The following is a 144,179-nucleotide window of genomic DNA, read 5'->3' on the forward strand; positions in this document are numbered from 1 at the left end:
CAGTGTAGGTCACTCCGTGTAGGTGACAAAAGAATGACCACAGCACTGAAGGTAAGAAAGGCAAGCAGGAAACAGAAGTGGTTACACTTCCTGAAGTTAAGTACTTTCACGTTGCAGTCGATATATAGCAAAAGAGCAGTGAAATAAATAGAAACAAGCGTAGTGATATCTATTCACAAGTCCAAACAAGTGAAGGTTTGCAGCATATTGTAACAACTACTGTATATATTCCATTAGATCAAAGTGAGTCTTATTGAACCTTGTGCACACATTTATGTGCCTGTCCTCAGCACCATAGCCACTTTCCAACTGGTATTATGCTGCATCTTTTAACTAAGGACTAAGTAGACTTGATGGGTCTCAGTAACAATGGATTCAAACAGATTTTAATTGGTTGGAAAAGGATATATTTTTTAAAAATTGCATTGAGAGTGCAATAACTTTAGACATGACCTCTGGGCCTCCATTTTGATTACACCCTCCCTTCAGTTCCACCCCATTTCGAATCTTGTTTGCATAAGTTTCACAGTTGACCTATTTTCTGCGATTAACACTGATCATTAACATATATTGTTCTTCCATATCTCTTTTCTATTGGCATTTGTGCTCCCTTTGTCTTTTGCGCTTTGGGCACCTTCACCGCCTGTTCCTCCTCTCACCTCTTCCTACCGTATAAACCTGTCAATTTTCCAGCCCTCTTCAGGTTTGAAATGTTAACTCTGTTTCTGTCTCCACAGATGCTGCTACACCTGCTCAGCTTCTCCATCACTTTTTTTCTTTTTTATTTCTGATCTTCTTGAACCATAATACATTGCATTTATTTTATAAAGTAGCGAAAGATGTTTTCTAAGTGCAAACATACTTTATAGATACTAAAAGTATGAAATAACATCAAAAATGATGGAAATACCATCAAATCGTCTTACATCCATGGTGAAACTGATTTCAAGAATGGACGCAAAACACTTCACAATCAGCATTTGTGAAATATAGACAATTTTATGTCATAAGCAACTAATTTGTACACTGCAAGCACCCACAAACTGCTACAGATAATGATCAGGTTATCTTTTTTAACAATATTAACTGAGGGCTAAGTATTGACTAGGAGTCCAGTGGAAACGTTTCTGTGAAGAGTCTTACGGAAGTTTGACTAACATGGTTTTGAATCAGATGAGAAGTCTGGTGAGGCCAATCTCAATTTTGGGTGCATGGTGCTGCATTTCTACTTCATTTGCTAAGTTGTGAACTTGGTTTCTCACTAGGCAGTGGCAAGTTGCCAACTAAAGAGGATTAAAGCTTATTAAACACCTTATTAACATTGCAATTCAACACCTATCTTATCAAAAGTGCCGAACAAGCTAGATGTCAAGAATTCTCAACACTGAAGTACGATATGGCACCTGGCAACTTCAGTTCACTCTTGGCTGCAACTAACCTCCAAGCAGCATCTCAGGCCATTTTCCCATTCTCTGACAAGTTCAGACTCCATACTTGACCAGGCAGGAGAGCTTTGGAATGCTAGTGCTCATCTGTGTGTCCTGCAGCCTTCTACATTTGGCACAGGCTCCAGACGTAATTTGATAGATATTCAACGAGTGGCACATTGTTCCATGAACTGCGCGTGCTAAGATAGGGCTAGAATCAGATGTGACAGATGCCATAGTGGTGGAGTAGGTAGTTATTGAGGTGCATTTGGTAAGATAGAACATAGAACATAGAACAGTACCGCACAGTACAGGCCCTTTGGCCCTTGATGTTGTGCCAATCTTTTATCCGACTCTAAGATCAGACTAACCTACGTACCCTTCATTGTACTGTCTTCCATGTGCCTATCCAAGAGTCTCTTAAATGTCCCTAATGTATCTGTTCCACCACTACTGCCGGCAGTGAAACTCACACATCCACCAATCTCCAGGTAAAGAGCCTATTTCTGACATCTCCCCTATACCATCCCCCAATCACCTTTAAGTTATGGCCCTTCAGGATAGACATTTCTGCCATGGGAAAAAGTCTCTGGCTATCCACTCTATCTATGCTTCTCATTGTCTTGTACACCTCTATCAAGTGATCTCTCATCCTTCTTCATTCCAATGAGAAAAGCCCAAGCTCCCTCAACCTTTCTTCATAAGACATGCCCTCCAGTCCAGGCAGCATTCTGGTAAATCTCCTCTGCACCCTCTCTAAAGCTTCCACATCTTTCCTATAATGAGGTGACAAGAACTGAACACAATATTCCAAATGTGGTCTAACCAGGACTCTCTAGACCTGCATCATAACCTCATGGCTCTTAAACTCAATCCCCCTGCTAATGAGAGCTAACACACCATATGTTGCTTTAACAACCCTATCAACCTGGGTGGCAACTTTGAGGGATCTATGAACATGAACTCCAAGATCCCTCTGTTCCACCACACTGCTAAGAATCCTGTCTTTAACCCTGTATTCTAAATTCAAATTTGACCTTCCAAAGTGAATCACTTCACACTTTTCTAGGTTGAACTCTATCTGCCACTTCTCAGCCCAGTTTTGTATCCTGTCAATGGCCCATTGCAACCCACAACAGCCCTCCACACTAGCCACCACTCCACCAACCTTTGTGTCATTGGCAAACTTACTAACCCACCATTCCACATTCTCATCCAAATCATTTATAAAAACTACAAAGAGCAGAGATCCCAGAACTGATCCCTGTGAACACCATCGGTTACTGAGGTCCAGGCTGAATACTTGCCAACTACCACCACCCTCTGTCTTCTATGGGCCAGCCAATTCTGTATCCAGACAGCCAAATTTCCCTGTATCCAATGCATCCTTACTTTCTGAATGAGCCTACCATGGAGAACTTAATCAAACACTTTGCTAAAATCTATGTACACCACATCCACTGCTCCATCTTCATTAATGTGTTTTGTCACATCCTCCAAGAATTCAATAAGGTTAGTGAGGCATGACCTGCCCCTCATTTAGCCATGCTGACTGTGTCTAATCAAGCTATGGTTTTCCAAGTAATCGTAATTCCTGTCTCTCAGCATCCTCTCCAGTACTTTGCCCACCACTGACGTAAGACTGGCTCGCCTGTAATTCCTAGGAGAAAGTGAGGACTACAAATGCTGGAGATCAGAGTCTAAAAGTCTGGCACCGAAAAGGTACAGCAGGTACAGCATCCAAGGAGCAGGAGACTCAATGTTTTGGGCATAGGCCCTTCATCAGGAATGGCAATCCTGATAAAGGGCTTATGCTCGAAACATCAACTCTCCTGCTCCTCAAATGCTGTCTAAGCTGATGGGCTTTTCCAGCACCACACCTTTTAGTCTGTAAATCTCAGGATTTTCCCTATTCCCATTCTTGAACAAGGGAATAACATTTGCCAACCTCCCATCATCTGGCACTACTTAATGAACAATGAAGTTGCAAAGATCATCGCCAAAGGTGCAGCAATCTCTTCCCTTGCTTCCTATAGTAACCTAAGGTATATCTCATCTGGATCAGGGGATCTATCTATCCTTACGGCTTTCAAAACTTTTAGTACATCTTGGTTCTTAACATTAGCCTGTTTGAACGTATCAGTCTGCTTCATGCTGTTCTCAGAAACGTCAAGGTCCCTCTCAGTAGTGAATACTGATGTAAAGTGTTCATTAAGAAACTCCCCTACCTCCTCTGACTCCAACACATGTTCCCTCTATTATCCCTGATTGGCCATCCTCTTGTTCCTCACATGGATGTAGAATGCCTTAGCGTTTGCTTTAATCTTACCTGCTCAAGCTTTTTCATGCCCCCTTCTAGGTCTCCTAAATCTATTCTTCAGTTCCTTCCTGGCTACCTTGTAACCCTGAAGAAGGGCTCATGCCCAAAACGTCAATTCTCCTGCTCCTTGGATACTGCCTGACCTGCTGCGCTTTTCCAGCAACACATTTTCAGCTACCTTGTAGCCCTCTAAAGCCCTGTCTGATCCTTGCCTCCTCAACTTTAAGTAAACTTCCTTCTTCCTCTTGACTAGATGTTTCACTTCCCTTGTCACCCAAGGTTCTTGGGTGACAACCCACCATCCCTTCCTTGCCTCAGTCGAACAAACCTGTTCAGCACGATCAGCGTGTGCTTCCTAAACAACATCAATATTTCTGTCATGTATTTCCCTGAGAAGATCTGTTCCTAATTTAAGCGCCCCAGTTCCTGCCTAATAGCATTGTAATGCCCCCTCCCCCAATCAAATACTTTCCCAAACTGTCTGCTCCTGTCCCTCTCCATGAGTATAGTAAAACTCAGGGAGTTGTGATCACTATCATCGAAATGCTCTCCCACCGAAAGATCTGAAACATGGCATGGTTTGTTACCAAGCACCAAATCCAATATGGCCTCCCTCCGAGTTGGGGATAGGGTATAGAAAATATGTGAGGTCTCATGGCAAGATTCCCTCTTAAAAAAAACTCAACACAACTTGTACTTAGACAAAAAAAACCTATAAGATTCAAGTCTCTGCTCTTTTCCAGAATAGTCCACTGGCTTTCAATATGGCCCTGGTTTTAACATTTCAAGACCTCTTAGTGTAGCATTTGCTTAGCACTGTATTGGAGGCACCTCCGCCCTCAGACCCCACCCCTCCAACCGTAACAAGGACAGAACGCCCCTGGTGCTCACCTTCCACCCTACCAACCTTCGCATAAACCAAATCATCCGCCAACATTTCCGCCACCTCCAAACAGACCCCACCACCAGGGATATATTTCCCTCCCCACCCCTTTCTGCCTTCCGCAAAGACCGTTCCCTCCGCGACTACCTGGTCAGGTCCACGCCACCAAACAACCCACTCTCCAATCCTGGCACTTTCCCCTGCCACCGCAGGAACTGTAAAACCTGCGCCCACACCTCCTCCCTCACCTCTATCCAAGGCCCTAAAGGAGCCTTCCACATCCATCAAAGTTTTACTTGCACATCCACTAATATCATTTATTGTATCCGTTGCTCCTGATGTGGTCTCCTCTACATTGGGGAGACTGGGCACCTCCTCGCAGAACGCTTTAGGGAAATCTCCGAGACACCTGCACCAATCAACCACACCGCCCCGTGGCCCAACATTTCAACTCCCCATCTCACTCTGCCGAGGACATGGAGGTCCTGGGCCTCCTTCACCGCTGCTCCCTCACCACCAGACGCCTGGAGGAAGAACGCCTCATCTTCTGCCTCGGAACACTTCAACCCCAGGGCATCAATGTGGACTTCAACAGTTTCCTCATTTCCCTTTCCCCCACCTCACCCTAGTTCTAAACTTCCAGCTCAGTAACTGTCCCCATGACTGGTCCGGACTTGTCCTACCTGCCTATCTTCTTTTCCACCTATCCACTCCACCCTCTCCTCCTTGACCTATCACCTTCATCTCCTCCCCCACTCACCCATTGTACTCTATGCTACTCTCTCCCCACCCCCACCCTCCTCTAGCTTATCTCTCCATGCTTTAGGCTCACTGCCTTTATTCCTGATGAAGGGCTTTTGCCCAAAATGTCAATTTCGAAGCTACCTGGATGCTACCTGAACTGCTGTGCTCTTCCAGCACCACTAATCCAGAAACTGTATTGAAAGCATCAGGTTAGAGTTTTATGCGCATGTCTCTCGAGTGAAATTTGAACTAATTAACCCCTGATTCACACCAAAGTAACTTGTAAATTACACAACATGTTGTGTCCTGAGCTGGCCAAACATTCCTGCTGGAAGCAAACAGCATACACTGCACTATTCAATATGGTATTCTACTGTATAGCTACTCTGTCCAGTCATTGGAAGAACACAATTGTTGTCTAAACAGTATGACTTTTATTTCAAAGCAACTAGAGTCATTCAGAGATTTTATAGCATTTTATTCTTTGATGTACTTTTAAATTTAAATTTGTTCATTTCATGTAGCCATCACAGGCGGGGCCAGCATTTATTGCCTGTTCCTAGCTGCCTTTGAGAAGGTGGTGTCGTGCACCTTCTTGAATGTCTAAAATCCATTTACAATATGACCCCACTTAACATTTTTTGAGGTGTTTACATGTGCAATGTAACTGTTTAGCAGGGACTATGAGGTGATTTTAACTTTGTCTTTTTGGCTAGATTTAGTTTGCTTGACTAATAGTTTTTGTATTGTTTCTTCTGTGAATATGATGTCACAAAATGATAGAGAAATTTAACAATAGAAATGTATGCATTATTTTCTTTGAATTTGTTTCATAAACACAATTTAAATCATGAATTGAATTTGAATTTCCAGAAAATGCTGTGACCATGAAGTGATGAGATAAAAGATAGATTTGCGAGAATTTTTTTTACTGTAGCTAAAATATCTTGCTAGCTCGAAGTAATCTGGAGAATGCAAAGGTCTGCAGAATAAATAGAAACTAGTCAATGGCCTTGAAGTTTATGACCATAAGAAATAGGAGCAGTAGTATGCCATTCAACCCATCAAGTTTAATCTACCATTCAATATCATCATGGCTGATCTTATTGTGACATCCCCGCCACTTGCCTGCCTACCCTACACATCGTTGACTCCCTTAGCAATCAAAAATCTGTCTAATTCAACCTTGAATATATTCGGTGACCTAGTCTTCTCTGCTTTCCCAGAATGGAATTCCAAAGCATGTTCCAAGTGTTGTGTCACCAATATTCTACAACGTTGTGGCTAGACCTCCTTACTTTCATAGTCCATCCCTTAGCAATAAAGGCTAACATTCAATTTATGCTTTTAAGTACTTGTTGCAACTGCAGCATAACGTTTTGTGATTCATTTACTCTGGATACCTCCAGTCCTGCAACATTCTGCAACTTTGAAAGAATATTCTGCTTTGCTATCCTTCCTGCCGATGTGGACAACTTCACACTTTCCCACACTGTACTCTGTCTGCCAGATGTTTGCTCACTCACTTAATCTTTTGCAGAATTACTGTATTCTCCTCGGAGCTTGTTTTCCTGTCTACCTTTGTATCATCAGCAATTTGGCTGCAATAGTCAGTTCCTATGCAGATTATAAATAGTTGAGACCCCAGCACACATCTTGTGACTCTAAATAAATACATTTTGTCAATCTGAGAATGACCCAATTATACTCATTCTCAGTTTCTTGTTGATTAACTAATCCTCTACCTTTTCTAATATATCACTGCCAACACCACGACCTCTTGTGCATTAACCTTTCATGTAACACTTTATTGCATTGTTTTGGATGTCTATATTTATATCATTTATATAAATAATTTGAGAACCAAGGAAGCATGGTTAGTACATTTGCAGATAACACCAAAATTGGTGGTATAGTAGACAGTTGGGAAGATTATCTAAGACTCCACAGGGATCTTGATCAATTGAGCCAATGAGCCAAGGAGTGGCAGATGGAGTTTAATTTAGGCAAACCTGAGGTGTTGCACTTTGGTAAGACAAATCATAGCAGGACATTCACACAGTTCATGGAAAGGCCCTAGGGAGTGTTGTGGAAAAGAGAACCCTAGAAACCTAGGTACATCGTTCATTGAAAGCTGCATCACAGGTAGACAGAGTGGTTAAGAAGGCATTGAGAATGCTTGCCTTCATTGCTCAGACCACAGAGTTTAGGAATTGGGACGCCATGTTGCTATTGTAAATGATGTTGGTGAGGCCATGCTTGGAGTCCTAGGTACAACTCTGGTTGCCCTGCTAGAGGATGGATATCATTAAATTTGAGAAAAGATTGACAAGGTTTGAGGAGAGGCTGGATAAGCTGGAATGTTTTTCACTGGAGTTCGGGAGGTTGAAGGGGTGACCTTATAGAAGTTTATAAAATCATGAGGGGTATGGGTAAGATAAATCGCACAGGTCGTTTCCTTAGAGTAGAGGAGTTCAAAACTAGAGGGCATAATTTTAAGGTGAAAGGAGAAACTGACCTAAGGGGCAACTTTTTCACACAGTGGGTGGTTCATATGTGGAATGATCTGTCAGAGGAAGTGGTGGATACAGGTACAATTACAATATTTAAAAGATCCTTGGACCAGTACATGAATAGGAAGGGTTTAGAAGGATATGGGCCAGATGCAGACAAATGGGACCAGTTTAGTTTGGGAAACTTGGTCATCATGAATGAATTGGACCAAAGAGTCTGTTTCCATGCTATATGGCTCCATGACTCTATACTGATTCCTAATTATCCATCCTGTTTATTGCTGTAGTGTAAAGGGTTAAAGTAGACATGATAGTTTACATCATAGGGAAGTGATGTGAGATCACATGATTACTAAGAGATGGCTCTTTCCTGCAGTTTTCTGGCAGTATTGAAGTCTATTATTTTTGGAGAAAAATGTTAGGTCTTATGTCAAAAGACTCCATATCCATCAACTTCTGTCTTGGATTCAATCTTGTAAAGTTATATCCTATAATAAATCCTGTCATAACTCTAATAAATCTGTCAAACATGAGATTTCTTTTGCAAAACCATGTTGACTCTTTCTGTTCATTTCATGATCTTCAAACTTCATTCTGCTGCCTATTATAAGAGATTTTAGCATTTTCTCAATGACAGATGTTAGATTAACTGTCTCATTGTTTATTGCTCTCTGACTCCATTTCTTGAGCTGCTGAGCAAATATCTTGTAGGCAAGTAAGCTTCTTAGGATTGCCAATATTATATGAACATATAAATTGCTCCAAAATTCTAAGCTTTAATGTCTACATCAAGGTTATCTGTTCCTCAGATGTGGCCTTGATTGTAACATGTGCTATGAATGACAATAATAAGACTTATATTAGCCAGTGCTGGTGGTAAGAATGGATTTAGCTCCTGCATGTAGCTAAGTTGAAGTTCATCTCTATAACATTGTATTCCTTGATAAATACTGGGATAAAATTTCATAAGCAATGACATTCTAACTGACGTTAAGTTATCAGTGTAGAACAATTGTACCATTTTAACCACTGATTCATTTCCACTTGTGCTTTGTAATGTTTTGAACTTAAGAGCTCTTAATGTATTACTAGTTGATATTCTTTATAGTTTTCTTTCAATTCTTTCTCTCGGTTTTATGGAGAGGGCTTGGTAAACCTCCTTGAAGCAGTTGTACGATCGAGCTAACAGTTCTATAAGCATTATGATAGATATCCAGGTTTCCTTGACACATGTGAATTGTGATAATTTAATGCCTTACACATCATCAGAAATCCCCAGTGTGAAAAATAGCACTTCTTGAAAAAATCTACCACATGCCAGACTGCTCAAGGGACCATGGAGTTTTGTCAAAGTTTAAAAACATCTAAGCAGCAGCTATCACATATATAGCAGGGTAAATAATAAAGATTTGCCTTCATTTGAACAAAGATTTCAAGAAGTGTTCAATTCTAGGTGCTAGCTATGAAGAGAGGTTGAGTAGGTTAGGTTTATTTTCACTAGATTGAGGGGGGACCTGATTGAGGTTTACAAAATCATGAAGGGTATAGACAGAATGGATAGAGACAAGCTTTTTCCCAGGGTGAAGGATTCAATAACGAGAGGTCATGCTTTCAAGATGAGAGGTGAAAAGTTTAAGGGGGATACATGCGGCAAGTACTTCACACAGAGGGTAGTGGGCATTTGGAATGCGTTGCCAGCAGAGGTAGAGGCAGGCCACGGTAGATTAATTTAAGATGTGTCTGGACAGATGCATGAGGAGGTGGGGAGCAGAGGGATGCAGATGCTTAGGAATTGACCGACAAGTTCAGACAGTACATTTGGATCGGCTCAGGCTTGGAGGGCTGAAGGGTCTGTTCCTGGGCTGTAAATTTTCTTTGTTCTTTGTTCTAATTCAATCCTGGGCTCTTTATTTTACCTATGTTTCAAATTATGTATACATTTATAGACATAGGCAAACTCTTACACACGACTATCTTCCTGGTATACTCTGGGTATCTGTTCCTTTTCACTGGATGCAACTCAGCTCACGTTTATCTTTTTTGCTTCTCATGTAACTTCGGCTTTACTTGATTGTGAACAAATTAACACTTTGTATTTTCCCTTCCCCTTCATTCTCACTGTGTTCAAAATTTATTCTTTTCACTCTTCCTGTCTGTTTTTATTTTATTGAGAATGTTGTTAGGTTTAGAATTGATGTCACTAAGACTGGAATTCTCATCCATATTTTCCAGTATTGTCAAGGAATAAATCTAAATACTTTCAAAATAGGCCTGTTTTCTCGACAGTTTTGAAGGTGATCTGATCAAAGCCTTCAAAATGTTAACAGAAAAGGCCAGGGGAGCCAAACCATTTCCTTATGTGGGGATTCTAAAACATAGTCTAAAATTTGAAACAAACTATTTAGGACAGATGTTAGGAAGCAGTTCTACACAAAGGTTGGTAGGCATTTGGATCTTTTTTCCACAGATAGCAGTTAATGCTGATGCAGTTGTAAATTAAGCAAAGATATTAAGGGATATAGGCCAAAGGATAGTAAAGGGAGTTAGGCCACTGATCAGTTATGATCTCATTGAATGCTGGAACAGGCTTTAGGATCCGAATGGTCTATTCCTGTTCCTATGTTCCTATGTGTGGGACCATTTCTCCCTATCCACTCGATCCAGCTCATGACTTTGAAAACTTCTATCAGATTTCCTCCTGGTCTTCTTCTTTTCAAGAAAAACAGTTCCAACTTCTTCAATCTATCATCACAATTTAAGTTCCTCATCCTTGGAACCATTTCTGTAAACGACTTCTGCATTCTCTCCAATGCAGTCACATTCCTTTTACAATGTAATGTCCAGAACTGTACAGAATACTCCAGCTGAGGTCTAATTTCTCCTTGTCCCTCTGGTATGGGTAGAAACATGGGAATAGGAGCAGGCCATTCAATCTGTCACGTCTGCTTCACTTTTCAACAGACTGTGGCTGATCATCTACTTCATAGAGTCTTAGAATCATAAAATCCCTACAGTGTGGAAACAGACCATTTGGCCCAACAGGTCCATACCAACCCTCCAAAGAATATCTCACCCAGACCCATTCCCCTACCCTATAACTCTACATTTTCCCTTACTAATGCACCTAATCTACACATCCCTGAACACTATGGGCAATCTAGCATGGCCAATTCACCTAACCTGCACATCTTTGGACTATGAGAGGAAACTGGAGCACCTGGAGGAAACCCACACAGACACACGGAGAATGTGCCTACTCCACACAGACAGTTGCCCAAGGCTGAAACCGAACCTGGGTCCCTGGCCTTGTGAGGCAGCAGTGGTAACTGTGCCACCCAAAGGGCCAAAGGGCCTTTTCTGCGTTGTATGAATCGATGGATCCATGACCTATTCTGTTAGAAGCCTTGATTGCATAAAGATCGGGTAGAAGTAATTGTGCACACCTATTGCTGAGTAATTAATTACCTCAAAATATCTATGACGACAGACAGTTCATTTAGAGATTCTGCAAAAAAGAAAATGCCTTTTAGGGCAGTGAGCTTTGAGGTCCTGTCTCATTTAAAGGGTGAAGGGTTTGAATCTGTTATCAGATAGTCCCATGAATGGAGACAAGAGTACACTTTGTTCAAACAGGACTAATTTTAGATCATGACTGGCCTGTGTAACCATTAGCTCAGTGTGAATATTCCTGCCTCTGAGTCAGACTGGTTGGGTTTGAGCTTGAATCCAAAAGACTGCTGTGAGTGCAGCACCCTCCCAAATGCTGTTCTGATGGCCTTGTCTAACGATTGCAGGTCAACTCTCCAAGGTGAGGGTAGGTGGGGCTCTTCAGCCTTGGTTTCGGACCCCACAGGTACTTTGGCAAACATGGAAGACTGCAGTAAACTCTCCCAGCTCAAGTGGCACTGCAATTGTGCAGAACCAGGCAGACGATGGGCACGTAACACAATTTGTGCTTTGTGAGAAAATGAAAATAATTTAAATATACCACTTCTTATCACACAGATACACTTGACTGGACAAATTTTCAAGCAAATGAAATGGTACAAATGTCAGGAGTATTTTTATGGTTGAGAGATGAGATTGACACCAGAGTTATGTTTCAGGCCCGAAACCTGACAGACTGAAAGTACATATTCATTGAATGAAGCAAAATTTCACTGTTTGCCATCCCATCCCAGTTGCCGTACATTCTCTTCCCTCTTTCCCATTAAGGTGAAGCAGCAGCCCAAAATGTAAAGCTTCCTAATGTGAGTGGTTTGGTGAATCCTCACCATGTCAACAGCTTGTTAGCCTCACTCACATAAAGTCTTTCTAGTCAGGTGCAGGAATTATAATCTGTATATTTCTTAGGAACTAATATTTTCACAAGAAGTATTTGAAGTGACTATTTTCAGATAGTGTATTAAGTTTGAATTGATTATCTTTATTGTCACGTACTCAAGCGAGTACAGTGAAAAGTTTACAAGTCAGTGCCATTTTAGGTACAAATGTACCTCAGTGCACTTTCTTATGTACAAATTCTCAGGAAAAAAATAGAAAAATAAAATGAAAGTTCAGCATTACAGATCAAATTAATAAATTATAAAATAAAGGTATAAAACATCCAGAACAACAGTCCTTACAAACCAATCCACGCAACCACCTTGCCTCCAGACCACACTGGGCCTTGATTCCAGACTACGCTGGGCCTTGAGTCCAGACCACACTGGGCCTTGATTCCAGACCACATTGGGCTTCACTTCAGGGCTCTTGAGGCCAGGAGACTGCTCTGGATTCATCGTGATACCAGAGGTCCAGCCAGAAACCATGCTAGGAGAATGTCACACTGAGCCAAAAGACTGCCACTCTGGGTCGCTGAGAGACTGCCAGGCCGGGTGACCACCATGCTGGGCTAGCAGACAGAAAAGCCGGGCTGAGAGTCTACCACACTGGGCTGGGAGACAGCCACCCTGGGCTGGGAGACAGCCACACTGGGCCGGGAGACAGCCACACTGGGCCGGGAGACAGCCACACTGGGCTGGGAGACAGCCACACTGGGCCGGGAGACAACCACATTGGGCCAGGAAACAGCCACACCGGGCCGAGACAGCCACACCGGGCCAGGAGACAGCCACACCGGGTCGAGAGACAGCCACACCGGGTCGAGAGACAGCCACACCAGGCCAGGAGACAGCCACACCGGGTCGAGAGACAGCCACACCAGGCCAGGAGACAGCCACACCGGGTCGAGAGACAGCCACACCGGGCCAGGAGACAGCCACACCGGGTCGAGAGACAGCCACACCGGGTCGAGAGACAGCCACACCGGGTCGAGAGACAGCCACACCGGGCCAGGAGACAGCCACACCGGGCCGAGAGACAGCCACACCGGGCCAGGAGACAGCCACACCGGGCCGAGAGACAACCACACCGGACCGAGAGACAGCCACATCAGGCCAAGAGACAGCCACACCGTCCCGAGAGACAGCCACATCAGGCCAAGAGACAACCACACCGGGCTGAGAGACAACCACACCGGGCCGAGAGACAGCCACACCGGGCCAGGAAACACCCATGCCAGGCCAGGAAACACCCACGCCGTGCCAGGAAACAGCCACACCGGGCCAGGAAACAGCCACATCGAGCCGGGAAACAGCCACACCAGGCTGAGAGACAACCACACCAGGCTGAGAGAAAACCACGCTGGGCCAGGAAACAGCCCCGCCAGGCCAGGAAACAGCCACACCAGGCCGGGAAACAGCCACACCAGGCCGGGAAACAGCTACACCAGGCCGGGAAACAGCCACACCAGGCCGGGAAACAGCTACACCAGGCCGGGAAACAGCCACACCAGGCCGGGAAACAGCCACACCAGGCCAGGAAACAGCCACACCAGGCCAGGAAACAGCCACACCAGGCCAGGAAACAGCCACACCAGGCCGGGAAACAGCCCCGCTGGGCCAGGAAACATCCCCGCCGGGCCGGGAAACAGCCACACCAGGAAACAGCCCTGCTGAGCCAGGAAATAGCCCCGCTGGGCCAAGAAACAGCCATGCTGGACCAAGAGACAACAACATCGGGACAGGAGACACCGCCACGCTAGGCTGGAAGTCAGCCACACTGGTTCAGGAGACTGCCATGCCACACTGGGAAACAGCCGTGCCAGGCCGACAGACAGCCACATTAGGTCTGCACTGAGGCCAACAGTTCAAGTTTGTTAAGAAGCAGCAGTTTAGTTGTAATGCATTAGATAATTAGACAATGAATTAGACACGTTCAGTATCCGTGAGCCATTCCCAATTATCACTGATACTGAATGTGTCCTCCTCATTAAAGTTGTGAATGCAGCATTCTGCTCTCGAGCTGAAATGATAGAGAACTCTTCTCTCAATTTTCCTTTAATTACTTCAGATCCATCTTTAATCTAAAGAAGACAGTTCCCCGGTGAGGACTGACCCCTACAAGTGCCCAATCAGTCGGCACGATGGCTCAGTTGTTAGCACTGCTGCCTCACAGCGCCAGGGACCTGGGTTTGATTCCAGCCTCTAGCCACTCTCTGTGTGGAGTTTGCATGTTCTCCCCGTGTCTGCGTGGGTTTCCTCCGGGTGCTCTGGTTTCCTCCCACAATCCAAAGATGAGCAGGTTAGGTGGATTGACCAAGGTAAATTACCCGTAGTGTCCAGAGATATGCATGCTAGGTGGATTTGCTATGGAAAATACAGGGTTGCAGGTTTAGGGTCTTAGAGTCCTAGAAATGTACAGCATGGTAAAAGACCCTTCAGTCCAACTGGTCCATGTTGAACAGATATCCTAAACTAATCTCGTCCCATTTGCCAGCACTTGGCCCATATCCCTCTAAACCCTTCCTATACATATACCCATCCAGATGCCTTTTAAATGTTGCAATTGTACCAGCCTCCACCACTTCCTCTGGCAGCTCATTCCATACATGTACCACCCTCTGCGTGAAAAGTTTGCCCCTTAAGTCGCATTTAAGTCTTTCCCCTCTCATCCTAAACCTCTGCCCTCTAGTGTGGGATTCCCCCAACCCAGGGGAAAGACTTTATGTACTTACCCTATCCATGCCCCTCATGATTTTTATAAACCTCTATAAGGTGACCCTTCAGCTTCCGACGTTCCAGGGAAAGTAACCCCAGCCGACTCAGCCTCTCCCTATAGCTCAAACACTCCAACCCTGGCAAATTCTTTGAAAATATTTTCTGAACCCTTGCAAGTTTCACAACATCCTTCCTGTAGGAGGGAAACCAGAATTGCACACAATATTCTTAAAATGGCCTAACTAACATCCTGTACAGTCACAATATAACCTCCCAACTCCTGTACTCAATACTCTGACCAATAAAGGAAAGCATACCAAACACCTTCTTCACTATCCTATCGACCTGCGACTCCACTTTCAAGAAACTTTGAACCTGCTCTCCAACATCTCTTTGCTCAGAAATACTCCCCAGGACCTTACCATTTAGTGTATAAGCCCTGCCCTGATTATCCTTTCCAAAATGCAGCAACTCACATTTATCTAAATAAAACTTCATCTGCCACTCCTCAGCCCAGTGGTCCATCTGATCAAGACACTGTTGTACTCTGAGGTAACCTTCTTCGCTATCCACAACACCTCCAATTTTAGTGTCATCTGCAAACTTACCAACTATACCTCCTCTGTTCGCATCCAAATAATTTTTAAAAATGACGAGTGGTGTGGGTCTGGCTGGGATGCTCTTCAGAGGGTCAGTGAGGGTTTGATGGGCCAAATGGCCTGCTTCCACACAATTCGGATTCTATGAACCCTGCCTGATGAGGACTGCCCTCTGCCCTGATCACTTGTTGATATACCCTGTTTCTAGTTGATGCTGTGCCAATTCTTTCAGCCAAGAACTAGAGGACAGCTATTCATATAATCAGGATGACTGATGTAACTTTGCCCACCTCTTTCTGAAGGTTAGTTTGTTATTCCTTCTAAAAATAGGATGTCTTATTTCCTCAACACTACATTGATAACAGGGTACGGTACCGTTAGATCTTTGACATCAATTCAGTGGATCATCGTGAACTCAGTGTGTCTGATGATTCTTGTGACCTGTGACTTGTACATTCCTTTTGTTTACATTTGCTCAAAATTTGGAAAGCTATTCACTGCTGTAACAGTAGTCAAATAAGATCACATGCTACAGAGGAGGTAATAGAAAAATTCAGTTTTAAAGTGACCCCAAATTCCAACACAACAAATGTTTAAATTCCTAAAGGTGTGAATTAGGTTACCCTCAGCATTCTCTTTATGAGAGAAAACTGCCCCAACCTGTTCAATCTCTTCTGATTATTATAACCTCTGTGTTCTGAGATCATTCTTGTAAATTGTTTCTACATTTACCCCTATATATCTTTTATGTTCACAATACTTCATGTGCAGCCGAACCAATGTTCTAAACATGTTTCAGATAATTCCTTTGCTCTTCAGTTCGGACCCTCCAGAAATAAACAGGTTGTCCATTGTTTGCTTCTAATGACATTATGAACCTGCAAAACCTCTTCTAGTAATCTGTACCCACAGTTCCCTATATTCATCTAACCTTTTTTAACACCTACTTTCCAATACTTCTCGTTATTCTTCCTATTAAAATTTTTACCTCACACTTACCTATTGATATTCATTTGCTAGTTACATGCCCATTTTCAAGTATATTAATGCCTCCTGTATTTTGTTGAAGTTTTCCGTGTTAACGACAAATCACCATTTGCTGTCATTTGCAGATTTTGATCTATTGCTTTTGATTCTAGGCCAAATCTAAATACATTTGCCTATATTTGTATGTATTAATTACAGCAATATGTCATCCAATAGTTATCCCATTATTACTGTCAACAACTCTGTCCGAGAGATTAAAAGTTAAAGGATAATTTTGCCTGATGCAACTGATTGAAATATGATCAATTGCTCTGAACAAGGCAAGATATTACGAGCTGACTGAATTTCCCATCCAGTTGGAGCCTTCCCTACATCAACCTATCCCTCACCCATGTGTCACGTCACAGCTGCCTTTGTGACCATTTTTCTCTCTTCGCCTACCAAAAGAACCAGAAGTAATGTGAAATTTGCTGGAAGGTTGCCACTAACCTTGAGTTGACCTTGACCACAAAAGGTCTGTGAGATTGAGCACTAACTGAAACAGCCAAGGGAAAAGCCCATCAATGCAGCATTCCCACTGAATCTGAAATCCTACCCACCTAATTACAAAGATACATAATAATAAATTATTCTATTCCAGATTTTGGAACAGCTAGCCAGTGGGGAGTTGAAAATCAAATGCCCTATATGCATTGGTGGAGTGTCAGAGATCAAAAACTGAGATCTCTCAATTGACAGCTTCATTTCTACGGTACATACATCTAACAAGGACTCATGCCAAATTCTGTTTGTGCAGGTGAACATGTAGATGAATGGTTGCTTCCAGTAAATTACATTCACTGAATAACACTGCACTTGGGAGCAGCATGGAAAGGTACACAACAGACTGAACAGCTCAAGTAGGCGCCTTGAGGATCAATTCCATTGCTGTTTACAGTCCATTAATAATTCAAAAATATTGCAAGAAATACTTTCAGGTTGAAATATTGGGTGGAAGCAACCTCAGCAACAATTTACATTCTCGGAGGAGAAAATAGAACAGAGTTAAATTTCCTGAGCATGCTTTTCAAAAAAGGGAAGAAAGCAGCTTTAATTTTGATCGTCATATTCCCCTAAGCTGCAAGCTTCTGATTCTTCTCAATGCTTTTGTCAGTGGTGCAGGGCCTCACAATATGTACTCATACAAATCAGCTTTCTGTTTGCTTTGCAAGTTCCTGCTGCTCAGTGATCATGTATGCTAAGTCAGATCCTTTACTAGGTAGAAACAGAACTGGGAACAATTCAGGAAAGGACAACAATGGGAGAAAACCAAACCCCTATTTGAATTTAGATTTCCCATTGCTGTTTACCTGCTTTTGAGTGGTAATCAGGTTGAGTGGGAGGTAGGGAAATGATAGAGATAGAGCACACTGGAATTCCACCCACAAGAGTGCCAATCCATTTTCAGCCTTTGAATTCCTGGCAGACATCAGACAAAGTGTGAACCAACTGGAAATGTTAGTTTGCGACCAGTAGCTTCCAACAAAACATTTCCTGGCACACCCCACATCAGATGTAAATCACGCCTATGGATACTGAATGTCAGGGGTAGCTGAGCAACAGTAAGTAAACAGAAGCTAATTTAAAAAGTACCATCATTAAAGAAGTGTACTGCGTTCAGCAGTAGCTATTTCATAATCGTACGTATGTTTCTTTCTTCTGGCACTTCTTGAATTTTTGGACTGATTAAGTGTTGTGCCTCACGCCACTGTGGTTTCCAGTGGAATTTCCCAATCTAAGTTCTTCAGAAAAAAAATCAACCAATGTGACATTACTGTGCAGGACAAGTAACGTATCAGGTACTTTACAGACACACTTCCTGATGCATTCACTTCCATATTCTGTGTGTTTAAAGACTTAACAGCAATCTAGGTTTGTTCAATACATCACATCAGTTGTATGACACTTTGATCTTTGACTATAAATTCTGTGTCTTGTGATCCTGTCCCACTAGCTACCTGATGAAGGAGCAGCACTCCAAAAGCTAGTGATTCCAAATAAACCTGTTGGACTATAACCTGGTGTTGTGCAATTTTTAGCTTTGTTCACTTCCACGTACATAGCAGCTTGTGCCTCACCATGACAGATAACTAGGGTCACTTGATCGGACAAGGAATTTCTAGAACCTCTTCCCCAAAATGACACATTTTTTTCTTTCCGCTTTTAAATGGCGAAGAGCTGCCAAACCTTCCAGCTGATAAGTGAAGCACGGGTAGCTCTCAATTCTCTGGTCTAAACATATTTGTGTAACAATTAAGACACTTGGAAATGTCTAAGCAGCACTCTAGAAGTAGGAGGGGTATTTGCAATAAATATTTAAAGAGATTATATTACTTTGATAGTTAGTAATTCAATCAGTTTAACTGGGTAGGAGGAGAGGCCATTTAACTGGCAGACATGCTCCCTATTCTTCAAAAAACAGACGAGCTCTATCAACCATTTAATGACCTAGAAAGATCACTGAGCCTATCCCAATAGTAAGTGGTCAGAACACTAGATTTGACCAGCTTGTCAATCACTATCCATTTGGTCTGTGGATCCCTTGGCAGTTTTTTTTATTGGAGATGGCAGCTCATATTTAGCAATTCATTAGCTGTATGTTCATAACCTTGCCTGATAATTAGACAGTGCTGGGGAGTGTACGGCAAATCTCCAGTATTATCTGTAATAAAAGCACCTCACTTCACTACCCTCATGCTAGAAAACGTTTGGTTAGTTGACGGACAGAATTTCACGGGGCAGGGGATGGGGTCAGCTGCTTACTCCTGCTAAAGGAAAGTTGGTCAGTGGTGAGCGAGCCAAGACGAATCCTATCCCACAGCCATTAGTTCCTGCATATAGGTGGAAGTACATTGGCCTCTTCAATGGGAGAAAGTCCCACCTCTCCTTGTCTTGGCAGTGCCAAGGGATCAGTGGGGAGTGCTGCCAGGACTGCAACCAGTCCCACAGAAGGGGCCCAATTTCTTCAGGAGAAGGTGAATTGGGAGTGTTGTGCACAAAGCATTTGGCCACCTTGAGGAGAGAGACTATCGGAATGGAGTGGGTTTTGGACAACAGCCAGGACGAAAGAAGTGGGGGGAGGTGGGCATTACTCGCATCAGGTGGTTGACCCCAGTGTGTGAAAATAATACCTCCACTCACTCCCTGTTTTTTTAATACATACGTTACTCCCATCAGCCCATGCCAACGACATTACAGAGTGGATGACATATAATTCAGGTCAATAGGCTTGTGAACAGGTCTAATTCATCTATAATTTACTATTTAAATAAATGGTAGGTGCCAATTTTGATATCTACCCATTTGGCATGTTATGGGGGTGATTTCAGGGCTGGGTGGGAATGTGTGATAGCCACCCAACCTATTTACATGCTGCACCCCTGGCAAAAGTATACACAGCAGGGGCACATAGTATGCAGCCAATTGTATCTGCAGATGGATATTAGACTAATCTTTATATTTTTTGCACTCCCAGGCTAACTTATCCCTCATGGCTTATAACTCATAACTTTCTTTCCTCTTCTCATGTTGGAAAGCACCCCTTTATCATTGTTCCATCTTCTCTCATAGAATCCATATAGCGTGGAAGCAGGCCATTCCAGCTATCAAGTACAATCTTACCCTTCAAAGATCTCCCAACTAGACCCGGCCTCATAACTTACCCCTGTAATCCTGCATTTCCCATGGCTAACCCATCTAGCCCACATATTCCTGGATACTATGGGCAATTTAGCCTGGCCAATCTACCTAACCTACACATTTTCGGATTGTAGGAGGAAACCAGAGCACCAGGAGGAAACTCACGCAGACACGGGGAGAATGTGCAAACTTCACACAGACAGTCGCCCGAGGGTGGAATCAAACCGGGATGCCTAGCTGATTCATCATGTCGCCCAAGTCTCATCTGTTCTTGATGTATATAGCTATTCCAGCTCTTTACCCTATCTAACTGGCCCTTTCTGAACCATTGCTGTACTTGTCACCATCACTAAATTCCTGAAATTCTTATTTTATCTTTTTTTTTCTAGAGGTGTCTTCCAGATATAAACAACAATAACATCATGAAGACATCAATGCAACTTTTTTTTCCATTTACATGAGAAGACAAAGGACCTGATCAAGTGTACTTTCGAACTCTGTGGGAAGGTAGGGAGTGATTGCTGGGCCCCTTGCTCAGATATTTGTATCATCGATAGTCACAGGTGATGAGCTAGAAGACTGGAGATTGGCTAATGTGGTGCCTCTATTGAAGAAAGGTGGTAAGGAAAAGCCAGGGAACTATAGACAGGTAGGCCTGACATCATGGTGGGCACATTGTTGGAGAGAATCCTGAGGGACATGTATTTGGAAAGGCAATGACTGATTAGGTATAGTCAGCATGGCCTTGTGCATGGGAAATGATGTCTCACAAACTTGATTTAGTTTTTTTCAAGAATTAACAAAGAGGATTGATGAGGGCAGAGCAGTGGATGTGATCTACATGGACTTCAGTAAACTGTACAACAATGTTCCTCACAGTAGACTGATTAGCAAGATTACTGCACATGGAACACAGGAAGAACAGAGGGAGCCATTTGGATGCAGAACTGGCTCAAAAGTAGAGGACACAGGGTGGTGGTGGAGGGTTGCCTTTCAGACTGGAGGCCTGTGACCAATGGTGTCCACAAGGAATGGTGCTGGGTCCACTGCTTTTCACCATTTATGTAAATAATTTGGATGTGAACATTGCAGATATAGTTAGTAAATTTGCAGGTGGACAGTGAAGAAGCTTACCTCAGTGTACGATGGGATCTTAATCAGATGGGCCAATGGGCTGAGGAGTGGCAGATGGTTAAATTTAGATAAATGTGAGGTGCTGCATTTTGGAAAGGAAAATCAGGGCAGGAGTTATACACTTAATGGTAAGGACCTCATGAGTGTTGCTTAATAAAGAGACCTTGGAGTGCAGGCTCATAATTCCTTGAAAGTGGAGTCACAGGTAGATAGGATAGTGAAGAAGGCATTTAGTATGCGTGCCTCTATTGGTCAGAGCATTGAGCACAGGTGTTGGGAGGTCATGTTGCGGCTGTACAGGACATTGATTAGGCCACTTTTGAAATATTCTATGTAATTCTGGTTTCCCTCCTATTGGAAGGATGTTGTGACACTTGAAATGATTCTGAAAAAGTTTACAAGGATGCAGCCAGGGTTGAAGTGTTTAATCTATAAAGAGACGCTGAACAGGCTGGGGCTGTTTTCCCTGCAGCTTCGGAGGCTGAGGGTTGACCTTATACAGGTTTATAAAATTGCAAGGGGCATAGATACGGTACATAGGCAAAGGCTCTTCCCTGGGTTGGGAGAATCCTAAGCTAGAGGGCATAGGTTTAGGGTGAGAGGGAAAAGATATAAAAGGAACCTAAGGGACAACTTTTTCAGACAAAGCATGATGTGTGTATAGAATGGTGGAGGCTGGTACAATTACAACATTTAAAAGGCATCGGATGGGTCTTTGAATAGGAAGGGTTTAGAGGGATATGGATCAAATGGTGTCAAATGGGACTAGATTAGTTTAGGATATCTGGTCGGCATGGACGAGTTGGACTGAAGGGTCTGCTTCCGTGCTGTACATCTCTATGGTTCTATGACGCTATGACATTGCTTCCTAACCTTCCCCATATTAATTGAATTTCAGTGTATTATCAGTGTAAAACATTAGTACATATAATACGTTTAGCACATTGAAGTTTTCTCGAATAATGTCTTGGATATTGTAGGATTCTAGCATTGAGTTGCATGTTGCACAATACATCAACAGAAAAGAATGCACATGCACTTTGTAATTTAAAAACAGCAAAAACTATCATGAGATGAGATGAAGAAATTGGTGATGACTCGTATTTGAAATCGAATAGCACTGCAAATGAAGTTGTCATAGCCTGATGTAGGAGTTATTTCATGGAGATTGAATTTTCTTTCTGTTTTCTTAAACTCCACCAATTAATTAATTCTATTATTTACTGGGAAAACATGAATGTCATCCTCCCCTGCTGTCAGTGCTCAGGATGCTTTCAAAAATCCCAGGTACTGTACTGAAATTTCCAATATGCACACCACTGATGAGAAATTCTAATGGTAAAAGCATCTTGTGAATTTAAAGTTATATATTGCTGTGTTCCCCTTGGTTTTGTACGGGTAGGTCTTCTATAATGTGATGGTTGTTTAAAGCATTGGTAATGTAATCAAATTACAGCGAACACACATTTTAAAAGTTTGCACTTTAGAAACAGTGTTCCTAATTCATCAATCGCGTTACAGTGAACTTATGTTACTGAAACATGCGTTATAGCATGTTTTTACCATGTTCTTATTACAATTCCATTTCTGTATGATGTATTAGTGGAAAGTATAATCTCAGAGTTCTGTTGATAAAATGCTTGCCCTCTGCATTCTGCAAATAGTTGGTGTCTGTGAATTTGTTCTAGAAATAAGGAGATCAGTTTTAGTGTCTGGTGTGTTGTAAATCTGAGCACACAGTTTACGAGCAGGCATAGACCAATCAGCTCTTTGAGCCTGCTGTACCATTCAATAAGATCGTGGCTGATCATACTCCCACTTACTGGGATAACCTTTCACTCTTCGTTTATCAAGAAACTAATTACAATTATCTTCGAAATATCTGAAAACTCTGCTTCCATCACATTTTGAGGAAAGGAATTCTAAAGTGTTGCAACTGTGAGAAAAAAAATTACTCATCCCTGCCTTAAATGGGCAATCCCTTATTCTGAAACAGTGATCCCCAGTTCTAGTTTATCCCACATGAAGAAACAACCTTTCCACATGCATCCTGTCCAAGACCCCCTAGGATAGTATAAGTTTCAATCAAGTCGCATCTTCCTCTACTAGCTTATCCATCTTTTACTTGCAAAGACCATCTTTTTTTTTGTATTTTTGATTGTGGACTGAAATGGGGAAAGGAGTGACTTTAAAACCACACATCGTGAATTCGTTTGGAGCATTGTTTAAAAAGAAGCTAACCACACTAATTGTATGTGTTGTTTACACTGTTGTTTCATCAACCATTGGAGGATGTTTAGTTGCAGATGAAACAGGACCAGAGATTGTGTACAAAATAAGATATGGCGGGCAACAACTCACTAATTGGTCTGTGGAATGGTGGCTAGTTGGTGATGACAAAGGCCTTTACCTACAGACAACTATATAATTGGCTCCCAGGTAACTTAAGGATGGGAACAAAATATCCAGAAGCCTTCTGACCTCTATAAAGAGCAGATGTGTTCTTTTCTGTAAAGTCTTTCACGCCTGATGAAAGCCACTTTATTATCCTTCATCAGTTTCTGTAAGATGTTGCTTAAGTCAGAGACTTTATAAGTTGTGAACCAATTGCTCTGTGACTCCTTTAGGCAAGAGAAAGTATCTGGGGAAGAGATCAAAAAACTGTAAGTCCCAGTTAAGCAAAAGCATAATCTCAGTGAAAGCTAGGTAAAGGGATCGTTGAACTACCTTCCCATCTACTCCCTCCACCTATAACATCATTTTTGTTTTGTGATTTGTCTGTAGGGTGTTAGAACTTTATGTTGCATTTTGACAGTTCATTGTCATCGAGTCATAGAGATGTACAGCATGGAAACAGACCCTTCGGTCTAACTCGTCCATGCCGACCAGATATCCCAAGCTAATCTAGTTCCAGCTGCCAACACCCAGCCCATATCCTTCCAAACCCTTCCTATTCATATACCCATCCAGATGCCTGTTAAATGTTGTAATTGTACCAGCCTCCACCACTTTCTCTGGCAGCCCATTCCATACATGCACCACTCTCTGCATGAAAAGATTGCCCCTTAGGTCTCTTTTATACCTTTACCCTCTTACTCTAAACCTATGCCCTCTGGTTCAGGACTCCCCCACCACAGGGAAAAGACTTTGTCTATTAATTATATCCATGCCCCTCATGATATTATAAGGTCACCCCTCAGCCTCTGAAGCTCCAGGGAAATCAGCCCCAGTCTATTCAGCTTCTCCCTATAACTTAAATCCTCCAACCTTGGCAACATCCTTATAAATCTTTTCTGAACCCTTTCAAGTTTCACAACATCCTTTGCAAATTGCATGCAATATTCCAAAAGTGGCCTAAGCAATGTCCTGTACAGCCGCAACATGACACCCCAACGCCTGTACTCAATACTCTGACCAATAAAGGAAAACATACTAAACACCCTCTTCACTATCCTATCTACCTGCGACTCCACTTTCAAGGAGCTATGAACCGGCACTCCAGTGTTCAGCAACACTGCCTAGGATGTTACCATTAAGTGTATAAGTCCTGCTAAGATTTGCTTTCCCAAAATGCAGCACCTTGCATTTATCTAAATTTAACCATCTGCTACTTCTCAGCCCATTGGCCCATCTGATCAAGATCCCATTGTAATCTGAGGTAACCTTCTTTGTTGTCCACTACATCTCCAGTTTTGGTGTCATTTGCAAACTTACTAACTGTACCTCTTATGCTCACATCCAAATCATTTAAAAAAATTACGAAAAGTAGAGGACCCAGCACCATCCTTGTGGCACTCCACTGGTCATAGGCCTCCAGTCTGAAAAACAATCCCCTGCCACCACTCTCTGTCTTCTACCTTTGAGCCAGTTCTGTATCCAATGGCTAGTTCTCCCTGTATTCCATGCAGTCTAACCTTGCTAATCAGTCTCCCATGGGGAACCTTGTTATTGTTGTTTTCCTGCAACCAGAATCTACATTTTATTGTAAGAAATGGTGATTCTTATTAAATGTAGAATCCTGGTTCATGCTTTTTATTTCATGGGTTTAAGAAGATAAGTAAATTGGGGAATTTTGAATATATTTATTAAATCTTTAACTTTTGAAACAATGGTAGGAATATTTGGAATTTCTTTTCAGTGAGGTATGACAAAGATTGGGGGCTTAACTGGAATCAAATTTAGAACAGAACCAATGAGGATTTGGGTGTGGTATAGGTAAATAATACAGATGAAGGCGACATCAAATTCTGGATTGCTCGTGAAACTTGGCACTGGAATTGGGAAAGAATTTCCTGCAGATGGCACAGTTGGCCCTGATTGAATTAAGGGAACTTTCACAGCCCAGGTTGAATGAATCAGCGGCTAACCTAAAGATAGCATTGCCTGACAGGCCTAAAAGGCAAATGTAATTGAGGTATTAGCACTATATATGGATCGAAAGGAAAGATACAAGAGACCAGGTACACTAGGTAGTGAAACAATAGGATCAGGTTACAAGTAAACAGCTTGAGTCTGAGAAGAAAATGGAGCTGGAAGGTAAATACAAATAAAGGAAGATGGAATTAAGAAGATAGGAAATAGAAATTAGAATTAGAATCACAAAGAGCAAGTGAGGGAATATGAATATAAACTTAAAATGATGCAGTTGAAATAGGAGACATCAGATGCTAATGCAGCTTCTGGTGGGAGCACATGTGTCGTTACTTGAGGTTCAGTAAAAGTTGACATTTGCACTGATTCTGTCAACATTTCAGGAAGTAGAAATGGAGGCATTTCTTCATTTCATTTGAGAAAATGACTGAGCAAATGACTTGGGCAGAAAAAGACATTTCCCATGCAGAGTCAGTTGACAGGTAAAACAAAGGAAATTTATGTTCACTATGGAGGAGGTTTCTTGGGAAAATGGCACTGTTTAAAAAATAACTATATTAGCTTGCCACAGATTAGTACATTAGACATTTAGGCAAAGGATACAGTGTTTAAAGAATAGCCTGGCATATCTAGATTTGAAATAGTTAAGCAAACTATTTTTTACAGATGGATAAGCGCATTAGAAACTAAAACCATGTTTGAAGACATTAAAGAGATCATTCTTTTAAGGGAAAAACTCACCACGGAGCAAAGGGTTACAACTGCTAGACAAACAGCAATAATGGCTGACAATTATGAGCTAACTATTAGAGTAAAGCTATTTTTCATCACTCTCATAAACTCACAGGAGATAGAAAATATGAATGTGAAAGGAAGGCACGTATCCAAGGTAAAGATAGGTCCCCTTCTCAGATCAGAGGGAAAATACTGAGGTAGAGGTGTAAACTGAAAGCCAAAGTGTGTTTCCATTGTAACTATATGAAACATTTATTCAGCAGGCTAAAAGTTGAAGGGGAAATCCATGGGACTTATTGGAGCTCATAAGATTCAGCCCAAAAAGACAACCTCCAAGAAAAAAGGCAATGGATCAGGTTGTAGTTTTAAATACAAATGGAAAACTGAAGATAAATACTGCCACACAGAAGTACATAGGGTGGATGACTAACAGGAAGCATCTTTGTTCAAAGGGAAGGTAACTCCTTTTTCTTCAAATGAAACATCCAAGCCCATAACAAAACTTCTGAGAAACAGGGGCCAGTCAAATTCTCTCTTGCTGGAGAAAGATTCAGTTTTCCAAAGAAGGTTCAATGAAAGTTAAAATGGGATACGAGGAGATGATATCCCAGTTCCATTGTACAAAGTCCAATTGGAGTGTGACTTGTCTAGACTATTGGTAATTAAGGTATTTAAGAAATTATCTGTGGATGGATTTGATTTATGTCTGGGGAATGATTTTGCAGGAGTGAAAGCCATAGCTTCACCTATATCATGTAAAGTCCAGTTGAGGCTCAAGCGACAGAATGGTTGCCACAACAGGTTCCCAGTATTTTTCCATTATGTGCAGTGACCAGAGCAATGCCTAAATAGAGTGCAACATCTGAGGTCACAGCAATATCACAAGAAGCTTCTTTAAATAGTGAGATTATACTGCACACAGTATATCAGATGTGGTTTCACCAATGCCTTGTGCAACATTCTAGTTCTGTATTCAATTTTCTCACAATAGATAACATTTTACAGGCTGTCAAAATTACTTGCTGTACTTGTTTATTAACTGTTGCTTTTCATGCACTATGACATCTTATTCCCTCTTCATCACCGAACTCAGCAATCCCTCGCCATTTAGATCATGTTTCTTTCATATTCCTCCTGCTAAAATTGCTAATTTCACATTTTTCCATTTTATTCTTCATTTACCAGATCTTTGAGCACCCACCTAGCCTAACCAAATCCTTCCTAGCTTCCTTTTGCCCTCTTCACAACTTACTTCCCTATGCATCTTTGTATCCCCAGCAAATTTAGCGGCCATACCTTCAGCCACTTGATCTAAGTCATTTATACAAATTGTAAAATTTTGAGAGCCCAGTATTTATCCTGGGACATGTCACCCATTACATTCTTCCAAGCAGAAAATACCAGTTTATACATACTCTTGGTTTCTTATTAGACAGTCAATATTCTATCCTTCCTGATAAAGGGCTCCTGCCCGAAATGTCGATTTTCCTGCTCCTCAGATGCTGCCTGACCTGCTGTGCTTTTCCAACACCACTCTAACCTTGACTCTGATCTCCAGCATCTGCAGTCCTCACTTTTGCCTAATCTTCTATCCTTGCTATACCTTAAACTATGAGCTTCTATTTTCCACAGTAACTTTGTTAGTTCTTATTAAATGCCTTCCGGAAATGTAAATACAGTACATACACTGGTTCCCAAGGTATGCAGAATTAATGTCAATTTGATAGGCAAACATACAATCCCTATCTCTGCTGAACAGGAAGAGAATGAAGGGGCAAAGGCATCAATCGTATATTTGCAGAATGCAGCCGCACTTCACTTGCAATCATATCATTGTGCATGCCAAACACATGAAGTCAGAAAGTGGTTAGGGTTCAAATGCTGGTCACAGGCAATGTCCATCATGTCCCTGACTCTTGCAAATTGCACAGTGAGATCTAAGCAGATGTTATTACCCCAGTTTAAAAGTGGTGGATACTGCCTGTACTTGTATCAGTTCCAAGAGTATGAGACACACAGCAGGTCTCCTCTACACTGTACTGTGAGTATAATGAAATGGACTGGGATGGGAAGGACTCTGAGAACACAGAACACTCAGTACATGTGTTACTCACTCACTCACTCACATTTCCTCAGGATGAGCAAGATGCAATGTCAACATAAATTCCGTACGTCATGGAACATCGTGATGGAACAATGCCAGCAGCTGGATCAGAACCAGAGACCTGCTGGAGCGGGTACAATCCTCTCCTGGTGGCTGTAAAAGTGACAACTACTTTGAACTTCTATGTGACTGGCTCCTTCCAGGGGGCAACAGGTGACCTTGTGTGGGATCTCTCAGTCATCCACTCACAAATGAATGAAGACACTAACTGATGCCATCTGTATACAGTTACACTAATTTATTCCATTCCTCCAATGATGAGGTCAGTGCTGCAGCCTGGGCAGTGGGATTCAGAAACATAGCCGGCTTCCCACAGGTGCAAGGTACCATTGACTGTGACACTGAGAGGCTACATCAAAATGTTGCACAATAGGAAGGGCACCATTTCCATAAAGGACGAATCCACATACTGGAAACCTTGGCATCTGCAATGCACCTACAACCTGGAGAACTCTAGTGCCCCTCAGCAATTCTGTAGTTACTGGCATATCCACTTATCAATAACCACTGAGCAGTCTCTTCTCAGAGACTGAGAGGCAGATGCAAAGCTTTGCAAGTTACTGCAAGGACTCACATTGCAGCATAAAATTGACATGCAAGGATAAACACCATCATCTGTAACTGTTATATTTCCCTCTAACTGTGACACAACTTGACTTGTTGGAATGCAATAATGAGATGATAAAGTAAGAAAACGCTGACCTCAGCACCTTGTCTGACCCCAGCCTCAGTTATTAAATAGGGGTTCAAGTTCTGTGCCCTCCAGAATTTGTTTACAGGCTAATGCCAACTTTAAAAAGTTTCCATATTTCCACTTTTGCCTACTATTGCTTAATTCCCTGTTTCTTCAGTCTTGGTAAATGCTTCTGATCAGGTGAAATATCTTAGAAGGTCTTCAAACGCTTGCTGATTTTTAAAAAACTGTCTCATTCTGACACTCCCTTTAATTGTTCCCAATGATTAATGTGTCAGTGAGTTTTTCTGTGAATTTTCCCCTTCCATCACTAATGCCTTCCACACACCCCTTTGAATTTATGGCTGGAATTGCAATTATACAATTAGTGTAGGCAGGGAATTTAGTTAGTGCTTTCTGCACTTGACCTTTCTAGCAAAATTAATATGCTCTCTAAATTAACTTGGAAGAGGCCCTGTTTGATTCTGGAATTTGTCCTATTTAGTTTTCAGTGGCAGTTGCAGACAAGACACTACTGGAATTAGAGACCAGCTTGTGAGATCGTGTCGAGTTTTACATGTTAAACCTGCTGTGGGCTGAGTCATCACATTGGTTAGTGATCTACATGACTGCAGACTGTTTACACTGGGGCTCGGGTGTCACTGTGAATGTGTTAAAGCTCACTGTTAGCACATAATCAAGTGTAAAGCTCAATGTCTCAACAGCACCAGTGCCAGCATTCCTGAGAGATGCTTCAACTGTGCTCACTAGCCATGTTTGAAAAAGCTTCTAATGCTTCATGTCGCTTAATAACAATGTGCAGTGCAGAGAATCTGTGGTGTAAGTTGTTTCTCAACTGGTTGCCAGCTGTGTACAATGCTCTCTTCCAAGGAGACAAGTGACTGAAGCATCTATTTATGTTCCTGAAATACCTTCAACCCAGAACCTTGAGCTCTTGATCTCCGTACCCTGAAACAAACTGTGACAATATAAGCAACCGGCTCTTCTTCAAACCTCATTTAACATTCCCCCGCCAATTGCTTCCCCCCAAACCCCACAACTAGCAACTTGCCCTATTTTCTTCCTCTAATCTTCCAGTCTACGTGTCGCTTGCCTGGTGCCTGCTTCAAGATCTGAAGATGCAAAATTCTGCTGCACCAGTTGCTTGCTACTCAGGGACTCTGCTGCTTCTGGAGCCCTTCTAGAGTGTGTGAGTCACACACTCACGCAGACACAAGCTCTCTCTCATACAGAAGCTCTCTCTTATATGTTCACACACACACACACCCACACATGCACCCTCTCACAGACTTAAGCCCTGTTACACTCACACACACACTATCTCACAGACACTCACACCCATACATTCACACACGCACTCGGCATTCCCTGCACGCACACACATATAAATTTGTGGGGTGAATTTGTACTTGCAGAATTACATATTATTTTGCTCAAAAACTGCATAAATCCATGTAAGATTCTGTATACAGTACTGGGATGCAGAAAGACTTTAACTGCACACCTTCAATGCATTGTCTGAGCTGAGATGCACCTATTGTTAAGTTACCTTGAGATTGTAACTTTAAAAAAGCTTTAGGATTTACATATGAAAGAACCAAAACTAACATGGTCATTCTAAAAGATGAAAGACTAAATCTAAATTTGTTTAATATTACACTCCACGACACTACAATCCTGTTGCTATAAATCTTGTATCTTATGATTCTGCTCCACAACCACCTGATGAAGGAGCAGCACTTCGAAAGTGAGTGCTTCCAGATAAACCTGTTGGACTATAACCCGGTGTTGTGTGGTTTTTAACTTTGTCCACTCCAGTCCAACAAAAGCACCTCCAAATCATGACCTGGAATTCTAGGATACCTCAACTAAGAAATGAACAATATGTGCTGAGTCCAGCAGCTCTCCTTGGTATGTTGTTGGCTTACAGATGAAACTGATGGGTTAAACATTGAAAGATCAAACCTTCAACCACCGCCACAATCATCTTGCATTTCTCACTGATTCCAGCCTCCTGCCCTGAACCACATCATCCACAACATCACTGAGCTCTACAATCCTGAGCTGAACTCTTTCTCTTTATCACAAAGAATATTGACTTTCACCTTCAGAACATTCTTCTTCATCTCTGGCTGGTTCATTTCTGCTTTTCCTACCTCTCACAGCTCTCTATTCCAATGCCTTGCTGGTCATACTCACATTTGTAAATACCAGTTTGTTCAAAATCCTGTTGCACAGATTATATCCCATTGACTCATCAGCTGGGCCCTGACTGACCTACATTACCTGATCTGATCTCCAGCACCTTTCCCAGGGTTAACATCCAGGATATTGTAGCATTCCTGCCCTGCTTTGTCCAACCATTGGTCACTGTGATTTTGGAGAAGATTCGTAGCTCAGGTTGTAGGTTTGCTCACTGAGCTGGTAGATTTGTTCTCTGAGGTTTCTTCACCATGCTAGGTGACATCATCAGTGAACCTCCGATGAAGCACTGGTGTTCTATCCCGCTTTCTATTTGTGTGTCTTAATCTGTTGTGGTGGGTGATAACATTTCCGTTTCTTTTTCTAAGAGGTTGGTAAATGTGGTCCAAATCGATGTGCTTATTAATGGAGTTCCAGTTTGAATGCCAGGCCTCTAAGAATTCCCATGCATGTATTTGTTTAGTCTGTCCCAGGATGGATGTGTTGTCCCAGTCAAAGTGGTGTCCTTCTTTGTCTGTGTGTATGGATACTAGTGATAGTTGTCCATGTCTTTTGGTGGCTAGTTGGTGCTCATGTATCCTGGTGGCTAGGTTCCTGCCCATCTGTCCAATGTAATGTTTGTTACAGTCCTTGCAGGATATTTTGTCTCTGATGTTCATTCTGCTAGTTGTTGGTATGGGGTCCTTTAAATTCATAAGGAGTTGTTTCAGTGTGATGGTAGGTTTGTGGGCTACCAAGATGCCTAGGGGCTGGAGTAGTCTGGTCATCATTTCTGAGATGTCTTTAATATGTGGATGGGTGGCTATAGTTTCTGGGTGTATTGTGTTTTCTTGTTCAGGTCTGTTGTGTAGGTATCAGTGGACTGAGCTTATCAGTTGCACATTGTTCCTGAATACATTATACAGGTGTTTTTCCTCAGCTTCTCTTAGTTCCTGGGTGCTGCAGTGTGTTGTGGCTCATTTAAATAATATCCTGATCCAGCTCCATTTGTGGGTGTTGGGATGGTTGCTGGTATCTGGTCAGTGTGAGCTGGTCTACAGATCTCCATTGGCGTTTCGTTCTACTGGGACAATACATCCATCCTGGCTCAGGCTAAACAAAGACACGCACGGGAATTCCTAGAGGCCTGGCATTCAAACCAGAACTTCATTAACAAACACATTAATTTGGACCCCATTTACCAACATCTCAGAAAAAAAACCGGAAGTGATATCACACACCACAACAGACCATGCAAGCGGGACACAACACTAGTCCTTCATCACAAGCTCACTGATGATGTTACCTAGCATGGTGATGAAATTTCTGAGAACAAATCTACCAGCTCAGCGAGCAAACTTACAACCTGATTGGTCACTGTGTTGTTGACCACCTAGACCCCTTTTCTCCTTCTATTCCTGATGCATTGCTGACTCTATCATTGTTTTTTTTAAAAAACTTACTCATTTACAGATGTGGACATTGTTGGCTCAGTCAGCATTTGTTAACCATTCCTAATTGCTCAGAGGGCAGTTAAGAGTCAACCACATTGCTGTGAGTCTAGAGTCACAAGTAGGCCAGATCAGGTAAGGATAGCAGTTTCCTTCCCTAAAGGACATTAATGAATTCTCCTCCAACAGGTATGTCATCGTCAGTTGAACCTAAATTCTAGATTTCTATTGAATTCAAATTCCACCATCTGCCATGGTCGGATTTGAACGCAGGTCCCTAGAGCATTACCTAGGGTCTCTGGATTTATCATCTAGTAATAAAGCCACTGCAGCATCACCTCCCCTTCCTCCACACCTCATGTTGGCAATGTCTGTACCCTCTTGATTGCAAGAATGCTGCAAATCACCATCCTTTAGGATGGACACTTGGCCAATTAGAGGAGAGTGGAGGTCCTCCAGAGGATAAACATAGAGATGTACACCACAGAAACAGACCCTTCAGCCTAACTCATTCATGCTGACCACATATCCTAAACTGATCACGTCCCGTTTGCCAACACTTGGCCCTTATCCCTCTAAGCCCTTCCTATTCATGTACCCATCCAGATGCCTTTTAAATGTTGTAATTGCACCAGCCTTCACCACTTCCTCTGGCAGCTCATTCCATACATGTACCATCCTCTGCATGAAAAAGCTGCCCTTCAGATCCCTTTTGAATTTTTCCTGTTTCACCTTACACCTATGCCCTCTAGTTCTGGACTTACCACCCCAGAGAAAGAACCTTGGCTATTCATCCTATCCATGCTCCTAATGATTTTATAAACCTCTATAAGGTCATCCCTCAACCTCCAACACTCCAGGGAAAATAGCTCCAGCCTATTCAGCCTCTCCGTATAGCTCAAACCCCTTGTAAATCTTTTCTGAACTGGTTGTGTCAGCATGCTGCTGGTCGGTTCAATCTCAGGCCCACATAAATTGTATCTCAGATTCTTAATGTCTTGGTTAACTAACTGCTCACGTGCTGGGCTGCAGAGTGAAGTCATGAGGTGGTGGGAAAGTGTGGGTTGTGGGAGGCTCCTTTGTAAAGTGCTGATTATGCACACACAATGCTCCTGATTTGGGAAAAAACAGAAGGCATGCTTGTGGAAGACCATACCGGAATAAAATCTTCTGCGAGAGCCCTTTTTGACCTCCTCCTCTTTCTGCTGTGCACAACATGACTTCCTTGCTGCCTCTGCCTAGCCTCCTGCTTATTTTATAGCTGGTGGAGCTGGGGAAGGGCCTGGTGCAGCATCCAAGATGTGACAAACAAGCCTTTTTCATTGTGGGACCACTTTAACAAACCCAGCAAACCATCAAGCTCATCCACCAACTCAGTCAGTCAGTAGAAATTAACCCAGCTTTGAAGGCAAAAGCTCTCGATACTTTTCAAACAGCTATGGCAGGGGTCAGCCTTCCTGTTGTCATTTAGTTTTGCATGTTGAAGACACATTGAAGAGTGTGGTGCTGGAAAAGCACAGCCAGTCAGGCAGCATCCAAGAAGCAGAAGAATTGACGTTTCAGGCACAAGCCCTTCATTAGGAAGGTCCTCATCTTCCACCCTGCCAACCTCCATATATAAAATAGCCACTTCCACGTTGGAGACATATTAGTGTTGTATGGGTTTATTATACTGTATGAGCTGCTCTGGATGATGAAGGTTGCTGCTACCGTCCTGTTTAAGTGTAGAGATATAGAGGGCCTATGTGGTCTAAGGCAGTAGAGCAAAACCACTTCCTGTTTCTTGAGAAGAGCCTCTTGTGGTTAACAAGACACAGTTAGCATGTTAGCAGCTAACATGACATGATAGACACTGTTATTGAGACTGAAGAGAATGAGTTGGTGGAATCACCCTTTTGAGATCCTCATCTATTCTCCAGAAATCCATACAACCACAACATAGCTGGTGATGCATTTGACATCCTCAGTATTATCCTTTTCAGAATACACACAACAGTTACCTGGGAAAACAAGGCTTTACATCAGAGATATATACTGGCAAACATAACTAACTTACAAAAACACAGATCAAAGCAATTATTAATAAGGAGGACAAGTGTGAAATAACGGGAGAGATGGACATTGTGAGGGAAGAAATATTTACATCCTGAAAAATGATAAATCTCAGGCCCACATAAATTGTATCTCAGATTCTTAAGTAAACCAGCGGATGAAATTGTGCACCTCCTTATCTCTACTCCATTTGGATACAGTGTGGCATCAGAAAACTGAGATAAAAATCACATAACACCAGGTTATAGTCCAACAGGTTTATTTGGAATTACAAGCTTTCAGAGCACTTCTCCTTTGTCAGGTAGCGAGGGAGACTGGATCATAGGACACAGATTACAACCCAAACAGCGTACACACTTGTCAGTCTAAGTGTGTCCGAGTAAGTCTAAGTTTGTCCACCCCAGTCCAACACTGGTACTTCCACATCATCAGAAAACTGGGCAGCTATCTTTGTATGATTGTTTAAAAATGTAGAAAAAGGCAGCCTGAGAAATTTCAGACCAATCAACCTAACCTTTGGTGCTGCATAAATTACTGCAAAACTTTCTGAGTCAACATACATCATTATTTAAAGAAGTATCAATTAATCAATGTTAATTGGAGACTGGGGAGAAGGCAGAGTAGTGGTTATGTCATTAGATTGGTAATTTGGTATTGGAATTTCAAATTCCATCACATCAGATGGTGAAATGAAAATGCAGTAATCAAATTCAGTTTTCAAAATTAGAATTTAAAATTAGATTGTATTGTCATGTGTACTCAAGTACAGGGATACAGTGAAAAGTGTACAATACTGCCATTCCTGGCACCATTTTAGGTACAATGGTGCCTAGGTAAAAAGTAAAACAATAAAGAAATAAAGTTAAAGTTCAACTTTGCAGTCCTTCTTGAGTGTTTGGCCATGCTAGGCTGGGCTTAATCTCCCCACGCTCAATGCTATGCAGTGGAGGAAGAAAAAGAGTTAAAATCAAAGCGGAAGGAGCAGATAAGCTCCAGGCAGTGCTGTGCCACTGCTATTTATAAATCTAGACTCAATAACTTTGACTGGAATTATCTTATCTGGTTTATTTATGTCTTTCTTTGCTTTAGTGAAGAAATCTACCTGTACCTGACTCCAGATCAGCAATAATATGGCTAACTCTCTGACATGAGCTTAGTTCAAGGACAGTTAAGGATGGGTCAGAAATGCCAGTGATGCCAAGATGTCATTAAAAATGTCATTTTTGAAAATCAGCACAAATTTGTACAGAGAGTCATGTCTGACTAACCTGATTTAATTTTTTGAGGACGGAACAAGAAGGGCTGATGATGGTAGTGTACATGCAGTTTACAGGGATTTTAACGAGGTTTCAACATGGTGTCTCCCACATGGTGGAGGGGATCAGAAAATCAAAAACTCAAATGATCCAAGCTAAAGTGATGACAGGAAGTAAAGTGTTGTGGCTCCTGAATGCTTCTGATGATTCTAGTGGCATTCCATAGGGCTCAATACTGGGCCCATTACTATTCATGATATATATCGATTATTTTGATTTTAAAAGTAAAGGTAATGATTAAGAACCTTGGAGACAATAGAGAGGGACAAAGTTGTAGACTGGTAGGAATACACCAATGGATTAAGTTAAAAATCACACAACACCAGGTTATACTCCAACAGATTTAATTGGAAGCACTAGCTTTCGGAGCGACGCTCGTTCATCAGGTGATAGTGATAGCCCTCCACTACCACCTGATGAAGAAGCAACACTCCGAAAGCTAGTGTGCTTCCAATTAAATCTGTTGGACCATAACCTGGTGTTGTGTGATCTTTAACTTTGTACACCCCAGTCCAACACCGCCATCTCCAAATCATGACCAATGGATTAGTCAGGGAGCAGAAAAGTGGCATCTAGAATTGAATCTGAAAGCACCAATGGTTATGCATTTAGCACATAAGAACACAAAAATAAGAGCAGTGGCAGGCCGTTCAGCCCCTCAATCCTACCTCACCAGTCTACGAGATCATATAAAACTGCACAGACCTCAATTCCTTTCTAATGCCAACTCCACATAACCTCAACCAATTAATATTTCAAAAATCTATCAACTCTTTAAGTATTTTCATTTATATAGGCTCTATACCACTCTGAGGTACAGGCTTCCGAAATCACTATGCTCTGCTTGAACAAATTCTTACGTATCTGAGTTTTAAATGAATGTCCCCTTATTCTGTAGTTATGTCGCTTAGTTCAAGACTCCCCCACTAGTGGAAATGTCTTCTCAATATCTATCCTGTCAAGCCCCCTTAGAATCTTGTATGTTTCAGTAAGATTATCATTTTTAGAGTCATTGAGTCATAGAGTTTGTACAGTATGAAAAGAGGCCACTCAGCCCATCATATCCACATCAGTCATCAAACATCCATCTATTCTAATCCCATTTTCTAACACTTGGCCCATAGCCTTGTCTTGTACAATGTTTCAAGTGATTATCCAAATAGTTCTTAAATGTTGTGAGGATTCCTGCCTCCATCACCATTTCAGACAATGAATTATTAATACCCACAATGCACTGGGTGAAAATGTCTTTTTTCTCAAATCCCAACTAAACACACTGCTCCTTACCTTTAAAGTGCCCCCTTGGTTATTGACATTTCTACTAACATGAATGGTTTCACCTTATCTACCCTGTCTATGCCCTTCAGAACTTCATACACCTTAATCAGAACACCCTCTCAGCCATCTCTCTGCTAAGGAAAACAACCCCAAACTATCTAGTTTTTATTCATAGCTGATTTGCTCAAGCCCACACAACATCCTGGTGAATTTCCTTCGCAGCCTCTCTAGTGCAATCACATCCTTCCTATAGTGTGCAATCTAGCTATAGCCTAACGTTATATACAGCTCCATCATAACCTCTTTGCTCTTGTTCTCTCTTAATCACTGTGGCACATGGGCATCACTGGCTGGGTCAGCATCCAGTCCCCATGGTAAAAACGATGACTGCAGATGCTGAAAACCAAATACTGGATTAGTGGTGCTGGAAGAGCACAGCAGTTCAGGCAGCATCCAACGAGCAGCGAAATCGACGTTTCGGGCAAAAGCCCTTCATCAGGAATAAAGGCAGTGAGCCTAAAGCATGGAGAGATAAACTAGAGGAGGGTGGGGGTGGGGAGAGAGTAGCATAGAGTACAATGGGTGAGTGGGGGAGGAGATGAAGGTGATAGGTCAAGGAGGAGAGGGTGGAGTGGATAGGTGGAAAAGGAGATAGGCAGGTCGGACAAGTCCGGACAAGTCAAGGAGACAGTGCTGAGCTGGAAGTTTGAAACTAGGATGAGGTGGGGGAAGGGGAAATGAGGAAGCTGTTGAAGTCCACACTGATGCTTTGGGGTTGAAGTGTTCCGAGGCGGAAGATGAGGCGTTCTTCCTCCAGGCGTCTGGTGGTGAGGGAGCAGCGGTGAAGGAGGCCCAGGACCTCCATGTCCTCGGCAGAGTGGGAGGGGGAGTTGAAATGTTGGGCCACGGGGCGGTTTGGTTGATTGGTGCCTTTGCAATTCTGAGAGAGTGTGGGCCGCAGCTGAGGCAGGGCTGACTGGAGAGAGGTTAGGCTTTGCAATTCTGAGAGTGTGGCCCGCCAATCAACCAAACCGGTTTATCCCGACCACCCTCCTTGAAGGACAATACCATATTAGCTATCCTCCGGTCCTCTGGCACCTCTTGTCTAACCACAGAAGATTTAAAAGTGTATGTAGAACTGTCTCCAATCACCTCCTCTGCCTCCCACAGTATCCTTGAATACATTTCACTAGGGCCTAGGTATTCATCCACTTACGAGATTCCAAGAGCTATAAATGCCTCCTTTCTCTCAATGCTAATTTTTCAAGTGTCTTAGAGACACTGTCTCTGATTTATAGAGTCAGAGAGTCATAGAGATGTACAGCATGGAAACAGACCATTTGGTCCAACCCGTCCATGCCAACCAGATATCCCAACCCAATCTAGTCCCACCTGCCAGCACCCGGCCCATATCCCTCCAAACCCTTCCCATTCATATACCCATCCAAATGCCTCTTAAATGTTGCAATTGTATCAGGCTCCACCACATCCTCTGGCAGCTCATTCCATACACGTACCAGCCTCTGCATGAAAATGTTGCCCCTTAGGTCTCTTTTATATCTTTCCCCTCTGACCGTAAACCTATGCCCTCTAGTTCTGGACTTCCCGACCCCAGGGAAAAGACTTTGTCAATTTATCCTAATCATGCCCCTCATAATTTTGTAAACCTCTACAAGGTCACCCCTCAGACTCCGATGCTCCAGGGAAAACAGCTCCAGACTGTTCAGACTCTCCCTGTAGCTCAGAGCCTCCAACCCTGGCAACATCCTTGTAGATCTTTTCTGAACCCTTTCAAGTTTCACAACATCTTTCCGATAGGAAGGAAACCAGAATTGCAAGCAATATTCCACCAGTGGCCTAACCAATATCCCGTACAGCCGCAACATGACCTCCCAACTCCTGTACTCAATACTCTGACCAATAAAGGAAAGCATAATAAACGCCTTCTTCATTATCCTATCTACCTGCGACTCCACTTTCAAGGAGCTGTGAACCTGCACTCCAAGGTCTCTTTGTTCAGCAACACTCCCTAGGACCTTACCATTAAGTGTATACGTCCTGCTAAGATTTGCTTTCCCAAAATGCAGCACCTCGCATTTATTTGAATTAAACGCCATCTGCCAGTTCTCAGCCCATTGGCCCATCTGGTCCAGATCCTGCTGTAATCTGAGGTAACCCTCTTCGCTGTCCACTACAACTCCAATTTTGGTGTCATCTGCAAACTAACTAACTGTACCTCTTATGCTCGCATCCAAATTATTTACGTAAATGACAAAAAGTAGAGGGCCCAGCACCGATCCTTGTGGCACTACAGTGATCACAGGCCTCCAGTCTGAAAAACAACCCTCCACCACCATCCTCTGTCTTCTACCTTTGAGCCAGTTCTGTATCCAAATGGCTAGTTCTCCCTGTATTCCATGAGATCTAACCTTGCTAATCAGTCTCCCATGGGAAACCTTGTCAAACGCCTTACTGAAGTCCATATAGATCACATCTACTGCTCTGCCCTCATCAATCTTCTTTATTACTTCTTCAAAAAACTCAATCAAGTTTGTGAGACATGATTTCCCACACACAAAGCCATGTTGACTATCCCGAATCAGTCCTTGCCTTTCCAAATACATGTACATCCTGTCCCTCAGGATTCCCTCCAACAACTTGCCCACCACCGAGGTCAAGCTCACCGGTCTATAGTTCCCTGGCTTGTCTTTATCGCCCTTCTTAAACAGTGGCACCACGTTAGCCAACCTCCAGTCTTCAGGCACCTCACCTGTGACTATTCTAGACCTATGCCTAACTTCTCTGTTGTGAATACAAAGTACACATTTAAAACCTCATCTGTATCTTCTGGCTGCGCACACAAAACTCTAATGAATAAAGGCCAACCCTGTTTAATCATTTTTGATAAGTAAACCACTTCACCCCAGGAATCAGCCGAATGAATCTCTTTTGATCAGCCTCCAATGCCATACATTCTTCCTTAAAGTCAGAGCCAAAAACTGTATACAGTAATCCTCAGTGTAGTGCATCCTCACCAACACCCTGTACAGTCATGGCAAGACTTCCCTGTTTTTAAACTCCAATCTCCAAGAAATAAAGGCCAAAATTCCATTTGCTTTCCAAATTATTTGCTGCATCTTCATGCTAGCTTTTTGTCTTTTATTCACAATAGCCAGATCCCTCTGTGCTGAACGCTTTTGGATTCTCTCTCCAGTTAAATAAGGATCCGTCTTTTGATTCTTCCTTCTAAACTGAATGGCCTCACACATTTTATATTAAACTCCAACTGCCAAGGTTTTGCCCATTCATTAAACTTACCTAAATCCCTTTGAAAATTCATTATGCTTCATCACCTGTCACCCACCTATATTATTACACTCTGCCCCTTCCTCTAAGACATTAATATAGAGGCTGAGGTGCTGCATTTTGGAAAGGCAAATCAGAGAAGGACTTATACACTTAATAGAGTCATAGAGTCATAGAGATGTACAACATGGAAACAGACCCTTCGGTCCAACCTGTCCATGCCAACCAGATATCTCAACCCAATCTAATCCCACCTGCCAGCATCTGGCCCATATCCCTCCAAACCCTTCTTATTCATATACCCATCCAAATGCCTCTTAAATGTTGCAATTGTACCAGCCTGCACCACTTCCTCTGGCAGCTCATTCCATACACGTACCACCCTCTGCGTGAAAGCGTTGCCCCTTAGGTCTCTTTTATATCTTTCCCCCCTCACCCTAAACCTGTACATCTCTATGACTCTATGAGGGGCATGGATAGGGTAAATAAACAAAGTATTTTCTCTGAGGAGAAATTGAGGACTGCAGATGCTGGAGATCAGAGCTGAAAATGTGTTGCTGGAAAAGCGCAGCAGGTCAGGCAGCATCCAAGGAACAGGAGAATCGACGTTTCGGGCATAAGCCCTTCTTCTGGATTGGGGAGATTAGAACTGGACAGTATAGGTTCCAGGTGAGAGGGGAAAGATTTAAAAGGGACCTAAAGGGCAACATATGCATGCAGTGTGGTGCGTATACGGAATGAGCTGCCAGAGGAAGTGGTGGAGGCTAGTACAATCACAACTTTTAAAAGGCATCTGGATGGGTATATGAATAGAAAGGGTTTAGAGGAATATGGGCCAAGTGCTGGCAAATGGCACTAGATGAGGTTAGGCTATCTGGTCGGCATGGATGAGTTGGACCAAAGGGTCTGTTTCTATGCTGTACATCTCTATGACTCAATGACAGTAAATAATTGAGGCCGAATGATTAGTCTTTGTTGCTCTCAATTTGTTACATCTTTCTATCTGAACAAGCCCAATGCATTCCAACTCTCTATCTTCTGTTTGTTTTCTTATCCTCAGTCACTGTGAATGTATTAACCCCAGCGCTATGAGATCCTATCTTGTCCAACCTTGTCAGATGTTTTCTGGAAATCTAAATCACCACATCTACCAGTTCCCTTTATCATCTCTGCTTGTTACACCCTCAAATTTGTCAAACCCTTTCACAAAACCCATGTTGACGTTGTTTGATTGTGTTAAACTTTTCTAAATGCCCTGCCATCTCTTCCTTAATAATAACTCTAGCATTTTTGCAATAACAGATGTAAGGCTAACTCGCTTTTATTTCTTGTTTTTCTTTCTCCCTCCATTCTTGAACAGGGATGTCACATTAGCAGTTTTCCAATTCACTGGAACTTTCCTGGAATCCATTGAGTTCCGGAATATTTCAACCAATACCTCCAATACCTGTCCAGCCACTTTCTTTAAAAGCCTGGTGCCAACCATGTCCTGGGAACCTGTCTGCCTTCAGTCTCATTAGTCATTGTTTCTCATGAGAGAGACTGTTGCTAGTTCTTACTTCCCACTAGTACCTTTCTTATCTGTTAGTTTTGTAATGTCTCCACCACGAAGCTTGATGTAAAATATTGATTAAATTATCTGCCAATGCCCTGTTCCCCATAATCAACTTCAAATTCCCATCCATCAAGAGTCCCACATTAATTTTAATTACCCTTTTCTTGCAAATTTATTTTGGTAATCAATGTTAACTCTTTGTATTAGCTTTATAGTCATCTCTTGCTGGTTCCTAAAAGAAAATCCAAATCCTCTGGTCGACCATTAGTTTCCACCACTTTGTATGCCTTAGTTTTTGATTGGATAGTCTCCATGACTGCCTTTGTTAACTGTGGATATTCATCCTTCTCATCAATGCTTTTCATTCTATCTGAGTACATGTAACAACAATCAAAATCAATCAATCTTTGAGCCATGCGTTTGCCTCTCTCATCTCATTTACCTTATGCTAAATTGCATGCTGCTCTGGTAGTAATCCTGCGATTATTGCCTTCCTGGTTCTGCTTATTAATTTAGCCCTAAACTGCTCATAATCCTTCAGCAGCAACTCTTTCCTAGTCCTGCCTATGCTGTTGGTACTTTGGACAACAATAAGTAGTTCCTTCCCCTCCAACTCCCGAGTTCCTGTCCAGCTGAGAAGTCCTTAATCTTGGCATGAGGTAGGTACACAACCTTCAGGACTCTCTGCTGCTGCTGCAGTAAACAGTATATGTTTCCCTAACTATACTACATATCTCTTTGCTCCCCCCTCTTGAATGGTCCTCTGGATAAGGGTGCTTTGATCAATTCACTCATCCTCCCTGCAGTTTGTACCCTGAGAAAGAACCTTATATCTGTCTGACAAAGGCACCAACAGAGGCTCCTCCAAACCTAAATTCTGGATTCCAATATCTGCCTTGCTCACAGTCACACCCTTCTGTCTCTGATCACAGACCAAATTTGATACAATTAATCTAAAGAATTTTTCAGAATGTCCTTAATCTAGACTCGAGCTCATCAACTCTGATCTCGAGCAGCCAATTTGCAGTCGCTGTAGATTGAATAGGTGTCTATCACATCCCACTCGCCTGCTGAAACACATTGACTGCCCAGCTACTTCTATTCTATTTAATTCATTAACTTGTATGTTAAATATTTTAAAAATGAGTTTCTAACCTTTACTCTTCAACTGTAATAACGTCTCCTGTGTTAAACCACTTGGCCAATCAAAAGAGTATGAAAGTGTAGCCAGCAAACACAGACCTGTTTTCCAGTGACATCACACTTTGACTGGTAGAAACAGGTTGGAGGGATTCCCTGTCACCACCTTTTATTTCCTACTGTTCGCTGGGCTTCTCACACAGGTCCACTGTCCCCAGTCTGCTTCATTGGGATGCTGACTTGCTGTACAATGCTCGCAGTCAGGAAGGACAAAGAAGGCAAGGGAATAAACAATAGCATACTGAGAAGTGCAGAGGAACTTGAGCAGCTCGGAGTGTATGTTCACAGCCTTCCAAAGGTGGCAGAAGAGTAGACAAGATGGTCGAGGAGTTAGACAATGGGATATTTTCCTTTATAAAGAGATAGAGGACAGTGTGCCAGAACTGTCTGAAACACTGAGACCGTAACAAGAGTATTGTATACTCATGTGATTTCTGATTTATAAGAACAATATGATCATAAAAGGGAGGGTAAGGAGCAGATTTATGAGGATGTTGCCAGGAATGAAGAATTTTAGCAATAAGGAAAGACTGGAAAAGTTGTTTTTATTCCCCACCATGGAACAGAGGAAGCTGAAGGAAAGTTTAATTAGGATGTATAAAATTATGTGGAACCTAAATCAATTGGACAGGAAAGATTTATTTTACTTAGCTGAAGGATCAATAACCATACAACTTTGAGTTAAAGTACTTAGAAGAAGCATTAGAGAGGAGTTGAAAAGTAATTTCCTTTTTAGCCAGAGGATAGCAGGGCTCTAGAACTCAATGGTGTTGGAAATAAAATCTCTCGTAAAATTAAAAGCAACTTGGATATACACTTGAAGTACTGAGACATTCAGGGCAATGATTCAAGTTTTGGAAAGTGGGATTAGCGTAGATGGCTCTCTTTGTCCAGCAGATGGATTACTGAATGCCTTCCTCCAGCACTGCCTAACTTTCTCTGTATCTATGCTTCTATCAGCCCTCCTGGAAACTTCAGCTCATGGTACTCATGCTTGTATTAAGGCCCTCTCCAGAGTTTGTGCTGCAATGTGTCCAAAGTGTGCCCAGGAAACAACAGTATCATTCTTTTATCAAAGCAACCCTGTCCACGCTGAGATTGCAGAAACTCAAAAATCACCAGCCAACCTGAAATTGTACAGTAATCTTGTCAAAAGGATCGGCTCTCCCTGATCTTTGAGGCAAATTACTCAGCTCAAAGTTCCCCAAGATAGCAAGCTCTAATTTAACTGTTGTCCTTTGATTGCTGGATATTTTATTTCTGTATTGTGTAAAATCTTGTAAATAAACAAGCTGTGCCTGGGCACATCTAATTGGCAACGTAGAAACTTTTCTCTAGTGTACGTGATAATAAAAGCTTTTCTATTCTTTGAATGTCTGCTTCAAGCTACTCTTCCCCCCCACCCCCCACCCCACCTCTAAACAACATGCTCAAGACCATTTTTCAGCAGATACTGTGTGTCTAATACGCCTAAAAATCACAACCCTGAATCAATTTCAACCTGATACAGCTCCAAAGCCATTTTCTCTGAACACATCACTTGGGGTAGGGACAGGGCATGGCTCTATTAAATGTACATCAGAGGCAAGGGCCAGCATCAGGCCATTCTTTGCAGAATCACAGAATTGTTATGGTGCAAAAGAAGGTTCATTTGGCCTATCACGACTGCATTATCTTTTTGAATACATGTAATTCTCCCATTCTTTCCCAACAACTTTGCACATTGTTTGTATTTAAATAATAACCGAATATCCTCTGTGTGGTGGCGTAGTGTGGCAACTTTCCAGCCTCCTGCAGTGACCCCCTGGTGTGGCCGCTGCAATGTAGAGCCAGGGTCCAGTGCGGACTGGAAGCTGGCTACCAGTGTGGTCTGTTGGATTGAACTTATTTTTCTGTAATGCTGGATATTTTATTTCTGTATTCTCTAAAATCTTCTAAACAAGCTGTGCCTGAGCACATCTAATTGGCAACGTAGAAACTTTTCTCTAGTGTACGTGACAATAAAAGCTATTCTATTCTTTGAATGTCTGCTTCAAGCTACTCCCCCACCCCCCCCCACACCCCCCCCCCACACCCCCCCCACCCCACCTCTAAACAACATGCTCAAGACCCTAAGTATCACTGTGGGAAATGGCTTTTCTCCCATTGCATTGGTTTCTTTCTAAATCACTTTAAACCTGTGTCCTAGTGTCTTGATCCTTTTACAAACAGCAGCAGTTCATCCCTGTCTATTCTGTCCAAACATCGTGTAATTTTGAAAATTTCAATCAAGTCTCATGTCAAATTAGCCCTCATCTTTTTAAGGACAACAGTCCCAACTTCTCTAATCTTTCTTCATAACTGAGATTTCTCATTCCTGTAAATTTTTGTAAATCTCTTCTGCATTCTCTCCAATGCATTCAAACCTTTCTTAAAATGTAACTCCCTAAAACTGCACACAATACTCCTGCTGAAGTCTAACAACTGTTTTATGTAGGTTTAAAATACACACATAAACACATTTCACTCTCTAACTTACACACAAAAGGATTATTGCACTTTCTCCAGTCAGATTCAATCAACACACACTTCATAAATTCTCTTAAACACATGCAGAAAGCACTCTTACGTCATGGTTAAAAATCACACAACACCAGGTTATAGTCCAAAAGGTTTAATTAGAAGCGCTAGCTTTCAGAGCGTTGCTGGTTGTTTATCAGACTGGAGTGCCACAAGGATCGGTGCTGGGCCCTCTACTTTTTGTCATTTACATAAATGATTTGGATGCGAGCATAAGAGGTACAGTTAGTAAGTTTGTAGATGACAACAAAATTGGAGGTGTAGTGGACAGTAAAGAGGGTTACCTCAGATTACAACAGGACCTGGACCAGATGGGCCAATGGGCTGAGAAGTGGCAGATAGAGTTTAATTCAGATAAATGCGAGGTGCGGCATTTTGGGAAAGCAAATCTTAGCAGGACTTAATGGTAAGGTCCTGGGGAGTGTTGCTGAACAAAGAGACTTTGGAGTGCAAGTTCATAACTCCTTGAAAGTGGAGTCACAGGTAGATAGGATAGTGAAGAAGGCATTTGCTATGCTTTCCTTTATTGGTCAGAGTATTGAGTACAGGAGTTGGGAGGTCATGTTGTGGCTGTACAGGACATTGGTTAGGCCACTGTTGGAATATTGGAATATTGGCCACTGGTTTCCTTCCTATCGGAAAGATGTTGTGAAACTTGAAAGGGTTCAGAAAAGATTTACAAGGATATTGCCAGGGTTGGAGGATTTAAGCTATGGGGAGAGGCTGAACAGGCTGGTGCTGTTTTCCCTGGAGTGTCAGAGGCTGAGGGGTGACCTTGTAGAGGTTTACAAAATTATGAGGGGCATGGACAGGGTAAATAGACAAGGTCTTTTCCCTGGGGTTTGGAAGTCCAGAACTAGAGGGCATAGATATAGGGTGAGAGGGGAAAGATATAAAAGACACCTAAGGGGCAACGTTTTCACACAGAGGGGGGTACGTGTATGGAATGAGTTGCCAGAGGAAGTGGTGCAGGCTGGTACAATTGCAACATTTAAGCGGCATTTGGATTGGTATATGAATAGGAAGGGTTTGGAGGGAATTGGGCCAGGTGCTGGCAGGTGGGACTAGATTGGGTTGGGATATCTGGTCGGCATGGACGGGTTGGACCGAGAGTCTGTTTCCATGCTGTACATCTCTATGACTCTATGACCTGATGAAGGAGCAGCACTCCGAAAGCTAGTGCTTACAAATAAACCTGTTAAACTATAACCTGGTGTTGTGTGATTTTTAACTTTGTACACCCCAGTCCAACACCAACATCTCCAAATCATCACTCTTAGATCACACTCTCTCACTCTCACACAAACACTGTTTCTCTGTCTCTCGCTCTCTCTCTGTCTCATACACAGTTCAAATACAAACCACTTTCTCTCATAGGTTGAAATATCAAACACATAGGCAGATTACAATCTCACACATTCAATGGATTCCACCCTCTCACACAAAATATGTTAGGTTATGCGTTGCTGCTGCAGCATGTGAAGCTTTTGGACATGAAGGTGATTACATATGTAATAAATGTTTACGAAGAGGATTGATGAGGACAGAGCGGTAGATGTGATCTATATGGATTTCAGTAAGGCTTTTGACAAGGTTCTCAATGGGAGACTGATTAGCAAGGTTAGATCTCACGGAATAAAGGGAGAACTAGCCATTTGGATACAGAACTGGCTCAAAGGCAGAAGACAGGGTGTGGTGGTGGAGGGTTGTTTTTCAGACTGGAGGCCTGTGATCAATGGAGTGCCACAAGGATTGGTGCTGGGTCCTCTAATTTCTGTAATTTACATAAATGATTTGGATGCGAGCATAAGAGGTGCAGTTAGTAGGTTTGCAGATAACACCATAATTGGAGGTGTACTTGACAGTAAAGAAGGTTACCTCAGATTACAACAGAATCTTGATCAGATGGGCCGGGTGCTGGCAGCTAGGAGTAGATTCAGTTGGGATATCTGGTTGGATGGAAGGGTTGGACCGAAGGGTCTGTTTCCATGTTGTACATCTCTATGACTCTATGACTCTAACTATTGTTCAAGATGGGGAATCACATCAGGGATGGGAATAGTTACCTGGAAAACTGGCTCCAAAACACAGTCATGTCTCTCAAATTAGGGTAACTCAAATTTGATCTGTGAACAGGGACAGAAGGGTGTGGCTGCAGGTGAAGTAGATATGGGGATCGGTGGTGTTATTGGTGGAGCCTCAGTACCTGTCATTGTTCAACAGTTACAAGGTTTTTGCATGAGTGTGGAGAATGCATGGATGATGAGCCCATTAATTATGGCACCATGGAACAGAGAGCCATTTGTGTCAGCAGTGAAAACACCAACATTGTAGTGGTATGGATATACTTAGGTGGATAGATACTACCTTCTGTGAATGTGAGCATCAGTCCTGAAGGCTGTGTTGCCTGTCCTGTGTAAAGGCATCTTCTCAGAGTTGGAGAGGACCTTGTTGGAGAGAGGAGGAATCTCATTATCATTGTCCATGTTGGTATCAAGAACATTGATAGGTCTAGAAAAAAAGGTGTTGCTGAAAACTTTGAATGGTTAGGAACTAAATTTAAAAGTTCTGGATTACTACGGAGCCACAGAAAAACTGGCATAGGGTAAATAAATTTTGAGAGCTAAATGCATAGCTCAAAGATTAGAATGGGAGGAGGGGGTTTCAGTTCAAGCAGCGCTGACAGCAGTACTTGAATAGAAGGGAGCTATTCTCATAGGATGGGCTACACTTGAATTGTGCTGGTAGTCAAATAACTAGGGCTGGAGAGAAGGCTTTCATCTAAATAGAGGAAGGGAGGGTTCACGAAAGGGGACACAGAGGTGAAAAAGTGAAAGCATATGGTGGAATTACAGGGTGCTGCTGTTTAGGTAAAGATGCAGAGGGCCTGACATGGAGGGGCTGATTATACAAACATTAAAAAAAATGTAGGGTCAAAGGGGGGAAATTATGATTAAAGACTCATTACTAAAACACCTGCAGCATTCAGAATCAAATAAATGAATCAGTGATATAGGCTTAGGTTAAATGGCATGATTTTTTTATCCATTGTAGACGCATAGTTACAAGAAGACCAAAGCATGAGTTTTATTTCAAGGCTATGGAACTTTTCAGAATAATAAGCAGGAAGTAAAGGGTGGTGTAGATCTGTCAGTGCATGATGAACAAGTGTAATGTCAAGAAATCATACTGGATCAGAAGATACAAATCCATACGGATCCAGTTAAGAAAAAATGTTTGAAGACATTAGAGGGAGTAGTCTACAGGCCCCCTCACAATAGATACTGTATGACAGAGAATAGATCTGGAGGTAATGGGATTGAGTAAAGTAGGCAGCACTTTCACCATGCAAACTCAGAATCACAGGGCTAGCCAGGAGGAAGAATTCATAGAATTTCCCAAACCAACACTTTGTGGATCAAACCAGGAATCAGGCTATTTTAGACCTGGTAATTTGTAATAAGGCAGGTTTGATAAATAATCTTGGAATAAAACAGCATATCAGAAACAGTGGCCATAATTAGACAGAACTTAGCTTTCAGTTTAAAGTGAGAAAATCAGGAGAAAGCAACTATGTAAGCTCAACTAGGGGTAGTGACAAAGGAAGGAGGACAGAGATGGTTAGAATGGAAAGAGAAAAGAATTTGGAAGAAAAGATGTTTAACGAACAGGAGCAGATGTTGAAGAAAACAGTTCATGACTCGCAACAAAGATAATGTTCCAGTGAGAAACAAAGAAACCAAACATTATTAATCAAAGAAGATAAGGTCAGTATCAAATTGAAAGACAAAACAAAGAAAATACAATGTGGTGGTGATTAATAGTTATAGAAATGTACAGCACAGAAACTGACCCATTGGTCCAATTTGTCCATGTTGACCAGATATCCTAAACTGATCTCGTCCATTTGCCAGCATTTGGCCCATATCTCTCTAAATCCTTCCTTTTCATATACCCATCCAGATGCCTTTTAAATGTTATAATTGTACCAGTCTCTACCACTTCCTCTGGCAGCTTATTCCATACACGCACCATCTTCTACATGTAATGTTGTCCCTTAGGTCGCTTTTAAATCTTTCACCTCTCACCTGAAATCTATGCTGTCTAGTTCTGGTTTCCCCAATCCAGAGAAAATATTTTGTCTATTTACCCTATCCATGCCCTTCACGATTTTATAAATCTTTATGTAGTCACCCCTCAGCTTCCAACGCTCCAGAGAAAACAGCCCAAGCCTATTCAACCTCGCCCTGTAGTTCAAAACCTCCAATCCTGGCAACATCTTTGTAAATCTGTTCTGAACCCTTTCAAGTTTCGCAACATCCTTCCGATAGGAGGGAGACCAGAGAAAACAGCCCAAGCCTATTCAACCTCGCCCTGTAGTTCAAACCCTCCAATCCTGGCAACATCTTTGTAAATCTGTTCTGAACCCTTTCAAGTTTCGCAACATCCTTCCGATAGGAGGGAGACCAGAATTGCACACAATATTCCAAAAGTGGCCTAACCAATGTCCTGTACAGTGCAACATGACCTCCCAACTGGTATACTCAATGCTCTGACCAATAAAGTTAAAAATCACACAACACCAGGTATTAGTCCAATATATTTATTTGGAAGTTCTGGCTTTCAGAGTGCTCTCCTTTATCAGGTAATTAGTGGGGCAGGATCATAAGACACAGAATTTCACAGTGAAGATCATAGTGTCATGCAATTAAAATGATATGTTGAACAAACCTATGTTACTGTTAAGTCTTTTATCTTTTAGAATGAGTTACAGGCATTGGTTCATTTATATATAAATCCCAGAACTTCTTTTAAGTCACATTCCTGAGATAACTTAAGATTTTATATTTTTAAAAATTACATCTCAGCTCAGACAATGTATTAAAGGTAAAGTTAGAGTTTGTCTGTACACCAACCTTGAGTCAGACTGGTTCTATTTCCAAAGTAGGAATTTACAAAATGCTATATGAATTGACTGCCTGCAGGTTGTGTGCTTCTTGAGCAAAAATAATGTATCTGCAAATGCAAATTTATCCCATAGACTTGTATGTGTGTGTCTGTGCATGTAAGGGAATTCTAGTAAATCTCCCTGCCAGTATATTAGTCCCCTTCCAATTCAGGTGCAATCCATTCTTCTTATACAGGTCACTTTTACCTCAGAAGAGATTCCATTGATCCAAGTATATGAAACCTTCTCCCCTGCATCAGCTCCTCAGTCTCACATTCACCTGCTCTATCCTTCTATTCCTGCTCTCACTAGCTCATAGCACAGGGAGTAATCCAGATATTACTACCTTTGAGGATCTTTTTGTTTTAAAATTCCTGCCTAACTTCCTATATTCTCCCTTCAGAATCTCATCCTTTTCCCTTCCAATGTCATTTGTTCCAACGTACGCCATGACCTCCTGCTGGCCCCTCATTTGAGAATATTTTGCATCCTCTCTGAAATATCCTTGATCCTGGCACCAGAGAAGCAACACACCATTCTGATTTTGCACTGCTGGCCACAGAAACGCCTGTCTGTGCCTCAAGAGTTCCCCAACACAATTGATCACTTGGAACCTGACCTACCCTTCGTTAAATTAGAGCCCCTCTTGGTACCAGAAACTTGGACTGTTTGTGCTACATTCCCCTGAGAGTCCATTACTTACTACATTTTCCAAAACAGCATACTTGTTTGAGATGTGGATAGCCATGGGAGATTCCTGCACTACCTACTTCCTTCTCCTACTTTTTCTGCAGGTAACCCATCTATCTGACTATATCTGTGGTTTTTCTCCCTTCCTATAACTGCCATCCATCATATCCTCTAGCTCCTGCAAATTCTGCATTGCCTCTAACTGTCACTCCAACCAATCTATGTGATCTGATAGGATTTGCAACCAAAGACTTTTCCTGCAGACAAAGTCATCAGTAACATGGAAACTGCTCCTAAACTCCCACATTCTACAGGAAGAGCACGTCACTCTACTAAAGGTCATCTTTGCACCTTAAAAACCTACAGATCCAGAAAATAGCATGGTCTGACTGCTCTAAAAAAACACTGCTCCAGGCTAACATAGGCCTATGTTTTATATTTTAAAAATTTAATTGAGACAGATCTCAATAAAACATATACAGTAGTCCCCCCGTACCCGCAGGGGATACATTCCAGGACTTACTATGGAAGCCCCAAACCGCAGATAGGAGCAAACCCATTCATTTCAATGGGAAACGTACCTTCCTGGCAGCCTCTTGGTCTCTGGCTTCTATAATATGTTTGGGGCATGGTCATCTGTGGGTTACTGAGACCACGGAAAACAATTCCTCAGATACAGGGGTCGCTCTGTAATCAAAAAAGAACCCATTTGACACACTATCAGATTTACAGCAAGATTCTGGATAATCCAAAATGGAGGATGGGAAAAATTTCTGGCTGTAACAGCTGCTCCTTTTTTGAGGTATTTTAGGTGCTGAAGGTGATTTCCTCGAATTCCAGGAGCAGCAATTACTGTTTCATATGCTGTTGCATTGTTTTGGAACTTTGGGGAAAAATAAGTCAAAAACAACAGCAGTTTTAAAATGGAGACGAGCAGACAAAGGAAGCACATGGTGGGGTCAGTGCAGGAGAGAGAGAGAGAGAACCTGAACAGTTACTGCCTTTGCTGTTTGAATTCATGATTCGTTGGACATCAAAGTGCATCTGGGAAAATTAACAACAGTGAAATTCACAACTGATCTTGGAGGAACTGTTGGGCGAAGTTCACAGCACAGAATCAGATAAGTTAATCGTTGTTTTAAGTGTGGCTTACAGAGAATCTGCAGTAGTGAGTGGAGTGGGTTCTTTCTTGATTATATGTTTTTGGAGATATGTCTCTTGATTAAAATTAATATATAAGCCATAACTATTAACCTGGGGCAGTGTTTGTAGAGGAATAAGACGGTGTTAATTTCTGGGTCTGTAAATTGTGAAGGAGCAAAAATGGCCTTTAATAGAGTGATATGTACTTCTTGTCAGATGTGGGAGTTTAAAGAGAGTTTAAGGGTTACTGCGGATTATATCTGCCATAAATGCTGTTGGCTATGAATCTTATCAGATCGAATGGATCGGTTGGAGAGAAGCAATGAGGCATTTGCAACACAGCAGTATGTGATGGATGGCAGTTATAGGAAGAGGGGAAAGTCTCAGATACAGTCACATAGATGGGTTAACTCCAGGAAGGGTGAGAGAGATAGGCACCTAGTGCAGGAGTCTTTTGTGAATATACCCATTTCTAACACGAATGCTGCTTTGGAAGACATAGGGGTGATGGATTCTCAGGGGAACATAGCACGAACAGCCAAGTAACTGGTATTGAGCCTGGCTCGAATGCAAAGAGGGGTACATCGGGTTCCAAGAGATCAATTGTGTTCGGGGGTTCTCTAGTCCGAGGTACAGACAGAGGTTTCTGTGACCAGCAGAGAAAAAGCAGAATGGTATGTTGCTTCCCTGGTGCCAGGATCAAGGATGTCTCAGAGAGAGTGCAGAATATTCTCACGAAGGTGAGAGGCCAGCAAGAGGACATTGTCCACATTAGAACCAATGACATAGGAAGGGAAAAGGTTGAGATTCTGAAGGGAGATTGCAGGAAGTTAGGCAGAAATTTAAAAAGGAGGTCCTCGAGAGTAGTAATATCTGGATTACTCCCAGTGCTACAAGCTAGTGAGGGCAGGAATAGGAGGTTAGAGCAGATGAATGCATGGCTGAGGACCTGGCGTATGGGAGAAGGATTTACATTTTTGGATCATTGGAATCTTTTTCAGGGTAGAAGTGACTTGTACAAGAAGGATGTATTGCACCTAAATTGGAAGGGGACTAAAATAATGGCAGGGAAATTTGCTAGTGTTGCTTGGGAGGTTTTAAACTAGTAAGGTGGGGGGGTGGGACCCAGGGAAATAGTGAGGAAAGAGATCAATCTGAGGCTGGCACAGTTGAGAACAGAAGTGAGTCAAACAGTCAGGGCAGGCAGGGATAAGGTAGGACAAATAAATTAAACTGCATTTATTTCAATGCAAGGGGCCTAACAGGGAAGGCAGATGAACTCAGGGCATGGTTAGGAACATGAGACTGGGATATCATAGCAATTACAGAAACATAGCTCAGGGATGGGCAGGACTGGCAGCTTAATGTTCCAGGATACAAATGCTACAGGAAGGATAGAAAGGGAAGCAAGAGAGGAGGTGGGGGGGAGGGATGTCATTTTTGATAAGAGATGGCATTACAGATGTGCTGAGGGAGGATATTCCCTGAAATACATCCAGGGAAGTTATTTGGGTGGAACTGAGAAATAAGAAAGGGATGATAACCTTATTGGGATTGTATTATAGACTCCCGAATAGTCAGAGGGAAATTGAGAAACAAACATGTAAGGGGATCTCAGCTGACTGTAAGAATAATAAGATAGTTATGGTAGGGGATTTTAACTTTCCAAACGTAGGCTGGGACTGCCATAGTGTTAAGGGTTTAGATGGATAGGAATTTGTTAAGTGTGTACAAGAGAATTTTCTGATTCAGTATGTGGATGTACCTACTAGAGAAGATACAAAACGGGTGGCACAGTGGTTAGCACTGCTGCCTCACAGCACCAGAGACCCAGGTTCAATTCCCACCTCAGGCAACTGTCTGTGTGGAACTTGCACATTCTCCCTGTGTGTGCATGGGTTTCCTCTGGGTGTTCCGGTTTCCTCCCACAGTCCAAAAATATGTTGGTTAGGTGAATTGGCCACGCTAAATTGCCTGTAATGTTAGGTGAAGGGGTAAACGTAGGGGAATGGGTCTGGCTGGGTTGCTCTTCATGTGGACTTGTTGGGTCGAAAGGCCATTTTCCACACTGTAAGTTATCTAAATCTAAAACTTGACCTACTCTTGGGAAATAACGCAGGGCAGGTGACTGAGATGTCAGTGGGGTAGCACTTTGGGGCCAGTGACCATAATCCTATTAGATTTAAAATAATGATGGAAAAGGATAGACCAGATCTAAAAGTTGAAGTTCTAAATTGGAGAAAGGCCAATCTTAACGGTATTAGGCAAGAACTTGCGAAAGCTGATTTGTGGCAGATGCTTGCAGGTAAAGGGACAGCTGGAAAATGGGAAGCCTTCAAAAATAAGATAACGAGAATCCAGAGAAAGTATATTCCTGTCAGGGTGAAAGGAAAGGCTGGTAGGTATAGGGAATGCTGGATGACTAAAGAAATTGAGGGTTTGGTTAAGAAAAGAAGGAAGCATATGTAAGGTATAGACAGGATAGATTGACTGAATCCTTAGAAGAGTATAAAGGAAGTAGGAGTATACTTAAGAGGGAAATCAGGAGGCCAAAAATGGGACATGAGATAGCTTTGGCAAATAGAGTAAAGGAGAATCCAAAGGGTCTCTACAAATATATTAAGGACAAAAGGGTAACCAAGGAGAGAATAGGGCCCCTCAAAGATCAGCAAGGTGGCCTTTGTGTGGAGCCGCAGAAAATGAGGGAGATACTAAATGCATATTTTGCATCAATATTTACTGTGGAAAAGGATATGGAGGATATAGACTGTAGGGAAATAGATGATGACATCTTGCAAAATGTCCATATTATGGAGGAGGAGGTGCTGGATGTCTTGAAATGCATAAAGGTGGATAAATCCTGAAGACATAATCAGGTGTACCCAAGAACTCTGTGGGAAGCTGGAGAAGTGATTGCTGGACCTCTTGCTGAGGTATTTGTATCATCGATAGTCACAGGTGAGGTGCTGGAAGTCTGGAGGATGGCTAACGTGGTCCCATAGTTTAAGAAGGGTGGTAAGGATAAGCCAAGAAACTATAGACCAGTGAGCCTGACGTCGGTGGTGGGCAAGTTGTTGGAGGGAATCCTGAGGGACAGGATGTACATGCATTTGGAAAGGTAAAGACTGATTAGGGATAGTCAATATGGATTTGTGCGTAGGAAATCATGCCTCACAAACTCGATTGAGTTTTTTGAGGAAGTAACAAAGAGGATTGATGAGGGCAGAGTGGTAGATGTGATGTATATGGACTTTAGTAAGGCGTTCGACAAGGTTCCCCATGGGAGACTGATTTGCAAGGTTAGATCTCATGGAATACAGGGAGAACTAGCCATTTGGATGCAGAACTGGCTCAAAGGTGGTGGTGGAGGGTTGTTTTTCAGACTGGAGGCCTGTGACTAGTGGAGTGCTATAAGGTTTGGTGCTGGGTCCTCTACTTTTTGTCATTTACATAAATGATTTGGATGTGAGAGTAAGAGGTACAGTTAGTAAGTTTGCAAATGACACCAAAATTGGAGGTGTAGTGGACAGCGAAGAGGGTTACCTCAGATTACAACAGGATCTTGACCAGATGGGCCAATGGGTGGAGAAGTGGCAGATGGAGTTTAATTCAGATAAATGTGAGGTGCTGCATTTTAGGAAAGCAAATCTTAGCAGGACTTGTACACTTAATGGTAAGGTCCTAGGGAGTGTTGCTGAACAAAGAGACCTTGGAGTGCAGGTTCATAGCTCCTTGAAAGTGTAGTCGCAGGTAGATAGGATAGTGAAGAAGGCATTTGGTATGCTTTCCTTTATTGGTCAGAGTATTGAGTTCAGGAGTTGGGAGATCATGTTGCACCTATACAAGACATTGGTTAGGCCACTGTTGGAATATTGCATGCAATTCTGGTCTGCTTCCAATCGGAAAGAGGCTGTGAAACTTGAAAGGGTTCAGAAAAGATCAAGAAGGATGTTGCCAGGGTTGAAGGATTTGAGCTACAGGGAGAGGCTGAACAGGCTGGGGCTGTTTTCCCTGGAGTGTCGGAGGCTGAGGGATGACCTTTTAGAGGTTTACAAAATTATGAGTGGCATGGAAAGGGCAAATAGGCAAAGTCTTTTCCCTGGGGTTGGGGAGAACAGAACTAAAGGGCATAGGTTTAGGGTGAGAGGGGAAAGATATAAAAGTGGCCTATGGGGCAATTTTTTCAGGCAGAGGGTGGTACGTATATGGAATGAGCTGCCAGAGGAAGTGGTGGAGGCTGGTATAATTGCAACATTTAAGAGGCATTTGGATGGGTATATGAATAGGAAGGGTTTGGAGGGATATGGGCCAGTTGCTGGCAGGTGGGACTAGATTGGGTTGGGATATCTGGTCGGCATGGACGGGTTGGACCGAAGGGACTGTTTCCATGCTGTACATCTCTATGACTCTAATACATTTAAAAACTATGCACTTAGCTTCCCCCATGCTGTGACCACTCCCACAGTTTTCTCCAAGGTCAGCTGTGAACTTCACAGTTTGTTAACTTTTCTTAGATGCGCTCTGATGTCCAGAGATACTTGAAATCAAACAGCAAATGCTGTAACTGTGCAGATTCACTGCTGTGTCAAACAACAGTATAGGTTTCTTTCTCTGACCATGTGGTCTCTACTTTGTCTGTCTTCCTCCTTTTTAAGATTTCCTTGTTTTGATCTTTTATTCCCCCAAAGTTCCAAAACAGTGCAACAGCATATAAAACAGTAACATTGCTCCTGAAATTCAAGGAAATCACCTCCCACACTTAAAATCTCTCAAAAAAGTAGCAGCTCTGACAGCCACAATTTTTCCCCTCCTCCATCTTGGATTTCCCAGAACCTTTGGCAAAGCAGAAGATTGGAAAAAGTTTAAAAACCAACAAAGGTGACCAAAAATATTATTGAAGAGAGAGAAAATAAACTGTGATGATTAGTGAGTAATGCCAAAATGAAGAGGAGGAGTTTCTTTAAATAGATAAAAAGAAAGGTAGAGACCAGGATTAACATAGGCACCTTAGAGAATAAGGCTGGAGAAATAGTAATGAGGAACAAACAATAATGGAGGAGAGGAGTTGAATAAATACTTTGTATCAATCTTCACGACAGAGGACACAAATAGCATTCCAAAAATAATAACTCAAGGGCAAAAGGGGAAGAGAAAATAAATACCACATCTATCACTAGAGAAAAGGTACTTGGGAAACTAATAGGGCTAAATGTTGGTAGGTTCCCTGCACCTGTTGGATTGTGTTCTTGAATATTAAACCAAGTAGCTGCAGAGATAATGATGTGGAGGTGCCAGTATTGGACTGGGGTAGATAAAGTTAAAAATCACACAACCTGCAACCCATTCTAAGTGATTAAGGATTTATCAGCAATCTAGATTTGTTCAATGCATCGCATCAGTTGTATGACACTTTGATTTTTTGCTATAAATTCTGTGTCCTATGATCCTACTCCACTAGCTACCTGATGAAGGAGCAGCACTCTGAAAGCTTGTACTTCCAAATAAACCATTTGGACTATAACCTGGTGTTGTGTGATTTTTAACTTTGCAGAGATAACAGATACATTGGTAGCAAACTTCCAAGAATCCTTCATTTCTGGAAATGTCCCAGAGGATTGGAAAACTGGGAAGGAGACAAAAAACAAGAAAGACCAGTTAACTTATCATCTGTCACTAGAAAAATGTTAGAGTACACTATAAAGAATGGAACAGCAGAACATTTAGAAATATATAATATAATCAAGCAGGATTAGTTTCAACATGCAGAAGTCATACCTGAAAAAAAAATTAATGAAATCCTCTAAGGAGATAACACGTGTGATAGATAAAGGGGAACCAGTAGATGTCATGTATTTGGATTTCAAAAAGACATGTAACAAGGTACTGACTTCAAGCTACTTAATAAGAGCCTATGGTGTTGATATGTTAGTATCTTAGTATGAACAGAGCATTGGCTAACTAATATAAGACAGATAGTTGGGTTAAGGATGGAAACCTAGAACTACAATTATATGCAACATATATCAATATATCAATAACCTGGAAAGAAGTCAATGTACTCTCACTAGTTTTATGGGAGACACAAAAATAGGTGAAAAGGCAAGTTATGAGAATAATATAAAGAGTCTACAGAGAGATATGGACAGGTTCAGTGAGTAAGTAAACCTTGGCAGATGGAATATAATGTAGGAAAGTGTGAGGACACATTACTTCAGCAGGAAGAATGGAGGAGCTGTATACTGTTTAAATAGAGAAAGAAAGAAACAGTATTCAGGGAGTTGGGTCTTCATGAATCATGATCAACAAAAAAGCTAGCACACATTCAATAGGTAATGGTGAATGCCTTTATTTCAAGGGAATGGAATTGAGTACCAAAATAGGGAAGCCTTTCAAAAACTATTTGGCACTAGTTTGGTCGCACCTAGAATACTGTGAACCACTTTAATCCCCTTATTTAAGGGAAGATATACTGGCATTGGAAGCAGCTCAGAGAAAGTACACTAGGTTTATCTCAGGTATGCGACAGCCTGAGTAGAGAGGGGCTGTATCCATTGAAATTTAGAAGAATGAGAGGTGATCTTATTGAAGTACATAAGATTATTAGGGAGCTTAATAGAGTAGACATGGAGAGGTTCTTTCACCCTGTAAGACAGTCTAGTTCCAGACAGCATGATTTCAGAGTAAGGGGCCACCCGTTTAAGACAGAGATGAGAAAGAATTTATTTTCTCAAAAGGTAATGAATCTGAGGAATGTTGAGTTTTGATTGGTAAGTATATTCAAGGTTAAGGTAGATAGATTGTTAATCGGTGAGTCAAGGGTTATGGGAAAGGGCAAAAAGTTGGAGTTGAGGATTATCAGATCACTCATGACCTCATTGAATGTCAGAACAGACTCAATGGCCTACTTCTGCCCCTATTTCTTATGGTTTTATGATCTTACACATGTAGCGATTGTACTCTCTCAAATATACAGCATGCAGAGATCACACTCTTTCTCATGCACAGACAAAACATCAGGAAGCGATGGTATAGCGGTAATATCAGTGACCAATACTGCCAGCCAATGTTCTGGGGACATGTGTTTGCATCCATCCACGGCAGATAGTGAAATTTGCATTCAGCAAAAATCCATAAATTAAAGCTAATCTAATGGAGATTATGATGTGGAGGAGCCAATGTTGGACTGGGGTGGACAAAATTAAAAATCACACAATACCAGGTTATTGTCCACCAAGTTTATTTGGAAGCACCTTACATCTTTAAGGCATTGCCTGAGCTGAGATGTCCCCTTTTTGTATAAAACCGTAATTTATCTCAGGAATGTGACTTAAAAGAAGTTCTGGGATTTACATATTAATGAACCGAAACCTGTAACCTAGTCTAAAAGATGAAAAACTTAATAACAATTTAGGTTTGTTCAGTATATTATTTCAGTTGCATGACACTGTAATTTTTTGCTATAAATTCTGTGTCTTATGCTTTTACTCCACAACCACCCGATAAAGGAGCAGCACTCCGAGAGCTAGTGCTTCCAAATAAACCTGTTGGATTATAACCTGGGTGTTGTGTGATTTTTAACTAATGGTGACTGTGAATTGCCTTTTTTTAAAAAAAATTTGGTTCACTACTGTCCTTCAGGGAAGAAAATCTGCTGTTCTTACCTGGCCTGGTCTGGCCTACATGTGACTCCAGACTCATAGCAAACTGGTGGACTCTCAATTCCTTACGAATAATTAAGGATGAACAATAAATGTCTAGCTAGTAACGTCCAGAAATTACATACATCTACTGCTAAGTCTATATGAGCACAGATCACAGCTTCAGTGTAACATGGTCTTGCAAGATCTTACTCAATACACACTCACAGATGAGACCGTTTCTGTCATTCACACTCAGACATCAGTGTCTCACACGTTGTTTCTCCCACATGCTCTCTCTCCAATATCAGAACCTAATTTTCCCAGGCAGCCGCTCCCTGTATTAGTAAACTTCCGGAACCTAAACTCTTCATTGACACCATGCCAGTTTAGAATCACTGCTGGCGAGATATTGTGACCCATTTACGTAGAGCTCAAATTGGAAACGAGGACAAACGGGAGAACACAATTCACACCCAATGAGCCTTGCTTTCCATCTGCTGCTACAGGACCGATTTTCCCGGACTGAATTGTTTTATTTTAATTGACATGAACTATATTCAGCACGTTGGAGAAAAGATTCGTTCCGGGCTGACTTCTCTTATAATGTCACGACATCGAAAATATACTTCAACCACTTCTGCTGTTAAGCGGTTTTAACCATTTTAGTCGTAATTTTGCTGAACACCGCGGTTTGTCTTTCCCCCAGCTATCTCTGCGCGGATCAACCTCGTCTACAGCTGTGTTCTGGTCAAACTGCTGTCTGATTGAGATGGAACAGTCCTGTTTTAAAGAGACATATTTGAAGATTGGAACTTTGCTTGTGTTTTCGTTGATTCTTTCACTGGGTGAGTAATTTTTTTTTCCTTTAACTGCAGGCACTCGGCGCTATTACCAGCCCTGTCTCAAAATATCATACCTGCATGGTTCTCGCTTAATCTATTCCAGAAATACTAGTTCGAGAAGCCGCTCCCCTTTTTTTTAAAGAATGGCTCAACGATAAATGATTAACTTGCAGTAGTTGTAAAACAATTGGAGCAGAGGCAATCAAAATTAAAGCTTGCTGTCATGGCAATTGTTCTGCACTTCAGAAAGAAATACTTTCATTTATATAGCATCTTCCATGATATCAGGACACCCTTTTATATTGAATGAAGTGCTTTGGAGCTGGGGGCAGTGTTGTGCTACAGAAAGTGTCAGTAAATCCTAACTGAACAGGTAATCACTTTCAGTCATGTTGATTTCGACGTAAGTATGAGTCAGGACACTGGGGAGACCTCCCTTCCTCTGTCCTCAGGTCTGTTGACACCTTACTGAGAGGGAAGTATCGCTGATCTGAAATACTGCACCACCCACTTTGCAACGCTCCCTCCGTCTGACACCGAGGGTGTGTGCCCAGACCACTCGGCAATGGGAGTTGAAGCCTCAATCTTCTGAACGCGGGCGGGAAACTGCCAGTTATGCAAGGGAAAAGATCACATTGCAACCAGGAACCTGTCACACTTCAGTCTAAAACGTGCAATTGAGAGCAAAGGCTCTGCTGCACACTGATTACATAATCAAATACATATAACTGGAAACAAACATAACCAATACTGGAAACCGCTGGAAAACAGGCAGGAGTTCTTATAGGCTTTCCTCCAAACAGGTGGTTTATTCTATACTAAACAAAAAAAAAGTACTGCTGATGGAAGAAATCAGAAATTGTTGGAAAAACTCAGCAGGTGTGACAGCATCATTGGAGAGAAAGCAGAGTTAATGTTTCAGGTCCAGTGACCTCCTAGATTTGTGCTTGATTTGTTCTATATATTTGATATGTTCAAACCCAGGAAAACATTCCTGCAAGATATAGACGTTTCTGTGGCCAGCAATGAAAAATCAGATTGGTGTGTTGCCTCCCTGGTGCCAGGATCAAGGATGTCTTAGAGAGGGTGCAGGGTGTTCTCAAGGGGGAGAGGGATAAGCAGGAGGTCATTGCATACATTGGAACCAAGGACATTGGAAGGGAAAAGGATGAGATTCTGAAGAGAGAATACGGAGAGTTAGGCAGCAATTTAAAAAAAAAAGAGGTCCTCGAGAGTAGTAATATCTGGATTACTCCTGGTGCTACAAGCTAGTGAGGGTAAGAGTAGGAAGTTAGAGCAGATGAATGCATGGCTGAGGAGTTGGTGTATGGGAGAAGGAATCACATTTTTGGATCATCCTGCACAAGAAGGATGGACTGCACCTGAATTAGAAGGGGACTAACATACTGGCTGGGAAATTTGCTAGAACTGCTAGGAAGGATTTGAATGAGTAATGTTGGGGGGTGGGACCCAAGGAAATAGTGAGGAAAGAGATCAGTCTGAATCTAGTACAGCTGAGACAAGAAGCAAGTCAAACAGTCAGGGCAGGCAGGGACAAAGCAGAGAACAAGATTGGACTGATAAATGAAACTGTGTTTATTTCAATATAAAGGGCCTAACAGGAAAGGCAGATGAACTCAGGGCATGGTTAGGAACATGAGACTAGGATATCATAGCAATTACAAAAACATGGCTCAGGGATGGACAGGACTGGCAGCTTAATGTTCCAAGGTATAAATGTTACAGGAGGGATATAAAGAGGGGGCAAGAAAGGGCGGCATGGTTGCACAGTGGTTAGCACTGCTGCCTCACAGCACCAGAGACCCTGGTTCAATTTCTGCCTCAGGCGACTGTCTGTGTGGAGTTTTGCACATTCTCCCTGTGTCTGCGTGGGTTTCCTCCAGGTGCTCCAGTTTCCTCCCACAGTCCAAAAATGGCAGGTTAGGTGAATTGGCCGTGCAAAATTGCCCGTAGTGTTAGGTGAAGGGGTAAATGTAGGGGAATGGGTCTGGGTGGGTTGCTCTTCAGCGGGTCGATGTGGACTTGTTGGGCTGAAGGGCCTGTTTCCACACTGTAAGTAATCTAATCTATAAAAAAAAGGAGGGGAGTAGCGTTTTTGATAAGGGATAGCATTACAGCTGTATTGAGGGAGGATATTCCTGGAAATGCATCTAGGGAAGTTATTTGGGTGGAACTGAGAAATAAGAAAGGGATGATCACCTTACTAGGATTGTATTATAGACCCCCTAATAGTCAGCGGGAAATTGAGAAACAAATTTATAAGGAGATTTCAGTGCAAAACTCGACCTACTCTTGAAAGATATAAGGCAGGGTGAGTGACTGAGGTGTCAGTGGGGGAGCACATTGGGGCCAGCAACTATACTTCCATTAGTTTTAAAATAGTGATGGAAAAGGATAGACCAGATCTAATCATTGAAGTTCTAAATTGGAGGAAGGCTAATTTTGACAGTATTAGGCAAAAACTTTTAAAAGCTGATTGGAGGCAGATGTTCGCAGGTAAAGGGATGGCTGGAAATTGGGAAGCCTTCAGAAATGAGATAACAAGAATCCAGGGAAAGTATATTCCTGGTAGGGTGAAAGGAAAGGCTGGTAGATGTATGGAATGCTTGATGACGAGAGAAATTGCGGGATTGGTTAAAACAAAGGAAGTATATGTCAGATATAGATAGGATAGATCGAGTGAATCCTTAGAGCATAAAGGCAGGAGGTGTATACTTAAGAGGGATATTAGGAGGACAAAAAGGGGATATGAGAATCCAAAGGGTTTTTACAAATACATTAAGGACAAAAAGGTGACTAGGGAAAGAATAGAGCCCCTCAAAGATCAGCAAGGTGGCCTTTGTGTGGAGCCACAAGAGATGGAGAAATACTAAATGAGTATTTTGCATCAGTGTTTACTGTGGAGAAGGACAGAAAAGATATAGAATGTAGTGGGTGGCACGGTGGCACAGTGGTTAGCACTGCTGCCTCACAGCGCCAGAGACCTGGGTTCAATTCCCGCCTCAGGCAACTCTCTGTGTGGAGTTTGCACGTTCTCCCCGTGTCTGCGTGGGTTTCCTCCGGGTGCTCTGGTTTCCTCCCACTGTCCAAAAATGTGAGGTTAGGTGAATTGGCCAAGTTAAATTGCCTGTAGTGTTAGGTGAAGGGGTAAATGTAGGGGGATGGGTCTGGGTGGGTTGCGGGTCGGTGTGGACTTGTTGGGCCGAAGGGCCTGTTTCCACACTGTAAGTAATCTAAAAGTAATCTAATCTAATCATAGGGAAATAGATGGTGACATCTTGAAAAATGTCCATGTGACAGAGGTGGAAGTGCTGGGTGTCTTGAAATGCATAAAAGTGGATAAATCCTCAGGAACTGATTGGGGAAGTGATTGCTGGGCCACATGCTATGATATTTGTATCATCTATAGTCACAGGTGAGGTGCTGGATGACTGGAGGTTGGGTAATGTGGTGCCACCATTAAAGAAAGGTGGTAAGGACAAGCCAGGGCACTATAGACCAGTGAGCCTGATGTCTGTATTGGGCAAGTTGTTGGAGGGAAGTGTGAGAGAAAGTATGTACACGTACTTGGAAAGGCGAGGACTGGTTTGGGATAGTCAACATAGCTTTGTGTATGGGAAATCGTGTCTCACAAACTTGATTGAGTTTTTTGAAGTAGTAACAAAGAGGATTGATGAGGGCAGAGTGGTAGACGTGATCTATTTAGACTTCAGTAAGGTGTTCGACAAGGTTCCCCATGGGAGACTGATTAGCAAGGTTAGATCTCATGGAATACAGGGAGAACTAGCCATTTGGATACAGAACTGGCTCAAAGGTAGTAGACAGAGGGTGGTGGTGGAGGGTTGTTTTTCAGACTGGAAGCCTGTGGCTAGTGGAGAACCACAAGGATCGGTGCTGGGTCCACTACTTTTGTCATGAATATAAATGATTTGGATGTGATCATATGAGGTATAGTCAGTAAGTTTGTAGATGACACCAAAATTGGAGGTGTAGTGGACAGTGAAGAAGGTTACCTCAGATTATAACAGGATCGTGATCAGGTGGGCCAATGGGCTGAGGTATGGCAAATGGAGTTTAATTTACATAAACCTGAGGTAATGCATTTTGGAATGGCAAATCAGTGCAGGACTTATACACTTAATGGTAAGGTCCTAGGGAGTGTTGCTGAACAAAGAGACCTTGAAGTAAAGGTTCATAGCTCCTTGAAAGCAGAGTCACAGGTAGATAGAATAGTGAAGGAGGCGTTTGGTATGTTTTCCTTTATTGGTCAGAGTATTGAGTTCAGGAGTTGGGAGGTCATGTTGCCTCTGTACAGAACATTGGCTAGGCTACTTTTGGAATGTTGCATGTAATTCTGTTCTCCTTCCTATTGGAAGGATGGTGTGAAACTTGAAAGGGTTCAGAAAAGATTTGCAAGGATGTTGCCAAGGTTGAAGGATTTGAGCAAAAGGGAGAGGTTGAATAGGCTAGGGCTGTTATCCCTAGAGCATTGGAGGCTGAGCGGTGCCCTTATAGAAATTTATAAAATCATGAGGGGCATGGATAGGGTAAATAGTCAAAGTCTTTTCCCTGGGGTCGGGGAGTCCAGAACGAGAGGGCATAGGTTTAGGGTGATAGGGGAAAAGATATAAAAGAGACCTAAGGGGCAACTTTTTCATGCAGAGGGTGGTACGTGTATGGAATGAGCTGCCAGAGGATGTGGTGGAGGCTGGTACAATTGCAACATTTAAGAGGCATTTGGATGGGTATATGAATAGGAAGGGTTTGGAGGGATATGGGCCAGGTGCTGGCAGGTGGGACTAGATTGGGTTGGGATATCTGGTCAGCATGGATAAGTTGAACCGAAGCGTCTATTTCTGTACTGTACATCTATATAACTCTTTTGACTCTACAACCGTCCAAGTAGGAACAGTAACTGTTGTCTGAACAAATCTGCTGAAGGCGAAGCACTTTTAGTCACATTTATTATCTGCGGACACATAATAGATATCGCAGTCTAGATCTTTGTGTAATTGCTTATAGATTAGGCTTCTTTGAAATAGTAGTGAATTTAATATTGCAAGTCTCAACTGCCTTGTTTGAATATTATTGCACAAAGGAGGAGAAAGTGAGGACTGCAGATGCTGGAGATCAGAGCTGAAAATGTGTTGCTGGAAAAGCGCAGCAGGTCAGGCAGCATCCAAGGAACAGGAGAATCGACGGTTCGGGCATCAGCCCTTCTTCAGGAATTATTGCACAAAGTTGACTGTTCTTGACTGTGTGCTAACAACTGATCTCTAGCCAAAACTGACAAGATATTTCAACACATAATGAATAAATAGAGTGTGATTCCTTGTTTGTGGTAAGATCTTGAGATACTGATGTTTCTAGTTTTTTAAAAAAAGAAAAAGAGACTAACATTACTATTATGCTTTTTATTACCTAACTACTGACTCCAGCCCACTCCCTGGTGACAGTCTGAGACTAAGCCAGTTTATTCATAACATTGGCATCACATTTGATCCCAAGAGAAGTATCCATCTTTATATTCATCCCACCTCTAAGACTGCCTATTTTCACTTCCATAACATTGCCTGACTTTGTTCCACCTTCGTTCATCTACTGTTGATACTACTGTTGATACCCTTATCCATGCTTTCATTATATTTAGGCCAGACTTTTCCAGCACACTTCGTGCTCATCTCCCCCATGCTGGCCTCCATAAATTTGAGATCATTAAGTCTCAAATACCTGTCCTTTAACTCAAACGAGTTCACTTACCGAGTCTTGCACAATAGGTGGCCATGCCTTCAGTTCTCTAGGTCACAATCTTTTAAAGTCCTTGCTTATACCTCTCTGTCACGCAATCTCGTTTTCCTCTTTTAAGTCACACCTTAAAACTATCTTTTGACCTCTGATGAGCTTATTTCTCTTCATGTATTTGTGTATTGTATTTTGCTTTAAAATGCTCCTACGAAGTACCTTTTGGATTTTTATTATGTTGAAGGTGCTATTGTGTTCATTTACCCACAACAAGTTACCTTTAATTTAGCTATTAATTTAGAAGTCTCACAGACAATCAAGTACTGAAACAATGATTTAAACTTTATTGCACGTAGCAACCAAAATAAGACCCCTCAAGTAAGCAGGTTAAGCCTCACAGCACCAGAGGGAAACTGAGAAACAAACTTGTAAGGAGATCTCAGCTATCTGTAAGAATAATACGGTGGTTATGGTAGGGAATTTTAACTTTACAAACATAGACTGGGACTGCCATAGTTTATGGGTTTAGATGGAGAGGAACTTAAGTGTGTACAAGAAAATTTTCTGATTCAGTATGTGGATGTACTTACGAGAGAAGGTGCAAAACTTGACCTACTCTTGGGAAATAATGCAGGGCAGGTGACTGAGTTGTTGGGGGGGGGGTGGGGTGGGGGGGGGCACACTTTGGGCCCAGAGGCCATAATTCTATTAGATTTAAAATAGTGATGGAAAAGGATAGACCAGATCTAAAAGTTGAAGTTCTAAATTGGAGAAAGGCCAATTTTAACGGTATTAGGCAAGAACTTGCGAAAGCTGATTAAGGGCAGATGCTCACAGGTAAAGGAACGGCTGGAAAATGGGAGCTTTCAGAAATGAGATAACGAGAATCCAGAGAAAGTATATTCCTGTCAGGGTGAAAGGAAAGGCTGGTAGTATAGGGAATGCTGGATGACTAAAGAAATTGAGGGTTTGGTTAAGAAAAAGAAGGAAGCATATGTAAGGTATAGACAGGATAGATTGACTGAATCCTTAGAGTATAAAGGCAGTAGGAGTATACTTAAGAGGGAAATCGGGAGGGCAAAAAAGGGGACATGAGATAGCTTTGGCAAATAGAATTAAGGAGAATCCAAAGGGTTTCTACAAATATATTAAGGACAAAAGGGTAACCAAGGAGAAAATAGGGCCCCTCAAAGATCAGATAGGTGGCCTTTGTGTGGAGCCACAGAAAATGGGGGAGAAACTAAATGAATATTTTGCATCAGTATTTACTGTGGAAAAGGATATGGAAGATATAGACTGTAGGGAAATAGATGGTGACACCTTGCAAAATGTCCATATTACAGAGGAGGAAGTGCTGGATGTCTTGAAATGCATAAAGGTTGATAAATCCTGAGGACATAATCAGGTGTAGCCTAGAACTCTGTGGGAAGCTGGAGAAGTGATTGCTGGGCCTATCGCTGAGATATTTGTATCATCGATAGTCACAGGTGAGGTGCCGGAAGACTGGAGGTTGGCTAACATGGTGCCACTGTTTAAGAAGGGTGGTAAAGACCATTGAAGAAACTATAGACCAGTGAGCCTAATGTTGGTGGTGGGCAAGTTGTTGGAGGGAATCCTGAGCGATAGGACGTACATGTATTTGGAAGGACAAGGACTGATTTAGGGATAGTCAATATGGCTTTGTGTGTGAGAAATCATGTCTCACAAACTTGATTGTGTTTTTTGAGGAAGTAACAAAGAGGATTGATGAGGGCAGAGTGGTAAATGTGATTTATTTGGACTTCAGTAAGGTGTCCAACAAGGTTTCCCATGGCAAACTGATTAGTAAGGTTAGATCTCACGGAATAAAGGGAGAACTAGCCATTTGGATACAGAACTGGCTCAAAGGTAGAAGACAGAGGGTGGTGGTGGTGGGTTGTTTTTCAGATTGGAGGCCTGTGACCAGTGAAGTGCCACAAGGATCAGTGCTGGGTCCTCTACTTTTTGTCATTTACATAAATGATTTGGATGCGAGCATAAGAGGTACAGTTAGTAAGTTTGCAGATGACACCAAAATTGAAGGTATAGTGGATAGTGAAGAGGGTTACCTCAGATTACAGCAGGATCTGGACCAGATAGGCCAATAGGCTGAGAAGTGGCAGATGGAGTTTAATTTCGATAAATGCGAGGTGCTGCGTTTTGAGAAAGCAAATCTTAGCAGGACTTGTACACTTAATGGTAAGGTCCTAGGGAGTGTTGCTGAACAAAGAGACCTTGGAGTGCAGGTTCATAGCTCCTTGAAAGTGGAGTCACAGGTAGATAGGATAGGGAAGAAGGCATTTGGTATGCTTTCCTTTATTGGTCAGAGTATTGAGTACAGGAGTTGGGAGGTCATGTTGCGGCTGTACAGGACATTGGTTAGGCCACTGTTGGAATACTGCGTGCAATTCTGGTCTCCTTCCTATTGGAAAGACATTGTGAAACTTGAAAGGGTTCATAAAAGATTTGCAAAGATGTTGGCAGGGTTGGAGGATTTGAGCTATAGGGAGAGGCTGAACAGGCTGGGGCTGTTTTCCCTGGAGCTTTAAAGGCTGAGGGGTGACCTTATAGAGGTTTACAAAATTATGAGGGGCATGGATAAGATAAATAGATAAAGTCTTTTCCCTGGGGTCGGGGAGTCCAGAATGAGAGGGCATAGGTTTAGGGTGAGCGGGGAAAGATATCAAAGAGACCTAAGGGGCAACGTTTTCTCAGAGTGGGGTATGTGTATGGAATGAGCTGCCAGAGGATGTGGTGGAGGCTGGTACAATTGTAACATTTAAAAGGCATTTGGATGGGTATATGAATAGGAAGGGTTTGGAGGGATATGGGCCGGGTGCTGGCTGGTGGGACTAGATTAGGTTCGGATATCTGGTCGGCTTGGACTGAATGATCTGTTTCCATGCTGTACATCTGACTATATTTGGCTATTACCTGTGGATGGTGGAACTTAGTTACAATTCCACCCAAGTGTCCAGAGTTCAATCTTTGTAAAATGTTGCTTTTTGAAGTTTGACTAATAAAGAGTTCTGATGTTCAATTCCTGCACAGTTTTGTTGTCCTTCAGGTTGATGATGTGATATTGTTAAATTAGATTCCCTAGAGTGAAGGCACTATGGGCAATTTAGCTTGGTCAATTCACCTGACCTGCCCATTTTTGGATTTGTGGGAGGAAACTGGAGCACCCGGAAGGAACCCAAGCAGACACAGGGGGAATGTGCAAAATTCACACAGATAGTGACCTGAGGCAAGAATCAAACCCAGGTCCCTGACGCTGTGAGGCAGCAGTGCTAACCACTGAGCCACCGTTCCACCCTATTTATTGATTATTGATCATTCTTTGGATTCTTTCATCTAAATTATTGACTACTCCTCTGAAACCATCAAGTCTGCAGCTCGCCTCCTTATCAGAAGTACCAACAACTTCCCTCTTCCTTGTTACATTTAGCAATGTCTGTGTTTGAAGACATAGCTTTCCTGTGAATAACTCCCTAAATAAGGCAGTCAGTTATCACAAAGATGTCAAAACAGTTTTGTTCATGTAGCTCGACTCCTTTTTCACCCAGATGTAACTAAATGTCCATATTTCAGAGGAGGAGGTGCTGAATGTCTTAAAACTCATAAAGATGGATAAATCCCCAGGACCTGATCAGGTGTACCCTTGAACTCTGTGGGAACCTAGGCAAGTGATTGCTGGGCCCTTTGAGATATTTGGAACGTTGATAGCCACAGATGAGGTGCCAGAAGACTTGAAGTTGGCTAATGTGGTGCCACTATTTAAGAAAGGTGGTGAGGAAAAGCCAGGAGACTGTGAGCCTGATGTGGTGGTGGACAAGTTGTTGGAGGGAATCCTGAGGGACAGGATTTACATGTACTTGGAAAGGCAAGGACTGATTAGGGATAGTCTCCATGGCTTTGTGCGTGGGAAATCATGTCTCACAAACTTGATTGAGTTTTTTGAAGAAGTAACAAAGATCCATATAGATCACATCTACTGCTCTGCCCTCATCAGTCCTCTCTGTGGATGTGATCTATTTGGACTTCAGTAAAGTGTTCGATAAGGTTCCTCGTGGCAGCCTTGTTAACAAGATTAGATCACATGGAATACAAGGACAGCTAGCCATTTGGATAAACAACTGGCTTGAGGGTAGAAAACAGAGGGTGGTGGTGGTGGAGGGTTGCCTGTCAGACTGGACACCTGTGACCAGTGGTGTGCAACAAGGATTAGTGCTGGGTCCAATGCTTTTCATCATTTATATAAATGATTTGGATGTGAACGTAGGAAGTATAGTTAGCAAGTTTGCAAATGACACCAAAATTGGAAATGTAGTGGACAGTGAAGAAGGTTAACTCGGATTACAACAGGATCTTGATAAGATGGGTCAATGAGCTGAGGAGTTGCAGATGGAGTTTAATTTAGATAAACGTGAGGTGCTGCATTTTGGAAGGGTAAATTAGGGCAGGACTTGTACACTTAATGGTAAGAATAGTGAAGAAGGCGTTTAGTATGTTTTCCTTTATTGGCCAGAGCATTGAGTATAGGAGTTGGGCGGTCATGTTGCGGCTGTACGGGACATTGATTAGGCCACTTTTGGAATATTGTGTGCAATTCTGGTCTCCATCCTATCGGAAGCCTGTTGTAAATTTGAAAGGGTTCAGAAAAGATTTACAAGTATGTTGCCAAGGTTGGAGGGTTTGTGGTATAGGGAGGGGCTGAATTGGCTGGAGCTATTTTTCCTGGAGCATTGGAGGCTGAGGGGTGACCTTATAGAGATTTATAAAATGAGGGGCAAAGATAAATAGACAAGGTCTTTTCCCTGGCTGGGGGAGTCTAGAATTACAGGGCACAGTTTTAGGGTGAGAGGGGAAAGATTTAAAAGGGACCTAACATTTTCATGCGAAGAGTGGTGCGTGTATGGCATGAGCTGCCAGAGGAAGTGGTGGACACTGGTACAGTTGCAACATTTAAAAGGAATCTGGATGGGAATATGAATAGGAAGGGTTTGGAGGGATATGAGCCAACTGCTGGCAAATGGGAAGAGATTAATTTAGGATATCTGGCCGGCATGGACAAGTTTGACCGAAGATTCTGTTTCTGTGCGGTACATCTCTATGACTGTAATTGTTTTTAATTCCTGTATACACTTGTCCTTATTGCTTCATTGTTTACTGCTGACAGAGATATAGCTGATTCTTTCATAATAACAGTTTATCTTTGTTGACTTTTTTTCAATCCATGAACACGTATTGAAGGTCTGAAGTTTATAATATCAATCCATAAATGCGAGTTGTTTTCACATCGATCAAATATCTCCAAATACCTTACACCCAGTGAAGTGGTTTTGTAGTCACTGCTGTAATGTAGGTAATCTGACAGCCAAGCTCTCTCAAACAGCAATGTGACAATGGCCAGATAATCCGATTTCATTTTTTGTGATTTTGAGTTTGAGGTAAACATTGGCAAAGACATTGTGGATCGTTCCTTAACTCTTCATTGATATCATGCCATTGGATCATCTTTTGGCTGCCTGAGGAAGCAATGAGACCTTGCTTTAGCATTACATCTGAAAGGTGGTACCTCTGATAATACAATAATCTATCAGAATGGCATGAGAAGGTCACCTTAATTTTTAGAACATAGAACAATACAGTGCAGATCAGGCCCTTCGGCCCTCGATGTTGCGCCAACCTGTGAACTATTCTAAGCTCATCCCCCCCACCCCCCCACACTATCCCATCATCATCCACGTGCTTATCCAAGGATTGTTTAAATCTCCCAATTCTGTGTCTTACAATCATGTACTCCACCACCACCTGATGAAGGAGCAGTGCTCCGAAAGCTAGTGCTTCCAATTAGACTTGTTGGACTATAACCTGGTGTTGTGTGATTTTTAACAATCTCAACTATATTATTAGGATCTTGGTGATATGTTACTTCAATATAAAGCCAAGATTCATGGTGCAATTATTTATGATTGTGTATTAGAACCTAATATTACACACATAAGAAGGATCAGAACTTGCTGGCATATCTTGTCATAAACTCCTACTTCTCCAGTTCTGTGCCATTTTGTTCTACAAGAGTGAGCAAAGTGTGTCAGTGAGTTTTTCTGAAGGTTTTGCAATAGAGTTATGAGATGATGTTGAATAACTGGCACTAGTAGAAGTTGTAAGATGTGGCTGAGAGGCTTACAGCAGTGCCAGTTGTATGAGATGAAGTGTTATACATGCAAGCTAGGTATACGTCTGTGAGAGATGGGTTGTGACAAATTTGGCTTATGGCACGGTTTATTTGATATGGCATTTAGTCTTTGTAGGTACAAGGATGTTGGCACAGTTCCTGTTTCTGTTTTGTGCTTAAGGGCCTATTTAATTTACAGTGATAGAGGAACAATCACTAGAGAGTCTTAACAAAAAGAGGTTCTAGTCTTAAAAAGATATAAGTTTTATTATACAATATCTATGTGATAGTTGCACTGGCTAGTTAGACTTTGTTACTAAGACTATTTGAAATCATAAATAACACATACGTCACCTTCAAGCTATTTTCTCAGTACCTCCATCCACCCTGTATTAAATCATCATAGATTAGGTGGATGTTAATGTTTTTTCAACACTAACCTTTTCAGACACCTTATCCTATTCACCATATCTCTGAAAGATTTTTTTCCCATTGTTAACTTTTTATACATTCATTTGTAAAACTACATTTAACATAATTCCATCTCCTGCCAGGTCTATAACTTTACAAATTCAGGTAGCCTGGAGGTATTCCAATGTTTCCAGAATGCATTCTTTTTTGACTTAGAAAATTGGGAGGTCTTGGACTTGAGCACTGATGACCTTAATTCTGATCTTGATCATGCATTGTCTGTGAAATATGTTCCAACTGGAGGACCATTTATCTCTTGGACTTCCTTTGCAGCAGATGTTGTTTCTGCCAAATAACATGGTTGATCCATTACCTTATCTGGAGGACACTTATCTCCTGAACGTCTTTTTCAAAAGAACACATCCCTACTGAACCAGGAGTTGCCAAGCTACAGCATTTGAAAGACCTTTAATATCACGAATTTCCATCTTGGCAGATGGCTAATCTGTGGAAATAAGTACTTTCTTCTTTGCAGTTCCTAGACAGGATTTCAAAACTAGATATATTCTTTACAATACCACCTTAAATATGTGGACGTTGGTCTGGTTTTCATAGAATTATGTGTAGTTCATCTGCATTTTGTTCATGCAAATATTTCCTCTCAATGTGCTGATAGATTGGTTAACATCTGTAACTCCTTACTTCACTTCTTGATTAGATTGGGTGTCTCCATTTGCACTCCTTGATTGTTGTACTAGTGCAAAAGATATTTTCCCATCGTTAGTTATGGGACTGGAGAATTGCTGCATTATCTCTGTCACTGACACTGTTCATTTTACTTTGGAGTACAAAGATTTGAAATGTTTCTCTTAATTCCCTGACATTATATTTAAATCTGTGATCATAAATTGTCCTGCAGACAGTTTGGCTGTCTGAGCAACTTCAGTTAAGCATTTGCTAACGAACTCGAATGGGATGTACTGCATATTCTTGTTTTCAGAATTTGCTTCTGCTTGGAGAATCTGCAAACCAAATGTTATACAATGATGATAGGCGTGGAGAGTGTTTCCAGCACACCTGTGTGGTTGTAAACTTCCTTCCTGACAGTACTAGACAGTTCTTTTATGCCAACATAGATCATCTCAAAAGATACTTTTTGTTTTTAGTTCCACCATGAGTTTGTAAAGCCTAATGAAATTTTATACTAGTTGCTCTTGGACCAGATGGACAACAATAGTTTGTTCCTGTACCAGTTGTTTTCTGATTCCAAGCTATTTGAATAGTCATAGAAAAACTTGATTCCCTTGAGTTGTTCAGTGTCTTTTGGGAGTAGCTGAGATAAAGACCTAAGTTTAGGCTCAAAAGTGAGAAGTGTTGATGTGAAGCATGTACACTGTATATGCTCTCAACTCTCTTATGTTACTTGTGTTGCAGAATAATTTGCAGCATATCTTTAATCCTGAGAATTATACCCTCTGGACTATATTATTTAATTTCTATAGGCTGTTTCTTTTTCAGTCATGGTATTCGATCTGCTAAATAATTACAATCAGCTTGAATTAATCTTAAAAAAAAAGGGGGGGGGCCATTGACATAAACAAGTTCTATCAAATTTGAGTCATTTGGATCATGAATTTCCCTTAGGATTTCTTTTATAAGGCTCTCCGTGTCTGCATGGGTTTCCTCCGGGTGCTCTGGTTTCCTCCTACAGTCCAAAGATGTGCAAGTCAGGTGAATTGGCCATGCTAAATTTCCCTTTAGTGTTAGTTGCATTAGTCAAAGGGAAATGGGTCTGGGTGCGTTACTCTTTGGAGGGTCGGTGTGGATTGTTTGCACCCAAGGGTCTATTTTCGCACCGTAGGGAATCTAATCTAATCTCTGATGAATTCTGATTTCAAAGTTCCAGAGGCAGAGAGAATTCATAGAGATGATTAACAAAATGATCAAAAACAGGGATTTCCCCTGATTGCTGAACTCTTCTATTAAATCTCGCTGTTTCAAGATTTTTTTTTTCTCTTTAAGGTTAAAGTAATTGTCAAAAGATTTCAGATCTTCATCAAATTTATCCATGCCTTTTTATGTTTTGATGATTTATAATATCATCAGCAGTTCATACTATTGAATACAACCACCTACTTACTTATTCAGCATATGATTTAATGTTAAGTTTGAAACAATTCTACACCTTAAAATCTGTGGACCCAAGATGTCCAACCCTGTGATCAAACAAAGTTAAGTCTTGAATGCAGTATTAGTTTTCTTGCTGTGTCTTCTTATTGTGATTATTTATTCTTATTACTTAATATCTCACATTTGACAGTATCTTTATGCTGCTGTGAATTTTGTTTCCCTTGAAGACTTGTACTTTTGTAAATTGCAACGCTGTTTTATCTCAGCCAGAGACTCATAGAAATGTACAGATTGAAAACAGACCCTTCCGTCCAACTCGTCCATGCTGATCAGATACCCTAAGTTAATCTAGTCCCGTTTGCCAACATTTGGCCCACATTCCGCTATACCCTTCATTTACATATACCCATTCGGATGCCTTTTAAATATTATAATTGTACTAGCCTCCACCATTTCCTCTGGCAGCTCACTCCATACACGCAGAACCTTTTTGTGGAAAAGTTGCCCCATAGGTCCCTTTTAACTCTTCTTACTCTTGCCTTAAACCTATGCCCTCTACTTCGTAGTTTTTTTAGCTTTTAAACAGTTTAGAATATCAATTCATTTCCCTTTTTTGGAAGTTTTAAATTATATTAAATAATAACGTTATATAACCGTTTACTGGGGGGCTTTCCTCTTCATTGTGACCAAAATAGAGGTTCCCAAAATTCTGCAGGCAAAATGGATATTTCTTCCTTTTCCACAGGCAATGTGGAAGTGTTCCCTCCTTTCACAGCTTAATTCATAATGGATGTCCTTTTCAAATATAGTCTTGTGCCTGCAACCTTAATACATGCTCCTGCCCAGAACCACTGTTTAAATTATTAGTCTGTCAATGTATTTTCAAAATCACTGGTAGAAAGTGGATGTTGCTGGCTGGCCCAGCATTTATTGCCCATCCCTAGTTGTCCTTTGGATCATGGTGGTGAGCTACCTTCTTGAACTATTGCAATCTATTCAACATTGTAGCCCCAAAGAGTTCTTTTAGAATCTACATAATTTTAGCTTGGAAATTGTCCCTTTTGTCATCTTAACACTGCCTTCTAATGCTTCTAACACTGAGACATCAGTACAAAATATACCTGTGACCCTTCTTTCCACCATGGTGCCTGTGCCTCTTGGTGCCTGTTCAATATAACAGCAACATTCACTGTGAACTTTACTCATTATTTTTGCTTCTGGTCTTCTCATCCTGTTTGATTTTGTGCCATTAATTTAAAGTTTCATCAGTTGCCCAAAGGGGATTTTTAACTTTACTTTTGAAGGCTCGATATATTTGCCCCCAAACCGGGAATGCTTTCTGATGGAAATTGTAACTGTTAAATGTGATTAGTCTTTAAGGTTTTGCATCCCACACACTTCATCTGTGCATCTTGCCAGGACTGACATAACGGCTTTAGCCTGAATGCTACTTCTCTCTTGTTGGACTTGACATGAGTTCCTGCTGATCACTACCTTGTTCAAACACTTGGCAGCTGCTGACTGTCTGGTTGACTAATTCTTAAAGCTATAATGAACTTTAGAGCTGTCCACTTATTTGGTTTCTGGAAATTTCAGCTCCCAGGTAAGCTAGAATTTTATCATCTTGCACTTTGCAATGTTCAAAGGACATCAACTGCTGGTCATCACATAGTATTTGTGAGTAGGAGAATGCTGCTACCATTCCCCTTTCCTTGAGAACTGTATAGCCTGGTATGAAAAAGAGCTTAAAGCTTTGTTCTGACTAATCACAGAGGCTGAAAAGAAGGAATTGTTCCACTGCTTGTCACCTGGCCATAACTAGATAAATTTGCAGAGACCATGTCACAATACTGAGTTGCACCAAAACTGTTTAAAAATTACCAATTGCCAATTGTTGTCATGTGACTACATTTAGAACTTCATGCTGGTGATTGTCTGCTATCTTGGCAGCCATGGTTCATTCAGCCTGCACTCACCCATTGTTCCAGCAAATTTTCACCCAGCATGTCAAAGCGGAGTGTGGCTGCTTTCTGACAAGGGCTGGCCGCTCTATAATAACTACTCTCTATTATCCAACCACACTTAGTTAGCATGCACCTAACCAGAACCAAACTGATATAAGGACACCATCAAGTACACCAGATGACTGAAGCAGTGATACTGCTGCCCAAAGGAGCTCACCAGTAAGTGTTCCCATTGCTGGAGCTCCACCGAAATTTTAACAACTTGGCTATCATGAGTCCATAGCCTTTACCACAGAGTTCAAAAAAGACCTCAGCAGGAAGAGGAAGAGAAAGTGGAATAAGAAAAGAAAGGCAGGAGACATCTGGTACAGTACAATTCTCGGCAGGCTAGCTGTGAGCACTGCAGTTGACTCCAAATCCCATGAATAAACTTCCAAATCCCAAATATTTGACAATTCCCCACTTCATGATTCCACTGTAACAGGTCAGTAGTGTACAGTCAGTCAAGGATTCAGTGCTGGATAGCACATCATTATTATTATGATTAGAAGACAGCATAAGGTCTGCATTCTGCCTGCATCTTTAAGTGTGCACATCACAATCCATGCATCTGCTCTCCACGGTTATTCAAAGTAGCTCTTTGCATCTGTATGCAAGTTGTGTAGCCGCAAACACAAGTTGTTTTCCATGTCTGACTGCAGTTTTCACATCTGGTGAGGATCTTGAAGTCTCTAATGTGCACTATTTTAGCAGTTATCACATCTTCTCAAATAAACAAGCTGAAATAGCACAAAAGTGGATTCATAGATCATTATTTGTTGAAGGAAGACAAGTGGCGGCCTCTTTTAAAGAGCAATTCATTTATTTATCAGACAGTGTTCCAAATCCTAATAGCAATTGCATAAAAGATTCCCCCATAGTTTTTTTCACTAATTCTTTTGTCAGATAAAACAATTTAAACGTGTAAGAACCCATTGCATATTCATAAGATCATAAAACACAGGAGCAGAAATTAGCCCATTCAGTCTATTTTGTTTGCTTTGCCATTCAATCACAGCTGAAGAGTTTCTCAACCCCATTCTCCTGCTTTCCTCCATAACCCTTGATCCCCTTGATACTCAAGAATGTTTCTATCTCCGTCTTAAATACACTCAATGACCTGGCCACCACAGCCTTCTGTGGTAATTAATTCCATAGATTCACGACTCTCCAGTTGAAGACATTTCTCCTTATCTCCATTCTTCTAAAAAGTCTTCCTTTTAGTCTAAGGCTGTGCCCTCAGGACCTAGTCTCTCCTACCAATGGAAAGATCGTCCCAACATCAACTCTGTCCAGGCCATTCAATATTCTGTGTGTTTCAATTGTATTCACCTCCTCATTTCCGCCCCCCCCCCCCGCCAACCTTTCTAAACTCCATCAAGTACAGCCCTAAACATTCTTCATGTGTTAAGCTTTTCATTCCTGGGACCATTCTAGTGAACATTCTCTGAACACGCTGTAGAGCCAGTACGTCCTTCCTGAGATATGGAGCTCAAAACTGTGCTCAATACTCCAAATGTAGTCTGACCAGACCCTTATAGAGCCTCAAAAGTAGATCTCTACTTTTATTTTCAAGTCCTTTCAAAATAAATGCTATCATTGCATTTGCCTTCCTAACTACTGACCCAACCTGCCAGTTTACCTTGAGAGAATCCTGGACTAGAACTCCCAAGTCCCTTTGCACTTCAGACTTCTGAATTTTCTCCCCATTTAAAAAATAGTCCATGCCTCTCTTTTTCCTACCAATGTGCATTCCCTCACATCTATCTACGTTGCACTTCATCTGTCACTTCTTTGCCCACTCTCCTAACCTGTGCAAATCCTTCTATAGCCTCCCTGCCTCCTCTATGCTAACTGAACCTCTATCTATCTTTGTATCATCTGCAAACTTAGCCAGAATGCCCTTAGTTCCTTCATCGAGATCTTTAATGTATAAAGTGAAAAGTTGTAGTCCCAACACTGAGCCTTGTGGAACACCACTTGTCACCGTCACCCTGAGAAAGACCCTTTTACTCTCACTTATTGCTTTCTGCCAGACAGGCAAGCTTCTATCCATGCTAGGACCTTACCTCTAACACCAAGGGGCCCTAATCTTACTCAGTAGCCTCCTGTGCAGCACCTTGTCAAAGGCCTTCTTGAAGTCCAGGTAGATAACATCCATTGGCTCTCCTTGGTCTAACCTGCTCTTTACTTCCTCAAAGAATTCTAGCAGATTTGTCAGGTATAACCTCCCCTTGATGAAACCATACTGACCTTGCCCTATTTTACCATTCACTTCCAAGTATTCAGAAATCTCATCCTTCACAATGGATTCCAGGATTGTACCCACGACCGAGATTAGGCTAATTGGTCTGTAATTTTCTGTCTTTTGCCTTGCTCCCTTTTTAAACTGGAGTATCATGTTAGTGATTTTTCCAGTCCTCTGTGACCCTCCCTGACTCTAGTGATTCCTGAAAGATCACTACTAACACCTCCACTATCTCTTCAGCTATCTCCCTTAGAACTCTGGGGTGTTGTCCATTTGGTACAGGTCGTTTATCCACCTTCAGGCCATTCAGGTTTTATATCATCTTCTCTGTGGTCACACCCATGAGACTCAGCTCTGCCCCCTCACCCTCTTGAACTTTTGGGATATTATTTGTCTTCCACCATGAAGACTGATGCGAAGTAATTATTCAGTTCCTCAGCCATTTTCTTCTTCCCCACTACTATCCCTCCAGCATAATTTTCCAGCACTCCAATGTCCAGTTTTGCCTCTCTCTTTTGTCCTTTATGTACCTAAATAAACTCTTACAGTCTTCCTTTATGTTACTCTCATCTTTAATCTTTTATTTCTTTATTTCCTCTTTTGTTGCCCTGTGTTGTAAGCTTCCCAATCCTCTGATTTCCCACTGCTCTTTGCCACATTATATGCTTTCTCTTTTGCTTTTATGCTATCCCTGACTTCCCTAGTCAGCCATGGTAGCTTCATTTCCCTGTACCATGCTTCTTTTTTCTCGGGATGAATCTCTGCTGTGTCTCCTGAATTACTCCCAGAAACCCCTGCCATTGCTGTTCCACTGTCTTTCCTGCTAGGCTCCTCTCCAAGTCAATTCTAGCCAGCTCCTCTCTCATGTCTCTGTCATTGCCTTTATTCATCCTAGCTTAAGGTTGCTGTTTTGGATTTGTTCACCAACAGTATTCCACCCGAGACAAATCCTTCATCAGCAAGTGTAAAGTGATTGTTTTAAGGACTGTCCACCAGTAAATGTAATGCAGTTTAAATGCCTATGTGAGCCATTTAATGGGTACTCCTGTGTTTTAATATTACTTCCTCAATTGAATATTGTAGCATATGGGATAATAGCTGTTAGGCGAATAGATATACTGCATCTTCAGTGATGTCAGATGGTCTGATTAAAGACAACTTCACCGTAGTCCTGCTCGCTCATTAGAGATAGAGATAGAGAGATGACTGTTGGTGTTTAACTTGAGAGTCACCACATATCATGCAAGGGGAGAGGCTAAGAAGGAACATCCTTCGTGCTAAACTCAGCTGGTGCAGGAATTGAACCCATACTGTTAGCATCGTTCTGTATTACAAACCAGCCATCCAGCCAAGTGACCTCTGAAGGCCTGGGAAGAAGGTTATGACACAGTCCTGCTCAACCAGGTCCCTGAGAATAGTGTGAAAAGCTAGTAAGTGTTCATTAGTTCTCATTAGTCTAGTTTCCAGTCCTCCTCTGCCAATATAATCTTTATATAAATACTGGATTTAAATTTTCCTGTCTTCAGATTAGCTTGTTCAGGATATATTTCAAGAAAAATGTCTCTTGTGTTTTCTATCTTGATATAGACTCATGCAGTGCTCAAAGACAAGTGAAAGTACAAAAAGGGCCCCTAGTCCGGGCTGAAGGACACCACATAACCATCCAGTGTGATGTGAGTGGGTATCAGGGGTCACCAGAGCAGAACTTTGAGTGGTCTCTCTTTCGTCCAGATAAGCCTACACTGAAAATCCAGATTATCAGCACGAATGATCCTGTGTTCTCTTATGCCGTGTTTGGAGGAAGAGTGCAGAAGAATGAGATCTACTTCGAGAGGCTGAAAGGAGACTCTGTGCTGTTACACATTACAAAGCTGCAGAAAAGTGATGAAGGGACATATGAGTGTGCCACTCCGAGCACAGACAACGTATACTGGGGGTCCTACAGCGCCTTAACGAACTTGACAGGTGGGTTTTTCTTCTTTTCTCCATGTTGTACTTTATTTGCTCATCATCAACTTCAGAGTTCTGATTGAAAAAATCAGAAAGATGGCAGCACCCAATTAAACATGCTTCTGTTTACAATTATCATCTATTGAAAATGCAACAATAAGTAGTATCAATCCTTTCCAAGTCTCAACATGCCAATATGAATCTGATTACATTCAAAGCAATGCAGAATTATACACCTTTTGAGCATTTAGATTAATGCACCATTAGGAGATCTAATTATATAGATATGGACAGGCATACAAAACATACAAAAGTATGATAAAGGAAGACTGGTAGAGCACTCTGCTCTTCAAGCCTGTCCTGCCAAGAAATAAGGTCAGGGCTGGTCTGATTTTAACCTTTAATCTACAACCCTGCAAGACCCCGACAGTCTTTCATTCCCTTAGTAATCTTTCTACCTCTGCCTTCAAAATATTCAAAAGTTCTTCATTTGCCTTTTCAGAAAGGGATTGCAAATATAAAATTCTATTGAGCTCATTGCAAGCATGTAGCACCTAGAAATACATCTTTTTTTAAACCTGTTTTGTTGAATATACAGATTTGCTTTTTCCTATTCAGCCTGAAGAAATGAACCATATAATTCTACTGTACATGCAGTTTGTTTATTTATAGGTAAACGTATTTCTTCGTGATTTGTTGATAAGTGAATAAAAGAGGAAGTGCATTCATTATCAATCGAATTAGATAAGCAGTTTGCTCATGTGGTATAGGGGAAATAATATTTCCAATCAAGCATTTCATTGTTTATCATATTCAAAATGCTTTTTGATTGCAACATCCCTTGGCCTAGTTAGTGATGGAAATTCCTCCTGTGATACTGAGCCCTAGATATCATTGGTTCAATTTATCGAATCATTGAATGTCACAGCACAGAAGGAATATGTTTGGCTCTACACTCTTTGAAAGAGCTATTCAATTAATCTTTTCTCTTTACTAAGAACACAGCAATTTCTCCAATTCTCTGTTGATAGTTAGTATTGGATCTGCTTCCATCACACTTCCATGAGGCTGATGACAGATAATAACTTGCTCCTTCCAAAATAAAATGTTTCTTTATCCGACCTCCGGTTCCTTTGTCAATTACATAAACCCCTCTCCTCTGGTTACTGACTGTCACTGAAATCACAGAACTTAGACAGTTATAGCACTACAGGCCCTTTGGCCTTCGATGTTGTGCCGTCTTGTGAAACCAATCCGAAGCTCATCGAACCGACACTATTCCATACTTGTCCATATGCCTATCCAATGACCACTTAAATGCCCTTTAAGTTAGTGAGTCTACAACAGTTGCAGGCAGTGCGTTCATGTCTACTACTCTCTGAGTAAAGAAACTACCTCCGACATCTGTCCTATATCTATCACCCCTCAGTTTGAAGCTATGCCTCCTTGTGCCAGCCATCACCATCCTCGGGAAAAGGCTCTCCCTATCCACCTGACCTAACCCTCTGATTATCTTATACGTCTCAATTAAGTCACCTCTCAACCTTCTCTCTAACGAAAACAGCGTCAAGTCCCTCTTCCTTTCCTCATAAGACTTTCCCTCCATACCAGGCAACATCCTAGTGAATCTCCTCTGCACCCTTTCCAAAGCTTCCACAACCTTCCAATAATACAGTGACTAGAACTGCACGCAATACTCCCAAGTGCGTCCGCACCGGAGTTGTGTACAACTGCAGCATGACCTCATGGTTCTGAAACTCAATCCCTCTACTAATAAAAGCTAACACACCGTATGCCGCTTTAACAGCCCTAACAACCTGGGTGGCAACTTTGAGGGATCTATGTACATGGATCCTGAGATCTCTCTGCTCATCTACACTACCAAGAATCTTACCATTCGCCCAGTACTCTTTATTCCTGTTGCTCCTTCCAAAGTGAATCACCTCACACTTTTCTGCATTAAAGTCCATTTGCCACCTCTCAGCCCAGCTCTGAAGCTTAACTATGTCCTTCTGTAACCTACAACATCCTTCAGCACTGTCCACAACTCTACTGACCTTAGTGTCATCCACAAATTTACTGACCCATCCTTCTACGCCCTCATCTACGTCATTTATAAAAATGACAAACAGCAGTGGATCCCAAACAGATCCTTGCAGTATACCTCTAGTAACTGATCTCCTTGATGAACATTTCCCATCAACCACCACTCTCTGTCTTCTATCAGATAGCTAATTTCTGATCCAAATCACTAAATTGCCCTCAATCCCATGCCTCTGTATTTTGTGCAGTAATTTACCATGGGGAACCTTATTAAATGCCTTACTGAAATCCATATACACCACATCAACAGCTTTACCCTCATCCACCTGTTTGGTCACTTTCTCAAAGAACTTAGTTAGGTATATGAGGCACGACCTATCCTTCACAAAACTGTGCTGACTGTCCCTAATTAACTTATTCCTTTTTAGATGATGAGAAATCCTATCTCTTGTAACATTTACCAACACTTTTTATCCGCAACTGAAGTAAAGCTCACTGGTCTATAATTGCCAGGGTTGTCTCTACTCCCCTTCTTGAACAAGTGAACAACATTTCCTATCCTCCAGTCTTCTGGCACTATTCCTGTAGACAATGACAACATAAAGATCAAAGCCAAAGCCTCAGCAATCTTCTCCCTGGCTTCCCAGAGAATCCTTGGATAAATCCCACCCGGCCGAAGGGATTTATCTATTTTCACACTTCCTAGAATTTCTAAGACCTCCACCTTGTGAACCACAATCCCACCTCATCACGTCACCTGTATCTCAGTATTCTTAACAACATTGTCTTTTTCCAGTATGAATACTGACGAAAAATAGTCATTTAGCGCTTCACCTATCTCCTCTGATTCCACACACAATTTCCAAACTACTGTCCTTGATTGGCCCTAATCTTACTCTAGTTATTCTTTCATCCCTTATATACCTAAAGAAAGCTTTAGGGTTTTCCCTGATCCTATCCACCAACAACTTCTCATGTCCTCTCCTCATTCATCTTAGCACTCTCTTTTGGTCTTTCCTGGCCAAATTGCCCTAACTGTATCTTCACATCTCATCCTAACATAAGCCTTCTTCTTCCTCTTGACAAGAGATTCAACTTTCTGAGTAAACCATGGCTCCTGCACTCGACAACTTCCTCCCTGTCTGACACATATGTACTTTTCAAGGAACAGCTACTGTGTGTCCTTGATTAGACTCAGTTTCTCTTCATTCACTCTATCAAAGTGCTAGAAGTGTTTGAATGTTTCTGGCAAGTGTCCCTATAATCTTTGAAAAGTTCAGCAAAACAACCTCAGAATTCTTTCTCATCTCTCCACTTTATGATAAGTAGTTTATCCCTGGTACAAAGTTAATAGTCAGAGGGCAGTTAAGAGATAACCAAAATGCTGTGGGAGTAGAGTCACAAATATGTTAGACTGACTGAAAAAGTCAGAATTGCTCCCCTAATCAGCAGTGTTAGCAGACCTCACAAGCTAATTCAAAACCAAAAACTATCCATTTGCCAGCAGGGATCACACAATAGTTTTGGGAATAGAATCCCTTTCTGGCCACTCCCATTCTAGTCAAATATTGCTGAGGGATCAATGGCTGTTTCCATCTATTTGTGTACAGTATAATAACATATAATACCGTCATCTAATTCATTGATCTCTTGGAGATGGCCAGAAGATCAAGAATTTTAATACATTATGCTACAGTGTACAAATGTCCTGCTCAAAGCCTCATTACCTGTTTTAGATGTAGGTTTGCTCGCTGAGCTGGAAGGTTCATTTCCAGACGTTTCGTCACCCTACTACATAACATTTTCAGTGGGCCTCAGGCGAAGCAATGCTGAAAATTCATGCTTTCTCTTTATATGTTTGGGTTTCTTTGGGTTGGTGATGTCATTTCCTGTGGTGATGTTATCAAAACTCACTCTTATTACTTGTATCCCATGTGGATTCGAACACTAGTCAAAATAATGAAAGGCAGGGAGGACTCTAATTTATTATGGCAACTAGGTCCTGTAGAGTATTAGATTTGTAATTTGCTTTTCCATGTTTTTATTTCATGTCATACTGAGGATAAGTTTGATATGTATGGATGATATTGGTTGTGTTAAGATACCTTTAAGACAAATAAGATTGTGGAAGTATTGCATTGTTGTAGACTGAATATGATTTTCTATTGTACAACTGAAAAGCATACTGAAAACATATGTTCTTACAGTAATTCCAGACACGCTCAGTGCAACATTGGCACCCCAGACCCTGGATAAAGTTGAAGGTGACTCCCTGGAACTGGTCTGTGAAGTATCCAAAGAAACATCACAGCACACGCATGTGGCTGTCACATGGTACATACAGAAGGGAGATCAGAATCTCACAGTTATCTCTCTAACAAAAGATTTCATCCTACGTTCCGGAGATTCATATAAGCAGAGACAGGCATCAGGAGATGTACGACTAGATAAGATTGGTGCGACTTCATTCAAACTCACCATCTCTAAACTACAGATGTCAGATCAGGGCGATTACTTTTGTGAAGGTGCAGAGTGGATTCAAGACTTAAATAAATCCTGGTATGGCCTGTCTAGTAAAAATACTGAAGGTACCACAGTGAATGTTAAGAGCATAGGTAAGACTCGTAACTACAGAAAATTATCTCCTTTCACAGCTACAGTTTCATAATCTGTATGCTTCAACTATTGTAGTAAGAAAATCACATGCAATATCCCACTGAACTTCCTCTACAAACTTTTGCAATGTGTAGTGAAGTTGTGAAAGGCTTGAAATTGCATGTTCACTGTCTACTTTATGTGCATTAACACAAGATTTATTACTAGAAAGGCAAGATAGACACAAAGGAAAATGTTGCACAATTGGATGTAAGCTTGAACTGAAGTCAGGTCATGTAAGAACAGACTCATGTTGTAATTCTATGGCCAGCTCTCAACAATGTGATGGAGGTAGATTTCTGGTTTTGCAAGTGCCTGAGAGGATGCTTTGGCCCACAGCAGTCCGAGAAATTAGCTGCTGCTGCAGGATTGCAGGGCTGCAGTTTTCACTAGCTTATCAAGGTTATAAGTTGCTACAGAAATTCTGAATACCTGGGGGAAATGTAACAGCACAAAAGAAACCCAGAGTTTTAGATGGGGCTTGATGCAGCTGTTGTTCTGTCTAAGGGGCAATGATACTAAACGATCGCAAGAGTATTTAGAGTATGAGATAGTATGGTAGAAAAGGAGCATATGTTTTCACTGAGGTATCACATAAAAGTCCAGCTCCATTTGATACCCACAATCTGGAAAGACATTCAGAATATAAATTCAAATTTTAATTTGTGTACATGCATCTGGGGCAGACAGAATGAAAATTGTTCATGAATTATTCAACTGGCTCCTGGTGGACTCAATTAATTCCCAATGTTATTCTCCAGCAGATACCTCCAAAAATATATCTTTTCAATTCTGGTTTTGTCGATTCATATAGCATGTCAGTGTATCACATGAATATTTCTTATCATTTGTATAGAAAATTAAGCAAAGCATGGTTCATACTGCTATGGAGCAAAGATTGAGATTTAACATTTAAGTTCTTCTGAGGAAGCAGAGTAACAATTATAATCTTTACCAAGTTAACTCAACTCAAATTTGAGAGAAACTATTCTGTCTTCAGCTACCTCAAAGCAAGTAGGCATTATTTAATTGCTGCCCACATTCTCTCATCCGTGATGGAGATAGAAATCCACTGAAATGCAGGAGTTATTTAAATGAGGCCTACTCCAAAAAATCAAGGATTAGCATTGTTTCAGGGTAATTCTTCTAAGTTAATTTGTCGTGGGATTCCATCCAATCGAAAAAATACACTTGTCAAGTTGCTTCTGCTGAATCGGGGAAAGGAGAAAATAGTTAGTTCAAATGCAAGTATCTTATTTGCTTAGATTCCCTGCAAAATGGAAATAGACCAATTGACCCAACAAGTCCACATTGACCCTCCAAAGAGTAATTCACCCAGACTCATTCCCCTACATTTACCCCAGACTAATGCACCTAATGGGCAATTTAGCATGACCAATTCACCTTACCTGCACATTTTTGGATTGTGGGGTGAAACTGGAGCACCCAGAGAAACCCGCACAGACACTGGGAGAATGTGAAAACTCCCCAGAGACAGTCACCTGAGTTTGGAATCAAACCCAGGTCTGCTGTGAGGCAGCAGTGCTGACCACTGAGCCACATGCTGCCCTTGTTGGACTGTTTTATGTATGTACATTTATACATGTGAATATATACATGTGGTGGGCTGCCCTCTTTGAGTTGAGAGACTATGTAAATATTTTTATATCCCAGGCAAATTTGGAACAAATTATTTCTCATCTGATTTTGTTCAAAGTCTGTGATCTGTTTGAAGACATCAGTGGGCGAGAAAAGCAAAACCCCTGAGGATGCGAGTAAAATGTGATGCATTTGTTAGAAAAACAACATGAATCAGAACAATCAAACATGTTGTAAGGTTTGATATTGAGGATGAGGACAGCGATTACTTTGGAGTGAGTCATTACTGCTATTCAACAAATCTGTGTTCAGTCTATTAATCAGGCTGGTCTAGGAGTGGTCATTCTGCTGTATCACTAGGTTTAAAAAATTTTACCAGAAGCTTGAGACATAACATTGGAGCTAAAATATAGTAATTGAGGATTTTCTGTCCAGTTCTTGGTTGGCTACGAGATACCTTAACTGATGATCAAGTAAAAACACATTTTTGCTTGCAACTAAACCTGCAAAAACTTTGAATAAACATTCAACGATATAACAGAGCTTGCAAATGAGAATCTCATTGACAATATATCACAGATATGAAGGCAAAGACTAAGGAAGTTAGCTAATGTTGATTAATCTTCCATTAATTCAGTGTATTATCAATCTCGGATAGTTGCAATTCTACCCTCTTTCCAGTATCTTAAAAGCTTCAGTCTGACCATGATTGTCCATTATGTCACAATATCAAAATTGGACCCCTCAATTATTTAAAAATCATGCTTTCATTCTGAGCATTAAGAATTGATATATTCACTGGTAATCTGCCAGTATTCTATAGTTGATGGCTTGGGTAAAGGAATCCATCATCCACCCATCTGCAGCCTTGCATATTGGTTTATAATGGTAGTGTCCTTCATAGAGTGGGTAGCAATTTCAGAAACAATTGCAAGAGAGACAGGAATGTTTCTCCCATGGATGTTTAGACTACAATTAGAAAATTATAACATTATTAGGTTCAATTAATTATCTCATTGAGCTTTGATAGGCATTAAAATCCACGACAGACATCCTAGTGACTGGGCTCCTCTGATTCTTTAGTGCCAGTTGGCTACTATTCTAACTTATTTTTATTCATTCACAAGATGCAGGTGTCACTGGCTCAGCTTGCATTCATTGCCCTTGAGAAGACAATAGTGAGCAGTCTTTTTGAACAGTCACAGTCCGTATGGTGTAAGTACACCCAGTGCTGTGAGTGAGGGACGTTAACAGTAAAAGAATGCTGATGTAGTTCTAAGTCAGGATGATGAGTGGTTTGAAGGAGAACTGCAGATGGTGATATTCCCATGTATCTGCTGCTGCCCATGTCCTATATGTGATAAATGTGAGTTAGAGCTGGCTAACGGGCCTTTGAGTTGTTGCAGTGCATCTCATAGATGGTACTGTTGCCACTGTGCTTCAGTCAGGTGGGAGTGAATGTTGATGGTGGCGGTTGGGCTGCCAGTTAAGTGAGCTGTTTTGTCCTGGATGATGTCAAGCTTCTTTAAATGTTGTAGGAGCTGCATTCATCCAGGCAAGTGGAGAGTATTGCATCCTGACTTGTGTCTTGTAGATGGTGGACAGGCTTTGAGGAGTCAGAAGATGGGTTACTCATGCACCCAATTTGTTTTCAGATTAAACCAGTTGGCAACGTTTAGGTACGGTTACATGCACTGGCAGCTGGATCAAAGATTATCTGGTATCTGCAATAAAACACAGAGTAAGGTGAAAGAGCTGAGCACATTTGGATTTTGCAGTCCAGTTGAACAAAATCAGATTTTAGTCTTTGTTCAAATTCAGCATAAGTAAACATTCATATGTGTGCAGGTAATATTGTTTGTGGGGAAAAATTGCAGATACCACAGCCAGTTATTTTGGAGCCTCCCTTTTGATGCCTTTGCATTGCATTTATACATACATAAACAAAACAAATGCATAAATATAATATGTATGTTAATTAAATTCCAAACTTTCCTCTTTTACGCTGCTCTCAGCTGTATTGTTCTTTTCGATGACAACGATTGAATGGTTTGCTAGGAGTCTGACTAAGTGGCAGTGACAGGAGATCATAAGAAACAATAATGTACAAGACAGGTTAATTATAGCAAAAACAGTCTGAGATGTACAAACTGAAGGGCTTTTGTTGAAGTTTGAATCACTGACCTTTTGATGAACGGCAGTATTATGTTAATGCACGGAGTGAATCACTGCTCTTAACCTTCATAAGGCTTCAATTGCTGATGTGATCAGTTTCAGCTTCAATGGCACTTTTCAGTTTACACCAAAGAGAGCATTTTACAATTTAAAAGTAACCTTTATGGTCCAGGGTGCACCACTTAAAGGCAGATGTAATAAGTACCTTAGTTGACTCATTTTGGATGACTGCCAGTAGTGAGCTGGTGATAGTCTCTGAATTTTGATAAGGAGGCATTACAGAGCTTGAATTTTACATTCAATTGCTTCCATCTCATTTTGATCCCTTAATCTCTGTGCACATTCCATCACCCCTCTCCAGTTATGAAGGTATGTTGCTCTATGCCCTCAGGATTCTTAAGCAAATAGGAAAGATAAATTAGATCCATTTAAGTTAAGTAACAGTTTGAAGAACATTGAGAAATTTAGCAGATCTTGTTTTAAATAAGAAGTAAGTAATTATGCTGAAAGTATCTCCCTAGACCATCAAGAAACCAATGCAACCTATGGACATTTTTTCTGGCAATCTCTCCATTAAAGCAGATTCAGTGCAAGGCCAGTCATACTTCCTCTAATCTTTTTGCATAACTTTATTTTCTCGGGTCTACATTAAAGTCAGAATTGAAATGGAGGTCTTTTATCTGGTTAAAATTTGACAAATTTGCTCACTTTGGTTTTTACTGGCAAAGTAATGATATTCATTTTATTTCACACAGGTAACCAGTTTCTTGCTCTGATTCAAGCCACTGAAGTCAACATTAATGTAGGAGGCTCACTGGAAATATTCTGCACAATTGAAGCTCAGAATTTCCCAGAACGTTTCTTCTCTGTTGCCTGGTTCTTAAACAACAGAGAGATCATCCGGATTGGACCAAATGCAGTTCCATCTTTTCGTGGGGACTATAATATGAGAGAGAGCCTGGGAAAGGTGGTGGTCCATAAGAAAAGCGAGAGGGTTTATGTTCTGAAAATGTATCAGATTCAAGTAGAAGATGGCGGCTCTTATTACTGTCAGGCGGAGGAGAGTGAGAAAATTTCATCTGCAGCATTCTCGACTAATAAATCAAAGGAGATCACCATCACTGTTCAACGACCACGTAAGAAACCTGCAAATAAATTTTATTGTTTCTGTTAGTGATTAAGGTATTTGGAGCTGTATTATCTCATGGTTCCTCGTCTAATTAAGAATATCCTTGCCATAGAGAAAATGGAACAAAGATGCACCAGCTTGATTCCTGGCAAAGTTCTATGAGAAGAGATTAAAGAGACTGTGTCTATATTCTCTGGAATTTAGAAGAATGAGAGGTGATCTCGTTGAAGCAAACAAAACTTTTACAAAGATTGGTAAAATGCTGCAGGAAGGATGTTTCCCTTGGTTAGTGAGTCTAGCACTGGATATCAAAGTCTTAAAGCAAGAGAGAGGCTACTTAGGATTGAGCTGAGGAAGAAACTTTAGAATTCTCTCCACCAGAGGCCTGTGGATGTTCAGTCTTTCAAGACAGAGATTTATAGATTTCTAGATACCGGTAATAAAGATATCAGGGATGTGGGGATAGCACTGACACAGCCTGCAATTTAACTAGATAACTGTTGGTCTTTTATCTCAACACTGTTTTCCAGTACTATCCCCAATATCTTTAATATCTATAAATCTGTAAATTTCCATGAAATTTAGAATTCCCAGATACAATGAGATACCCAATGAGATCATCTCAGGCATAGAAAGGAAGCAGGCTCAAAAATGAATGCTTTCAAAGCTATTTTTTTCTTGTAGCGAAGATGCAAGTATACTCCCATTTTAATAGGTATAACAATTTATACTACAAGAGAAATAGGGTGCTGACTGAAATTGAGAAAAGGCAAGTTGACCCTGGTTGCGATGTTGCTATAGGGAATGTAGCAGGGTGGTGTTGCTCCCCTAAGATTTTGATTACTAGAAAAGGTGCTGTATGTAGATGTGTCGTCTTGCTTGCAGAGACAGCCTCCCTACATATGAATATGTGTCGCTCGTAGCAAGTGTAAGTGAACCACGTTGTGATGGATGATCTTTACGTAATTCTTCATGTAATTGTTCACATAATTCTTGTCATAGCATTTTATGGAGAACATTCTAGACTATGTCTATCTGTCTCTCTGTTTTATTAAGATAATTATTGAAACCTACTTCTTTGGTCAAACCTTTTTAGTTACCTTTCCCGATTTTTCATCATTCAAGAGAAGTCTTGAAGGTTCTTGTTAAGTGTCGTGTACAGTTTTACTCTGAAAAGTGTGCTACACAAATGTAAGCTATTATCATCTGCTGATGTTCACAAACCTCTTAGTCTTCACTGTGTCAGCTAGCATCTTTGATTAAACCCAGAACTTACACTTTTCCAAATGTAGCCTCCTTATATCTCTCACATTATACCTGTTCTTGTCATTTTACAGAAGCCAACCTTAAAGTCATAATCGACAGTAGTATGACTGAGGTTTTGGAAGGTGATTCCATTCAGTTTACCTGTGATATTCATTCAGCAAGTGCAGCCTATGGGCAGCTCTCTATTACTTGGCAAATGACAAACAACCAGAACCAAAACAGTGATGTCATTGGAATGAACCAAGCTGGTATTCAGGTTACTTACCAACCTTATCAGGAGCGAGTGATCAGCAATGACATCAGAATGGCACGAGTGAAATCAAATTCCTTCACATTGGACATTTATAATGCCCAGACTTCAGATCAAGGACAGTATGCTTGCAAAGTGATGGAATGGGAAGCAGAATCTAATGGAAACTGGCACCTTATTGGAGAATATGTCAGTGACAAAAAGGCAGTAACTATCAAATCCCTTGGTAAGCAATTCAGTGTTGAATACTGTGGTATTTCATTTAAACAATTGCACGATTCACAATTAGACAAAACGGATACTTTTTAATAGGATGGCCTTTATTCTATCATACATAATCAAGGCACAGCATTCTGCAGTCAATAAAAGAATTTCCATTGCCTTCATGGTTATGGTCAGCATAGTCATGATGGGCCAAAGGGCGTGTTCCTGTGCTGTATTGTTCTACATTCTATGTTCACTGATTAAGCTGATGGCAAAATGCAATGTAATAAAATGCATTGTGTACGGAACAAAAAAAATCTTCCTATTTATAAATTTTGAAGTAAGCTCCATTCAGTGTCTCCTTGCATTATGCCACATTGAATAAATGAGTGAGTAACTTTTGATTAATTGCTGAAGAGGTGGGTGAGAATATTTGTGAGAGATGAGGGGCGAATATTTCTCTTACATACCCGACATCTTTGAAATAATTGCCCATAATCCAGGGTTGGCCTCTTCTACTCTGTCTCACTTCTGTGCAGCTCAGACAGGAAAGGCATCGGGAGTATCTTGTTGGCCCATGGTGCTGAATACTGAACCCACAAATGGTTGAGCCACCACATTGTTTCATGTAGGAAATGTGTTTGAATTGAATGGATGGCAACAAAACCTCAGGTGTTAAAAATTGGAAGCAATTGAATAGAAAATGATGGAAGTGCATTAAGTTCAGAGAATCTGTAAAAACACAAATGAATTTTGAAAATAAGGGGCTACCCATTAAAATGGAGAGTTGGAGATTTTTTTTTATCCTTCAGTGGATTGTAAGCCTGTGGGATTCTCTTCACTGGAAGTGGTGGATAATTTTAAGACAGAGTTAGATGGATTCCTGGCTACCAAGGGGACCAAAGTTCATAGTGAGCAGACAGGAATGTTCAGTTGAGTCCATGATCAGATCAGCCTTGATGTGTTCAAATGACAGAGCAGCTTCAAGGGGCCTACTGGCTCAGTGATACTCTTTTATAGTGTGACACCTCCTTGCATGTTTGTATTTTAACTCCGAGCAAGTTCCTCACATAAACTATTTCAGTGAGTTTGTTTCCATACTTGTAGTCAGCCACAGCAATGTTAACCACCAGGTCTGGTGTTAATGCTGCTAGTTGTCCTATTGACCTGATAAAGAGGCACCGAACAGCTACTGCATAAAAAGATCCTGCAATTAACAGGTAACTGGCAGGGCGGGTGTTCAGCCTGATCTACCTCTGCTTTTTGTGGTTCTGCAAAGGAAAGTTTTAGAATTATCTAAAGAGCCGCTCCCACTTTCAGATAAGGTGTCTATTGGAATCTGCCTATCGTGAAAACCATGGTTTCACTGTTCAAAAAGTCATTGAATCGAACAAAAGAGCATTGTCCTGGTCCAGTGAACCCAGACCTGTGCTGTTTCTAAAATATTGAAAAAGGAAATTGATACCACAAAATTGCAAACAATTTTTTATCCCCTATGGGAACACTATGATTTGATTTAATTCAACTCATACAGTTTGGGATTCAATGGTCTGCACTAGAAAGTCTCAGAGAGCTGATGACAGTCTTTGATTTTTCTCTTTTGTGTTTGTAGAAAGTAACTTTCAGGTTACTGCAATCACCCGGACTCCAACGGTGAAGTACTATGGTACCTTTGAACTCCAGTGTTTCATTAGGCCGGTAGATATCACCCATGTGCCAGCATCTGTGACCTGGAAATTCCAACCAGCCAATTCGAATGACAGCTACAACCTTGTTACTTTCACCCATGATACTGCGATTAAGTGGGGGCACGTGGCAGAGAACTTCAAAGGAAAAATGATTGTGGTGAAATCTGTGTCCAATGCTGTCCGGTTGAGTGTCTCAAGGGCCAGCAAATTGGAAGCTGGAAAGTTTCTATGCATCGCAGAATTATGGGGAAGGCGTAATGCAAACAAATGGGTCCAAAAAGCCAGCAGAACATCAAACATCCTGGAAGTAAAGGTCAGACCCCCAGGTAAAGTGACAGGCTACTTTTTTATATTTACAGCATCAAAGTGGAACTGAGGGTTCTGAGGAAGGATCATTGGAACCAAAACATTAACTCTCATTTCTCTCCATAGATGCTGCTAGACTTGCTAAGCTTTTCCAGTAATTGCTATTTTTGTTACTGATTTCCAACATCTGTTGTTCTTTCAATTTTTATTTAGGTAACCTTACTATCTTTGTAGTCACAAGAGACCACAGTCTAGTCTGTTTTTACTTGCCTCTTTGCCCCTTTGTTATTTGTTGGAAATTTCTTTGCATCTCAAAGTGGGAAATTCTATGGGCTTCTCTCTCTACAAGTATCCACTTAATTTACAGCCATTTATGGCTGACTCAGCCCTCTTTTTTTTAAAAAAAATGCATTTTTTTAGAATTACAAACTCAAAATGTCCATAGTACTTCAGAGTGCTGACCTGTAGTTAGGACAGTGATAAATAGACATTAGAAGAACATCAACAAGAAGACTAATTCCACCATTGGTTTCAATGATTGAGCACACAAAACTACATCACAAACATCTGTAACCAACTTATGTAAGGAAGGATACCTTTCCCAAAAAGAGAGTGCAATAGAGATTCACCACAATGATTCCTGGAATAGCAGGACTAAGCTGTGAGGAGAAATTGAGATATTTTAGTTTAGAAGATTGAGAGGTAATTTTACTCTTTAACCCAGTGGGCTGGGGAATTTCACATTTTGAGTAAGATCAATAGATTTCTAGATGCTAATGACATCAAAAGGGATTGGAGTTAGGGTGGGAAAATGGCTTTAAGGAAGATAATGGGGCAGGATCTAGAATGACCGAGCAAGCTCAAGGGACTGAATGGCCTCCTCTTGTTCCCATGTCCTTCCTAATTAAATAGATTCTTGGAAAATGAGGTTAGTTGTACTTGTCTGAAGTACTATAGTCAAACAAGATACTGTATTATGCCAGTAATACAATGTCAACCTCATGCTAAAATGCAGTTTTGTTTCTTTAAAAGAAAATCTGTATTTTAACATATATTGGTTTTCTGTATATATTCTGCTGTGAAACATTACATTGAACCCGACGACATGAGAAAGGAATTCAGTTCATACTACATTTCAAAATCTGTGATTTATCCCTTGAATTTGCTGTCTTTCTGTACCTTCTGGGAATTGGTTAGGCCATTTTTGGAATACTGTGCAATTCTGGTCTCCCTGCTGTAGGAGGAATGTTTGAAACATGAAAGGTTCAGAAAAGATTTACAAGAATGTTGCCAGGGTTGGGGGATTTGAGCTGAGAGAGAGGCTGAATAGACTAAGGCCATTTTCCCTTGAGATTGAGGCTGAGGGGTGACCTTATAGAAGTTTATAAAATCATAAGGGGGCATGGATAGGAATAGGCACAGTCTTTTCCCTGGGGTGGGGGAGTCAAGAACTAGAGGAAATCGGATTAAGATGAGAAGGGAAAGATTTAAAAGGGACTTGAGGGGCAACTTTTTCACACGGAGGGTGGTGCATGTATGGAATAAGCTGCCAGAGGAAGTGGTGGAGGCTGGTACAATTACAACATTTTAAAAGGCATCTGGATAAGTATATGAATATGAAGGGTTTAGAGGGATATGGGCCAAGTGCTGGCAAGTGGGATTAGATTAATTTAGGATATCTGGTCAGCGTGGACAAGTTGGACCGAAGCGTCTATTTCCATACTGTACATCACTGTGATCCTATGACCCTAATTAAAATGGCATTAATTGAACAGTGAGAACTAACCAAGAGTAAGACAACCTGTTATTTTAATTCACTGATGCGTAGAACTAAGACAGTTACATGAAAGAACTGGATAAAAATTAATTTATACTAAAAGCATGAATATAAAGATGAGAAGATCATTAATGCCATGCGTTCATAATTACAGTATCTTTGGTATTCTTACATTATAAATCATGGATGAGTTTATATAACAAAACTAGTAGTTAGCTATTGACTGATTTCCATGGTATATCACCTTGAAACTAGATGTTGCAAAGAAATACTGTGAAATTATTTTGACAGGCTGTCTTTTCCATTTTTAGCTTGTCTCTTGCAGCTTACTAAGCAAGTTACCACAATACATAGAAGGATCAATGACATCACTGAACTTGAATGTAAAATTTTAGCTCGAACTCAAAACGATTCTCAATTCTCAGTCACATGGCTCTTCAGTAAGACACAAGGACCAAATGTGAAAGGGGAAAATCTTCTGAAGATTGATCGTAATAATATTGTACAATACTATGGAGAATTGCTTACTAATTCTCAGAAGAAAATGAAATTTCAGGATGAGAAGCCCTCTAGTGATGTGTACAAGTTAATGATACTGAAAACTGATATGAATGACAGTGGAAATTACTATTGCCATGTAACGGAGTGGCTTTTGGATCCCAACAACATCTGGTATAAAGTGGGAGAGAATACATCAGCAATGACAATTGTCAAAGTGCATACAGCAGGTAAACAAGTTTCCTATGTTTCTCATAAAAATTGCAGCACTGGAACAATCGACAATTTATTTGTTGAATGCTATGAATTATGACAGTGTTAGATAGATTCTTGTTTGGCAAGTGACTCAGAGGTCATCCGGTGGAATTTGAAATTCAATCAGATCAACCATGGCATTTTTGAATGATGGCACAGTTTGAAGGACTGAACGGTCTACTTCTGCTCCAATTTTGATATGTTCTTATTAAGCCTGCTTCTCAAAAAATAAAATCCTGTCCTCTGTCTCTTTCACCATTCCATATGAGCAGCACGGTGACTCAGTGGTTAACACTGCTGCCTCACAGCACCATGGAATCTGGTTCGATTCCAGCCTCAGGTGACTGTCTGTGTGAAGTTTGCACATTCTCCCTGTGTCTGCATGGGTTTCCTCTGGGTGCTCTGGTTTTTTCCCAAAGTTCAAAGATGTGCAGCTTAGGTGGATTGGTGATGCTAAATTGCCCCGTAGTGTCCAGGGGATATGTAAATCAGGTATGTTAGCCATGTGAAATGCATGGTTACAGGAATAGGGTTGGGGAATGGGGCCTGGGCAGGATGCTGTTCGGAGAGTCGGTGTGGACTCATTGGGTTGAAACGCTTGTTTCCACATTAGAGGTGTTCTATGAATCCTAGATGGCTGCAGCACTTCAAAATATTGATGAAAAAGCAGGTCTGCCAATGGACTCGATTTTATACTCTCCCATCACTACCGCAGCTGATTTCAGGCACCAACAGGCCAAGGATAGTTGTATAGATGTTTATTTTTATTCAATCTGATTGGATATGTGTTGACACACCTCTGGTGCAAGTGGAACTTGAACTCAACCTTCTGGTTCACTCTGGATAGCAGTACATGGCTTGCTCAAGGTCATACAATGAGTGCCTATCCCTCTTTCTTTAACTCCAGTCGCTTGAGAGATGAGAAAATCAGATGAGTTCATGGCTTAAATGAAAAATTGTAATTTTATGTTTGGGCCCTTCCATCTCCTTTAAATTTAGGCTCACATAGTGCTGTAGAGTGGCACATTCCTACTTGCTCACGTAGCTCCTGTCAGTCTGAGCTGCATAAATAATAATCTCTGACTCTAGAAAGTGGAGCAGTGACTATGTAACATCAGAGTGGCAGACAAGGGACTCACCCTGATTGTCCTGTGGTTTTTTTATTAATCCAAGCTTAGATACTTAAAAGATGAAAGTTTTGGAATAACTTAAAGATAAAGGAAAATTTATTGAATTGCTTTATTCTCAAAGTATACACCAGTAAACTCTTGCTATTCATTAACTGTGTTATATCAAACATTGTAGACTATTTTCAAATGTGGGAAATGGAACTCTCTGATAAGTTAAGAGAAATAAAGACAAATCCTGCCAATCTTCTAGCAGTTGCAGAAAGAGACTTGGCGGGGAACAGTGGGGGCCGGAGGGTGGTGGTGAATAACCAATTATAGTGTTTAAAGATTAACTGGGTATTATAGAAGTGAAACAGGATTAGAAGTAACCAAATATTGTGCATATGATTCAAAAGGGAGAGAAATCTGAGTCTGACAACTACAGTCCAAAAGACTAATGTTGGTACCAAGTAAAATATTGACAATGATACTATAAAATTGGATATACACTGCACAATAATGTCCAATGAAATTGCAAATCTCTTATGGATTGTCTATTACAAGCTGACAAAGTGGTATAGGGTCATTTTTATGAACTGCTACAGCCTTGTGGTGGTGGTGGCTTCAATATAGTGCTACAAAGGGGATTTCTATTACTTTGACACAGTGACAGTGAAAGGATAATATGTACGTTCAAGTTAGTCCTTACATTATAACTTAGAAAGAGAAATTTCTGTAATGAAAATCCTTGTAAACCTCCTTGATGATGTTACAAATAAATGCTGAAACTTTTTTGCAATATCATTAACTACGCTTTTTCAGAAGACCTCTCAAGTTTGACTTGGAGGAATACGTTAAATTAAACAAAATTCACGGGAGTCTAGGAGCAAATGTAACTTAAAGGAATTGAATTAAAAGGCCGGATTTAAATATGGGAAACATAGTCTGAGTGTGGGGGTAACAGGTGGAATTCATGTTAATGACCCTATCATTGTTGTTGAAGTTTGACCCCTTGTTATGACATTAGTGGCCAGAATACAAAAGCACTTGTTCAAAGTTCAGGTGACATAAAAATATCGAACATTTCAAGAATGAAAGAAGTGTTTCAATTTGGCAAGAGATTGCCCACACAATCTGTGGAGGAAATCTAATGCAGATAAAGGCAAATTAATTTACATTGTTTAAAGGGAATGAGAAACATGTAACATAACAAAGGAAGTAGCACAGGGACATTGTGTAATGGCTCTGTATCGTTTGTAGACTCAGCACTGTCCCTGTTGATACAATGTGGAGAAGTACTAAAAAGAATGCACAAAAATAGAGAATACACAGCAGAATAGTGGAATATTAATTTTCATTGGTTATGTTGAATGTTTTAATTCACTGTCCAGGTCGCAGAGGGAATATTAACTCTGAATTATAAGATTCCACCTACTAAGCTAAATCCGTTCTTCAAATTCTTTCACAGGCTGTGATTGGCTAGGGCAGCATTTAGTGTTCATTCCTCATTGCCTTTGAGAAGGTTGTTGTGATCCATCTTCTTGAATTGCTATAGTCCGAGTGGTTTTGGCACATCCACAATGCTGTTAGCAAGAGGGTTCGAGGATTTTGACCCAGTGACTGGGAAGAGGCGGTGTTATATGTGGATGGGAAATTGCTGGTTATGTTCCCATGTATCTGTTGTCCTTGTCTTTCTCAGTCAATAGAGGTTACAGAATTTCATTTTGAAATTTCTGCCAAAGGAGCCTTAGTGAGTTGCAATAGTGCATCTTGTCATGCAGGTCTAAGTTTACTATTTCCTACAATCGTTCTACACTCTTTAAACTTAATAGCATACTTTTACAGAAGCCTGAACACCCGCATCAGCCGGTTTCATAACACTTTCTACCCTACTGTTGTTAGAATACTGAATGGACTCTCAAACTCTTAATGTTCGCCTGTACCAGTGTTTTAGTTTTTGCCACTGTTTACCTATTATTTACTATCTATGCTACTTAACTATGTGAGCTGCCTGTATTGCTCGCAAGACAAAGCTTTTCACTGTGCCTCGGTACACGTGACAATAACTTCAATTCAATTCAATTCAATTCAATATTATACACTGGTGTCACTATGAATGTTTCAGGCAGCAAATGGGGTGCCAGTCAAGTGGGCTGAATTGTCCTGGATTGTGTCAACTATTTGTGTTGTTGGAAAAGCCCTCATCTAGACAAGTGAAGAATGTTCCAACTGTCTCCAGACTTGTGCTTTGTAGATGGTGGACAGGCATTAAGGAGGTACGACATGAAGAATTCTGTGGTGAATAACCAGAATCTGACCTGCTGTTGTAGCCATTGCATTATGCAGCTGGTCCAGTTCAGTTTCTGGTCAGTGGTAACCCCTAGGATGGTGGGGGATTCAGTGATAGTGATGCCATTGAATGTTATAGGAGTGATGGTTCTTGTTGAACTCAATAACTGCCAGGCATTGTAAAGAATGAATGCACTTGCCGCATATTAGCTCAATGTTGCTCAGGTCTAGCTGTATATGGACAACAGACTATTTTAGTACCTGAGGAGTGGTGAGTGGTGTTGAACATTGCTCAATCATCACTGAACATTCCAAGTTGTGTCCTCCAACAATTGTAACTATCTTTTTATTGATCTAGGTATGACTCCAACCAGCAAAGTGTATTCTGTTGCACCCGCCCCACTCCGTCCCACCAGCTCCTATTAATCCTAATTTTGCTGGGGTCCTTGATGCCATACTCGGTTAAATGTGGTCTTGATATTAAGAGAAGTCATTCTCACCTCTCCTTGAGGGTTCAGCTCTTTAGTCCATGTTTTCATCAAGGCTGCAATGAGACCAGGAGCTGAATGACCCTGATGGACACCAAGCCGAGTGTTAAGTTATTACTCGGCAAGAGCGAATTGAAGCTATGTTGATGACTCGTTCCATCACTTAATTGATGATTGTACAGAGTGATGAACAGTCATTGGCCCACCTCAACACTGGTTAGTAGGATCAGAAAATCTTACATGGCTGTTTTGATGTGTGAGCATTTTTGAACAAACAATTTCAAATGGCAGAGGAAGCTTAATGGCAGAAATTCTCAACTTGATTAGCATTAAATATTTATTTAAATTTGATCCACAAAAAAGCAAACCACATGATTCATCCCTACTTGCATTGCAAGGGTAGTAGTGGAACCATTTGAATCATTGGAAACAATGTAATAATATTGCAGCTCTGATGATATTACCTGAGGATTATGTAGTGATAACGAGGGCCTGAGATATGTCTCCGGGTCAGCGTGTGTGACTTGAAGGGAAATTTGTTGATAATTGTGTGGCTATGTCATTGCTGCACTTGCTTAGAGCAGTGCTCGTAGAACTGTAAAAATGATGAAATTTCTTATCCATATGCATCTAGATATGGAGGATCTTCTTCAGGCTGTTCATACCTTTGCATTTGCAGGAACATTGAACATTCAGCCTCAATAGGTCTTTCCTTCTCTTGAAACACATTTTACAGCAGGCTGTTCAATGTTTAGTTTAGTCTATGTTGGTGTATCTGTCACATAAATTGTACTCCTAATGTCATGTGCCCATATTCAACAGAAACTAACTCTCTAGTAAGATTAAGATGGAATTCTAGAATCTGTATTGTGCTTGTGATCTTTAAATGTTAGTGATTCGCTAGACTAATGATGGTTAATGAAGGCCTGTATCAAATTGAAAGATCAAACAGAAATCCTGTGATTGTGGAAATATTTTAAAGCACTAAAAATAAACCTGTTCAGACTGAGCGCTAGTGTCATCTCTGCATTGTTCAGAGATAAAACTGATATACAAAATATACAAAAAAAGGAAAGACTGATTATGGCTTTGTGTGTGGGAAATCACGTCTCACGAACTTGACTGAAATTTCTAAAGAGGTAATGAACAGGATTGATGAGGATAGAGTGGTGGATGTGATCTATATGGACTTCAGTAAGGCATTCGATGGGGTTCCTCATGATAGGCCGGTTAGCAAGGTTTGATCACACAGAATACAGGGAAAATTAGATACAGAGTTGGCTTGAAGATAGAAGACAGAGTGTGATGGTGGAGGGGTGCTTTTCAGACTGGAGGCCTGTGATCAGTGGTGTGCCACAAGGATCGGTTTTAGGTCCACTGCTTTTTGTCATCTACATAAATGATTTGGATGTGAACATAGGAGGTATAGTTAGTAGGTTAGCAGATGACTCCAAAATTAGAGGTGTATTGGACAGAGAAGAAGATTACTTCCGATTACAACAGATCTCGATCAGATACGGCCTTTGGGCTGAGGAGTGGCAGATGGAGTTTAATTTAGATAAATGTGAGGTCATGCAGTTTGGAAAAGAACATCAGGGCAGGATTTATATACTTAATGGTAAGGTCCTGGGGAGTGTTGGTGAATAAAGAGACCTTGGAGTGCAAGTTTATAGTTCCTTGCAAGTGGATTCATAGGTAAATAGGATAGTGAAGAAAGTATTTGGAATGCCTGCCTTTTTTGGTCAAAACATTGAGTATTGGAGTTCGGAGGTCATGTTGTGGCTGTATAGGACATTGGTTAGGTCAGTTTTGGAGTATTGTGTGCCACTCTGGCCTCTCTCCTATAGGAAACTTGAAAGGGTTCTGGAAAGGTTTCAAAGGATATTGCCAGGATTGGAGGGTTTGAGGTATAAGGAGAGGCTGAATAGGCTGGAGCTGTTTTTCACTGGAGCATCAGATGCTGAGGGGTGACCTGATAGAGATTTATAAAATCATGAGGGGAATGGATAGGGTATATAGGCAAAGTCTTTTCCCCTGAGTTGCGTGTCCAAAACTAGAGGGCATAGGTTTAAGGTGAGAGGGGAAAGATATAAAGGGGACCTAAAGGGCAACTTTTTTCACACAGAGGGTGTTGTGTGTATGGGCTGAGCTGTCCGAGGAAGTGGTTGAAGCTGGTGCAATTACAACATTTAAAAAGCATCTGGATGAGTATATGAAAAGGAAGGGTTTAGAGAGATATGGGCCAAATGCTGGCAAATAGGACTAGATTAATTTAGGATATCTGGTTGGCATGGATGGGTTGGACTGAAAGGTCTGTTTCCATACTGTATATCTCTAGACTATAACTGGCAACTGTGGTGTCTTTCATATCTTGACTAAAGTCAAATGGTAAAGTAAAACTTGTGCAGTGATAGCTTGATCAACAGATTTTCAAGATAGAATTTGGAATTAAGCCCTGAAGAAAACAATATTATAGTTTATTGGGCACATTCTTTCTGAATTCAACGCCAATATGCACTGTGATTCTTCTCACGTCCAAGCAAATTTCATGTTTATTTTTGTCTTGTATTATTTCTGCAGATGTAAACCTACAACTCAGTAACAATAACGTAACTCTATTAGGCAATGAGAATGCTGCTGTTGAACTTGAATGCCAGATCATCAACCAGACACAGAGACAATCTCAATTTTCAGTCACATGGTATTTCCAGAATGCTGACAATCCAAACACCATGGAGACAGCACTTCTCAAAACTGATCAAAATAATATCCTGCAATACTTTGGAGACCTTCAGATAGATCCTCAGAAAATGATGAAATTCCAAAGTATCAAAACCTCCAGTAACACCTACAAGTTGATAATACAGAAGGTAGTGCAGAGTGACAGTGGTGTTTACTTCTGTGATGTGGAAGAATGGGTATCTGCCCCCCAGAATGAATGGGTTATACAAGGACATGCTCGCTCTGGATCAACAGTTCTTCAAGTTCAGATACCAGGTAATATATATATATATTTCACCAGAAACCAACTTGTTCAATTAGGAATATGTCTTCTGGAATATGTTTCTGAACCAGGTTGCATGGAAATGATGCAAGTTATGTTAACGTTAGAATTGAATTTTTGGTTAATTGTATATGAAATATTGACCGTTTTCTTTCTTTTCACTGACATTTGACTCAAACACAACCTTCAGAAAGATGAGTTACTTCTGGTGTGTGTGTGTGTGTGTGTGTGTGTGTGACTATTATCTTTATATCTCTATAATTCAAGTTGACAGCTGGTATGTAGAGAGGAAGTGAAGGTTTTCATTCTGATACTTGACAAGTAAACTGCAGGAAATGCTAATATAATCCGGTCAGAATGCAAATTGGTGATAGTAAATTGCCCCAGTAATTGCCAATGTTATATATATTGAGGGACTTAGAAGAAAACTGCCTTTCATCTCAGGGATTTAGGTGCTGATCTTGCCCAACTTCTGAAGATTTAAAATTCCCCTGTCTTCTGCTTATAAGGGCCGTACATTTAAGTCATTCAGGCAAGCTCAGTTCAGTTCTTAGTGTCTGCATGCTCAAAGTGCACAACTTCTCACGCATACAAACGTACAAATTAGAAACACGAGTAGGGCATTTGGCACTTTGAGCTTGCACTGCCATTTGATAAGATCAATGCAGATAAGATTGTAGTCTTAACTCTACTTTCCTTCCTATACCTTAATTTGTGGCTAATTGACTTTAACTCCGTAATCTTGCTCTGACAACAGAAAATGAGAGTTATACTATGTTGTTTTAGTTCTGAGGTCAAACTAAAATCACTTTGGAAAACAGAATAAGGTGTGGTACATACTCCTTCTGACTGTAATGTACCTAAATTGAAAGTGAAACCCAGGTTTTAAGTTGAGTTTGGATACATGATTTGGACTGTGATTTGAAATTTTATCTGTCGCCTCAGAAACCTGATTATTTGAATTCCCGACTCTCATTTAAATCTCACTGGCCAACTTACAACCAATAATTGTCAGGGAGCCAATGAGAAACACAGAAAATCAAGCACCTCCTGCCCAACACAAGGTAGCTGCTATTACCTGGATTTGGCCTTGTGGACTGTGCAACAGGAAATCACATGGTTGGAAAGTGGGGGAGGGTATTGGTGTTGGGAGAGCTGCCCATGTAAGTGAGAGGCCTAAGCGTTCCCTGTGGGCTCGAGAGGAGCACTATTGCGACTCATAGCCACAAAGGGAAGAAAAAAATCTTAGCTGTTCTGTTAGTCACAACTCTTCCTCCCCCATACCTTCTCTGATGAGAAAGCTGCGGTAGCACCTCACAGTTTTCTGAAAGATAAATGAAATGTTTTTTTCTGTTAATCTGCCTGTTATTCTTTTGGTCAGTTCATGTTAAAATTAACCATGGAAACTTCAGTCCAACAAGTTCACAATTGAGATTGGCTTTCAGTTGGCAGTCTGTTTTGAAAGGTGCAGGCTTCCTGGGTTTTGTCAGTCACACCAGCTTCGGTTGATGTTTTATGACATGATGGTGGCTCAGAGGATTTAGGTCTCTAGGATGTAGGTCTCTAAAATGTGTGCATTTTCCTTTTCCTTTTCCTTTACTCACCATCTTTCATTGGAAAAATACACATAAATATGCTGGCAGAGCAATCAGCATTGTCATCAGAAAAATGTATTTTCATAACAAAAAATGAAGGACATGCACGATGTCTCCTTTATAATTGATACTTGTTATTAAGTACATTTGATTAGAGCGAGATATTGAGGTCGGAATCTTGAGTTGAGAGGTAGAACCATCTATCAGACAAAAATGAACATTCTCTCACATTTTCTCTCAAACACCAGCGTGTTGCTATTAAAGTCTGTTCAGGTAAAGGGCAGGATTCAAATTTGGGGATTCTCTGAATCCTATAGGAATGTAAGAGACATTGAAAGGAAATAAAAATTATGCATGAAAAGAAACTTATTTTCAGCGTCAATCACAGCAAGAACAACAATATAAATTGTGAGCACCAATGGCAAGGTTAACACTTTTTACCCATCTTTATTGTCCTTGAAAAGCTGAAACAAGTCCGTACCCCAAATAATAACAATGTCTAACTTCAGAAGCATTTAATTGGTTGTTCAATGTGTTCTGAAGTCCTGAAATGATGCAGAATGCAATAATAATACAAATTATTTCTTTGTTGGTGTTAAAGTCGTTAATCTTAACTCACGTTCCATGAATGCCACAGCACTTTCTTCAACAGTCTTACTCGTTAATGCAATAATTAAGGTACTGATTAAATAACTGCTATTTTTGCATAACAGTTATGAATTGAAAAAAATAGCCTTTAAATAATTTTACCAAAATCATAAACTTTTCAAATGAATGCAAAATAACAAGTGAATATTTTCTTTATTTACATCCGGAGTTGATTGTCATTCCATTGGAGCATAGCCATATTCCTTACTCTTCCCATTCCCAGTGGTGCATAAGGCCAACAAAGCACATAGTTACTTACACTTGCCCTGGCTGGAACTTTCAGGAAAAGGCCAGTGGCCTGCTATCAGAAGCTATGTCTTGAGGAGCACCAGCATTTAGCTGAGCAAGAGATTGTACTGCTCTTGTTGCCTCCCTTAATCGTATTAACTTAATAACTTACAGGTTGACCATCTAGGCTATCGAGTCCTGAAATGGAGCTTGAACCTGGGTTCCTGGCCCAGAGGCAGAGCTGCTACCTATTGCATAACAAGATCTCCCCACATGTTACTGACTAACCATTTATTATGTACCGATGTTGAAATGCAGTCAACATTGAGATTGCACCAAGGTCTCAATAATGGGGAGGCATGGTGGCTCAATGGTTAGCACTACTGCCTCACAGCAACAGGGTCTTGGGTTCGATCCCAGCCTTTGGTGTCTGTCTGTGTGGAGTTTGCACATTCTCCCCATGTTTGTGTGGGTTTCCTCCGGTTTCCTCCCACAGTCCAAAGATGTGCAGGTGAGGTGAATTAGCCATGCTAAATTGCTGATAGTGCTAGGTGCATTAGTCACAGGGAAATGGGTCTGGGTGGGTTAATGTGACCCATTGTGACTGGTTGGCCGAAGGGCCTGTTTCCACATTGTAGGGATTCGAATCTAATCTAAAGAAACATGAACCTAAGCTAGTCTGTTATTTTCATTGGCTTTTGTTTCATGATTTGAGTAGCTGCCATAATATTATCTAGAGTGAACAAAATGATTCAGAGTTTTTATTACATGCTATATATCATTACTAGAGCAGTCACACTTAGCTTTAATTATATCTCTGTCCCGACTTTAGTAAAAATATAATTCAATGAGACAATGGAATATCAAAAACCATAAAGTTATAGTTTTTAGGGTCGCAGTATTTGAATGGTACATTTACTGTGCATTTCAGCTAAAAGTGAAAGGATGTAGCAATTTAGTACCTATCTGCTGTATTAACTCAGGATGATGGAGTTTTATCATTCAATGGCTGGATTTTACATTGTGATAAGAACAGTGAAGATGAAATTTCCCTCCTGGTGCAGTTGAGAATGTTGTGGTCTTTTATTATTTTGACACATTTCAGTATTTATACGTGGCTTTCCTTGCAGCTTTGACCTTAGCAAACCCAATGGAACAAAGGAAAATTCTAGCAGCAAATCTACATTAAAAAAAAATGCATACTTATAGCTGATGGCATATGCAATGACATAGTACTGTGATAGCTGGACTCAGGTTCTGTTATTTGACTGATGTGGTTTAGCAGCAGCGATGATGAGTAATCCTGAGAAACAGTCTCTTTGTGCCTACTTGCTCCTGCAGTGGTATTGCTGCTGGCACTCTCTCATCAGCATGTCAGGCCATTTACTTGGGATTGGACTACACAGCTGCTGTGAGCTGGTGCTAACTCTGCATCAAAGCTTGACTCCAATGAGTCACCAGCATGACCAATCCCTGAAGGTCACACTAATGGAGCGCTGACTATTATTATGACACCCTTGAAGGAGCCCACAGCAACACTTAGGATCACTGTAAATGACAACTCAGACACCCTAGAGGTAGCATATACTCCAGACTCAAAATTGTGCTCAAGGTACAAACCATCCAGTAAATTGTGTGTTGTTCTTTTTACAGTCTTAAAAGATAGAAGCCTTGGATTTTACTAGCATTCTTAGGTTGACTTTGAGTCAAGGGGCTCTTAAAATAGCATGGGAAGGTGGAGGTTTATATTTCCATCATCTTCCTAATGTCTTTTTGACAGTATGTAGAGTCATCTGATTGTCCTCCTCCCACCCAAAAGGGAATTGAGCCACTGAAGTGGATATTCAGTGGTCTCTTCTCACCACTGCTTCAATTTTACCAGATGTGGGTGGGCCTCTGCATCATGGGGAACCTGCACCTGATGCATCTTGGAGGAGTGCATAGGACAAGAGGCTATGACCTAATTGGATGCTGTTGCCTCATTGATGACCCCCGTCAGACCACATTCACCCTCACCTTAGAAACAATAGTTATATCCATTACGTCAGTCCAACCAACCTCACTCCATCACCAGGGCCTACCTGACTGGTCTCTGTGCTCCAGACTCCACTTATCTGATTAGACAACAATATCCTTCAATGGCATCCTCTTCTTCCAGTACTGGGCACAGAAGGACTGAGTTCTGGCAGCTGACAAGGTGCAGCCCTCAGTCCCACACACTACTGCAGCTTGCAGGTTGCTTCCTGCTTCAGGCCTATCAGCAGGAGTGCTGTTGTGAGGCTATGCCCAACCCACTCTTGCTCATGTTAACACTGAGAGAGTTTGGTGATCAGCAAGGATGCTACAGCCTGAGCAAGGAAGAGCAAAAATAAGGAAAAACTAGAATTGAATGCCTTGTAGATTCTAATGATAGATCCTCGTATTAATAATTTTCCTGGCACTGCCTACATTTACAGTCTGACTAATAGGTAGGAGTCACAAACAAGGGGCAAGAGGACACAGCTGGGGACCTGTGGGGGTGGCTTGGTGGCTCAGAGTGGTTAGCACTGTTGCCTCACAGCACCAGGGACCCGATTCAATTCCAGCCTCAGGCGACTGTGTCTGTGTGTAGCTTGCACTTTATTCTGCTCTGGTTTCCTCAGGATACTCTAGTTTCCTCCCATGATCCAAAGATGCACAAGTTAGGCGGATTAGCCATGTTAAATTCCCCATCGTGTTCAGGAATGTGTAGGTTAGGTGTTTTAGCCACAGGAAATCCAGGGTTATAAGTTAAGGGGATGGATCTGGGTGAATATGCTCTTTGGAGAGTCACTGTGGACTTGTTGGGCCGAATGGCCTTTTTCCACACTCTGGGGATTCTATGATTCTTTCTGATTAACCCAATTGTTAATAACAGCCGAAGGCTCGTCTGCATTCAGGGCTGGGGGATGCTGAAGGCTTCTTCTGGCCAACAAGGAATATGACATGACTGGAACAATACCCTTGCTCTTTTGACACATCTAGCCTCTGATCTGCTGTAGGTTATCTGGAAATCCCTCATTCACTAATACCAGTACTTCTTCCACAATGCATCAGGAGATCTGCCACTTATCTTCCCATTCCTGGAATGGCACTTCAAAAACATAATTATTTGGATGTGATAAAGTGCTGTAAAGATGGAAGTCCTTTCATCTTTAAAGAAGGAAGTTGTGATATAGAATATGGAAACAATGCTAATACTAAGTAGTGGATTAAAATGCAGTGCCTAATGTAAATGTTTAGTTGTGAAACTAGAGCACGTTATGTGTGACACAACTGAACATTGAAACAACATACTATATGTAAATTGAATACTTGAATTTTAGGTATTTTCAAAATACTTATTTGGGATTGCTGACAAAAAAGACTTTCATGAGTGAATGACTTTCAACTAAACTGGAAAGTCTGTTTAATTTTTAGAATAAGTTCCACATTGAATGCCATTTAGTCTTCATATAATGTAAGTTATATTCTGACTGCTTTTTACTGCACAGTTGAAAATCGTGGAATTGAAACTTAAAAGTTATCTTATCAGAAAAATTTGCTTCAAGTTCAGATTCCATTTTTAGGTTGGAAACATGAGCGCATACCATACAATGTTTCAAAGAATGCTATTGTTTCTAATTTGTTTCGTCTTTTTTTTCCTAGGTGCTACTCTTCACTCAAAGGCTTGTGCATCATCATCTCTCTTCTACTTCATATTCATCTACCCATTTATAGTCATCCTAGCTCTTATCGTTGTTGCACTTTATTTTTATTTGAGGCCAAAGAAACCACAGAAACCTATTAATGAAAAGAGCCTTTGGACACCGATAGAAACATTCATTGATGATCCTAAGAGTGAAGAAGAAGAAAATATAAAATAGCATTTCAATTTTGTTATTTTTTTTTAACTCTCTATTGTAGCTATGGGAACTGTGTCATAAATAGCAGCAAGATATCCCTTGTGGTTAAGAAAACAGTGGTGTCAGCCAAACAGAACATTAATTATCATTATCCTTTAAACTAGAATTGATAAACTTTGCTGAACAAGAAATGTATAAATATGTTTTCATTAGTTTTGCTGTAATTTGCCAGAAAACTCAGCTTCCCTCCTAGTTCAAACAACTTCACTTCATTCTTAGTTCCAGTTCATATTATTGCAAACATTTAAGATTTGGGAGCCTTCTTTTTGTACTTTTCAGTTCCTAAATTTAAATTTAAACTTTTAAAAAAAACTTGACATGCATTTTATGAAGATTTTCTTTTCAACCCTTTCCATGTATTGAAATTATTGCAACCAATGCCCCAAATCCAGAGCACCTGTAACTTTAAAGTAACAAAATAAGCAGAGTATTAGATTCTTAAAAACCTATCAGGCCAAGCTCTGAAAAGCAATGTGATGTTATCTTAGAAATTGTGCTCAGGGTTGGACTTGTCAAAATTGCTGCATCAGCAGAGAACAATTAGTTATTCAGTATTTAGAAAGTGATTGGCAGACACACCATTATATATAGTAAACAACTTTGTCGTTGGGATACAAAGTAGTTGTCTAAACCTTAGAGATGGTGCAGAGCTGTTTACTCTTACTACAGTATGAGACTGGATTCATTTTTATTTATTCATTCTTATAATGAGGTGGCTGAAATAACACCTCATTGAAATACATAAGAGTGCAAAAAGTATGGGATGAAAGAACATTATTCAAATCTCAACAACAACAATAACTATAAAGGAAGAGAAATGTATTTAAGTGATTATTGAAAAGTTTGAAAGTTCTTCTAAAAAATAGTCAACGTTTGTAATGTAATTTTGAATGCTGGTTTAATGCTGAAAAATGGAATGATTATAGTGGGGTTTCAAATGGCCTGTTGGAGATGGGTGGAATGGTTTTCATCAAATGAATATGGCATGTGATTTTAGATGTCTTAATTACATTGGCAGACAAGAGAGAAGCTATTTAAAATTTGTTTCTGAAAGATAATGTTAGGATGTGACGGGAGACAGGATTTAAAAAAATATGCACCATGCAAAAGTGTGTTGTAGTGAGGCGCAGATGCTCAGCTATTCAAGAAATTGGCAACATTTCTGGGACCAGGACTAGACTGAGACAGTATTATGTGTGACAGTGTGTAGGTCTGTGCAGTTGGAGTCAGAATGTTTATAAGCTTCTCTGATGGCATTTATTTAGCCATGCATGAGGAAACAGATTTTTTTAAAAAGTCTTATTTTAGGTGAATATGGTAATAAGGGATTCTGATATTTAAGGTTTATACTGGAAATGAAAAAGGGGATAACAAAGAGTTTTTTGTTTTCATATTTTCATTGATTTTATAGCTTTTTAGTATTTATACCTGTTTTGGCACAGTTTAGCATTATTACAACAAGGGAATATTTGTGCGCAGTCAGATATATTGCATGCAAATGACCAAATATTTAACTAAAGTTGGACCAGTTACCAGAATTCAGCAAAACAAGAAGATTGCTAAACAATGGGGTAGGAAAAAGTGTTTGAAACATTTGTTGCAGTTCAGGAGTTGCAAAGTTATAGACTCCTCTGCCAGATTCCATTCCAGTGTGAAACACATTGTTGGTGAATACTTTCAAAATACTCCAAATGAACTATTTTAGCCACAAAATACTTTAAGATGATCAAAGGCATGTCAGGGAAGGCATTATCAGCTGGCATTGAAGTGCCATGGTCCAAACAACTGTCATTAATGAGAGGGATGGCCTAGTGGTTTTATCGCTAGGCTATTAAGCCTGAGACCTGGGAACTGACCAAGGGAGCCATGATCAAATCCCACCACAGCAGCTGGTGAAGCTTGAATTCAAAAAAAGAAAATTATGGAATTAAGAGTCTAACTATCGATTGTTGGAAAGATCCATCTGGTTCACTAATGTCTCTTTGGAAAGGAAACTGCTACCTTACCTAGTCTCGACCCCAGACACACGGTAATATGGTTGACTCTTAATTCCCTCTGGGAGAAAGTGAGGACTGCAGATGCTGGAGATCAGAGCTGAAAATGTGTTGCTGGAAAAGCGCAGCAGGTCAGGCAGCATCCAAGGAGCAGGAGAATCGACGTTTCGGGCATGAGCCCTGAACAGTTCATCCACTTTACTAACACCTTCCACCCCGACCTCAAATTTACCTGGACCATCTCAGACACCTCCCTCCCCTTCCTAGACCTCTCCATTTCTATCTCGGGTGACCGAATCAACATGGACCTTTACTATAAACAGACCGACTCCCACAGCTACCTAGACTACACCTCCTCCCACCCGGCCCCCTGTAAAAACGCCATCCCATATTCCCAATTCCTTCGTCTCTGTCGCATCTGCTACCAGGAGGACCAGTTCCAATACCGAATAACTCAGATGGCCTCTTTCTTCCAAGACTGCAATTTCCCCCCCAAACGTGATTGTCGATGCTCTCCACCGCATCTCCTCCACTTCCCGCTCCTCCGCCCTTGAGCACCGCCCTTCCAATCGCCACCAGGACAGAACCCCACTGGTCCTCACCTACCACCCCACCAACCTCCATATACCTCATATCATCCGTCGTCATTTCCGCCACCTCCAAACGGACCTCACCACCAGGGATATATTTCCCTCCCCTCTCCTATCAGTGTTCCGAAAAGACCACACCCTCCGTGACTCCCTCATCAGGTCCACCAACCCAACCTCCACTCCCAGCACCTTCCCCTGCAACCACAAGAAATGCAAAACTTGCGCCCACACCTCCCCCCTTTCTTCCCTCCAAGGCCCCAAGGGATCCTTCCATATCCGCCACAAATTCACCTGCACCTCCACACACATCATTTACTGCATCCGCTGCACCCAATATCGCCTCCTCTATATTGGGGAGACAGGCCGCCTACTTGCGGAACATTTCAGAGAACACCTCTGGGACACCCAGACCATCAACCCAACCACACTGTGGCTCAACACTTCAACTCCCCCTCCCACTCCACCAAGGACATGCAGGTCCTTGGACTCCTCCATTGCCAGACCATAGCAACACGACGGCTGGAGGAAGAGCACCTCCTCTTCCACCTAGGAACCCTCCAACCACAAGGGATGAACTCCGATTTCTCCAGTTTCCTCATTTCCCTTCCCCCCCACCTTGTCTCAGTCCCAACCCTCTAACTCAGCACCGCCTTCCTAACCTGCAATCTTCTTCCTGACCTCTCCGCCCCCATGCCCACTCTGGCCTATCACCCTCACCTTAACCTCCTTCCACCTATTGCATTTCCAATGCCCCTCCCACAAGTCACTCCTCCCTACCTTTTTATCTTAGCCTGCTTGGCACACTTTCCTCATTCCTGAAGAAGGGCTCATGCCCGAAACGTCGATTCTCCTGCTCCTTGGCTGCTGCCTGACCTGCTGTACTTTTCCAGCAACACATTTTCAGCTCTTAATTCCCTCTGGGCAGTTATCGATGGGCAATACATGCTGGCCAAGCCAGCGATGCCCACCTCCTGTGAATAAATTTTTTTTTTAAATGTGTGGAAAACTATACATGGACATGGCACAACTGAGAACCACTGCCTATTCAGGTTTCCAATTGGTAGACGGGACTTTCAAAGATGTACCATCTGATATAAGCCAATCAAGATAATTAATGGTATTGAAGATCACAATTACTCTCAATTCCTTTAGGTCTGCCTCTTTCCAAGCTAGCATTGGAAGTGCCTATAGTTTCTAGTTCTTCCTACAGTACTGTAGACATTGGGTGAATACAGTTTTGACATCAAGGACATTGCAGCTGTCAAATAGCTGACCTCTGACAGTTGCCATCCTTGTTCCTTCATGCCGAATAGCAACATCAAATAGATATTGGGTTGTAACAGTTGAAACAGGGTACAGACTTTAACTTGGCCTATCCATTGGGAAAGCAATGGTATCTCCCATTGCTGCTGCGACCTAACCTGACTCTACTTTACCTTCACAAGTAAGCAAAACCCTAATTTAAAAATGTAACATATAAATGATCAGAGTAGGACTTGGTCAATTTTCTGCCCCCTTGGAACTGGCGAAGTTTCACGAGGTATTAACCATTTGTTTCCAGTTCACCAACTGAACACATTTAAGGTGTGTGTCTTGAATTGGTCAAAGCCTTTTGCTGGTCATTTAAGGGTTGTTCCTTATGTCTCCAAAAGACAGTATTGACAGAAAAAATTTATATTTTAAAATAGTTACCATCTAGGGGATCATGTACTGTTAAATAATCTCTAGATATTGCTACTTTTGGCTTTATATGAATGTAAGATTTGTTTTTTATAAATGATATATAGAGTAACCACTTTATGCTGGCAAGTTAATTCTTAATAGATAGGTCCATTTTGTACAGCTTATAATTTAAATTTCACAAACATTCTTTTATGTTTTTTATGAATAAATGCTGAAAATTCTATCTTACAAAGTTAAAGTTAAAATGAGAGCATGTTTGATTACTGTCACAGATTTGTGAGAGGATGGCAAGCGAGAAGGGACACATCAGCAAATTGGACCATTATTCCAATTTTGATTCTCTGATTGGGTACAGCTACTTGGAGTGAAATCTGTCTCATTATATTAGGGAAAAGTACACGGAGTTTGCAGAGTGATTATATTGCAGAGTACTTCAATTATACAACGGCAAGCTGAAATGTTGCAATGCCAGCAACTGCTAGTAAATTCCTTAAAGTCTATGAAGGCTACAAATTACGTTTCCAAAACACAGCTGGTTTCAATATTATGAGAGTGTGAAGATGACTGGCTGTCTGTTTCTAGTGACCTCTGGCACAACACACCACATTAGGAAAGATGGCGCACAGTGGGCATCCTGTACTTGTGCCAGAAGCATGAAGCACATTGTCATTCAGTCAGAGCCTATTAGTTATGTTGCACCATTCTGGACCTCTATCTCAGATGAATTCGATTAGATGCAAAGCTTTGCTCCACATGAACACAGTAAAAGCCCCAGGATTATCAGAGAATGTGATTTTAGAAAAAAAATTGTGGATGGTTCTACTGCTGTAGCTTGTAATTTATGAGATTGTGGAATGACAATGAAGTGGGATTTGCGAAGGAGCCTAAGATACCATCATTCCAGATGGTTTCAGCAGTGTCAGATACTGCAGCCAACTGGTCCTGTAACCAGCATCTCTGCACCACTCTCCTTGCATTGGCCTCTGTGCCAATCTGGGTTCCCTTCAGACCTTCAGTTGTTAACCCCTCTGCAGAAAAAGATGCTGTGCCTCTTCACCATTTTTAGGAAGGACCCCAGTACTCCATCAGATAGGATGAAGGCCTTCTCTTTGTCTGCTGTTCCAGTCCTCTCTTTATTGTGTGAAATGTTCTCTGATACTGTTGCTCTTTGGCTTTAAAGCAAGCCTGCACCCATGCTAGCTCTGTATAAAACTGGGTCCCTACTGATAGACATCACAGTCATGGAGATGATCAAGCAATGTAAAGTTTGCATGCTGTCTGCTTCACCACAATCCACCAAGATTGGAACTGTGTGTTGCAATTCTCAAATGAGGCCACAAACGAGTCATATCAAGCTTTTAGCTCACAATGCATACACTATTTCATCTGAAAAAGCCCCACTTCCAATTCCAGGTCAGACGTCTGACTCTTAGCTGTTTGGTAATGAGCTAAATAGCACGTGAACAGAACAGATGGATATTTCTACACTCAACCCTGTGAAGGATGAAAATAACTATTGAGGAAGCAAAATACAATTAACGCCATTAGTAATGTCTTTCCACACCCCCAGTGGTACAGGCCATTGTGCCCTTTGTTTTTCATAGTGTATTTTCTCCTTAAAATATTTGGATTCTGACTGAAATTGTGGGGGAGTTAATGAACGTAATGCTTTGAGTACGTGCTTCTTACAGAAATGAGATCACACGACCTCTTTGCCCGGCAGCAAGGTTGGATTAAAAAAAAAGTGATTGTAGCTCTTAACCATGGCCATAATACTGAGAAAAAGCATCAGGTAGTGCATACCAGGAAGCATGATTAATTTATTAATGTGGTATCACTGAATGAACTGAGCAAGATATGAAATGAAGAAGGAAAAGCACAACTTTAAGTGACAAATCAAGGAAATATTTGTTTCAAAATGTTGCATTTTAATAGGTCAATATTTTAACAACTCACTGGTCCAGAAATCCTAGTGTTACTCCTATTTCAAGGAACCAAGCAATATTGCATCCAATACAGAAAGAGACTATTCAACCCCTTGTGGCTGCACTGCCTCTCTGCATAAGCAAGTTATCCAGCGACATTCTCCCACTTTCTCCCCATAACCCTGTACATTGTTTTTTTTTCAAATAGCTACCTAAATCCCTCTTGAAGGTCTCAGTTGAACCTCCCTCCAAAACACATTCAGGCAGTGCATTAACAATTAGTTGCTTGAAGAAGATTTTCCACATGCCACTTCTGCATGTTTTACCAGTTAGTTAAAATGTACGCCTTTCCTTCGCAGAACTTTCACAAGTAGGCATGCTTTCTCCCAATCAATTCTGACCCAGATCCCTCATGATTTTGAATATCCTATAAAACCTCCTCTCAGTATTCTCCTCTCCAAGAAAATGGACTGGTCTTCTCCAATCTACCTTCATAACTTACATTCTTTCATTTTTAGTGCAGTTTGGATTATTTAATAAATGATTTCTAATTGCACAATCACAAATAAACGTGGATATACTCTGAGGTTGGCAAACACAGGCTGGTGAGTACAATCAACATGTGGTCCCCAGCGAATGGTCAATGGGGAATATTGTTTGGTATGATCCACAGCTGTTGAGACATATAGCCAATGTACCTGAAATCACTCTAGCACTGAAACTCAGATCATTTTACTCATTTGTGTAGGAGGTAAAACATCGTTCTTGGTCTGACAGCAGCTAGCTATATCATGCTGCTATTTTGTGGTAACCCATAAGTGGTTTTCTCCACTAACAGGATACAAGGCGATAAATTTTTGTAGAGGGCTGGAAAGTCCATAGATAACTTAGGGCAAATGAGTGTTAAATTTACTTTTCAAATGATACCAAAATAACTGAAATGAAGCAAAAGTGAGCTCACGTTCAGTAAACAGCACAAAGTAAAGTGCAGTTACACTATACAGTCCCAGTCAGCTCATTGAACTTTGAACTCAAACTCGAAAATAGTCATTGCGTGTCATATAAAATGGTCAGGTATCCGTCTGACAGCTAATTTCACACAATTAATTTTCCATTAGAGTCAAGAAAATTGAGTGCAAGCAACTGCTGGCCAGTTATATTCCCATCCTGTTTTGCTCCATTACCCAATTTCACACCTTTGGATCAGATGACCAACCACTGTGGAAAGACTGGGGGAAAACTGTGAAGAGTCCATTAAAGAGCAGATATAGGCCACTCAACCTATAGTCTGCTCTGCCATTTAAAGAGATAGTGGCTCATCTGATAATCCTCAATCCTGTTTACCTGCCCTTTCCCCACAACTGTTGTTTCCCAGCAGATTACAAATCTTTGACAACTCTCTGTGGTAAAAAAAATTCCACAGATCCACTATCCTTGAGAGAAAAAAAATCTTCCGCCCTCTGTTTTAAATGTGCAACCCCAACCCCATGCTGAGCTTATTCCATCTGGTCCTAGATTCTCCCACAAGGAGAAACAACCTTTCTGTTATTACCCTGTCAAGTCGTCTAAGAATCATATATGTTTCAAATTAAGTGGGAATGAAAGAGAAACAAAGCATCCAAGAGGGAAGATTGGGAGGTAGATTAAACAAGCAATATCAGAACATGATTAATAGTGATCAAAAAGTCATGATAATTATACATTCAATTGTTAGTGCATTGTCTTTAGGGCAGGGCCTGGACATGTTCTTGTGGTGCAGTGGTAGTTTCCCTACATCCAAGTCGGGAACCCCTGGATGAAGTGCCTACTGCTCTAAAGGTGAGTTCTAACATCTCTGAGAAGGTTGATTTGAAAATATCTAGAGCTGGAACCAAGAAACTGCAACATATCTCCCTCTGGTGGTCAGTAGCAGTTTCAAATTTCTTATTTAAGAAATGAAAATCATTGAAAAGAATTTCAAAATAATACATTTAAATAGGGGACACAATTGTTCGTGGAATGTAAGTTGTAATTGACCAGACCAACCGTATTAAGAAGATAGCCTAGACCCTAACTTTTTCTTATTTTAAAGGTAAGGCGTTGCATTCCAGATGCTGTTTGATTGATCAAACTACTCGACTTTAAGCAAAACACATTCACTTCATTTTTACACTACAGTTAAATACAGATGAAATAAAAAGAAAAGAATTTGCTTAATTGTAGCTAATAAAATGCTTAACAAAATAATGCATTTATTAGCTACTACCAATTAATTGTTCCAATAAACTCACCCTTGGCAAAGGCAAAGTAAGTAAAATGGATTTTCTCACATGTAATTCTAGAAACAGGAAGAGAATCTTGGCTTCTGTAACAGAGAGAGGAATAAGTTTCCCCATCCAGCTTCAAGATCCCAGCAACTACTGAAAGTTAAAAATAAAAATCTGCTTTCTATGGGAATTGGACCCCACCCATTCAGGCTGCTTCTATTGTTCCAACTTCTTTAAAACAAAACCCAAGGCCTCACAAGCAGTTTACTTTATTGGCTTTGGAGCAGACGACTCCTCACCTCTGTCTCAATCTTTCTTCTTAAAAAGAAACAGGACATAACACACCTCTTAAACACTTAGTATCATCAGAATGTATATTAGTTGACCCAGAGTAAATGATAAAAGTACAAAGTAGCCAGCATTAATATTTTTTAAAAACTCCTAAATTTTCTTTACACAGCTTAGTGAAATTCTGCAAATTCTAGAAATTTGAAAGATAAATCAAAATTGCTGAAAACATACAGCAGATCTGATCATTTGAAAGCTACCGATCTGAGATAGTAATTCAAGGATGATTTTGTTTTGTTTCTAGAGCGAATTGCGTTGAGACCCTCAGAAGGATTCATCCCATGAGGCCCAGCAAGATTTCTTGCCAAACTTTATCACATTTGCCTCATTAACCACCTATCTATTCCTTAGACAAAAGGACCGGCAGCATTGTGGCATCTTTAATTTCTTGTTGTGCACCTGGATGGGTACTGGCAGTCCAGAGTTCCCCTGCATAATTCCTGACATCTGTTGCAAATGTCGAATGCAACAGCCTGGCTTTGGAGGCAGGGGCCTGACATACCAAATGGACAAGGTGATGCACAGACAGGATGTCCACATCCCAGAAGACCAGCAAATAAAGGAGCAGAATCAGGCCATTCAGCCCATCGAGTCGGCTCTGCCATTTGGTCAAGGGTGATATGTTTCTCCTGCCTTCTCTCCATTACCCTCAATTTGCTGACTAATCAAGAACCTATCTCTGTCTTAATTATATTTAATGACTTGACTTCCACAGTATTCTGTGTCATCTGAGTTCCACAGATTAACCACTCTCTGCTTGAAGAAATCACTCCTCATCTCAGTTCTAAAGGGTCATTCCTTTCCTCTGAGGCTGTGCCCTTGGGTCCTGGTTGCTTCTTGTAACGGACCCGTCCTCTCCAAATCCACTCTATCCAGGCCTCTCGGTATTCTGTAAGTTTCAATCAGATCCCACCTTCATGCTTCTAAACCCTATTGACTATTGACCCAGAATCCTCAAGCACTCCTTATATGATGAGGTGTTCACCCCGGGATAATTTTTGTAAACCTCCTCTGGAACCCTTCCAGTGCCAGCACATCCTTACTTACATACAGAGACCCAAAGCTGCTCACAATATTTCAAACACAGTCTGACCAGAGCCTAACATAGCCACAGCAATACGTCCCTGCTCTTGTATTACAGCCCTCTTGAGTGTAAACATTGGATTTGACTTCCTAACTTTCAACTGAACCTGAATATTAACCTTAAGAGAATTCTGAACTGAGGGTCCCAAGATTTCTGAAGCTTTTGCACATTTAGAAAATAGTCTATGCCTCTATTCTTCCTACCAAAGTGCATAACCCCACACTGTATTCCATCTGCCACTTCTTTGCCCACTCTCCTAGCCTGTCCAACTCCTTCTACAACATCTCTGTTCCTCAACACTACCTGCTCCTCCACCCATCTTTGTGTCATCTGTAACTTAGCAACAATGCAGATTGTTAATGCAGAACATGAACAGTTGTGTTCCCCTGTCGAACTTCATTAGACTGCCATTCTGAAAAAGACCCATTTATCCCCACCCTCTGCCTTCTCCCAGTATCCAATCCTCTATACATGCCAATATTTTGCCCTTAACACCATTGGCATTATCTTATTTAGTAGGCACCTTATCAAAGGCCTTCTGGAAATCAAAATAGATCACATCTACTGGTTCTCCATTATCTAACTTGCTTGCTACCACCATAAAGAATTCAAACAGAGTTGTCAGGCATGACCTTTCCTTTATGAAGCCATGTTGACTCAACCATATTTTACCATGCACTTCCAAGTACTCCACAATCTCATCTTTAAGTATTGAACTCTAAAATCTTACCAATGACCAAAGTCAGACTAACCGGCCTATACTTTCCTATATTCCGTCTCCCACCCCTTCTTAAACAGAGGTGTTAGATTAGCCATTTTCCAATCCTCTGGGACTGTCCCTGACTCCAGTGATTCCTAAAAGATCATTACTGAAATGTAGTCCAACCAGTCCAGGGTTTTTTTTTGCCTTCAGAACTTTCACCTTCCCCAGAACCTCCTTAGTAATAGGCACTGCATCAGTTCTGCCCCTGTCTCTCTTGAAGTTCTAGTTGTGTCTTCCACTGTGAAAACTGATGCAAACTATCTACAGAGCAACCTCGCTTATCGGAACGTCAGTTATCCAAATTTCTGATTATCCGAACAAGATCTCAAGGTCCTGTAAAAACATCCATTATCTGAACAATCAATTATCAGAACAAAATATTCCCCGCCCGTCTCATTTGGATAATCGACATTGTTCTGAATTCAGTTTCCCCAATACTACTTTGTTCCCCATTACTACTTCTCCAGCCTCATTTTCGAGAGGTCCAATGTCAAATCTTGCCTCTCTCTTACCTTTTAGATATCTAAAAACACTGTTGCAATCTTTTTTTTTTGCTCACTATTTTACCATCATATTTCATCTTCTCCCCCCTTATTGCGTTTTAGTTATTTTCTGCTGGTTTTTGAAGGCTTTCCAATCCTCTGGCCTCCCATTAATCTTCATCACTGGTATGTTTTTCTTTGGCCCTTATGCTATTCCTAACTTGCCTTGTCAGCCATGGTTGCCTCATCCTCCCCTTGTGTGTTTCTTCTTCCTTTGGATGAATTTCTGCTGTGCCTTCCAAATTACCAGCAGAAACTCCTGTCATGGCTGCTACCACCTTTCCAATGAAGCTGCTCTTCCAACCATATCTGACCAGCTCCTCCCTCTTGTCTTTTTAGTTACCTTTTCTCAATTGTAAAACCCGGGTATATCTGATTCCACTTCTGCCTCTCAAACTGCAGGGTGAATTCTATCATTTTTAAGTCACTTCTTTCACCTGAAGATCTCTAATCAATTGTGCTTCATTACACATCACCAAAACCAGATTTGTCTGTTTCCAAGATGGATCTACCATAAAAGTACTCATGGGCATTACATAAATTCCTTTTCTTGAAATCTGCCACCAACTTAATTTTCCCAGTCTACCTTTGTGTTGAAGTCCCCCATGATTTTTGTCATTGTGCCTTTCTTACTAATCTTGTCTGTCTCCAGATTTACTTTCTATCCCATATCCTGACGACTGCTAGAAAGCTTATACACAATTCTCTTCAGGGTCTTTTTACCTTCGGGGTTCTTCAACGCTACCCGCGCAGGTTCTGCACTTTCCGACTCACTATCATTCCTTGCTATTGATTTAATTTCATTTCTTACTAACAAGGCAACCGCACTCCCTCTGCCCATTTGCCTGTCCTTTAGATAGGACATGTACTTTTGGATATTTAGTTCCCAGCTTTGATCCCTTTGCAGCCACATCTCTATGATATCTACAACATTGTGACCATCAATTTCAATCTGCGCTAGAAGCTCATTTTCATCATTTTGTGTACTCTGTGCATTTAAGTACAACAAGCGAAGAGGGTTACCTCAGATTACAATAGGATCTGGACCAGATGGGCCAATGGGCTGAGAAGTGGCAAATGGAGTTTAATTCAGATAAATGCGAGATGCTACATTTTGGGAAAGCAAATCTTAGCAGGATTTATCCACTTAATGGTAAGGTCCTAGGGTGTGTTGCTGAACAAAGAGACCTTGGAGTGCAGGTTCATAGCTCCTTGAAAGTGGAGTCACAAGTAGATAGGATAGTGAAGAAGGCGTTTGGTATGCTTTCCTTTATTGGTCAGAGTATTGAGTACAGGTGTTCAGAGATCATGTTGTGACTGTACAGGACATTGGTTAGGCCACTGTTGGAATATTGCGTGCAATTCTGGTCTCCTTCCTATCGGAAAGATGTTGTGAAACTTGAAAGGGTTCATAAAAGATTTACAAAAATGTTGCCAGGGTTGGGAGCTGCAGGGAGAGGCTGAACAGGCTGGCGCAGTTTTCCCTGGAGTGTCGGAGGCTGGAGGTTTACAAAATTATGAGGGGCATGGATAGGATAAATAGGCAAAGTCTTTTCCCTGGGGTCGGGGAGTCCAGAACTAGAGGGCATAGATTTAGGGTGAGAGGGGAAAGATATAAAAGAGACCTAAGGGGCAACGTTTTCACGCAGAGAGTGGTACATGTATGGAATGAGCTGCCAGAGGATGTGGTGGAGGCTGGTACAATTGCAACATTTAAGAGGCATTTGGATGGGTATATGAATAGGAAGGGTTTGGAGGGATATGGGCCAGGTGCTGGCAGGTGGGACTAGATTGGGTTGGGATATCTGGTCAGCATGGACGGGTTGGACCGTACATGCTGTGCATCTCTATGACTCTATGACCCTTAGTCCTGTGATAACTGTCCCTCTTCTCATAATTGTCCCCTTACTTGCTGTGCCTAAAGTTACATTCCTGACCCTTTTCACGCTCTGTAGATTAGATTACCTAAAGTGAAAACAGGCACTTCGGCCCAACCAGTCCACACCAACCCTCCAAAGGGTAACCCACCCAGACCTATTTCCCCTCTGACTAATGCACCTAACACTATGGGGCAATTTAGCATGGCCAATTCACCTAACCCGCACATCTTTGGACTGTGGGAGGAAACTGGAGCACCCAGAGGAAACCCACGCAGACACAGGGAGAATGCACAAACTCCACACAGACAGTCACCTCAGGCTAGAATCGAACCTGGGGCCCTAGTGCTGTGAGGCAGCAGTGCTAACCACTGAGCCACTGTGCTGCCTCTGTACTACTACTTGATCTGGAAAGATTAATAACCTTTGTCACTGCCCTCACCTTTTATCTTTTTTCAAAATTTTCTATACAACTAAACCCCATCCCCATTATTTAGTTTAAAGCCCTGTCCACACTTCTAGCTCTGTGATATGTTGGGACCAGAATCCTAGTAAAATTTAGGTAGAATCCATTCCATTGGAACAGCTCCCTCCCTCGCCAGTACTAGGACCTATGTCCTATGAATTCAAACCCGTTTCTCCCACACCAATTTTTGAGGCATAAATTTACCCCTTTAATCTTGTTGATTTTGTGCCAATTTGCTCAGGTAGTAGTTTGGAGATTATTACCTCTTAATTCTGCTTTTTAATTCACTCAATGGAACCACTTTCCTCGAAGGATTGTAATTGCCTCCTGCAACACAGTGACAAAATGAGGACTGCAGATGCTGGAAATTAGAGTCTAGATTAGAGTGGTGCTGAAAAAGCAGAGCAGCTCAGGCAGCATCCGAGGAGCAGGAAAATCGACGTTTCAGGCAAAAGCCCTTCATCATTTGAAGCCTGATGAAGGGCTTTTGCCCGAAACGTTTGAGTTTCCTGCTCCTGGGATGCTGCCTGACCTGCTGTGCTTTTCCAGCACCACTCTAATCTAGACTCCTGCAACACAGTGTCCAGGAACCTCTCCCCTACCTGATGTGCCGCAGTATTTGTAGCTCAGAGCCAGAGTTCCTCAGGCAACCAATACTTGATGTGGATGTGGTCACAATGAACCACAAAAGGTTCCACCAGCTTCCATATCATGTACGTACAACATACTGCCTAGCCCAGCATCTCAGTTTTAGTTAATTTAGTTCTGAATTTGATTTTTAAAAATTTTGTATTGGTCTTTTCAATTGTAGTTTGCAATCGATTGTCAAATTCGTTGCTTTCACCAACCAATGAACTTACAGTTTACCTGTGATGTCACTTTTTTGTGGTGGACGCGGAGCCTGGACTTTAATTTATCCTGTTTTTAAAAAAACTTATAAACTAAGAGGTACCAAAAGAAGCAACCAAAAACTACCTCTTCCCCTCTGCACCCACTTCACACACTGCCCCCAAATTATAAACTCACTCAGGCTATCTCTCCTTCTGGATGTGATTTCTCCTTCCTGACCGTGTGAAGCTTACTCCTCATAGCCCCATCCCCAACAGAGGAGGCCACAACACATGCCAGACCATGCCAGCCAATGTAGGCAGAAGGTCAATGTCCTTTATCAAACAGCCAACGTATACACCATTAACTTCTCTCTGGTACCTTACACTCCTATGTCTCCACTACTGCGCCCACCTCCCAACTACTGGCCTTACTGTTGGCAACCTTAGGCCAGGCTGGCAGGGTCTGGTATTGCAGCCTCCTTTGCCATCCTGAGGGATAAGGATAGCCATCCTCTGGCCATTCTGTCCACCAGAACCTTCAGGTTCTTGCCCGCAAAATGGGGCACCAGGTTTTTCTCCTTATCTAAGGTATTAAAAGAAGTGGCCAGTAAGTTAGTTCCCAGAATCCATTGATTTAGGAAAGGTCCCATTAGACTGGAAAATAGTGATTATCTTTCCTTTAGACAAAAAGAGGAGACATAAAAGGACAAAATTACAGGCTAGTTAAATTAACTTCAGTCATAAGGATTATGTTACAAGCTATTATTAAAGAAGTTACCGCAGGGCACTTAGATAAGTTCAGAGTATTGGTCAGAGTCAAAACATTTATGTGAAAATGACATCATGTTTGACTAACCTATTCAATTTCCTCGAGGAGGCAATACATATTTTGGATAAAGATGAACCAGTAGTATATCCAGTACTTAGATTTCGAGAAGACGTTTGGTAAGGTGCCAAGTGTTATTGTGGAAAATTAAAGCTCATTGTATCAAGGATAGCATATTGTCATGAATAGAAAATTGACTAGTTAACAGGCAGCTGAAAGTCTGCATAATTGGATTTTTTTTAAGATGGCAAGATATTATGAAAGGTGTGCTACAGGGATCTGTGCTGGCACCCCACTATTTACAATTTATAGAAATGATATGGTTGAAGGGATGGAAGTTATAGTTGCCAAATTTGCTGATGATGCCTAGATCGATAGAAAAGTAAGTTATGAAGAGGATATAAAGAGGCTACAAAAAGATATGTGATAATTTAACTCAATGGAAAAGGTTGAGGCAGATGGAATATAATATGGGAAAAGTAAAGTTACCTATTTTGTCAGGTAGATTAAACAGGAAGCATAGTATCTAAATGGTGAGAGATTGCAAAACTTTGAGCTGTGGAGGAATCTGAGTGACCTAATGCATGAATCACAAAAGGTTAAGTCCTCCTACAGGAAGTAATTTGGAAATCCAATAGAATGATATTATTTATTATGAATGGATTTGAATACAAAAGTAGGGAAGTTAAGTTTCATTATTCATGTTATTGGTGAGACCACATCTGGAGCACAATATTGGTCACCCTATTTAATGAAGTATATAAACGCATTGGAAGCAGTACAGAGAGGGTTTATTTGACTAATATCTGAAATGGGCAAGTTGTTTTATGAGGTCATGTTGAACAGGCTAGGCTTACATCAAGTGGAGTTTCATAGAGTAAAAGACAATTTGATTAAAGCACATAAAATCCTGAGGAATCTTAAGACGAGGTGTGGACTGGATGTTTCCCTTCATGAGAGAATCTAGCAATACAGGTTGTATAGAAATCAGGGGTTGTCCCTTTAAAATGGAGATAAAGCATTTATTTTTCTTTTAGAGGGTTGTGACTTTTTGAAACTCTAGTCCTCAAAACATGATGGAAGTGAGTCCTTGAATATTTTTAAGAGAGAGGTAAATAGATTTTTGTCAAACAAGGGGTTGAAAGGTTATCACAGGTAGGTGGAATCACGAATGTTCAAGTTACAAACAAATCAGATGTGATCTTATTGAATAGAAAAGCAGGCTTGAATGGTTTAACTATGTTCCTTGTTCTTACGGTCATATAGGGACTGCAGTGGTTCAAGAAAGCAGTGTATTCTCAAAAAGCAATTAGGATAGGCAATAAATGCTGGCCAGACTTTTCATTGCTATGTGAGATCTTGTGTGAAATTTGGCTGCTATGTTTTTCTGCCTCATAGGAATGCCTACTCTTCAGAAATGCTGCATTAGCTGTGAAGCATTCTGGGGTAGGTTCGACTATTGAAAAATGAACACAAACACTCTTTTGCCCTAATTGTTTTCTATTCCCTTAGTTCACCACCTGTACTTTTCACTGACTAGCATAGGCTCAGCCTAGGAGAATGAGGGAATCCACATCCTGGGGATGTCTTGTAGTTGCTTGTTGTTTACATGTCCTGGAAAACAAAATAAATTCATTTGATTTAGTTGTGGCATGTCACAATCTTGGTAATTGCCACACAAATTCTTCATATTGTTCTGTCCTTGGTGAAATAAAATCAGTCTGTGTGTGGCAGAGGTGACCATCGATCCATCTCTGGATATCTGTGAGTTCCCTCCATCGATATCTCCAGATGAGTGGTACAGTAAATCCTCTATATCTGCAAAATCATGAATTGCAAATTCAATTATCCACTCCAAATAAGACTGGAGACCTATGACCAGTGGTGCCACAAGGATCGGTGCTAGGTCCACTGCTTTTTGTCACTTATATAAATGAATTGGATGTGAACAGAGGAGATATGGTTTGTAAGTTTCCAGATGACACCACAATTGGAAGTGCAGTGGACAGCAAAGAAGGTTACCTCAGAGTACAATGGGATGTTGATCAGATGAGCCAGTGGGCCGAGGTGTGGCAAATGAAGTTTAATTTAGATAAATGTGAGGTGCTGCATTTTGGGAAGGAAAGTCAGGGCAGGAGTTATACACTTAATGATAAGGTCCTGGGGAGTGTTGCTAAACAAAGAGACCTTGGAGTGTAGATTCATAGTTCCTTGAAAGTGGAGTCACAGATAGATAGGATAGTGAAGAAGGCGTTTGGTATGCTTTTCTTTATTGGTCAGTACGTTGAGCACAGGTGTTGGGAGGTCATGTTGCAGCTGTACAGGAAATTGATTAGGCCACTATGGGAATACTGTATGCAGTTCTAGTCTCCCTGCTATGGGAAGGATGTTGTGGAACTTGAAAGGGTTCAGAAAAGATTAACAAGAATGTTTCCAGGGTTGGAGGGTTTGGGCTACAGGGAGAGGCTGAATAGGCTGGAGCTGTTTTCCCTGGGGCATCGGAGGCTGAGGGGTGACCTTATAGAGGTTTATAAAATCATGAGGGGCATAGATAGGGTGAATAGACAAGGTCTTTTCCTGAGGGTGTTGGAGTCCAAAACTAGAGGGCATAGGTTTAAGGTGAAGGGGGAAAGATTTAAAAGGAATCTAAGGAGCAACATTTTCATGCAGAGGGTGATGCGCATATGTAATGAGTTGCCAGAGGAAGTGATGGAGGCTGGTATAACTACAACATTTAAAAGGATCTGATTGGGTATATGAATAGAAAGGGTTTAGAGGGATGTGGGCCAAATGCTGGATAATGGCATTAGATTAAGTTGGGGTATCTGGTTGGCAGGGATGAGTTGGACCAAAAGGCATTTCCATGCTGCATATCTCTATGATTCTATAACAACAGAAAATCAATATCTGTGGGCAAAGCTCACATATCCATGCTTTTTTAACTTATTTTTAATGAGTTCCGGACTTGTAAATTTCATCATTTGCGGGGGTTCTCAGGAACTGAACAATTGTAGATACAGAGGAATGACTGTACACCAATGTCAGGTAGTTCTCATATGTTAGAAAGCAATCACATTTCAGAATTGGAAAAGTTAGAACTTAGTGTTTAATGCAGCCTGCCATGATACCTGTAGGAAGCCTGCTTGAGGCCAGTGTTGTGTTACATGCCACATGGTTCTCCAGTGCAATGTGCATGAAGCTCCCTGCATCTCCTATATGTAACAACTGGTTCCTGGTTAATTAATTCCGAATGACAATACATGATACAAGGTTTCCTCTTTTGCATCTTTTATCTACTACGGGTATTTCTCTTTGTGGACAATACTCATCCTCTTAAAAGTATAAGTTAAATACATCACTTTACATTAGGACTGAGATGAATAGCAGTGAATTAAATGAAGAAGTGATGAAGTGCATAGCAACTGAAGGCTGGGTACCATTGAAAGTTTAGCGCGTGTTACACAGGAGAATGTCGAATGAAAAAGGATTGGAGCTTAAACTATAAGATGTACTTAATTTAGTAAATAACCTTGCTAGGTTATTATCCACTTCCAACATCAGCTGTTTGATGCACTGCTCTGTTACCTCCAACTAAAGCACAAAGTGACCATAGTCCCACTCTCTCATTAGAGAGAGACAACTGTAGTGATTTAACCAATACACCTCAGGCGAGAGATGAGGTTGTGATCTCCATAGTAACACCAGCTGATACTGAACTTGAACCCATATTGTTGGCATCTCCCACCAGCCATCCAGCCAACTGAGCTAACCATAGAGTCATATAGCACAGAAAGAGACCCTTCAGTCGAACTCATCCATGCCAACCAGGTTTCCTAAACTAAAACTAGTCCCATTTGCCAGGATTTTATACTGGCTCATATCCCTTTAAACCTCTCCTATTCATGTACCTATTCCAAATGTCTTTTAAATGTTGTAACACCAACACCTGCCTCTACCACTTTCAATAAAACAAAAAAACTCCAGAAGCCGAAGAGGCAATTGGTATGCTTGCCTCTATTTGTCAGTGCATTCAGTGTAGGATTTGGGGGGTCATATTGCAGCTATACAGGATATTGGCTAGGCCACTTTTGGAATACTGTGTGCAATTCTGGTCTCCCTGCCATATGTAGGATGGTACAAAACTTGAAAGGTTTCAGAAAAGATTTACAAGGTTGGAGGGTTTGAGCTACAGGAAGAGGCTGAATAGGTGGGGCTATTTTCCCTGCAGCATTGGAGGCTGAGGGGTGACCTTATAGAGGTTTATAAAATTATGGCAGGCGTGGATACGGTAAATAGACAAGGTCTTTTCCTCAGGGTAGAGGGCATAGGTTTAGGGTGAGAGGGGAAAGATTTAAAAGTGATCTAAGGGGCAACTTTTTCATGCAGAAGGTGGTACGTCTATGGAATGAGCTGCCAGAGGATGTGGTGGAGGCTGGTACAATTGCAACATTTAAAAGGCATCTGGATGGGTATATGAATAGGAAGGATTTAGAGGGATATGGGCCAAATAGAACTAGCTTAATTTAGGATATCTAGTTAGCATGGATGAGTTGGACCAAGGGGTCTGTTTCCATGCTGTCCATCTCTATGACTCTATTTGAAAGAACAACAGAAATTGTTGGTGTAACCCAGCAGGTCTGGCACATCTGTGAGGAGAAAGCAGAGTTAATGTTTTGAGTCTGATTCTGATGAAAAGTCAACTGACTCTAAACATTAACCCTGCTTTCTTCCCACAGATGCTGCCAGACCTATTGAATTTTGCCAGCAATTTCTGTTTGAGCCAAACAACTCCCTTACTTCCATCCATACCTCGATGGCACTAGCATTGCTGGGAAATGGATCTGCAGCTCCTGACTGAAGAAAGTAGCTGTTGTAACAAGTAATGAATGTGGGTGTTGCCCTTGCTCTGTTTCCATCACTCACCTGTACCCATAATTTCCAATTGTGCATTGTGCCTTTAGAATGGAATCATGTCAAATCACACACGCTGCACAGCTCAGAAACACAAACACAGACGTCAGAATGAACTGTTCAATTGAGTTGTGATTAGATTCAGACCCACTGAATTATCTTCAGGATTTCACCCTAGTGCTGTAAAACCGCTGATAGATTAACATTAGATTAGATTACTTACAGTGTGGAAACAGGCCCTTCGGCCCAACAAGTCCACACCGCCCCGCCGAAGCGTAACCCACCCATACCCCTACATCTACATCTACATCTACATCTACATCTACATCTACATCTACATCTACATCTACATCTACATCTACCCCTTCCCTAACACTAGGGGCAATTTAGCATGGCCAATTCACCTGACCTGCACATTTTTGGACTGTGGGAGGAAACCGGAGCACCCGGAGTAAACCCGGGCAGACACGGGGAGAACGTGCAAACTCCACACAGTCAGTCGCCTGAGGCGGGAATTGAACCCGGGTCTCCGGCACTGTGAGGCAGCAGTGCTAACCACTGTGCCACCATGCTGCCCACAGTGGTTAGGTTCAGTGGTACAACACAGCTCCTCCTGTCTATGAACATTAACTGTTAACATATGCTCAGATTTCTAAGACAAATAAGTTATATGCATAGGTTTTGAGACTGTTTGTGTAGCAAGTTCAGATATGTCTAATATCATAATAAACTTCTTTCAAATCAGTCTTTAATCACTGTTTTTATTAAATAAACATCAATAACCTAACAGTTTTACAGATGTGATTTGTTCTTTGTTTTTAATTTTGGGAGCTCAGTCTTTTAAACACAGTATTCAGAATATCTGCATGATTTAACCATTTAAGTCTCTCATCAGACTAAGCATCATTCATCAGAATAATAGTTCTATTTTTAATTGTTTCTGTAAAAGATGGAGCCCGATAAGGAAAGGTTGAATTGTTCCTCTCTTTTCCTCATCCTGGCTTGATTTGAACAAGAGTTTTAAAATGTAATAGGATTGCACTTACCAATTCACTGTTTGGATCTATGTGTACTTTTACATAATTACGAAGAACTAGTCAGACCAGTTTTCTTGAGCTGAACAAGGGGTTAGTTTTATTACACTAAAACTCAACGCAGGTGAAATTTTTAACGTGAAAATAAATCTCCATTTCCATAAACAGCAAGCGCACACTCACATTGTTCTGAGGAAGTATAAGTTAAATAGTACGGGCTATATTTGGCTTAAGTCTTATAAAAAGATATGAAAAGGAACAGTTCACAATAGGTGGGAAAGCAAAATTAACATTTTGAGTTCAGTAAACTTTCTTCAGAACATTTTGAAGAACAGTTCCTGGGCTCAAAACATCAACACAGTTTTCTTTCTACAGATGTTGCCAGATCTGCTGAGCTTCTCCAGTAATTTCTGATTTTGTTTCAGACTTCCAACATCTGCAATTTTTTTGTTGTATTTAGTTCACGTTTCAGTTTAATTTGGTCTTATCTGGCTGTGGTTATCCAAAGGTTTTTGTTCTCAACTCAAGCAATTGTTGCTGCTAAATCTTAAACCTGATTGAGTTTTTTGAGGAAGTGATGAGGGTAAAGCACTGGATGTTATCTGCATGGACTTTACTAAAGCATTTGACAAGGTCCCTCGCAGTGTGCTGTGGTCCAGGAGATTAAAATGAATGGAATCCATGGAGATTTGGCAATTTGGATATAAAATTTGCATTGTCATTTGGAAAAAGGGTAGTTGTGAAGGGGTGTTTTTCTGACTGGAGTGCCATGATCAGTGGTGTTCCTAAGATTCGGTACTAAAACTTCTTGTTCTTTGTTTTATATATATAAATGATTTAGATACAAATGTCAGTGGTCTGATAAGGAAATTTGATTTGTTAGACATGAAAACTGGTGGAGTTGTGAAGACTGAGGAAGTATATTAAAGGATGCAGCTGGATATAGATCAACTGGTAAGTTGAGCAAAGAAATGGTGATAGAGGGATCTTGAGGTCCAAGTCCATAGCTCCCTGAAATTGGTAACACAAGTGGATAGAAAAAGATGAGAAAAGAAGACATGTTTATCTTCATCATCAGGGCATTGAGTATAAAAGTTGTCAAGATCTGCTGTAACTGTATAAGACTTTGGTCAGGTCACATTTGGAATATTGTGCGCAGTTCTGGTTGCTGCACTATAGGAAGGATGTGGAAGCTTTGGAGAGAGTGCAGAAGAGGTTTATCAGGATGTTGTCTTGATTGGAGTGTAATAGCTACAAGGAGAGGTTTGACAAACTTAGATTGCTTTCATCAGAGCATCGGTGGCTGAGGGGCTATCTAATAGGAGTATATAAAATTATGAATGCTGTGGGTATGATTGATAGTTGGAGTCTTTTTCCCAGGGAAGAATGTCAAATATGAGGGATACAGGTTTAAGGTGAAAGGGGGAAAGTATAGAGATGTGAAGGAATTTTTTACATAGATGGTAGTGGATCACTGGAATACACCGACATAGGAGGTTGTAGAAGCAGATATGATTGCAAAATTTAAAAGACATTTCGACAAATACATGCACAGGCAGAAAACAAAGACATAGAATCATAAAGCATGGAAACAGACTCTTCGGTCCAACTCATCCATGCAGACCAACTTTCTCAAACTAAACTAATTCCACTTGTCTGGTTTGGCCTATATCCCTCTAAATCTTTCCTATTCATGTACCTGTCCTAATATTATTAAAATGTTGTAACTGTACCTGCACCTACTACTTCCTCTGGCAGTTAATTCCACATACGAATCAGCCTCTGTATGAAAATGTTGCCCTTCAGGTCACTTTTAAATCTTTCTCCTCTCACCTGAAAAAGATAACCTCCAGTTTTGAGGTCCCCGATTCTCAGGAAAAGACTTTTACTTTTCACTTTATCTATGTCCCTCATGATTCTATAAATCTATACAGGGTCACCCCTCAACCTGCTATGCTCCAGGGAAGAAAATCTCAGTTATCCAGCCTTTCCTTAAAACTCAATCCTGTGTTCCTGGGTAAGATCCTTGCAAGTCTTTTCTGAATCCTCTCCAATGTAATAATATTCTTTCTATAATAGGGCGACCAGACTGCACACAGTATTCCTAAAGTGGCCTCACCAACGTCCTGGACAAGCGCAATATAACGCCCCAATTCCTAAACTCAATGGTTTGAGCAAGGAAGGCAAACATTCCAAATACCTGCTTTACCGCTCTGTCTACCTGTGTTGCAGCTTTCAATGGCCTATGTAACTGAACCACTAGGGCTCTCTGTTGATAATACTCATGTCCTGGTTCCAGTGGAATTTCAGATGCTTATCTCAGTGGCTGGTTTACAGCTCAGGAGATAAATCTTTTATATTTCTCAAGGGTTTAGCATCTCTGCGGGGTTTCCACTGATCCATCGTCTCCATCCTAATGAGTAGACGCCATAAGAGTGCTAATTGGAGCAGCCATTGTAATGTAAGCCACATTTCCTTTCTCAGTTAAAACTGCCTTTCCTGTAGTCCAGTGGTAGTGTACAGAGGAACCTCAATTATCTGAAGGACACAGGCGGGGATTATTTCGTTTGTTTAATTGAATTCCAGATTACATCGTTTAGCCAAGCATCGGGACCTTGCGATCTTGCTGACTAATCTGATATTCAGATAATTGAATGCCAGATAATCAAGGTTCCTTTATATACCTCTGTGCCAAGAGTCCTGAGTTCAAATGTTATTGCTTCAGAAGTGTGTAATAACATCACTGAAGAGGCTGATTATTAATATCTTTCTTTTTAAAAAGTCAAATATATGGAGCCAGCTGATGAGTTAACTTTAATATTTGACATGAGCATTTATGTGTAACAATATCTTCAGTTGTTGTTCTTGGTTAATCTTATTGCAGTTATGGTTTTGAGGATGGTTTGGATTTCTTGTGATTCAGCATCACAGTTTCCAGGTAAAATGTTGCATCACAAAAACAGGCCTGTGAGACAATTACCCTCACAGGCTAGGGAGGAGAGTTGAGATCATTGATGGGACACAGATAATGATCAAGGGTTATATTTGTGGAGGGGGAAACAGATCAGTATTGAGGTGGAGATATTGTAGGGAAGGGGGAGAAAGTTTGTAAGTGGTGTAGACAGGTCAGGCGTATCAGGGGGGCAGGCAAGAATTAGGATATATAGAGATGGAAGCAGTTAACATTGTTGAGCCTGGGGAAATACTCCTGTTTCTTTTTGTTCACATGCTGTGCTATAAAGACTTTTACCTACATGTGAGAGTCTGGAAATCAAATTGTGAAAAATGCAATAGATAAAAGATAAAATTCCTTTATTTTCTTAATAGAGTTTTTAACTGATTTAAAATATACTATTTTGACCTTAATATAAATGGTAAACTAAGTAATTCCGTACACACCTTCTTTTCCCACCCCTCCCCCAATCCTTTATCTTCGACCACACTCCCTACCCTGGGTTTCTTAAGGCCAGGAAAACCAGACAAAATGGATTTAAAAATGTTTTAAATCTGTTAAATTGGAGCAACCCAGCCTCTTTAAATACTGGTGTTAACTGGGAACTTCCTGAGACCCGGTTTTTGCTTGTCCGTGAACTCCTATCCTATACTAATAGAGGATATTCATGGTCTCAAGTCAGGATGGGCTGTCATTTGAAAGTTCAAAAACTTTAACATTCATTCCTGGGAAAGAAAACAACTCTCAGTATGCCAATTCATCACCTTGCACCAAACCCCAAGGTCCTACCAAAAGATATTGTTGCACTACATTTATTAACAACATAAATCCTGAAGCGAATAATAAAAACAATGAGGTTTGGTGTTCAATGGTGTTTTATATCCAATGGCAGGTGAGTTTGAAATACAACTCCTATTAAATTTACAGTAAAATAAACAGATGGACAGTCAGCCGAATTCTGAGGGTATCCCAACATTCTGCTGTTGTCATCAAAAAAACTGCGTATTTGTATGGAGTTAAAAATCACACAACACCAGGTTATAGTCCGACAGGTTTATTTGGCAGCACCAGCTTTTGGAGCACTGCTCCTTCATTTGGAATCACGTAGTTTGCCATTTATATTGAGGTCAAAACTTGTTTATCTTAAATCAGTTGAAAACTCTATTAAGAAAACAAAGGAATTTATCTTTTATCTATTGCATTTAATACGTACATTTTTCACAATGCAATTTCCAGACTCTCAAGCAACTTTCCAGATGGTTTGAAAAATGTTTAGAACTCTTTACTGTGGTTTATGATTTTTGTCTGATCAATCTTCCTCTTTGTATTATTGATTTAAAAAATATATTATATACCAAATATGAAAAAAATCTATAGCTGTAATAAATAGAGTCATAGAGATGTACAGCACAGAAACAGAACCTTTGGTCCAACCTGACCATGCCGACCAGATTGGGAGAAAATGAGTACTGCAAATGCTGCAGATCAGAATCAACATGTGTGGTGCTGGAAAAGCACAGCAGGTCGGGCAGCATCCGAAAGCAAGAGAATCGATGTTTCAAGCATAAGCTCTTCATCAGGAATGTGGGGGGTGTGGGGCCCAAGACAGCTGAGAGATAAATGGGAGGGGGTTGGGGCTGAGGAGGTAGCTGGGAATGCGATAGGTAGATGAAGGTGGGGGGATGGTGATGCTGATAGGACGGAGAGGAGGGTGGAGCAGATAGGTGGGAAGGAAGATGGACAGGTAAGACAGTTCAAGAGGGTGGTGCCGAGCTGGAGGGTTGGATTTAGGATGAGGTGGAGGGAGGGGAAATGAGGAAACTGGTGAAATCAATATTGATGCTGTGTGGTTGGAGGGTCCCAAGGCACAAGATGAGGCGTTCTTCCTTCAGGTGTCAAGTGGCTAGGATTTGGCCATGGAGAAGGCCGAGGTCTTGCATCTCTTCGGTGGAGTGGGAGGTGGTATTGAAGTGGTCGACCACAGGGCAGTGGGTTGTTGGATGCGTGTGTCCTGGAGATGTTCCCTGAACCATTCCACAGGTTGGCGTCCTGTCTCCCCAATGCAGAAACATTCTGTAGCACAGCCAAACACCATTATCGTTGCTCCCGATGGTGGTTTCTTCTACATTGGGGACACAGGACGCCAACTTGCGGAACAGTTCAGGGAATATCTCTGGGACACATGCACCCAGGAAGACTGTCCTACCTGTCCATCTTCTGTCCCACCCATCCTCTCACCGTCCACTTCCTACCACCTTCCTAGCCCAACCCCACTTCCATTTATCTCTCAGACATTTAGGACTTCTCCTACATTCCTGATGAAGCGCTTATGCTCAAAACTTCAACTCTCCTGCTTCTCGGATGCTGCCTAATCGGCTGTGCTTTTCCTGCACCACACTTTATGACTCAGATATCCTAAATTGATCTGGTCCCATTTGCCCATATCCCTCTAAACCATTCCTATTCGTATATTCATCCAGATGCCTTTTAAATGTTCTAATTGTAGCCACCTTCACCACTTCCTCTGGCAACTTATTCCATTCATGTACCACCCTCAGGCCCCTCTTTCCCCTCTCACTATATACCTATGCCCTCTAGTTCTGGACTCCCCCACCCCAAGGGGAAATACCTTGTCCATTTACTCTATAGATGCCCCTCATGATTTTATAAACATTTATAAGATACCCCTCAGCCTCCAATGCTGCAGAGAAAATAGCCTCAGCCTATTCAGCTTCTCCCTTTAGCTAAAGCCCTGCAGCCCTGGCAACATCATTGTAAATCTTTTCTGAACCCTTTTAGATCAATCGGATATTTAGAACTAGTTAAATCCATGAGCAGAACCTTCAAGTCCAAATAGGAATGCTGAAGATCTCAAACTAAATTTGGATGTTGGATCTCAGAAAAAACGGAATACTTAATCCAATTTTGATCAGCCCAATTAATCTATGCTCACGAGGGATTGAAATCCCACATAATGAAACATAACAATTTGTTTTAAATATAAACATGAAATCCTTGTTCTTGCTATTTTAACAAAGTCTGCAATTAAATGGAGAGGTTTTGTTTTAAATCTTATTCTAAAGAAATTAGAATTAAGATATGAATTGTCTTTTTTTAATCAATTTTAAAATGGAGATTTTAAAGAATCAAGTGAGGTTGCTTGGTAAGAAAAATTATCTATTCCCAGGGGTTTTCTAAAAACTTATAAGTGGTCAGTTGTTAGATGCCTACATCTCTTGACAAAAGACAGAATGATCAGTAATTAAAGACTGTTGGGCAGAAACTGCCTCTTTAAAATTAGTAGATGAGAGGCAGGAGGATATTGCATACTTCAGCATACTCCTAGCAAATCACATTGAATTTGCACTGCATGGATAATATTTGATGCCCTGAGAGAAGTGAATAATTAGTTAAACTTTGAAGCAGATAAAATTCTGTAAATCTTCCACTTTGACTCAGGAAGCTTCACATTGCAAGCTGTATTGCTCATTCTGTTCCACGACTGCATTAATGTTTAAAATCTTCAACCTTGTTCAAAACCAAACCTCGAATCAGTTCTTTATCAAAGATCTTATTTCACCGAAGATTAACTACTTCTATTTGAAAATTGTTCCACAAATGCACTATCCTTTGAGAAAATCAATTCTTCTAAGATATGCTTACATTCTATTCTTGCTAATGGTACATCCAGAATATCTCATGCCGAAATTATGTTATAGACAATAGACAACAGACAATAGACAATAGGTGCAGGAGTAGGCCATTCTGGCCTTCGAGCCCGCACTACCATTCATTATGATCATGGCTGATCATTTTCAATCAGTATCCTGTTCCTGCCTTATCTCCATAGCCCTTGATTCCACTATCCTTGAGAGCTCTATCCAACTCTTTCTTAAATGAATCCAGAGACTGGGCCTCCACTGCCCTCTGGGGCAGAGCATTCCACACACCCACCACTCTCTGGGTGAAGAAGTTTCTCCTCATCTCTGTCCTAAATGGCCTACCCCTTATTTTTAAACTGTGTCCTCTGGTTCGGGACTCAACCATCAGCAGAAACATGTTTCCTGCCTGCAGAGTGTCCAATCCTTTAATAATCTTATACGTCTCAATCAGATCCCCTCTCAGTCTTCTAAACTCAAGGGTACACAAATCCAGTCGCTCCAATCTTTCAACGTAAGATAGTCCCGCCATTCCAGAAATTGAACTCGTGAACCTACGCTGCACTCCCTCAATAGCCAGAATGTCTTTCCTCAAATTTGGAGACCAGAACTGCACATAATATTCCAGGTGTGGTCTCACTAGGGCCCTGTACAGCTGCAGAAGAACCTCTTTGCTTCTATACTCAATCCCTCTTGTTACGAAGGCCAGCATGCTATTAGCTTTCTTCACTACCTGCTGTACCTGCATGCTTACCTTCATTGACTGGTGTACAAGAACACCCAGATCTCTTTGTACTGGCCCTTTACATAACTTGACTCCATTTAGGTAGTAATCTGCCTTCCTGTTCTTGCCACCAAAGTGGATAACCATACATTTATTCACATTAAACTGCATCTGCCATGCATCTGTCCACTCACCTAACCTGTCCAGGTCACCCTGTAATCTCCTAACATCCTCCTCACATTTCACCCTGCCACCCAGCTTTGTATCATCAGTAAATTTGCTAATGTTACTATTAATACCATCTTCTATATCACAAATATATATTGTAAAAAGCTGCGGTCCCAGCACTGATCCCTGCGGTACCCCACTGGTCACCGCCTGCCATTCCGAAAGGGAGCTGTTTATCACTACTCTTTGTTTCCTGTCAGCCAATCAATTTTTAATCCAAGTCAGTACTTTGCCCCCAATACCATGCACCCTAATTTTGCTCACTAACCTCCTATGTGGGACTTTATCAAAGGCTTTCTGAAAGTCCAGGTACACTACACCAACTAGATCTCCCTTGTCCATCTTCAGAGTTACATTCTCAAAAAATTCCAGAAGATTAGTCAAGCATGATTTCCCCTTCATAAATCCATGCTGACTCTGACCTATCCTGTTACTGCTATCCAGATTGAGTATAGAAGCAAAGAGGTTCTTCTGCAGCTGTACAGGGCCCTAGTGAGACCGCACCTGGAATATTGTGTGCAGTTCTGATCTCCGAATTTGAGGAAAGACACTTTGGCTATTGAGAGAGTGCAGCGTAATTTCATCCTTTATAATTGACTCCAGCATCTTTCCCACCACTGAGGTCAGACTAACTGGTCTATAATTTCCTGCTTTCTCTCTCGCTCCTTTCTTAAAAACATTAGCCACCCTCCAATCTGCAGGAACTGATCCTGAATGTATCGAACTCTGGAAAATAATCACCAAAGCATCCACGATTTCTAGAGCCACCTCCTTTAGTACCCTGGGATGTAGACCATTAGGTTCCGGGGACTTATCAGCCTTCAGACCTAATAATCTCTCCAACACCAATTCCTGGCAAGTATAAATTCCCTTCAGTTCAGGTCCTTCAGCCACTGTTACCTCAGGGAGATTGCTTGTGTCTTCCCCAGATAACACAGATCTGAAGTACCAATTCAAATCTTCTGCCATTTCTTTGTTTCCTGTAATATATTCCCCTGTTTCTGTCTTCAAGGGCCCAATTTTAGTCTTAACCATTTTTTTGCCTTTCACATACCTAAAAAAGCTTTTACTATCCTCCTTTATATTTCTGGCCAATTTACCTTCGTACCTCATTTTTTTTCTCTGCGTATTTCCTTCTTATAATCCTCTGTTGTTCTTTAAAAGCTTCCCAGTCCTCCATTTTCCCACTTATCTTTGCTATGTTATACATTTTCTCTTTTACCTTTATATGTTTCTTAACTTCCCTCATCAGCCACGGCCAACCCTGCCTCCTCATAGGATCTTTCTTCATTTTTGGAATGAACTGATCCTGCATCTTCTGCATTATACCCAGAAATATCTGCCATTGTTCCTCCACTGTCATCCCTGCTAAGGTATTGCACCATGAACTTTGGCCAGCTCCTCCCTCATAGCTCCATAGTTCCCTTTATTCAACTGAAATATTGTCACTACCGATTGTACCCTCTCCCTTTCAAATTGCAGATTGAAGCTTGTTATATTATGGTCACTATCTCCTAATGGCTCCTTCACTTTGAGGTCCCTGATTCTGGTTTGTTGCACAATACCAGATCCAGAATTGCCTTCTCCCTGGTAGGCTCCAGCACCAGCTGTTCTAAGAATCCATCTCGGAGGCACTCCACAAAGTCTCTTTCTTGAGGTCCAATACCATCCTGATTCTCCCAGTCTACCTGCATGTTGAAATCCCCCATAACAACTGTAGTAACATCTTTGCGACAGGCCAATTTCAGCTCTTTATTCAACTTACATCCTACATCCATACTACTGTTTGGGGGCCTATAGGTAACTCCCAAGAGGGTCTTTCTACCCTTAGAATTTCTCAGCTCTATCCTACTGACTCTACATCCCCTGATTCTAGGTCCCCTGCGCAAGGGACTGAATATCATCCCTTACCAACAGGGCCACCCCACCCCCTCTGCCCGTCAGTCTGTCCTTACGATAGCACGTATAGGCTTGAATATTAATTTCCAAGGCTCTGTCCACTTGAAGCCACGTCTCAGTTATCCCCACAATATCGTAGCTGCCAATTTCCAAAAGAGCCTCAAGCTCATCCATCTTATTTCTAATACTTCATGCATTCATATATATTATTTTTAATTTGTTACTGCCCTCACCCTTCCCATCAACCCCTATTTTACTCAACCTTACAGCATGATCCCTTTTGAGTTTTCTGCTTCATTGATACCATTGTCTTTCTTGACTTCCCTTGTTCTAACATTCCCTTCAATTTCCTTCTTCAACATCCAGTTTGTCCCCTCCCCCCCGCTATTTAGTTTAAACGCAGCTGCGTTGCAGTAGCAAACCTGCCTGCCAGAATGCTGGTCCCCAACCTATTAAGCTGCAAACCGTCTCTTTTGTATAATTTATGCTTACCACCAAAAATACCCCAGTGATCCAAGAATTTAAATCCTTGCTTCCTGCACCAGTTCCCCAGCCACACATTCAAGTCCATTATCTCCATGTTTCTGGCCACACCAGCCCGAGGAACTGGAAGCAAACCGGAGATAACCACCCTGGACGTCCTGCTTTTCAGCCTTCTTCCTAGTTCTCCGAAGTCCTGCTGTAGTATGTTCCTCCTCTTCTTCCCAACATCATTTGTGCCGACATGTACCACCACCTCTGGCTCTTCACCTTTGCTCTTGAGGATTTCCTGCACTCTGTCTGTGATGTCTTTAATCCTGGCACCAGGAAGGCAACACACCATCCTTAAATCCCGCCTGTTGCCACAGAAACCCCGTTCAGTTCCTATCACTACGGAGTCCCCTATCACCACAGCTCTGTGCGATGTCTGACTCTTCGGCTCTGCCTCCACGCCAACTTTTGATTGACAGACCTGGCTGCCTCACGGACTGGCAGGAGGGAGGCCCTACTTTGTAGAACCTGGGGTCGAGAACACACCCACTCAAATAACAATCACTTATCTTCCCAACCGGCTCTGCACTCCACTTTCTCCCAGCTCCCGCCACTCTCTGCTGCAAAAAGACCGTTGATGTCGAGGTAAGTTCTTAAATAACAATCACTTATCTTCCCAACCGGCTCTGCGCTCCAACTTCACTTCCACCCAGCTCCCGCTGCTCTCTGCTGCCGCTTATTTCTGCATCTGGGACACACTGGGCACAATTTTCCCCTCTCTGACACAGTATGGGTCATGGTGAGAAAGTTGGAAAACTACAGCAAGAATGAAAAAAGAAATCGAAATCTCACATTCCATGAGATAAAGGCACAGAAATAGACCATTTAGCCCATCAAGTCTGCTCCACCATTCCATGAGATCATTGCAGATCTAATAACCCTTAACTCTATTTTCTGCCTTTTGCTCATAGCCCTCAATTCCTTAAAATCTGGTTATGTAAGCCTTGAACATACTTAGCCTCAATAGTCCTCTGCGACGAATTCCACAGATTCACTACCCTCTGAGAGAAGAATTCCTCCTCATCTCTGTCCTAGATGTGAGACCCTTCATTTTGAGATTACGCTGACTGGTTCTCAACTCTCCCACAAGGGGAAGCTATCCTTCTGCATCTAGGTTGTCAATTCCTTAAAGAATATTGAATGAGTTTTGAAGACAGATTACTGGACTGGAAATGTTACCTCTGTTTACCTCTCCACAGATGCTGTCAGACCTGCTATGCTTCTCTAGCAATTTCTGTTTTAGAAGATGCTGGTACCTATCCTTGAGGAACACAAGGGATCAATAACCTTCTAACTGCACTTCTTAGCATTCTGAACAGAGCACTGACCCAGGTTACTATCTTGTTTAAGACTGACTGTGACTAGTGGCATGGCCTCCTGTCGAGATAGCAGAAGTGAGTACTGCAGATGCTGGAGATTAGAGTCAAAATTAGAGTGGTGCTGGAAAAGTACAGCAGGTCAGGCAGCATCCGAGGAGCAGGAAATCTTCCTTTCCAGAACCCTATCCCCCCATCTGTGGAACCGAAGTGCAAGCTTCATTTTATGGACAATATCCTCAGTGATACTGGTCAAATACTATAGTTTGAAGTACGATTCTTGATTTGTCATTTCTGGAGTGGTGCACAGCTGAGCTTTAAACATGGTGACAGTGGCATATACTTCCACCTCTCCTGCTGCATGAGGAGGACATCGAAGGGCTTGGTTGCACAAGTGATGAGATGAAAAGTGGAATGGTGTTTGGGAAAAGTCACTGAGCCAGGGTGGACTAGGCACTGTGAAGCTC

At 41.3% G+C, this 144,179-nt stretch overlaps 1 protein-coding gene across 1 annotated transcript; it reads left to right on the forward strand.

Moving 5' to 3' along the window:
- The first annotated feature begins 20,652 nt into the window (after positions 1-20,652).
- On the forward strand, positions 20,653-115,705 carry LOC140486289 (immunoglobulin superfamily member 3-like). Its single transcript, XM_072585218.1, has 10 exons — positions 20,653-20,698; positions 61,315-61,453; positions 81,792-82,169; positions 86,405-86,812; positions 91,382-91,762; positions 93,093-93,497; positions 95,088-95,489; positions 97,558-97,974; positions 104,466-104,882; positions 111,027-115,705. Exons 2-10 carry the CDS (start codon positions 61,378-61,380, stop codon positions 111,242-111,244), a joined length of 3,102 nt encoding a protein of 1,033 aa, XP_072441319.1. The 5' UTR covers positions 20,653-20,698; positions 61,315-61,377; the 3' UTR covers positions 111,245-115,705.
- The last annotated feature ends 28,474 nt before the right edge of the window (positions 115,706-144,179 follow it).

The sequence above is a fragment of the Chiloscyllium punctatum genome, chromosome 15 (genome assembly GCF_047496795.1).
Source record: "Chiloscyllium punctatum isolate Juve2018m chromosome 15, sChiPun1.3, whole genome shotgun sequence".
Lineage (NCBI taxonomy): Eukaryota > Metazoa > Chordata > Chondrichthyes > Orectolobiformes > Hemiscylliidae > Chiloscyllium > Chiloscyllium punctatum.

Bases quoted from the DNA above. Each gene is read 5' to 3' on its own strand.
- LOC140486289 (XM_072585218.1), top strand. From the start codon at position 61,378: ATGGAACAGTCCTGTTTTAAAGAGACATATTTGAAGATTGGAACTTTG. The intron at 86,813-91,381 runs GTAAGACTCGTA...TATTTCACACAG, and splicing joins AGTGAATGTTAAGAGCATAG to GTAACCAGTTTCTTGCTCTG. The intron at 97,975-104,465 runs GTAAACAAGTTT...TTATTTCTGCAG, and splicing joins TGTCAAAGTGCATACAGCAG to ATGTAAACCTACAACTCAGT.